Source organism: Augochlora pura, chromosome 7 (genome assembly GCF_028453695.1).
Source record: "Augochlora pura isolate Apur16 chromosome 7, APUR_v2.2.1, whole genome shotgun sequence".
Classification (NCBI taxonomy): domain Eukaryota; kingdom Metazoa; phylum Arthropoda; class Insecta; order Hymenoptera; family Halictidae; genus Augochlora; species Augochlora pura.
The window spans coordinates 30,255,843-30,400,021 of record NC_135778.1 but is presented as its reverse complement, the minus strand read 5'-3'; the positions used below and the strand labels follow the sequence as shown (position 1 = coordinate 30,400,021).

At 34.9% G+C, this 144,179-nt stretch overlaps 1 protein-coding gene and 1 long non-coding RNA gene across 2 annotated transcripts; one reads left to right on the top strand and one right to left on the bottom strand.

Annotated features, from left to right (window-relative positions):
- Positions 1-25,158: 25,158 nt before the first annotated feature.
- LOC144472747 (uncharacterized) lies at positions 25,159-135,324 on the bottom strand. Its single transcript, XM_078186077.1, has 4 exons — positions 134,577-135,324; positions 37,449-37,650; positions 34,880-35,023; positions 25,159-29,265 (listed from the first exon to the last, which is right to left on the bottom strand). The coding sequence occupies exons 2-4, from the start codon at positions 37,640-37,642 to the stop codon at positions 27,333-27,335; spliced, it is 2,271 nt and encodes a 756-aa protein (XP_078042203.1). The 5' UTR covers positions 37,643-37,650; positions 134,577-135,324; the 3' UTR covers positions 25,159-27,332.
- LOC144472721 (uncharacterized) lies at positions 58,189-58,723 on the top strand. Its single transcript, XR_013494455.1, has 2 exons — positions 58,189-58,402; positions 58,524-58,723. It is a non-coding gene; the product is annotated as an uncharacterized LOC144472721 (long non-coding RNA).
- Positions 135,325-144,179: the final 8,855 nt, after the last annotated feature.

The following is a 144,179-nucleotide window of genomic DNA, read 5'->3' as shown; positions in this document are numbered from 1 at the left end:
AGGTAGATCGAGCGGAACACGTAGTTTAAGCAACACCTCGAAGATCTACGGGAGATCTATAAAAATATACCCGATACACAGCCAGTACAAAAATGTGACTACCGCTGATGAACTATGATGAATGAGGTACGCGGAGCGATACCTATAGTCTTCACGCGACAAGAAGGCGCTTTGCGTTTACATTCCCCCTCTTATTATTTGCTAACAGTTAGTAGGGAGGCACCTGCTTGTCGCGTGAGGATTATAGCTACGCTCGTCGATCGTTTGCGATCTTAATAATTAATTAATTAGTAGCAGGATGCATCAGGATCTTTACGACACTCACGAGATAGATTTTTCTCTGCGCAAAAGAAGTTTTTTGCAAAGTGTCCTTCCAGTGAACAAAACGTGGCTAGCACGCTATCAGTGACTTAAACGACACTCTTAGATATTGGTCAATGCATTCGGAATGGCGTGGTCGATATATTAAGAACAAATTTATTATGATGGTTGTTGTTGTTGTTGTTATTGGTTGTGGGGAGCTTCATGGAAATACTGATTTTTATGGAATGTTTTGTGACAATCGAAATAGGAATTTCACTATTATTACTGGTAATAAGTAGACTATAGATTTTTGTGAGACACACACTTGTGTTTGACATCGAGCAAGAACATTGTCGAATCATTTTCGTTAGTGAACACGTTTTCTCGTAGTTTAGAGATTTGCGGATAAAATAAATGTACACTGTTTCACAGTCTTGCAGACAAGCAATTACTTAAAATAAATCGGTGTATTTATGCGATTATTGATTGTTGTGGACAAATTTATAGAAATCTGTGTAGAATAAAATATTTTTATTTTCTTTTTAAAATATATATTGACCTGAATGAGTAAAAATGAAAGTGAAATTGATTTTTTCGAACATTGTATTTTACTGAGTTTCAAACAAATCAAAGATACATGAATTCAATACAGTTTCAGTATTTTAATTGATAGAAATACGTAAAAATAACAAATACATTTATTTATTCACAATTTATCAATAACATCGAACTATGATTTTATAAATACATAAAAAATTGAAGTCTATAAAAATAACTGTCTATGATTCAGAAAATATTTTCAATTTTGTAATTATATCGAAAAATTGTATAGGGTCTTACGGAAAACGCATTCGTGTTTAATTAACGTTTCCATAAGTTAGTCCACAAGAATCTCAATTAAACGTGCCACTTATGAAAATTACTACTCACAATCACGTTTGATATAATTAATTTAGTTTGTACTCAAGAGAATCCCATGAACAACACGTATTCGCGTTCATATAAAATGTTTGCAATGCGATGCAAGGAAATTTGGATTATTTGCGGAATCTCTGCGTCACGGCCATCCCGAATGTATTAACTAATATAGTCAAGCTTGTAAACTGTACATTTTCTCGCGGTCCATCCTCTCGTTATAAGAAAAACAAAAGGAGAACAGAGTGACAAGTATGCTGCAAACGAGCGGTTCGAAGGAATTCATTGTTTGAATGTAAACGATGTTTATACAATAATCGAACGAAGGATGAACCGAAGTACGATGTATGCGTTGTGCATTAAAAATTACACTCTATACGTATGAATAAGTGCTGCATAACACTACTTTAACGAATCGTGCGTAATTATTCAACCTGTCACATATTGTACATTCGCGCCAGCATTGTCTATACGACTATACATACCTACGTATGTGATTATTATTATTATGATTATTATTATTATTATTATTACTATTACTATTATTATTAATATCATTATTAATATTATTATGAGATATTAGTTAAAGTTGAATATACTATGTCTACTATTCTTTCGTGTTGTTCATTCCTCGTTCCTCTCAATGTTAATTATGGTGACTCATATATTTGTTCACATGCTTTTCTTAGTTTCTATGCACAATTTGAAATGTCACGTGTAGTTTTAAATGTATAAGTGCAATAATTGTTTGTAAATATAACATGTGAGTCACTTATTTTTTAACGTGGTTCTTTTTCAATTATTTATAATGACCACGGTAAGTATAACATATTGTAAACGTCTTGAAATACCAGAGAAGTATACTTTTCTACTTTTAAAAAACATAGTTGGCCTTCATTTATTCATTGTAGTAGATTGAACTCAGATAAAATGATGATATTAAATTTAATGATATTTAGATTAAATGATATTTAATGCCGTTTCATTGTTTTCTTAGAACTATTTGCTTTGCACGAATTTAAACAAAAAGTACAAATTGAGTACCCAATGAAATTCTGAAAGATATTTTTCATATCATTTCTTACTAGTTTACTACAACTAGAAACTTTTAATGGATTGACGTATGTTTTTTGCAAGAGTATACATAACTAGATTTTTAGATTCTTTTTAATGAGAAATTCAATATTCATTTGAATTCTCAGAATAATAAATATTTTGAAGACATTTTGGTTTACCTGACATCTAACCGTTACAGCTGAAATCCATGCTCTGCAATATCCTGTGAGACAGTTACCTTCTGAAGGTAAGGCGGGGTTCGCTAAATATAAACCAATTGTATAAACTCTATGCTTTTCAAATTTGATTAATTTACTTTATAAATTTAAATAAAATACGACTGTATCGGAACAGTTAAACGTAACATATATTATGCATATTTGCATACAATAAGATTGATAATGTTGCTGTTAAATTTCACGAAACTGGAAAATTATTTCATGGAAATAAATTTCGATCATTTTTATTACGAACTTGTGGAAGGAATTTTTGTTTACATATTAAAAAAGAACAGTTTAAAAACAGTTTTACAGAACACACGACATAGACATATAAGCAATACAGATTTTAACAATGTTATTCTTTCAGGAATAGTTTTTATTTACAACAAAATCATTTTGCCGTAATCGTACGAAATTGTACGATAATTTTGAGGAGTAGGAAACAATTAAACCCAACATTATATTGATAAGTCAGATCAGACATATATACACTCACACACGAAAGTATTCGAATACTTACATTCCTAACATTCAACTAAGGAAATATATATATGTTAAGCTGAAGCATTTGAAATCATATTAAACAGATGACAAGGGATGAATCTCAAGATTACATAAGTGAAAGCAGAAAATAATTCAACAATATGTACCGTTCTAAATACGTCATAAATACGTACCAAAAGTGGTTCACAAAAGTATTTGAACGGAACATGTAATAGTTATTTAAATTGAACGATTAAAGGTTCTAATAGGAAGTTGATCTACCGTTTGCTTTTATAAAAACCCTAAATCTGTATTTTTCGACTTCATTCGAAAAACGATTCATTGAAACGCGACGTAAGATGACTTTTTGATAATCTAATTATTGTTAATAACTTCACGCTTGCTCCAAGTATACACATTCTTATAATCTGAACAAGTTAAATGTTGTTACTTTCATGAGACAACCCTAGGCATTTTTAGAGTTCTGCACCTCCAATATCCCATCTATTTATTTCAATAACAAATGCGTGCGGTGCCATCGGTGTTAATGTAAAGAAATGGGTATGACTTTAAAAGGCTAAACCCTTTACTTCAGTTGTATCCAGTTCCAAGACGCTGTTCATCGGCCACGATTCCATCTTTCCTTCCTTCTTTCCCTACTTGGCCCTCCAATTCTTCGCATCCCCTCCAGAGATCGGGAGTTCTTGCCCTCGTCGATTCCGATTCAGATTTTTCGTTTTCGCTGCAGCTGTCGACGCTGGACAAGAAGTTGGCCCAGCTGGCGGAGTCAACAGCCACCATACTCACTGAATACCCTCGCGTCTCTGTGATATTTATTATCAAACTACATGCATTTATCCTATCTTCTCCCAAAATGTTACTTTCGTGGAAATGAATTCTTTCCTTCTTTTCGGCTAAATTAATACGTATGTGTAATATAAAATAAAATTTTTACATTTATTTTATATTTTCAAAATATATACTTTGCCAAGTTCATCCATTAAAATAATAATTTATCCCGAATATCATTTAGTATGAGTGATAAAATAAAATAAGAGAAATAGATCATTGTACAAATTAATCTTATTCTTGCGTAGAGGTATTCAATTAACTGTTATCTAGTCATATTAATATGACGAATGATGAAATTAATATTCAATAGGTGTGTTGATTTATTCGATAGAATTTATTTGATGAGAATTTATTGAAATTTGACAATCGATATAAATCTATCAAAAATATTATACAGTAGATCAAATAGGTCTCTATAGATCAATGCATTTGTTACAAACAATGGAATATAAAATTTTGGATCAACAAATTCCTTTTGAATTTAATTTTTGTTACATCTGTTGGCGAAATGAAGTGAAAGAAATAGATTTGGGTCTGAGTCAATTCCACTTTTTCAGAAGAGTGAATTTGGAGTACAAATAAAGGAATATACTTCGGAAAAGGTAAGTACAATTTGGAAAATGAATTGTGAATTAATTAATTCATTTACTTATATATTTAATGTCATATTGGCATATAGAAGTCATTAGCGACCACGTTTGTCGTACATTTATACATAATACATAAGTGTATAATCTGTGATAAGATACATGATTTGTTTACAATTAAATTATCCTGTTACAATTTGATCTTTACAAACAGCTAGATACATTTCTTTGTAATAGTCGTAGATGGGCATCTTGTACTGGAATTGGTGATTCTTGCAAGTTGATGCTTGTTTCTGCAGAGGGCCTTCTCATCAAGTCATTTCCTGAATTTGATATATTTATTTGTACGTTGTTATATTTGAGAAAATCGTGTTGAAGGTTGATTAGAAGGGCGTCGTTATTATATGAATTTGAAATTTCCTTAATGATTCTAGAGTCTGTCGTAGTTATGAGATCAGAATGATTAGAGTTTATTTCTACATTCTCCAAACATGATATAGTGATAAGATAAGTGACTCGATTGCTGAGAAATTTTCAGTCAAGATAGGCGAATACAATTTGCAAAAGGCTGAACGCGATCTACAAAAGCATTAATTTGTTTCACAAATAGAGCGGACGCCGCTTGCAATTTTCTTAATGCAATCTGCGAGAAGGTGAATATAATTTGTAAAAATATGAATATATTTTGTGAAGGGATGCATTTGCAGTGCAAAAGGACGAACATGTTCGATTCGTTTTGGCGGAGGTGTGAATTTCGCTTTAAAAACTATCGATACAATTTGGATCAATTGCGACGTGCGAACGGGTGAATCGAATTAACAAGAAGTACGAAACCAGAACAATTTCGGGCGCCGCGACTCGGCGAGGACGATGTACGCGCCGCTACGGGGACAGGGTCACGAATGTGTCAATCGCCGGCAAGAGAGCCGTGGCGGGGCGGGGGGGCACGAGGTGCGCTGGTCGGATGAGAAAAATATGAGCGCGGAATCCTGCGTCAGACAGGTCGCTCTTGTTGTCAGTCAGCTCGCGGCGTATTCCGGTTTTCCTTCGATTAAACGTACCCGGGGAGAATGATGATTTCCGGTGGCGTCTGTTTCTTGTCCGGCGACCGGCGGTGGCTGAAATAGCGGCCAGATAGAGGGAATCCGATAGCGTATTCAGCCGGCATTGTGCCGATACCAGTTCCTACGTGCTGTCTCCTCTCTTCTGGCTCGGCGAACGAACACCCTGTGAAAAAAACGGGGAAGCGGGCCTTTTTGTCGAAGCACTGGCCGCGGTCCGCGTTCATTCATGAACCAGTTCCTCGGCGAAACCGCGATGAACGAACGCCCCGAGATGCCGGCGAACCACCGGGAATGCGGTTTTAAGGGGTTAATTGCGCGAATTACGTGAATTGCGCGAGCACGCGACGAGTTGGTGCATCTTAATCGAGGGAGACGTCCTCGGGTACCCAGGCTGACGCCATTCAGGGTTGCTTCGGACACTTTGCTAGACAATTCTACGTGAGCGAATACGCGAAGCTTGTTCGCTGGACGTGTTACACCACAGGACAAAAAGACGGCGAACTGTGCGATTTTTCTTCACTTTCGCAAATCTGGTTGCATAATAACGATTCCTTTATTATCTACCTAGTGTAGATATCCAAATTACTGCTACCTTCAATTTGATTAATTATTGCCGAAGTTGTTTAACCTACGAATTAAAATTGTTGAATGTCAGCATGTTGTGAGACATGATTATAAAAGCATATAATAGTCATCTTCGCAACAGTCACACTTCTCCTAAATCTTTTTTTTACATATTTCCATCTTGTCTTCAATCGCCTAAAATCTTCCTATTGTCTTATCCGGGTCCTTTGATCCTCGAGTCATTTGGACTCTTTGAACTCCGAATCATCCTCGCCCTATCTCATCCCCACGGTCCAGAACAGGCAGGTCCACAGGTAAAACCGCGACAACCTCGCAATATGTCGAAAAAACAACATAATAAAGTCTCTTTTAAACTCTCTTAGTATCAACCAAAAGAATCGTTTGTACCTGAGCGAAATGTACGAACCTCGCTTGATACGGTTTGATAAAATTTCGAATAGCAATTGCAAGAATTTTCCAAAATCTGATAATTTTCAAATTCAAAAATGGAGAAGAAATAAGAAATGAAATTGTTAATTCGTGAAAATATTAAGAAAGGAGTATTTTATCAAAAGTATAGCCAACAACGATATATCGCTCTTCGGCACTAAGAAAGTCATTGTAAGTAGTTAAGAGGGTTAAATAAATAGTGTTGCACTCATTTCTTCAATTAGGAATGCAATATTACCTATACGGGGTACATGTGGCAATTACCGTTACTTTTTTGGTTAATTGTTTCAAGAGTCGTTTACTCTAAAAATCGTTCCACTTTACAGTATATGATAAATAGCAATGTGCAGCGTGTAAGGATACAGGGTGGGGCAATAACTATTGCCACCTCAAATATCTTCGAAACTATAAGTTTCACAGACATATTTGCTGAAACAAAATTGCACAGTACGAAGGGGGCCATATGATCATTGAAAAAAATAAAAAAATTATTGTAGCTTGTACGCCAATAAGTTCTGACGCTGTAAGACTTACAAGTCAATCAATCGTAAAAAGAATCCAATGTTGCATTGATAGTTATGGTCATCATTTCGAACATCTACTATAAACTTATATCTTATTTACTACCAAAACCGTAAGTATTATCGCCTTTCTCTACATTCTATGACCTTCAATGACCTTGTGTAATAGGTCGTTGAACTCGTTTCAAGATCCTCTATCATGATACGGAAGCAAAAACAGACCGATCCACTTACAAAAATTAAGGTGACCTTCAAATGTCCGAAGTACCTCCACCTGCAAAAAAACTATTATCGCCACCGTATGGCCCCCTTCGTACTGTGCAATTTTGTTTCGGCAAATATTTCTGTCAAACTTATAGTTTCGAAGATATTTGAGGTGGCAATAGTTTCGGCCCCACCCTGTATAATATCTTGTTAATTGTTTCTCGTCAACATCAATAGTTTCAATTAATTGAAACAAATTAGAATGAAGCAAGAAACTCATTTACGCCATGCATTGCTGTAATAAATGTTACAAACCTTCCCAATATTACAAACAAGAATTAAATAGGTCGTTTAATTTTGTTATTATCTTGTTCTAAACAAAAGTGTCTTATTCGTGGCAATTACTCCCCTACTTAGGTTGAAAATTAATTGAGAGGTTGTAAGTAGACTATGTACCTTTATACAAATTCATATTTTCATATAACGTTTCGCAAAAACTAAAATTTAGCAATAGTCTTCTTCGTCGACTAAACAATGAAGAATTCTAAGCATGAAATGAAAATAGCTTTAGATCTGATTAATATTTTAAAAATGTATACATGCCATAATTGTATACAGATCCATAGACTAGTTATGAGTTTTGTCCAGGATACCCATATAATTCCTATCTCCCTTCCAACGTTTACAGAAATTTCAATAAATGTAAAGAACCTGGTAGGAAATTCATGCAATGTTTGAAATTTAGTTAAAAATTGATTGAAATTTATTTGTGACCTGATATGTACTTTTGTTACCGACGGACGATGCGCGTCTTTATCAGTTTTATGTTTCTGATGCGCGCCATCCTAGTCCCACTGTCTTTTGTTTCTCTTCCACGCAGCGTCCACTTCACATTCGACGTGCACATGAGACAGTTTAGAACGTTCATTTATAATACGTTTGTTAACCATTAAATTATATACATATATACATTACGTGTGTTCGTATCTTCGAACACATTCGATATTTAATTTTTCATAACAGAAATTAAATGATATTTACAGTTGACTAATTATGAAACCGATGTAAGTCCATTTGCAATACATATTATTTAAATATTATTCATATAAATATATATTAAATAGATTTATATTATGTTACTTAAAACAAATTCATATCATCAAATTACACATAAATTAGTGGAAACATTGCCAAACTTGACATAATTAACCTATATTTTTCAATTGATACATATGCTAACCCTTAAGTTTTTCAAAACGAAGGAAATGGACTTGCATCATTTTCGAAATAGGCGGTCCAAATATTCATATTTGAACGAAACAAGCAGGTGTCTTAATGCTTTCGGACGAGGGTGTACGCGAGACGCTGTGTGCGATGTCCTGAAAAATGTTTCAGCTAGCATCGCAGCGAGCAGTATCGGTGTGTAAATCGACCCGAATTTATCGCAGTAGGCGTTAGTTTCCGGGTGGCGAATAATTCCCACCGAAATTCCAGTCGGAAGCGGGCCGGTTTGTCTGCGGAGCGAGTGCTCCTTTGTCCGCTCTTGTTCGGCACGGCGAGTCCCATATACGGCAGAAAGATAAGGAGTTCGCGCGTCCAGTAAATCGGCGATTTAAGGTGCGTCCGCCGCTGGCGAGACGCGAGGAAGATAGCGAGCGCGAATCGCGCGAACCTTGCACCGTGTGCAACGTGCAGCAGCACCGAGCAGGATCGGATAGGCTGCTGCCTCGAAGGAAGACAGGTTTGGGCTCTACGGACAGGTTCGCCCGCGAAAAACTTCAATTTGTCTCGCGCGTTCCCTGTCCTGGCAGGATATCTTGCCTGGATGTAATGTCCGGGGAGGCAACAGCCTCGCGAATTCTTTATTACCGCGTGCGCCGCCAGCGGAATACCGCGGTTGAAATTTATTTTTAAAACCGCGTAAAGTAGCGTGCCGGCTTAAGGGTCATCACGCGGCCGGCACAGCACCGTGTCACGGAATTTATGATACTGATCGCGCGGATTTAGGTGCTGGTACAGTGGTCTGGGAAACATTAACTCATAACTCGTAAACTCAAGTTTTAGACCTTCGTTTTCTTACAAAATTTTCTTGTAGCTTGATTGAGGACCTTTTAAAGTCTTGAAATGCAAAATTATTACGACAGTATGAGCAAAATTCAATGTTTAGATTTTTTTACTTCTACAAAATTTTCTTGTCTCTCGCATAGTTACCCTGGTAAAACCTCAAAAAGAAAAATGTTATATCTTGCCGGTTTATGTCAATGGATATGCTTATGTACTGCACAATGGTTTGAAGAACATTAACTCATCATTCATAAACTCAATTTGTAGGTCTCAGTTTTCACAGAAAATTTTCTTGTCGCTTGAATGAGGAAGCTTTAAAGCCTCAAAATGCAAACTTATTATGTGATCAAAGTTCAACGATTAGATTTTTTTATTTCTTCTAAATCTGTCTGTCAAATAGTTACTTTTTAAATAAATTTTTATTTTAAATAAAACTTTTGTGAAACCACGAAATGCGAAAGGTTAGATCTCGCCGGTTTACGTCAGCAACGTCATACGCTGCACAGTGGTCTGAGAAGCGTTAATTTATGACCAAAATTCAATGTTTGGAATTTAGGAGAGAGTTTACTAAGCCATAATCATACCTCTGAGGTTAAATTTCAAAACCATATAAAACTGGTAACCTTATTTAGAAAAGCAATTGTTTAGAGTAATATAATGACATGTTACTTAAACATTTTTAATCTTCATAAATATGTAAAAAGGCTTATTATTAACTCGAATTTTAATTTTTAAAGATTGAAAACTGGTCAAAGATAAGGATAAGAATTCTGACATCCTCGATATAACCTCAAAATGCAAAATATTGTAAATAGTTTGATTATACTTTAGACAATGCCGAAATGTAAATTCGTTTTATATATCGACTTTTGAAAATAAAATGTTTGCTTTACAAAGATTGAAGTTATTTCTATATTCTTAATAATATTATATTAATATAATATCATATTTTTAATATTAATATTAATATTTATTTCACTTCAGAATTCATTGATGCTATAACATTAAACCTTGAAATAACGCAAAAGTAATTTAAGGGCGAATAATTAAAAATAAATATTAATTATATTGATATCGTATCGATACTTCACGATGTATCGATAATAGCGTGAAAATATTATTAGATCAAGTGGAGAGATAAGTAGTATATAGTTTCATTAAAATGTATTATACATATGTCGTAAATTGTAAATTCTGTATCATAAACGTGAACGTGTATACATGTTAATCACTTCACACTGTTTTATAAATGACCCATACATTAACCCATACATTATAATATCGTTTAAGCACAAGAAGAGATTGTGTATAATTTCATCAAGATGTATACTTGCAAATGACAATAAAAATTGACAAAATATAGTAGCTAAGTAACCTCTGTAACCTATACATTAAGGAGTAAAAACAGTTAATGAAACAATAAATTCATTACGCTTTATTTTATATCGATGTTACTGATATTTATCGATATTTATCAATATTTATCGATAATCATCGATATTTATTGATATTTACCGATATTTATCGGTATTCACTGATATTTATCGATACGTGTCTTCTTTGTCTTATATCCCCGAGCTATATTCTCTCTTAAACGTTCTTTGAATCGCTAATTCATACTTAAATCAAGTTTAGAATAAAACAATCTCGCACTGAAGATTCTGCTCAGGCCGTGATACCACGATTTTATATTTCACGTGAGAAACGTCAAATTATATAATTAAAATAATTGCAATTATTTTTTAAAATATAATTAAAATATTTTTGAACATAATTATTTCAAATTGTAACTTCTCTCCGACGAGATTTTTATCACATTTTATAAAAGGCAACGATTTAATATTTAATACGATAAGTACAATAAGTACAGTGAATAAAAAAGGTATTAGCACAACTATCGAAACGGAATAACTTTGTTATTATTGAGCCAAGGCATCTAAATTTTTTGGGTACGTTTGAGGGTACGTTTGGGTACGTTCACTAGACAATGGCTAAAAAATTATTTTCAAAAATTACAACTTGTTGGCCTGATAAAAGAATTCAAAAATAATGTGTTATCAACTTTCTTTATCTGAGCCTGTAACGAAAATTTGAAACATGCAGTTTGTAGACCTTGGTAAGTTATATGCATTTGAATATTGTTCAAAATGTCATTAATTGTACTTACTGCTAGTTAAATGCATGTGCTATATTTATTATAAACTAGACTGCAGATTTCATGCTTTTATAACAAAATGTATAGATGGAAAATAGGATATTCTAAATATTAGAAGAATTTATAAATACCTACTGTCATGTTATCGCGAACACATCAAAATGATTAAAAAAGGAAAATAATTACCATACGACTTCCCTTTCTTTGAACTTTAGTCTTTTGTAAATACAATTTATATTTATATTATATTTATTTATATATAGACTAATATACTCATGTAGATGAAGAAATGTAACGAATATTATAGTAGAATATAAAGAAAAAATTTTAAATAAAAATCTAAACGAAAAGCCAAATAAATATGTATATGTAAAATATGAAACAAATTTCTAAATATGAAACACGAAACAAATATCTAAATGTGAAATGCATTATTTAAAATAACAATGCGCATGAAATTAATGTCGCATGCTCTATGTTAAATTCAAATTCGAAGTCGCTATACATGTACTTTGATACTGGCAACGACCGACCACATTACCTTCACAAAAATAATTAATTAATTCTCCGATTGGAAAGCTTGCTTTATAATTCTCTCCAAGACAAATTCCATGTCCGTTTAACCAATAATTCTCCTGTGTTATTATCACGTGTTTCCATAAACACAGTATCCTTGAGCAGTGATACCCATCTGCGAACGTTCTTGGACTTATTAATGCTGCTGTGGAAGTCGGCTGTGATACCCACTTCAGCTGTTCGATCGATGCAATTTAAAACGAGAGAATTAGTTACTGCGAGTTAAATAAAATCAGGGTCTCGTAAAATACAAATTAACATAAGTCTGACCTTTGCGTATATCTCTTCTTATCTTCACAACAAATATATATATATATATTTTAATCAATTATATTAATAATAATATTACTGTTATTATAATAGTAATTATGGATTCACAGTAGCGACAACAATAATTCTTCGTATAATCCTTAAAAACTACAAATAAAATCGTTTTTATTATTATTATTATCAGACAACGGACATGTATGCAAAATAAAAATTGTGTGTGTCATTTGTAAGAAATATAAATAAAATAGCAAGTTCTTTCCTTTTCAATAAATTCTATCGCTCTAATTATTACATCTGCACGGCGAAGGTGTTTAGAACGATGTCCTTGACGACATATTTCAAGGTTCTTGAAATGAGAAGGTGTCGTATTATACATATACTGTAATATACTGTATTATTCATAACACCCAATTTAAATTGCATTAAAAATGATCGATTCTACAGTTTCCGTTTTAACATTTTACATAAAGATGTCCTCTCTCAGTGAACGTTTTCATAAAATCACTATGAAGCTAACTAATAAAACGATCTAATTATTTCCAACGTTTTATCCTTAACGAAATATCGTTTAGGAGTTATGAATTAAAAATAAGGACCAATGAGAGGCGAGCTTGGCCGGCGCGTGACGACCGAACCAATGTACGGAACTAGGTTACGTTCTCCTTGCACCAGCCGATCTCGCCTCTTATTGGACCCCGACTTTCGTTAATAACTCATAAACGAAACCGCGGATTAAATTTGTGCTAAGGAAAAAATTACTTTAAATGACCTCAAGAAATTCTCACTTCTCAATTTTTAGTAACTTTTGGAACAGCCTGTATGCAGAGTAAATTATTTAACTCTGGCATCTTAATTTTTCTTGTGAACTACATGTTGTATGAATAAATATTTAAAACGAGAATGTGTTGGTATAAAGGGGAGCGTACTGGGTTTAATTGTTTGTTGTTTTTCCTTTTTTATTAAAATATGAGGGACACCGTAAGTTTTTTAACTACAAAAATACTTTATATTTTGATAAAAAAGTAAAACAACAAAAAATTAATTGTTGCCATGTATGGTTCATTTTATACCAAATAATTTTTGCTTAAAACATCGTTTTATATAATAAGCTTTGTACAAGAGTATTTAAGGTGAACAAGTTAAATGACTCATTCTATATATCGTTTAGTTTTTTCAGTTTATTAGAGTTTAAAATTCTCCGATAGCAAAGGCTTAAAATTGTTAAAATTATGAAGATGCTTCCGCAAGGAAATAATCAGAATATGTGTCAAGATTAAAGCATACATTATAATAAACATGGCGGACAGTGTAAATAAATAATTAAATTACCAATTTTAGTAAATACACTGCGAGTTTGAATGCAAAATAAAAATTGTTTTACAAGCACTGTTCGCTATAAAATTAACTGCTGCTACTAAAGCATTTATATTCTAATGATCAGAACAACATCTATTAACAAAAGCTATAAAATCTCTAAAAAGTCCAAATATATCTTGGCTTACACTTATTTCTGTGATAAAATCCGATATACTTTATTCCTTCAACTGAACCTTGTTCTTTAATTACAACATTGGTGGATATTTTCGTTTGAATTTTTAGGTAAGGTCAGTAATTGACGCCTTGATATCTGGTAGAGACTTTCCTCAGTTACTTCGTTAACAAATAAATCTACTTTTCCATTACCTGCATGCGCTGTCATTCAAATAAAAATAATCAAATTTTGACATTTATTATTCGATATAAACTTAGAATATTTAGTTTTAATTTAAATGATTAACTACAATCGAATGTTAGTTTCTGTATTGTCTTAATTGCACTTTTAATGCAACCTATTAATTCCCTTTCCCTCGACTCCTTTATTTGTACTGTTAATTTAAATTACAATTACTTATTTTTGCTATACATGAATAAAATCGGCAGTCCAATAACAAAAGATGGCGCGCGCCTCGGTCGCGTTTGATGCTTGGTAGATCTAGTGTTAATGTTTCCGTTGCAATAAATATTTGTCCGAGCTGTTCTTCTCGGATGAAGGGTGCAGGAGCATCGCGGATGATTTTCCCAAGCGAGCACGTGTCGTCGGCGTCGGCGTCGTCGACGTTCAGCGCGCCGCGCACAATGACTGCAGGTTTCCTAATACGGTCTCGCCGTGGAGCTCGATGAAAAAAAGAGGAATTTTGGCCACCACCAAGGGCCTGGGAAGGATCGCCCTGCGTTAGACGTTGCCGGCACAAAAATTTCATAATCAAGTACCATCATTCAATATACTGGGTGCTTCGAAACGAATGCAATCAGCAGCCTTTGATGGTCGAACGTTGTTGCTACTTCGCTGCCAGTTCTACTTCCATGCTCTGTTATCATCTTTATCGGTAAGACCACTGGTTGTACGCGATGTTACGCCATTGCATCTAGTAATATAACTAACTAGTTATAGCGCAAAATTTATTTCAGATTTTACTAATATATTATATAGTTCACTAATATATCATTGTCCAATCATTGAAATTGTATCTATTATATCATTTAATGTATTAGCGCTTTGGTCATAATTATTACGAGGCTGCGAATTTTAATAAAATTATTAAACGAAGAAATCAAATTACACTTGGTTATTACATTTTACAATTGATGTATGCAATTTTTATTTTACATAACGATTCGCTATCTTATTATCACTTTGTTGATCTGTAATTATTTCTATGAGGAAGAATCGAAATTGGCTCTTCACAACATCACGTGATTAGATCTAGTGGATATTAATGCAAATTGTGGTTCGTTTTTTTTTGCAAGATTTGTGTAATGACATATTTTTGATGGGACATGCACTTAATGACAAAAATTAAGAAACTTTGCATATCGTTAGCATTTAAGTAAAATTTGATATTTCAATAAATATACATCTTGTTATACTAAAATTATAACATGTATTGTAGTAAAGCACATAACACATTGTGCATCCGACAATTACCTAATTAGTAAAAATAAAAGAAATTTAAAAAAGATTGGAAGTAAAGCAATAAAATGAAAATAAAAAATTATGCAATGATCAACAAGTAAAATTAATATTTAATGCAACATAATATTATTAGCGATAGTAATGATAATATTGTTATTAATATTATTATTTAATCAGTAACAATACATGTTTGTTTTACGTTTTTATTTCTATTTGTTATGTAATATTTAATGTTATGAACTATGATTTTAGTATTATCACAGAATTTAGCTTCTGAAATCATAAATTTTAAAGAAATGTAATAAAGCATGATTTTACTAAAAGAAAAAAAACAAAGCATTGAAGTATTCCATAATGACTAAAAATGTTGCAAAATATGATTTTCTTTTAAAAAATGCTAGAGAGTATTTCAATGATACAATATACAGAATTTTCGAAAATTGTTGTCGTAAAAGGCTAGTTATATGTTTATATATTTAGATAGTTTTAATGTTACAAAGGTTTACTAAAATTTACTAAAAAGGTTTAATAAAATTTTGTTCGATGGTGATGACTATAGATATTTTTGAAAAAATAGTGATCAATAGACCGCGGATTTTTGGAATTTATAACAATAATGAGTTGATCAAATGCAAAACATGTTACATGAAAATATAATACATATGTACATATTGCTTTTTTTTAGATCTTGGCATATAGACATCTACAATACAAAATTTAACAACAACAAATGTTAGTAATATGATGAGCGTGTTTTTCTTTATCTGATCAAATGAAAATTGATTTTTTTGCAATGCTAATTTTACATGATGTCTCTCAGTTTTATTGATTTTTATAAATATTAACTTTTATTATTTTAGAAATTCTATATATTGTATTGTATTGTATTGTATTCTATTACATTGCGTTACATACATTACATTACATTACATTATATTACGTCACAGGCAGTATCGTTGACATGAATCACAAAATTCATAATTCAGTTTTGAACAAGATTTTTTACTTAACAAAAAAGATTAACATGAAAAACGCATAGTTCATAATATTGTAATTTATATTCTGATTAATTATAACGTTAACTGCCATGTCGTACGTATGTACATGGATCCCACAATTACTTTTATCATACTTGAAAATAATAATGAAATAACATGAAAAATTGGCACGTCTTTCTTGTGTAAGTCATTTGCAAGCTTTATTTTAAAATAGTAAACGAAATCAAAGAAAATATTAAATTAAATATGATTTAATAATATCAAATGAACCTAACCAAAAAGTGACTTGCACCATTTTTACTTTATATGCTCATATACCTGAGCAAAGAAATTTATCTAAAAATTTCATTTGGAAACATTTTTCCAATCAGAAACCAGTCGTTGTATGTAATTGGTTTGGTAGCTTTAGTGTCCGTTTTTCTATACATTGCTTTCAATGACACCTACTTTATCTATTAATGTCTATCAATTAATAAATATTGTCCATAAAAATACTAAATTCTGTCCATATAAAATAATAAATTTTGTTGGGAACTGTAACCAATAGACTTCACAAAGATAATAAGTTCTCACCATAAAATTGATAAATTTGACTGCAAAAATATACTTAAAAAATAATATATCAGAAAGAAAGATATTTATTCTAATACTTAAAAACCACGATACATAAATATAGTATTTTTGTAGATTATTGCTGATTATTATTTACTTACTACTTCCTCAAATAAGAATATTAAGCCACCAGAATATTTAATTTTGATTATTTACATTTGATTATTAATTTAAAAATTAATCTTACAATACTCTACCTAATCCTAGTTGTTTTATAAATGTCGTCGAAATATAAATAGTTAATTAGTAAAAATTTATATCTGATATATTTCACCATAATAAAATAATTACCTCTAATGAATTATATATTACAATATTACAAAAACAATCTTATTATTGTTATTATTACTATTATAAAATATATATGATACTATTATTATTAAACAATATACATAATTCCATGCTTACAATTCGTGAATACAATGACAAACAAATCGTTCCGCTTCGGCATGATTTTGACGATTATGTATGACATTGAAACTGTTACTAAATAAAAGAACGAAGCAGGCCGGGGCGAGATCGTAACGAGATCGCAGCCCATTGTCCACAATTAGCGAGGCAATGCGCAGAACCGTCGTTCTTAGAATATCCTATATACGGCGGACCGGCCGGCGCATAGAATATTTAATGTATACAGACATTATTAGAGCGATGAAAAAGGAGTTCCCATGGAAGGCTAATTAAACGTTCGCCGGATGTCTCATTGATGCACCTGGAGGGCCAAGAATCCGCGCGCACCGCAGCTACTATGTAGCCTCTACCTGTGACAGGTAAGCATACTCGGATACGTGGACGCGGGCACACACGTGCGCGGGAACTCAAAGAAAAGGGTTCGGCGCCCGTGTATGTGCGCGTGTGCACGCACGCACTCCTCTCGGCCAATCGGTCTCTGTTCAATGCGTGCAGCCAGCCATTCATGCATACGCCCATTCATACGTCTCTCCGGCTCACCTTGAACACTTTTTATCGCGAGTCGATGGCGACGTGGCTATCAAACGCTGCACCGAGCTACACTCGCCGACGAAGGAGCGCATCCTCGCCGTATTTTCAAACCGCCAGTTCGTTTGTTTCATAAAGCATCGTGCTCTCATTCACTATTGACTTTTCTTCTGCACAGTGATCGGAGCACGTGCCTTTTGCGGTGGACGAATTTCAATTTTTGAAGCTTCATTCAGTGACAAACTGTTTGTTTTATCTTTTGCACGCAAACTGGCAAATTTTCAAAAACTTTCACCAATTTTTTCTACGCTAACGTATCGTTTTATTTACGATCTCAATGATTAGAAATTTTTTGATCGCAATAATTTCCTAGAAAAAAGGAACTTTATATTTATTGTGTAGATACTGCTGACAGGAAAATGGGATTTGATTCTGACTTAACCCTTATGCGACTAAGGTCAACATTTTTCCACACTTTAGAATTGGTGACTGTTGCATCTAATTATAACCTTATCTGCATTTTTGTATACAGAATGACAAGATATAACGTATGCAATTTCGTAAATGGGAATGTTTAGAAAAAAAAGACCTGTGAAATCAAACTAAAATGAGCAGTTACATAGTAATATTTACTTCTAGTAACCTTATGGTCCTGTAAGGATTAATCCTCTGCACTCGAATGGTGACTCTGAGGCACCACTAGAATTATTCTATTAAACTCAATCGAACATGTTTCGGCCGAATTTGGAAATAGCATAAAAAAAGATAATATTACAAATAATACTACAAATGTGAAATCTTTGATAATTCTCTTTAAAAAAGCGTTATTGAAGCTAAGTAAGGACCTGAAAGATATGGCTATAATATCGTTATGTACACTTTCATGAAACTTTATTCTATATTTTTTTTTGTATTTCCTTATTAATAATTTTGATAAAGATCTTACTTTCTGTAACACATGTTTAAATTTAATTAATGCACATTGCGATGCCAAGAAAGTTGTTAAAATCATCATTGTGGTGAAAGTATTTTTAATTTATGGAGAATACGTAGACTTTTGTAACTAATTCCTAGTTTTCAGAATTTCAGTATATGAAGGCCAGAATAATATGAGAATCCGCCACATACAAGGTGTCCCAAAAATGTCTAACAATCTGAAGGTAAGGGACACCTGAGATCATTTCAAGCAACCTTTTCTTTCAGGAAAATTTTCTCCGTCGCATCATTAACGAGTTATTAACGAAAAACGTTGACCATCGAGAGGCGGGATCGACTAGCGCTAAGCGACAGAGCCAACGAGCGATCGTAGCTCTGTGCCGCTCTTTGGCTCGGCTGCCCTGCGCTAGCGGAGCTCGCCTCTCATTGGTCAGTATTTTTCGCGGATAACTCGTCAACGATGACTCGCAAAAAATTTTTGTAAAAGACAAAATTACTTCAAATGAACTCATGATTCTCTTATTTCCCGATTGCGAGTCACTTTTAGAACATCCTGTATTTTGTCTCATCATATTTATGAGATTAGCGAAGTATATCTTGTTAGAGAAGAATTGATTGCATTCCATTAGTTTCGACGATAGAGATTCTACTGCCCGTATATTGCCATTTAAAAACCCGTTTATTCTACAACCTAATCAATTCGAGCGGTTCCATTTATTAGATAAATAAATGTGTTTCAATTACAAGATAAATGTAGTATAGTCCAAAGATTTACTGCTTCCTGTTATTTCCGATTAATAGAGGGTACACCTACTCCGTGTTACATCAGTTCATAAAGAAACGTTTGATTGCATTCGATAGCCGAAGAAGTTATTGCGGATTCTAAGGAGATATTTCAAGACACCGTAACTTTTCGAAACATCGTTCCATTTAACATGTTCCGAGTCGAATTGCTTTTCCTCGACTTTTCATTCTGGCCGATAGATCCTTGAAAAATTCATATATCATATGTGCCCATAATTATGAAAGTGGTCTAAGTCTAAAATGAAATTACGCTATTTTCAAAATAAACAATCCATACTTCCCTTACCTGCAATCTCGTTCTCGCAAAATCGAAATAAAGAAGAAACGACACAATTTATCAGTAACAATTACCTTTTATTATTACAGACTATTAGAATCGAGTAATGTACAATTCGACGATACGTACAAAATTGTTTCGCGTGTCGCTGCACGGGATGTTAACGACACAAACGTAGGACGGTTACTGTCACACTCGCACCGACCATCCATTCAATATAACGCAACATACGCAATAACATTGTCACCAACATCGGTACATTATGTACAATCCGCGGCATATCGACAACGTACCGAAACCCAATCGAAAATGTTTTAAACGCGAGAAATCGACAAACACAGTTTTCCTTTCTTATCGACGCACGGTTCTCGCGATCGCGCCGCGATGCTATCGAGAGATTGACGCTCCCCGCTAACCAACGCCTCAGCGACGTCGCAGGAGCACTAAACATCGAGCAATCAAGCGGAAGCAGACACGCGACGCTAAGGAAGGAAAGCTGCAAACGTTCTGTAGAAGAACGTGCAGTGAATCTCAGGTACTCAGATCGTTTCACTCATGCTACCAACACTCGCCTAAATGTTCCAAAGTCGTCAAAACGTCGCGTCGGCTTCGTCGCATCGCCGACGCGATTTTTCTTCCCGATTCGTCCTCGCGTACAGTCGGTCACAAAAGTCTCGGACATCAATTAGAGACCGAAACAGATTTCGAAAAATTACTCGCGTTCTTTTATCGTCTTGCAAGACACAAGTGAATCGAAAACACGATCATACGGCGGTGTGCCAACAGTTGCTGTAGATGCAACAAAATTTGATGCAATGATAGCGATAATAATCGTAACTAGATGGCCGATACAAATTTGTAATGTTAAAAATTCTTTTAATCTTTCCGCTGCGTTAAATTTGTGCTACAAACTTTCGTTATAAATGCATGAAATCTGCGGTCTAGTTACAACAAAGGTTGTTTACGTTTCGTTCGTACGGATTGTGTAGTACAAGCATTGAAAGACTTCAGTATAAACAGACATTACAATTCAAACGTAACACTTTTTTCTAAAACCACTTGAACAATGTTGGAAACAGGCTCTGTCATGGAAACAGATGCTTCGGGTAGTGGCGAGCCAAGAAGAATCGTCGTAAGTGCTTTCAATCCAAATGACATAGTTCCCTCTTCAAAGAAAGTTCAAGTGCCCCAGGAAGATGTAAACAAGATCAAAGTGGTAACTTTCATTGCTGAAGCACACAGTAGGATACTTGATGCCATTATGAGAACGCGTTCTGACCCATTCGATTTAACTCTGGATGATCAAATACACAATATCCTCTTTACTAATTATACAGTGCTGCGACAAACCACAACAACACTGGGGGTTCCCTAGGAGCAAGATTAGCCAACACTGACTTCAAAGTAATGTACCAAAAGACGGAATATACTGCAACAAAGGATGCAATATATAAGATTGTGATGGAAGAAGCCTCTTCTGCAGGGATTGCATTTGGTATGGGATTGCAAATCCTTTGATGAACTTTTTTTCAGGCTTCGCATTGAGGAGGCAAGAACTTAGGCTTGGCCATCATTACATGTCTATTGAAGAGCGTAATAAAATTGAAAAAGATGTTAGTCTTTCTAGATATGGCATATATGAGGTCCACCACGTATTGTGCGAGGATATATCATTTCCGCCAGAAAAGCGTGCTTCAATTCCGCGAACAATAGGTCCTTTGGCAGCTCTTTTATGCTACCTTAATTAAAGCAGATTGGAGGTACTCTTAGAAATGGGCAGATGCTGTTAAATGGGCAATCGCTTATTTTCCCGAAATCGACAGCTTGATGGAAATTGTCGTCGAGGAAAGGGATCCTGCAGAAATCCGTACACTAATAACTTTAGTTGCTGACATAGCCCTAATTGCGTCAACCAGGCAAACAACCAGATTTTTCCCACCACCAGCTGCTTTCAGCTTAATATTCAACACCGAGACTGACAAAACAGGGGGAAGTGTATACAAAAACGAGAACCTCTTAAAGTACTTTAATTTCTCCGACCACGGTTCCTTTACGTTTTACAAAGTATTTCAATCTTATACTTGGAAAATTAGCCTAAACGAAGCAACTGATAACTTCGCCCGACAAATTGTGTACCATTCCATGTTTAGCAAATATAAGGAAGATCTTGGAATCTTGTCACAGATAACGAATCAGGGAAACTGGAACACCAGAGAAGAGATGGGAGGAGTTTTCAAGAAAACTAACACTGAGGGGACAATAATAGAATTCACTCATATCGCACAAAAATATTATCCCAAGCTATCTCAGGCAAATCATACCCAGCTAACACCAGTCCCCTGTTTTAGTGGGAAGACCAAGCGTAAATTTGATGACGCATTTTTTGATTATCTAGACTCCGATACAAGTGCTGCAGGCAGCAGGTTCATTCAGGCCTGCTAAACACGTATACTACAGTAAGGTCGGAACTAAGAGACCATTGGGAGTCGAAAGGGAGGACTTTGGACACTGGCACAACCGATTGGTATGACATGTCTGACCTCACTCCAACGCAAAATGGATATCCAAAGGAGGGGGCATTCTTCCAAACCTCCGGGCAATATTTCTTGGGAAAGAGATGATTTTTTAGTAATTATAATTGTATTGCACTCCTAAGCACTTTCTATATATTCCGTAACACATCAAATGATGAGTTTTTGGGAAATAAGTCTTAGTATTGTGGGGTATGAGATAAGAGCGTTTGAGATAGTCGGATCGAGTGAGGTGTGAATAAAGAGTGTTTGGACTGTGTGACTGTTCTTCGAAATGAAAATGCACGTGCGTACGAATCGGTGATTGAATGTGGTCGTGTATGAGTGAGTTTTAAGAAAGCAAGGGTGTCGTGGGGGTGGAAGGAAAGTGTTTCCCAGTTGCGTGAGCGCGTTGAGAGAACGAAGAAGATCTGCGTGAGAAATTTGCGTGTAAAGACTGTATTTCATTTTATTATTTTTGTTTTTCCCCTTTTTCTACTATTAAATATTCTGTTAACGCGTTGACGCCAGCGTCGATATTCACAATTTTCTCTGTGAGTCGTCGCCCGAAATTTACAAAAATTTAAGTTTATAATATTCAATTTCTATGTTTCTACTATTGAATCTCTGTTTATAATGTTCAGATAGAGTAACATAAATCTATTTTGTAGTAGCTATTTTGTGAAGTGCAAACAAAATAAACAAATGTATGCCGCGTCACGGGTCTGACACGTATGACCCACCGGTGGGACAGGCGTCAACGTGTTGAAGTTACTGTGGTTGATCCTCGTTGTCGAAAATCCCTACAGTATCATTTCGTGTTTTCGGTTTATTTATGTTTTCAAATGTTCAAATGTGACGACAAAGCTCAAGAATGGGAAAAAGAAGTTCAGGTCCAAAATTGTTGAAGCACATTGTCCAACAAACTTCCGAAACACTTTTGTAGCAGACTGCAGCTCGAGCGTCTCTACCGGCGCCTATAAATAGATGGCTATAGAGAATACGCTGACGATGATAATAATTATAATAATAATAATAATAATAGTAATAATAATAATAACCATAATCATAATAGTAATAATAATAGTAATAATAATAATAGTAGTAGTAGTAATAATAATAATAATAATAATAATAGTAATAAAAAGAAGAACACGGTTTTTGATTTAACAAAGAGTATAAATAAGACTAGATTCCGTTAGGCGTTATTAAATAAATTGCGCGTCGTTTATCCGAATAAAAAAATAACGATACTACTACGCTCTCGTTTCTCGCTCGCCATATTTGTTTCTCTCCTTCTCTCTTCTTTCTCCACCTTTCTTTCTCTGTCTCTCTCTTTCTGGTTCATTCGAACTCCCCCTCGTTTAGAGTCTTAATCTCTCTCGCGCATTCTCGTGTCCCGAGTCTCGCGAAATGCATTGCAAAATCGGCCGAAGAAACTTTTCCGCCGATAGAAACTTGAAGCTTTATCGCCTCGTGCCGCTTAAACGCGGACTATCGTCGCTTGTCCGCTTCTAATCGGTGAGCACGGAACCACTCTTTGGTTAACACGTTCTTTCAGCACTATGTACATTCCACTCTACCATCTTTGGCACTGAGCTAAGATCGAATTTACACTATTATTAAAACAAGCCGGGGCGATTGCCCGCGAACGCCACCTGTTTTATTCCATTCCCTTTCTCATTCCCACTTTTCTCATCTTGCCTCTCTTTCCCTCTCTCTCTCTCTCTCTCTCTCTCACTCACAACATGCGCACACTCTCTCCCTCTCTTTCCGGAGCGCATCCACTAACTCTTTCTGTGAAGATGTCTCTCGCGTTCAACCCTAGAAGGACCCCTACGGGGTTGCTGACGAACCCACATTTTTCAATCGTCTGCAAACGTGTAAACAAATACTAAAACATTGTCCTCCTAACTCATGCCGTACTATTCATATTTTTGACTTTGAAAATAATAAATAATACCTCTATTATCAAGATTTTGTTTTGTAACGCTCGCAACTCCACGACGTCCTTCGTGACGAAAAATAGAAGAGGGATATTCGACGGTTAAAATTAATGCAGATCGACGGTTTTCAGATCCTGCGGTCTCGAAATAAAAGGCGCTATAATTTGCAGGACAAAGTGAATATTAGATGGAAAATTGTCGGTGTTTGTTGCGAGAATTGTTTTCATTGTACAAGCGTGACGTAGTATGGGAATGCGCGCGGAATACATAGAGAGCGAAATTATGTGAGTATTACATAATGAGAGAGAACGTGCGAGACTGTTATCGGAGAGTTTTTCTTTAGTCACTTCTATTTTTTTCATATATTATAGTCAAATGTATTTTCGTTTATGTTAAATAAGAATTTAGTTACACAATTGCCACATTTGAAACTTCGTAGTGTAAAAAGTATACTGTATCTCTGATTGTTGAAAAGTTGTCTATACTCAAATTGTTATAATTCGACTCCTTGACTCATTTTAAAGCTTGCAGCTTCTATTTGTGGTTCACTTTCCTGTAACATGTGTGTGCATCATGTAACAGGGTGGAAAACTGGAGACATTTCGGAAAAATGTTACGAATTGGCATGCTTGTAAATATACTGGACAATTTGTTTTCCGGGCCGATCTTAACACGTTCAGCGCCAACTTTAATTAATTAATTAAAGTGTTACCAGAAAGTCAACATTTATCTTAAGGGCATTAGAACTCTTTCGCATTCGAAACATTTCAGTCAAATACAGTTTGTTCAAATATATTGCAATAAAAATGAATTCTCAAAATTGGCCAGAAATTAGTGTCACTCATATTCGACTGGCACGGCGCTCAACATGCTAACGTAAATTTTAAGATCCAAACATTAACACAGATTCGTCCGATAATTCTTTGCGCCGCCATTCACAAAATGCCGAGATTTTTGACACTATCCGTAAAAATTATATGATGTATGTAAATATAACGTAACGTGTTAAAAATCAGATACTTTTCAGTGATGGTTATAATTACACTATCTTTGGCTAAAATTATCTCAGTTCGGTAAAAGTTAGAATTTATTTTATTTAGAACTCAAAGAAGAAGAATCAATTATTTTCTATAATATACAAATGACGAATTTTCGTCATGCGGACGAATATGTGTTAAACTTGGATGAACAATGTTTTTAATCACTCTATTGAGCTTCGAATAGGAGGCGTATTGCCTATTTTACAGTAACATGAAGTTTACGTGAACCGAACGTGTTCTTCATGAGACGAGTAGAAAGAATCGTAATCAAAATTTCAAGGGGTTATTGTAAAGGAGATGCTTCAATTCTCAAATCCGCGGCCGATTTATGGGAGATCAAAATTTTTGAATGATTGAAAAAATTCAAACGTTTCAATTTGTAATATCTTTGAAGGAATATATATCTTCTGTCATGTGTTTGCTATGAATTTTAAAAATATGGTAGAAAGAACATGTCGATGAAGTGCTAATGAGATGCTTCAAGCTATCAAATAAGTTCGGATTTATATTGTATAATATTGTATAATATATATACAATATTTATAGTATGATCCGTTTCCTCGAAATTATAACAGTTCAAATAGCAACAATTTGACCGAAAATTCCAACAGTTTTGATGATAAAGATATTAATTTTCGTGACATTGCAATTCTCCCTTAGTTGCACTTTTTCTTTGAATAATTTAGAGTTGCAGTTCAAAAATTGCTGCGTTCAATGAGAACTGACACGAAATATAAACAGCTTTTAGGTGTTTTCTTAGGGTTCCTACTGCTTTAGTTTTTAAATATTTTACAAAGGTTCAAAAACGATATGTACTTTTTTTTATATCGACTCAACTTCAAATTTAGGGGAAGAAATCGCCTCGCAAAGTTGATAAAAAGAAATACGAAAAATCGGTTAAAGTTAGTTGAAGGATCATTATCAAACTTGTTAGACACTTAATTTATCACATATTTGGGTGGTTGAATACTGCTCTGGTTATTAGTCAACCTTGACACGGGTTAAGTACCCCTAATCGTTCCAGTGCACATTTCAAAGACTTGAAACCTACAAGGAGTTTATATAATCTTTAAAAAAATCTTAGATTTCATTCTAACAAATTATTGTGCTATAACAATTTAGTAGATTTATGATATCCCACCCTTTACTAAGGGGTAAATAATAGGAGCCGACCAAATTCAAGTGAAGATTATATCCTGAAAAAATGTGTTGTGACTAAGTTTGTTAAGAAGGATAACATTATTTAAAAGATAGGTATTAAATTATTTTGAAAAGTGCAAATTGATATTGAACGTGTAAGAAACAAAAAAGGGTGAAGTTATCAAGTGTCGATGAAGCTGAACACTTGTTATCTTTATATATTGCAATAATTTATTTCGAAATCATTATTTAAAAAATATTTATTGAGTTTCTCTTACACCGAAATAGGATCGCTAAGATTTTCTTCGTTCATGAAATTTTCGTATTGCAAAAATAACTGTTATTAATTCGAGACGTATATTCAGATATTCGAACATTGAAAGAAAATTTTGAAATAGTGTCATAGAGAATTCCAAAACTACTCAAAACTGCAATGTCACGAGTTAATTAACACAAAAGTCTGCTTACAAATTGTTGACAGTTCCTTTTCCATATTTTCGTATTTAAATTTTGCAATGAAAACAGTCTAGAAATTTTAAATAAAATCTCCAAATATTACTTAAAAAAACTTCACAACCGTTTGTTCCCGTTTCACTTGAAAATCACAATACAAGTCTCCGTCAATCTTCAAAAACCTTGCCGCACTTACCAAATCATTCTAGCAACTCCTCCACGAAATCTATTAAACGCACGAAACCCCCACCAAAATCTATAAGGACCATCTTCCGAGACAGTGCTACCACTTGAATCCTCCAACGCGATAGTCCCTCCTTACATTAAACGTGCCAACGTCCAACTCTTCCACTCCACAGCTCGTCAACACCTCCTCTCAACTCGCAACCAGCACTCATAAACAAACACAAACTCTCCCAAAGACGACGACGCGCCAGTCTCACGTCAACGGCAGTGCGCGATGGTCCTCGACAAACCCAGACGCCACGTCAACCATATTCGGATGGGCGAGAGGCGACGCGAGCACGCTAGGATCCCCCTCCGTCTCTGCGTCAGCCATCTCGTTATCCGTCACTCCCGTCAACTCCCTCACATTGCCGGGCAGATAGTCCTTCCAGCTCCTGAACAGATACCTAGTGAACTTCCTGAGCTGCCGGAACTTGCAGTAAGTGGCGCCCTCTGCAGACTCCAACTGCTGGGTCTGTATCAAGAAACCCTTCTCCTTGAACGTCTGCTCGAGCTTCTCCCTCTGTAGAGACTTTCTGGTTTTCCTCTTCCTGCGACCCTCCTCCTGGGCGGTCCTCTGGCAAGGAGCTGGCTGTATCCTCTCCCCCGCAGCGTTCAGGAACGCCCCGGTTGAAGAGCCGGACTGGCCAGCAGATTGCTGCAACGCCTCCCGCGGGAAGAATTCGTAACCCCTCATACTTTTGTCGCCCGTCCCACTGTAGTACCTGAAGTTGCCTCCGGAGTCAACCGAAAGGCTCTTCTTTTCTTGGAGACTGGGTTTAGCTCCGCCTGTGAATTTGAACTTGCAGATGCTGACCTCTGTCGCAGGGTTGTTATTGTTCTCTGTAGGCATGGGCGGGATGAAGATCGCTGAACGCTTCCGCTTCGTCGGCTGGCCCTGGTTCTGACCTACCACGTTCCTCTTTGGCCTTGGAGACACCGGAGGCGGGGCTTGGACGGCCTGTGGCATGGTCTGGGCAGGAGGCGTGGCTAGAGGCGTGGTCACGGGCGTGGACAGAGGCGGGCTCTTAGTCTCCATCATCGAATACAGCGACTTCGGGATGATCTTCTGCTCCTTTCCGGACTGCTCCGCCATTCTGGGGTAGCATTTGTCGTTCTGGGCCATCTTCTGGTAGTACAATAGTTGCGACTGCAGTGCCATGGGATGAATGAACACGCCAGCATTAGGCCAATAAACGAATCCAGGATTGGTGCCGAGCATGGGATCGATTATGTTGTTGTTGTGGTTCACGGTGGCCCCTCCACGGCAGATTGCGTCCAGTGGGCGGTAGCCCGGCTCTAGGAAGGAGGAGCCTATGCATTCGACCTCCTCCCCGTCGCTGGAAGTCTCGCTCTTTACCTGACCGGATTCGTACACGTTGCCGTGCTTTCTAAGCAGCCTGATTTTCAGCTGGTTCAGGTCTCTGATGCACAGATTCAGCGGCTCGTCTTGCTCCTTGTCTATCAGACCGAAACTACGGCGGGATTCTTGCGTGAGTCTTTTCTCTAGCAGACTGCTGATCCTGTTTTGTACGTCTGTTCGCTGGAAAGGGATCTGTGGCGACACTCTCTCGCGGCAGTCGAGCTTCTCTCTGGGCGACAGCCTCTTCTCTTCGTGGCCAGGCGTGCCGGGCAAGATCGTGCCATAGTTCTTGTAAATCAGATGACAAATGTCCGCTTTCTTCGGCTTGCGACCTCTTCGCGGCTTGCTGTTGTCCAGAGTGATCTCGCCCATGTAGGGGAGATCCGAATACTTCATTGGCGGTCGACTGGACGCCTGGGAGTGTGGGCTGTGGGCGTGGTGCGCTGCATTCAGTGAGTGGGAGGTGGTCGACGTGATCACCGACCGCCTCGAGCCTCCTGGTTGGCTGGAACCCAAAGTGGGGCAGCGCGGGGGCGGAAGCTGGGGGCAGAGCTCCTGCTGCATCGCTGCGATGCGCTGCAGCCATCCGTGGACGTCTGCGATCGGACTCGGCGTCGAGGTTGAGCTTGTCGGTGCTGGGCTGGGGACTGTTGGCTCTGCTATGTGCGTTGGCGACGCGTTTAAAGCTTCTTGAGCAAGAGAAGCCTCGTAGTGGTCGAGGTACTCGGGAGGCAGTGCTTGGTGGTGGAACTTCAGCTTCCAGCGGGACTTCCTGCGACCACGACTGGAACAGAGGCATAAGACGCGTTCGTTATTAAATGTGACTGAGTAAGAGGGAAGAAATTGATGGATTTCTGAGATTGATGTACAGAACTTTCGTTGAAGAATGAAGAACGAAGAATGGAGTCTCATTGGAAGGGTCAGTTCGTGCTTATTTATAAAGTGTAAACTGTTGAGTCTTATACTTTGTGTTTAAAAAAAAACAGGCAGATATTTTGGTATAGTAACTCCGGAACTACTTAGTAATTCCTTACAATATAATAATTACTATATTATATATTAATATCACCACATAATCGTATATGTATTAATAATATTAATATATTAATAACCCTAATTACTTCGTATCAAATCTTTGAAATAAAAATCAAACTTTCTGGGTATACATATATAATTTTTTTATATGCAGTTGCTACCACAAAAAGGTAAAAATTTTTGAAAACTGCCTATTGCATAAAATTATGTGAATTATATTATATACGTTATTAACGTTATAAACAGTATCAATCAAGAGCCAGGCAATTTAAAAATAATATTTCATATATTACATACATTTTAAAAATATCTTTTCATAGACTTTATTAAAACATTTAAACAAAAATTGTGTTTACTTTTACAAATGTCTGTTTTACGGACAAAATGAAAAGTATAACCACATTAGCATCGCAGTCAATAAATAATTATAAGTTTTATTGATAAATAGTTCAACCGTAAATAATCCCTCTTGTTAAATTATGCTCTTAATGGTCCTAATGCTCCTAATATGTGCTTTATTTTTATACTGGTTCTTTAATTAACAAAAATTAACAAAAAATTTTTTCGTTAATGTTTCGGTTTTTCCACTAATGTTCTTCAATATACCATTTTTAAAAATTATTAACTAAGAAGGTAATTAATGTATTCTAAATATAAGTGTTTTAAAACACTTTGTTCGTACAGTATTGCAAAATGCATTTAAAAATATACAATATAATAGTATATTTCAATATGAGAATATAAATTTTACCTTTACACACATATATCCGATCTATACCACCCCATGAAATAATATTCAGGTCACTTTATGTAACCTATGTAAGTTACATGATATAAATGTTCATGTTTCAATTATAGAATTTTTATTAATTGTTAATGAAGTAATTAAATGTTATATCTGGAGTTAAGTTCGAAGAATATGGTCATTAGCGACTAGGCTGCGGAAAAACAACAAAAGAATGTAATAATATAATAATCTGTTCTCCCTATCTTGGGTTTTTACTAATATATACATGGTGTCCCAAAGTTATGTTACTTTCGAAAAGTGAGAGGTTTTTGAGGTGATTTGCAACAACTTTTTCCTTAGCTAAATTGCAATCCGCGACTTTGTTTACGAATTATTAAAAAATCATATGCAATCGCTAGATATTAACACTTTCACAACCGCATGTTTGCGCAGTGAAACGTCGCCAGGGGCCGGCAATATTTTTAAAGAAACACTTTGCCGTCCGCATTATTTGTAAACATTTCCTCGCTTGAAAAAAAAAACTTTACGTAAATTCATGAAATAATTCAACATTGTTATACAATAATATTTATTCCTTTGTGTGATAATTATTAAAACGTACAAATATAAAAAAAATTCATAAGAACATTATAAACGCGAGTGTCACCGGCAAATAATGACTGGCATACCAATGACACTACATGAGTGTCACCGGCAAACAACGTCTGGTCCGCCGATGACACCACGTTTGTGTCACCGGTTGTGAAAGTGTTAACATATCCTACCGAATTTAGTACGATAATCCATAAATCAAAAATTTGAAAAAACTCAACAAAATCTCGAAAATTGTGTAAGAAGTTTAAAAACGACTGCTTTTGCAATCAACTAGGAAAGTTAATTATTATTAAAACGTCGTAATTCTAATAACGGAATCGACAGGCTACCGATGACTTATAGGTCGACGCAAACTGAAAAATAAACTAATAAAAAGGAACAAGTCGTATATCGTAGATGTTCATTAACACACATATTTCCCCATAATTTACAAGTTTGCGCAGGCCATAAACGTATAAAGATCCCGCTCATAATTCTGTCCGAGGGTAGAACCGGCAGATGCGCCGCAGCCATAAAGACGTTCGAAGTGTGAAAGTAGATCTCAGCTGCATCGCTATTAGCAATAATAATTGCAGGTCGCCGATAGGCGGGACCCGAGCGCAGCTTTCCGTGCAACTGCATTCCGAACCACACCTCGGCCGCTTATATAGTTTTACACGCCGGCACTTCGGCCCGTTTGCATAGAACACAGGTCCCGCGATTCTCTTCCAGCCACGGCGACGCTTCTAATGAAATTCAATAACGGTAATCGACTCGAGGCATTTCAATGACGTGCCTAAGAAATCATTTTTCCAGAGCCCGAGGAGCGCACACGCGGCGAACCAGTTCGCGGTTTATTCCTCTCCGCTCTTCGGGCCAGCGTCTCCTTAGTGCTCTCCGAAGCGAGTTCCTCGATGAATGGGTCGTTAGCGGAGCAAATGTGTCGGTCGAAAGCTTCTAAACGCTGACGGAAAAGGTGAAACCGATCCCGCTGATTCGTGGCTGTCTAACCGCGTATTGGTAGTAGCAAATAGTCTAGGTAGTAGCATATAGTTCAGGTAGTAGCACGTATGAGCCGTTTATTTGGAAATTAGCCTAAATCCATTTGTCAATTATTGGTGTCCCATAAGTTCCTTCCTTCTTTTTTTAACACGTTGACGACGGCTTGACCCACCGGGATATGGGATATGGGATACGGTGGGTCATATGTGTCAGACCCGCGGGCTGCGTATATTTGTTTATTTTGCTTGCATTTCGCAAAATAGATACTACAAAATAGGTTTATGTTATTTTATCTGAACATTGTAAACAGATATTCAATAGTAAAAACATAGAAATTCAATATTATAAACTTAACACAATTATTTAATTTTTGTAAATTTCGGGCGCCGACTCGCAGAGAAAATCGTGAATATCGGCGCCGGCGTCAACGTGTTAATGCGAAATCAGTAGACGTATTTGTCGTTTAAGCTTGATTTATTGTGCTACATATGAACCGTTCTGCTCTATTACCTTCTTCCATCTCTCAGGAAGCCTCGTCATGCCCTCTTTCCAAAATAGTTCAGACTTGCAAAATATTCATCGATGTGCGTTTTTATTTCGCCTTCGGATTTCTGACATTTATCACGGAGAAAATTTTTTAACGAGAGAAACAAGTAATAATCGGATGGGGCAAGATCTGGGGAGTATGCAGGATGAGATAGAATTTTCCAATAAAACTGTTAGAGTTTCTGTGTTACGGCTAACGCAACATGCGGTCTTGCGTTGTCGTTGTTGATGAAAAATGACACCTCGTCGGTTCGCCAATTCTGCCCGTTTTTTTGGCTACGACGGCTTTCAATTTATGTGGATTGGATTAGTGTATTGCAATATTTTGCAGAATTGATCGTTTCACCTTGTGGAAGGAGCTCGTAGTACACTACAACTTTCCAATCTCACAAAATGCACAAAAGAACTTTCGTCGAATGAAGTCCTGTCTTCGCAATAGTTGAAGGCAGGACAAGAATTTGAAATTTGAGGTATTTCTTAAATTTTAAAGATGGTAAGGTTTCCGTATGTAAAAAATTCTTTTCGGACACCTGTAAAATAAGTGAAACTACTACGATATATACCACCGGAACATCATGATCTGTTCAAATCTTTTCCACACACACAAAATGTGGATTAGTAGTAAATTGTTTTGTAATTTATGTAGTTAAAACATGTTTTGAATCGCATAAATTATGTTTTGGAAGTGTTGTAAAGATATATCGATTAAATTGAGTATTATTTCTTTCACTTTGAAGCATTTTAAATTATATTGAATGGGTTTGGGCTCCTTCAAATTTTATAACGAATATGATTGCTAATTTTGAAAGTGGCCTAACTTCATTCTTCGTAAGAAAACGCATATTATTCACTTAATAATTGCCATTACTTTAATAGGAACTACAAATTTAACTCCTTCAGATAAACTTAAGCAGCATAACTTATTAGTAATCTTGTACGTATATTTTTAATTGCATTGAAATACAAATCCTTAAATATCTCAATTTAAGTATAAATGGACTTATGCAACTTTCAAAATAAACGACTCATATACATATCGGTAGTTTCACAACTTTGCTATCGTTGGCTTCTCAAACATATTCTGCTGAATTTGTACAGTCGACCAAGAGGACTTTCAGCAGAGATGACAGTGCGTTTTAAGAAGAATAGCAATTCTGCGAACTTGTTTATCGCGTACGATGTTTTTTAAAGCAAATGATTGACGAAATAAGAAACAATATTACAACCGCCATTAACGCGTTCGTCGCCGCGTCATCCATATCTGGGTGACATTAATTTCTGACCAATTTTGAAAATTTATTTTTATTCCAATATATTCGAGCAAAATGAATTCGACTACGATTTTTCGAATCCGAAAGAGTTCTAATGTCATCCCCTATGACAAATGTGAACTTTCCAGTTTTATTTTAATTAATTAAATTGCTTTAATTATGTGGGGATTTTAGTGTCTACTTGTCGGCGACGAACATGTTAATGAAATAGAAACGAAATTATGTAGCAATGAAAAAAACAGGCTGGGATGATCCTTTATACAACGTTGTGTTCCATGATTAGTGTTGTGCAATTGACTTTATATTTAGAATAAAGAAACTTGAAATATCTCAAATAATTTGTGGTTTATTTTTATTTAAAAATACGATACTCCATTTGGATAATCTTCAATTATGTAAAAATATACATAAACAAAACTTACCCAATGACCAAACTTACAAAATATTAACAAAAAACCTCACAAAATCAATAATAAGGTTGACAACAACCTTATATGCGATAATATATTTTTGCAAATGCATAAGTATGTAGGCCAGAGATAAATTTATGGAAGTTAGAAAATTATTAGATTATAGTGGAAGGTTCCAAATATATAATTTCTTTTTTGCATATTCTGCATCTCGCATATTTTTTACATACATCTACATATATAGTTGTTAATTATCGACATCTACAAAATCATATCTCCTCTTCTAAAGTTGTCCATTTTTGTTTTTAAGCTGGGAAAAAATTTGGGAAAATTTACTGCAAAATTATTTTTACCAGCAAGATTGAAGGGCATCTTCTAATAATTTTTGATAAGAACTATTATCTATATTTATTTAAACTTCTTTCGGTTACAACTGAATTATTTAATTAACCTTAATTACATAGTAAATATCTAAATAAAATAAAAAATTAAGGAATAAATAAATAAAATATAAAATTAAGAAATAAATAAATGACACAAAAAATTAAAAAACAAATAGATAAAGAAAAAAATTAAAACATTATGGAAAGGAAGAATTAATATTTTTGTTGATATAGTACAAATTGTTGTCCAATGTTAAGAAGATTTAACACATCCTAGAATATGCATCCGAGTGGCATGTTTATTAGCTTTCGTCGGCAAGTGTATGCAAAATGAAGTGGGAATAAATGTCGAGTAACGAACAACGGTGATCACCTTGGGATGGAAATGTGCTAATCGTAAGCATATAATTAGACACGAGAAACAACTTACCTTGGTTTTCCTTTGTTATTGAGATCCGAAACCGTGTGCCCCGGGTTCTCCTCCATCTCCTGCATCTGATGGTGCCCCGCGTTGTGCCCATGGCCGTGTTTGCCGTCGATAGAGGTCGGAGAGGAGTCTGCATCCTCTTGCGGACTATCGAACACAAAATCAGAGATTAGAAGAAGCTTGTAAGAATATCTTTTCTTCGATAAAAACTAACGTTAATTACTCTACGTATGCATAATTTGAACTGTTGCATATCCTCTAACTCGAAGATATGCTAATTACTCCGATGCTTTTAATAATTTGCATTACAGTAATGACTTGGAGATACTATTAAAACTTGTTATGTCAGGTTCCAAAATAATTTGTACATTATCAAATATGTTTATTTACGGATTTTGATAGCAGGAGCTTGGTTGTAGTGGAATATACGAACACACGTAATATGTAAATATAATTTAATAGCTAAGAAAGGTATTGTAAATGCACATTGTAAACTGTCCCGTGTGCACGCCGAATGCGAAGTGGACGTTGCGTGTAAAGGAGACAAAAGACAGCTGGTCTAGGATCGCGCATATCAGAAACATAGGACTGATAAAGACGCACATCGTCCGTTGGTAACAGATTTTATTTAAAAGACCCGTTGTAACACTTATCTGAGTTAGGAAATTAATTATAACTCAACATTCTAATTAAGAATTTATTGCGATTTGAATTCATAATAAAAATTCATTATCACAAGTCAAAAGTGACTCATATAAAATAGGAACAATCTTCTATAACTATAGAAAGAAATAGTTTCTCTTTCCTCTATACAGTAACCTTTATATTTCAAGTAACCTTTTCCTTTGCCGAAATGCAATCCGCGGCTTTGTTAACGAGTTATTAATGATAAAAGATTGTTGCGCGCGCATGATGATACAACCTACTGCTACGCGCGCGAGCCAGCTGACTGCAGCCGGGTCGCGACTGCTTTGAACCACGACAAAGTAACCAACAAGGATTTTATGAATTTCCCGATGTTTCCATAATTATGGATTACCCTGCATATAGATTCACTTTCATTTTATTTTTATGTCAACGAAACTAAAGCCTTAGATTTTAAATAATCCTGAACTAGATTTATTTTCATTGCTAGAATTTAATAAACAGAATAATGAATTTTCGATTTCAATATATGTATAAATATTATGCGTGGCAGTTCTGTTATTGTAAAAGCTTTTTTATCTCATTTTTTAAATATTATCTTTGATATTTAATATATTGCTGTTATACTTTGTGCACCATATTCTTTTATTGTAAAACTGAATTAGATTAACGTATTTACTGATCGCATTAAAATAAACCATAGAACATTCATACATTCAGTATCTAATTGATTGATATCGTTAATACGAAATAAAAATTGTTTGTATCAACCTGGTTTTAACAAGCAGAAGCCAAATAGATTTTCTTATTTTAATGATTTCGATATGTTGTAACTGATGCAGTGACACCCTCAAAAATCTTTTAAATAACGTTCACTCATTTCTATCATAAATGCATTAAATCTATAGTCTAATTATTATATCGATTCATTATTATACTGATCACATTCTGATATGATAAACATATTGAATATTTTAATTTGAATTGGTAAATTTCTCTCTGGTTTAATAAACTACTTCAACTACCCAATATACAATAGACGATAAAGAAAATTAAGACAAAAAGATAAATTAGAGAAAAATTTGTTATACGGCATGATATATATTATTATTCATATTCAAATAGAGCATTCGAAGACCAATCCACCGTGTATAATGATCATATACTTCTGATCATTTAACTTCAAGATACTTGCATTTGAAATACTAAGTAGTTAATTTTCAGATACAAGTTTTTTAAAATTGAATAATCGAAAGCATACAATCATTATACTTGTTGGACTCGTCTTTTCACCCTCTATCAAAATACGAATGATTCTATTTAAAGTTACGTGACAATAATTTATCAAAAAACTATTCAGCAGCTGGTTCGTATTTCACGCGCAAATATCTCAGGATTAAATGATCGCAATGGTGCAGTCTTTATACTCATTATATACAAGAACATCAAAAGTAATTACGAAATTCTTTTATTTCTGAACACCATACTCGGACCATAATCCAACACCAATGTTTCAGAACTTTTGATCAAATTTCGTAATTCCGTATTTGAAGTTGAGAAATGGAAACAAGAGTCTGTAGATTTCAAAGCAAAATAAACTATGCAAGTAGATAACAGTTACACAACAAGCGTAGAACTGAAATTAGATCTCATCGTATTTTTTCTAATCACTATTGTACTTATGGTTTCTTCCATATAGTATTTTAATCACGTAATCACGAGATAAGTATCATACAATGTTACCAATTACGTTCAGAGTATTATTTAAAAAAAGATTCGTAAAACATTTTTAAGAACGTGAAGCGTCTTGAGCAACAAAAAGAGTTACAGTGACGTTAAAGACTAACTGAAGTGGACACGCGGCTTTAGAATCTGAGATGGACCGAACAGATGGGAAGAAGGTTAATTAGCATAATCGTAGGCTCACCTCAACGCATTCGTGTCACGACTTCGTTCCTCCTCCTCCTGGGGCTCCTGCTTGACCGCCATATGGAGCAGAGGTGGCAACGGACACTTTATACGTGTCGAGTGATGCAGATGATGCTGCAACGTGCTGCTGTCTGTCGGGCTACCGTCTATACCAGATGATTGTGTACGAGACACGACTTCCTCGGTCTGCATAGTGCCCCCTGGAAAAATCATACACGTCCGGTTAACGATTCCGACGACTGTCAACGATAATTCTACTGGCTACGGAAAATCTGAGGAACGGTTCGCTATCGTTTTTCTAAGACGAGAGATGATATACAGCCGACGCGTGGGATTTCGTGTTGTCGAAAATTTGGTAGGAAGAAATCATTGATAGAAAATTGATCACGTAAAGGATAGTCATTACTAAATATTAAAGAAAATTTAAAAAAATGTAATAATTAGAGAAATGAGCTTTTGCATGTTGCGGTTAATAATTAATGGTTATACAAATTGCCGTCATTTACTGGGATACAGTAGTAGGCAGAAGATTGGGACGAAAAAAGAGAGAGAATTTTTGTATACGACACCCTGTACATTGTTATCAGTTTTGGTATAGAGCAATCAAAAACGAATCCAACGAATCTAATGACCATACAATTTCGATTATTTAACATCGAGATACTAGCGTCTGAATGATTAGGTAGTCAACTTTCAGACGCAAATATCTCGAGGTTAATCAATCGAAGGTGTACAGTCATCCTACTTGTTGGATTCGTCTTTTCATCCTCTATCAATATATTTCAATCATTTTTGATTGCCGATAAAAATCATAGGTTACATCGTTAATTCTTATTTAAAATAAAAAAAAAAACCAACTGGTAAAGTATGAATGCAAAATACTGCGAAATAATATTTCAACTGTTGCAAGATACGAGTATGTATCGGAACGTTGCAAACTTTAAATTGGACGGGATAATGTCCGTGGAAGTTATGAAACCTCAATTGCAAATATATACGTAATGTAACAGACCCGCAAAGGTACTCGAACGATCGCTATTAAAGACTTTAATTTACCTTAAGCCACACATACAGAACGTGACACGGCTCGGATAATCTCTATAGAAGTTGTGAAACATATATCCCAAAGATGCCGAATACTTTTGTGACCCCGTTTCAATGTACTACGATGAATATTTGCGGTGAATGCGCCATAATTTCCATGAACATGGTTCGATTCGCATGAAATTTTATCTACATCGTTCCCATACTCGGATCTAATTTTCAGCTATTTCCATTAGAAATTGTTGAATATATTTCTTTATTCAGGCACATGCTGTTATAAACATTGTGGAAAATTTGAATAAATTCTATCTTGTAATTCTTCCTCGGCAGATTTGTTGAACTAATTTTGTTAGTCGCTTTTAGATTTCGATAGGGCTGGTGTTTAAATATGTACGAACACTAATCTTCCATTGAACGCGACGATATCAAAAACTATTAACCCTTTACACGCGACTGGTGCGCGGAAGAAGATTCGTAAGAAGACGGATTGCAACAGTAATGCTATCGGCTTCACCTTTACGCACCTGACGCGTATAATTTGTTAATATTGTTCCTTTCGGCGCGTCAAAACGTCGATGCCGACGTATAAATAGTTCTGGGGCACTCCCGCGTTCTTCGCGCGTAATAATAAACGCGGTAATAAGAGAACCGGGAGCTCTGCCGCGGAAACGCTCGTAAATGTGCAATACGGAATAGATATCGATAGTTCGACTTTGTTAAACAGTCCGGCATGATTTATTTTCGTAAGTATCGATCGGCTTGGTACTCGATTTCTAGCGTTTCTATTCAACACATTATTTACCGGACACCTATCGATAGGATTTTCAATTATTCTGCTAATAGTTGAACTTTTATATGGCACACTATTGAAAATTCTGTTTCCAACGAACATTCGTTTAAAAGTTTTTTTATTGTAAAAAGCCTAGAGTATCAGAAATTGTAAAATCATCGCTCGTAGGTAATGTGCGAATAAACGAAACTGTATAAACACATGCAGTAGGTGGACAAAATATACGTAGACCTTTAAAACAGTTTCTTAAATCGCGCACTATTTAAAATTCGCTTAAAATTGAATTCCGGCAACATTTCTTAATAGCTCACTCAATCATGAAAGTTTTTAACATATTATGATGCGCAAGAACGTGTTCCTGTTCTGTCCCCGTCAATTTCTATAAAATAGACTAATTGTAAAATGTTAGCAACTTTAAATATGCATTATCTACTTTAGTAACAGTATTATATGATATTAATACTATTACGAAACCGCAGAGGGAAAATACAGGGAATATTGCGTTGTGTTTGTGTGCCGTGTCGTGTGCCTGTGTTCATTACATTACATATTGAACTTAATTATACTATTGCTAAAATAGATGATGCCTATATAACGTTGCTAAAATTCCACGTTAGTCTTATCTATTTTATAGAAATTGGCGTGGACAGTTAAAACACGTTTTCGCGCATCATAAAATGTTAAAAACTATTATGATTGACAGCGCTTTTAAGAGACGTCGCTAATTGCAGTCACAAATCAATTTTAAACGATATTTAAATGGAGTACGATTTAAGAAACTGGTATAAAAAATATTGGCAGCCCCCCCCCCCCCACTCCCCCCGCCCCAATTTATAACAGTCGTGCATTGAGAGTTCCGCAAATAGTAACAAGAGAGGAACTGCATATTTAAAGCCGTCAGCACCACGCGGTCGCCTAACATTCTGTAGATATACGTCAAAGGATGATGAAAACGAATGATATAATAATTATAAATTGCTCAGGAAACTGTTTCTAGCGATTCACGGTTATTTCTCCGCAATGTTGAATATCAGATAAATGTGTAGATGTATTCCATCTGCGGTAATGTAACAAAATTTTTTAAGTAATCGCTAGACTGCCGATTTTCCGCAGTCATGGCAAAAGTAAATTTATAAGTTTATAAGTAAATTTATATTAATATAAAAGTATTAACCCTTTCCACTCGAGCGGCGACTCTGAGGCGACGAAATCTTGTATAATCATGCATGTTTAATTGTATACGTATCACAGAAAAAATAATCATACCAAATGGAAATATTCTATGTTGCAACAAATATCGTCATTTTAGAATTGAAATAGTCTCAAGTACAAAGGTTTAATGTTATTGAAAGAATTTACATAGATTTAATACTTTCATACATACTTAAATTATTTTCAATTTATTGTAATTGTTAACAGAAGTAAGGCTTTCTTTGTTTATTTTACGTTCCTTGGAATTAATATTTTTATTTTGTAGTTTAATTTAAACTAAAAATTTATATTGCAGAATATTGTTGTTAAAATTTCAACAATGTAATAGTTTCGCAATAAATGAACAAAGCTTATAGACTTTCACGTATTGAATGTTTCAAAACTACTATATTTGACCTATGCTAGTTTTCGGGATAATTAATTTTGAGGAAGAAGTTATCAGTTTGGAAAGAGTTCCCAATTTTGAATAAATGTTTGCATTTCATATGTAATAGCTATACAAGTAATAGCTATACTAATCCTGTAGAATATACATACACTGTTATTCGTTACAACATGCAGACATCTTTTAAAATGGAACATCTTCTAAAAAAATCAATGGAAATTACTGTTAATAATTTTATTCATAATATTTCAATTAATGAAATATAAAGATAGAATTTCTAACTTCTACACTAAGTGATTCGTCCATTGACATTTAAGAAACATTACATTTAAATGTTAATATATAAAAGATTTATAAATATTTAAAAATGATAAATTATTATAAAATCTAATTTAAATCTGAAAATGTAGGTTATTTGCTTCAATTCCTTAAAAGGTATATTTCATTTTAATAATGTCTGAATATTTCAATAGTAAACTGTACATAGTAGTTGCAATAGTAGTTAGACTACGGATTATATATATATTTATTTTCAGCCTCTCGGCCAAGAAATAGGACTTGGTTTACAAAAACCTAACTCTACAATTCTATCTTAACCTTTCATTCATTATATACATTCTCATTCACACACTTATCTCATATACCTACTGACTAGAAACCGTTTCTGCCATCTACCCATCCCTCTCTATTACACTTGCTCTGCCTTTGCTTTATCTTTCGTTTCTTACCCTAAACTCCTAATAAAGCCCTCTCCTTTGCCCTTTCTTTTCTCTTTCTCTCTACCCTGCCCAGCCATTCCTCCACCTTCTCGTTCTTTCTACCGCTTACTACCTCCTCGATCACCACTCCTCTTTTACAGATTTTTTATATTTATAACAAAAATAAGCAAATCGAATAAAGAATTTAAAAATATTATTGTATTATTTTCAACTTAATCAAATAACTCAAGAATGAAATTTAAAAAATGCAGCTTCTGCACCTTGCACGTAATGCAGGCAATTTCTATTTTGCATAAAATTCCGCAGTCCAGTAATAGTACAACCATAGAAATATATTTAAAAGTATTCGAAAAATCTTGGAAAATACTAATGCAATATTTCATCTTATTCAAACGCAAATTACAAAATATTATATGCACTGTTAAATAAGGTTGTAACCTTTTGCGGTCGAGTCTCTAAAACGTCGTGAAAAATCATCATACCACGTTTCCAAATAATTTTTATCAAATTTACTGATTTTAAAAAAATCGTTAAGAGCAGTTAACTATTGCACGAGTCACAATATTCAATTCCATAATGTATAAAAGAAATGTATAAATAATGTGTAAATAAAATGGAAACACTACAAGTCTGAAAAGCTATTTTAGATTTCCCATTAAAATGGCTCCGACTGCAAAGGGTTTTAACTTTTCGAAAATTGTCTATGATTCGACGGTGTGGCGAAGAATGCAAGTCGCTCGAAAACATTTGTAACTTGCCGCCCTTTGTGCCGGAGACAGTAACTCGCGAACGAACGGAAACGAGAAATAGAAAAAAAAGATAAGGGGAGAGGCGCGATGGAGATGAAGCGTATTGTACATACCGACTTTACAGCACTGTCGGATAAAAATATTCCCGCTCGAAAATAGAAACGCGGAGCACACCCAACACCCGCAATTCCTGGTCCATACTTGGCCTTAGTCGATCGAATTTCACGCACGTCACCGGACTTTGTATATCTTTATGCTAATTTTCATTATTACACATCATATCGTTTATGCATGGCATTTTTCTGGTACCATAATGTTGCATAATTTCATTATTGTTTAACTTAATTGCTGTTTAACATAATTGTTATTTAACTCGATTGTTGATTAACTTAATTATTATTTAACTTAATCGATACTTAACTTCATTATCACTTAACTTGATTGCTACTCTTAACTTTTGCGAGTATTTTAATTTTTGTAAATTACCAACGTAATGGTTAGTAATTATTTAATAACCATGCGAGTAATCTTAATCGTAATTTTAAAAAGATATTGAAATTTGGAAAAAACAGTTGAGCGTGATATTGTTCAATTTTGTATAGCACGTTGATATTGTTAATTCAACATAGTTTGAAATAGTTTGATATAGCTTGACATAGTTTGCAATGATTTAATATATTCTGACATATTTTGACATCATTTGAAATTATTTGACGTAGTTTGATTTGACATTCTTCAGATATAGTCACTATAACCAAGGTTCTACCGTGCTGACATATCTATCTAATAATAATAAATAAGAATATGATGATACAACGCATTTGAACAACATTTTATGAGCTATCAAACACATCTATAATTTATAAAATAAGAATAATGTCAAATTTGAATGAAAAAACAGTGAACAAAAATGTAATATGGTGTTAAATTATATATAATTATGTAAAATAATATAAAATTATGTAAAATAGTACAAGATTGTATAAAATTATGTGAAATAGTATAAGATTGTATAAAATAATATACAACTAAATAAAATTGTATAAGATTTCATAAGTAGTTATACAAGTAAGTGCAGTTACGTACACATTATATTAAAGTACATTAAATTGAGAAATATTATTTTAACTGTAATTCTAAAGTAACTTTTCGGAAATATAGCATTTCCGTTTTATATGACAAAGTGTATTTTATGCATATGAAATTGAATCTTGTAACCCATGCAACAGCAATTGCTTGGATCATAACAGAAATATTAATTTGGAACGTGATGCAACAATTCTAGCAGTAGCTCAGAGTCACCACTCGAGTGCAAAGGGTTAAATACCAAGTTGATTCAAGAAACTATATTTTATCGTGTTCTAAAACGAATTAAACATCACTTTTATAATACTAACGTAGAATAAAATATTTGAATACTTGAAATATTATTGTTTCCCGTATAACTATTTCGAACAAATAATGTCGAAGCCTGTCGTGTACAGTCATGTAATACTAATGCCATATATTTCTCCTGGCAGTAAGGAGAGTAGAATTAGGTAGCAGCAACAAGAAAAGAGAAAATTAATGCTCCGTAATAATTTCGCATAAATCGTTTGGAACTAATGTCATATGACATTGAAAACAAAGTATTATACACAAAGTGTCATTTATCTCAAATATTTGAGCTATTATAAAAATAATACATTAAATTGAAAAATTAATGAATTAGTCGGAAACAATTTCAGTAATGAAACTAACTTATACTAATGTACATTTTGATTAATAAATTGTTTTCTTTTATGATGAATTATATTACACTATATTATATGATACTATATATATTATACTATACTATAAATATATTTAACCATATTAAAGTATTATATATAATATGCTATAATATACTTACACTGTACTATAAAAATAGTATAGTATACGATAGTGTATCATAATATAGCATAGTGTAGTATAGTATAGTATATGTGTAATTAGGTGAAGTTTAAGTCACCACCTTGTCGTTTATTTCCAAAATATCAACGTCTAAATTTTGCAAATGTTCGTTTCTAGTCGCTAAATACATCTTAACCTTTACATTTTTTTGTTTAAGAAAGCATGGAATTACTTTTTATTTTAATCAAAAAATGTTGACGTGTTGTGCACGTTTTGCTTAATACTGAAAATTTGTTTTTATTATCAGTCGAATTTTGAAGAATTAATTTTAAAATTAATATCGAAAATTGGAAAGAAATTGTTATCTCGTAAATTTGGTCTTGATAATCGACATTCAATTTTCTTTTATAGATGTCGTTATGTTCTTTGAAATCGTGTCTACAAAGTTAACTACATTTTGGAGGGGCTCGAGACCATTTCGGTCCAGAGTATAATTATTGTTATTTATCTACTTTCTGATAATTAATTTTAATTTTCATAAGAAAATGAAGTTTCATTAAGATCTATAGAAAACTAACGTATCTACAATGAGTATCATAAAAACATATGTTGCATAAAAATGAATAAATAAAGTTGTAAATTATTCTAAACATACTCAGCTGTATCGTTTGTCAAATGTAGGTAATGTGAGTAAATCAAAAGTCATGTGTATCTAACACAGGTGGCACTCGTAGACGCTAAGCTTGAGTATAGTCTAAAGACAATGTCAACAAGTATCGCACCAGGTTCAATGGTCTCATGAACACCCACACCCACGCTTTCACTAACCACTCTTGGTCAATGACAATTTCTTCATAACCATTTGTAATAATTGATCGCATTCAAACATTTAATGTTTAATTTAAACAACCGATTGTTTTTTGAAACAACTTCCTTTCTGATTCACCATTCATTTAACTTCAACTTGAACAATAAACACATGTTAGTACTGATTTTGGTCCCTGGTTTTCGTTATTCAGTTTCGTATTTTTTGTTCTCATAATAAACCTGTCCTTGTTACTAATTTTGTTCAAACCAGATCTTTCGATTAGTTGCAATTTTTATAACCTAGTTTTGTTACCGATTTTGTTGAAACAAATTTCTGAAATAACTGTTATTTTCTAAACTGATTACTTTTCATCGTGAAAAATTGTCAAATAATCGTTATTTTCTGCTCCCTGTAACAGACATATTTCTCATACAGATGTTGTCCACCAAAATCTTTCTTGTTCTTCGAATTCTAACTAAATTAAATTCTAATTTTTACCGAACAAAGATCATTTTAACTAAAGATGGTATAATTGTAACAATCACTGAGAGATATATGATTTTCACAAGCTACGTTGTCTTTATATAGATTATATCATTTCTACAGATAGTGCCAAAAAATGTCGGCATTTTGTGAATTACCATTTGTACAGATAGCGTCAAAAACTGCCGGTATTTTGTGGATCGCGGTGCAAAATATTACCGGACGAATATGTGTCAATATTATTAACGTTTCCAAACTATGTCTGAACTAGCGGACTTTTTTATTTATGTTTCCAAACTAGTGGATCTTTAGATAATTTCATGTAACAATATCTGTTACTATTCGTCCCTGTTAAAAACGACACCGAAGCCGTTCTCGTGCACGTCACCACGCTAGTGTTCGACGCCGTCTAGTGTAGCACGGCATCGTCGCGGGGTAGGGTGTGAAAACCGTCGGCTAGCCTTTCGCTGAAGCCGGACGCCAAAAACGGGAGCAATATAGCCCTGCCGGGGAGTGTCCGTGTGACGGTATTAATAACGGCGTGTGCGGGAGGTGGCCCGATTCATTGAAGACCAGTTATAGAATGATGCAGGCGGCCGCGTAACTACAATTTATTTTTTGGCTATTTTTAGCAGTTGGCGTGGCGCCACTATTTTCGGTTCTCTCAAATTTCTCACTCCATATTTGGGATTATGGATGACGGGCCCGCGGCGCGGTGTATCTTTACGACCCCGCCAGTTAGAGACACTCTCGTTATATGCTCGCGTGCCCCCACCACTGCCAGCTGTTCGACCCATCGAACGCGAGCCTTCTCCGAACAATAAACGCTTTGTTCACTTGCTTTTTCTTTTTCTTCGTTCGCCAGTAAAAACTGCTTAAATCTATCCTTCCTATTGTTATTTTATCGTTTCGAACCCCAAGTAGTTTCCATCTTCGTTTATTTATTAACTCTTTCCAGACTCGATTTTACAAGCAGACCAATTTTTACACACATTCCTTCTATTCATAAATAATGATACGATCAGTACGTAACAATAACTTTGGTATTTCTCAACTGCTTTAAATCGGTTGTAAAATTATTATATAACAATGTTTAATATTATGTAATTCAATATTGTTGTATGCTATGTAATTTAATGTTGTGTTACGCTATGCAATATTGTTTAATATTATGTACTATTATTAGTAAAGGGTTATGAATTGCAAAACCTTATGAACTGTTCTTTCAACTCTAAGTTGTAAATGTAACTTCGATGCAATTAAATAAATAGAATATAGTCTTTGAAGAAAGAGTAGACAAAAGAATAAATTATGTATTTCGTGGTAAACATTTGATGCAAATAATAGCCTGGATGGTTGATCTCATTTTAAACATGTCTATGTTTAAGCAGTATACTCGAATATACTCGACATAACGCATAATGTCTTCGTGACGAGTATAGTCGTCATAACACAAAATGTCTTAATGACGAATATACACGTCAAAACAGCTAACTGCATAAGCAGTATATTTCGATATTTTGTATTCAATTAAAAATCTTATAAAGCTGTTGCATTTATTCGAAATATGGATTGGATCAAACATATATATATATATATAAACCTAACAGCAACACGTATAAACACCTAGCTTATTATAAATAGACATCTATTTAATTTATGTCTTTTTGTTGCCAAATTACATGGTTTAAGATTTCACTGACACTATTGCCATTAAATGTACCAAGCGCTAACAATGACTAATGTGTACCATTATACTTTGAAAGAATCTCGACACTGAATTATTTAGGCTCTTCGATATTTTAACGCTAACGTGTGTCTGGGTTGAGATTGTAACAATTGTGCATTAGAAAATGTGAAACTATCTAACATTTCCCCTAACAACGTTTAGTATTAATACATAACCTGGCAACTAAAATGGCAAATCGAAACTTTTATGTTTGAATTTTCTTTTAAATTGAAACTTTCATATCCAAATTTTCTTTTAAATAATAATATCTTGTACAATATAAATCCTAGTACTAAAAATGTGCAGCATTTACGAAATATTAAACACTTTTATCGTAAAGTTCTAGAATTCATTTTTCCAAGAAAAATTGAAGAATTTCTGCAAAAATTAATATCGTCGATAAATTCTATGTGCACAGCTAATATTATGCTGAAACCAAAAATAATTCATTTGTTTCTTTAGTTCGGTCTGCGTTAAGTCAGTGCACTATTATGATGATAATAGCTAACAGTTATTTTGAAAAAGAAAAGAAGAAGAGAACTTCTTTGAAAAGTTATTTTGGAAAAGAAAAATATCTTTTACCGGATATAACTTTTTGAAATATTATCAACACCGTAAATAGATTATATGGACAATGTGTAAAACAAATTTAAGAAGAATATATGTAATACTATGCATTTATTATAAGCATATACCTCGCGGACGTAAGACGACAAACACTGAACATTGAAAATTGTTTCAGCTAAATCTTAAACACTGTGGAAATGTTTCTTGCGCAGAATGATTCACTAAACAAGCTCAAATGTAACAAAATATTTGTTGCTATCGCTAGCAACATTTGAACATGTCCAATACATTGAACTTACTTTTGGGAAATAAACTCGAATTTTCAACTTCGCGAATATCTGCTGTTTTAACTGCTAAAGCTATGGCAATGTTTCTTGGTTAGAACTATGGTATAGTTTGTTTCAAAACACAATAGTATATATAGTGGGAAGGAAAATAGAGCCAACACTTAAAATGGTGTAATTTTTTAAAGATTGGTTTAAATGTCTTGAATTTTTCTGTAATTGTTAGAAGAACTAGTTTACTGTGCAATGACTGAAATACTTTTTCAAATCACTTTTTTAATAAAAAAAAACGTATTTCAATCACTATACAATCTTTCTAACATTTACAGAAAAATTCAAATAATTTAGACCAGTATAAAAAAATTATACCTTTTCAAGTGTTGACTTAATCTTGTTCCCCACTATATTTTTGTAATATAATAAATATTTAGACATATTTGAACATTGACAAATCATCATCGAACATGGCAATTGTATAGGATAGTTCCAAGGAATTTTTGTGCTTCAATTGTAATAACTGTGCATACGTTTTTCACTGTAGAAAATTCTTTAACTACCTCAAAGGTAGTGACATACGTTTTTATATCTTTGCAAATATTTAAATAGGCTTAAACAGTGTTTCTTGAAAGTGCTATTTGAAATTAAAGGACTGCGATGAAAAATCATACACCACGCGACCGTCTATAAAAAATTACCGTAAAAGCAACTGCAAAGTTTTTGTTTCTGACAGAATTTATCGATAATAAATATTCAAACACTTTCGTGAATCTGTTTATACGTATATATTACGGCTTGCAAACTCTATTTTGAATAGGAGTTCTTTGTTTATATCAGTATTTTCAAATGAATGTAGTTATAGAATAATTGTCTATAAAAACATATCTAGAATTTCAAAATTGTGTCAATCAATTATTTTTACCGATATTTCTAGTATTAATGAATTCTACAATAGCAACGACAACTTCATTTATAAACCAACAAGTTGATTTAGATTTATTAGTTGAGAAACAATTATTAATTTTTTTTCGGCAAGGTTTAATCGAAACACTGTAAGACAACTTAATTTGAGGTTATTGTTCGAAAGAATACATTCAAGTTTCTTTTTAATATAATAATCATTAAAAATCCTATTAACAGTTTCCTTTTAAACAATTGTCTAAAAGAAACCAGATTAATTATAAAACTTGAAAATAATTTATGGGTTTATAGACCAAAAATGCTGTCATTATTGAACAACATCTTACGAAATCTTCGATAAGTAATTTCTAGCAAAATTATATTCAGCGCAACGAAAATAATAATCTATACTACTGTACATTATCTAAATTTATTATTTCATTGTTTAATATAATTTGCTTGCTTCATGTATCGTATCAATAGACGTTGGCATGTTAACGGTTCTTCTCTGTTCAAAAAGTTATTAAAACAGGTAGTTCAAGCATTCAAATCACTAACATCTGAATGACAATTAGCACAAACGATAGAAAAATGAAAAAGACCTATCTATAAATTGGCGTTGTAGAAAATTTGTTTAGAGAAACAGCTAAAAGAAGCATGTGAATGCTTTTCGGATCTTGGGATCATCAAAGTAGTCCGCGAACAGAGTGTTAACTGAACGATTTAAGGATCCTAGACACCTGATCCCCAAACCCAGGAATGTTTACTTTTATATAACAAAGCGGTATGCTGCTCGAGAATGAAGCTTTAGGTGTCGGCGGGCCAGTGTACACAATTACAGGCAACAAGTGGACGATTCGGTACGCGGGGTGCGGCCGGGAGTGTGTACGGTCTCAATTGGCAGGGGCGCAAGTAGGTTAAAAACGGTAAGTCGGCTGCAATGCTCAGGAATATGTCAAGGCGATGCAGGGCAGAGGTTCCCTAGGAGATCTTCTCAGTGGAAATACACTTTCTTTGCTTTCGAAGCACGAGCTAGCTTCATTTCTCTACCATTAACGCCATACAACCTCTATGTAGGGTGCTAACTTAATCCTGACTCAAAAAATTCAACGCTGGGAGTTCGAAGACCAACTGCTACGAATGTGTCAATATAATGGCGCGGATTGATTACTTTGTATAATATCTCAAGAATTGGGGAAATCCATTTTTGTAGCACTACTGGAGCTCCGTTTATGCTAATTTAGCACCCTGGGGTATAGTAGCGGTGAGTCAACTTCACTTTTGAAGCCGAGAGCCCGGAGCCTCGGCATTAGGATTTCATCGAAGCCTCGCTGTGAGCTACTGGAAATTAGCAAAGTCCATGTCTCTATTATTGAAGAAGAAAGGTAGCTTAATTTATCAATTATATTAAAACAAGTCATTTGCCCGTTCAGTACTGAGTCAAAAATTGGAACTCCAAATCAAGGTCTGATGGTTGAGTTCTTGGGGATTTGTCAAATAGGTCTAGGATGCTAACGCTGACAGCATCCATTCTAAATCGAAATTTCGAAGATGACAGTCTGGAGACAAAGTTAATACCCTAGCTCCGGTTATGAATTAAAATTTCGAAGATGAGAGCATAAGTACTTAGCATTAGAAAAATAATCTGTGCCTATCTAGGGTGCAAAGTTAACATCCTGCCTGTGAGAGTTGAAATACTAAGAGCTTATAAAAAATACTAAGTCTATGAAAATAGCACCCTCGTTACGGCATGAATGTGGATGGAGATATCAAAGATGTGCACGCAAAGATTGAAAACTTAAGAACGTTCTCCTGTTAGGCATTAAGGCTTCAAACTGAAGCTACTTTCAACAAGTAGCTATCTTATCTCAGAAGTAGCTATATTCAGAATTTTAAACAAAATTTATAAGACAAAGTTAAATACTCGAGGAAATACGAAAGCGACTTCCTCTGAAAGAATTGACTATTTTAATTGTTGCAAAACAAATCAGCTCTATCTACAGTGCAAACTGGACTTATCACTTAGAAATCTAACTCCTGCACCAACTCTTCTAGCAGATAAAGATCTGTCTTACCAGCTTAGAGTTAGGATCAGTGACTCCAGATTGAAAATTAAAAACTGGAAGCTATTACCGTTCCAAGTCTCAGTCTATAAGAGGCTACCCACTAAGCTGGTTATCTAAGTAGCTAAGCCGACTAATTTACTAGCTACAAGTGACACCAGTGACTCGACGACTTCAGAGTCCCACTTCTCTATCCCCTAAGCTGACTAGTTAATTAGCAATCTGTAACACCAGTGATTGTAGGCTATCAAATTCTCGCCTCTATACATCACTATCCCCTAAGCTTTCTAACTGTCTAGCTATCCGCATCAGCAACGTTTCAAAGACTCCAAAGGGATCCGCAAGCTCGGTATCGAAGCAAGTTCTCCAAACACTAGCCGCCGCTGAGCATCGCGGTCAGCGGGTCTCGGATTACCTGTGACGGGAAACTTGCTTTCCGGCAACATGAACGCTCGGTGCTGTCGGTTTACTGCGGGTAAATCCTAGCGGAGTGCGGCCTATCATCCGCAGCCGGTGGTGTCTAGGGTCCTCGGGCTCGTCCTCAGAGAACTGTTCACTCGCGAGTCGGAAAGAGGACGATGAACCCCTCGCGACGTAGCCCGTCGGACACTTGTTGACACTGTCTTTAGGGTTCACGGGGAACTTCGGTACGGTTTGCGACAGTTTGCGAGGTGGAACGGTGTCGGGCACGTCGGATGAACTGAGGAGGTGGTCGGGTCGCAGTCAGGAAGCCGAGGAGGGCACGTGTCTAGGACGGGTTAGGCGTTGAAGAAGCAAAGAAGAAGAGGAGAGCAAGATGAGGAACTCGCGGGAGCAAGGTGAGGAGAAAGAAGGAGAGAGACAGAGAGAACGAGGGGGAGAGAGAGAGAGAGAGAGAGAAAGAGAGAGAGATGGGAGAGCGGACCGTTTTGAGGCAGTTTTGGCACTGTTACCAGCGCGGACCGGCGAGCACCAACCCCGAGCAGCTCCTCCTCATCCGAAGACGACGACAGCGACAACCACGGCGGCGGAGACGACGAGCGGAGAAGCCGAGCCGAGCTGAGCGGTGCCGAGCGGAGCTGAGCGGAGCCGAGCGGAGAGGACGAGCGGAGGTATACGCGCCGATGAGGAAGAAGAGGAAGAAGAGCGAGCGGAGGCGAGGGCGTATATTCTTGATTTGGGCGGATGGAAATCTGAGATTGCTCCATATCGGGCTGTGCGCCGTGACCACAGAGGTGCTCTGTAATAGCAGACATCTGAAACTTCTCTCTCTGCCTATCTCTCTCTCTTACACTCCCTCTCTCCCTCCCTCCCTCACTCACGTACTCCGTCTCTCTTGCTCTCTTTCTCCGTCTCGCTCCTTCTTGCTTTAGTTTTCGGTGCGATACGACTCGCGTGTCTTTATTTCACAGCGCGCCTGTGCGCTTCCTCTTTTTCTTCCATCTGTTTCGGCTTACTACTCTCCGGCTGGATTAGGTTTCTCCCGTTATCGACGACTTTTCTTTGATGTTTTCTTAACGCGTCCGGTGCCGCGTCATCCTCTCGATCGTGGGTGACACAATTTTCTTTGTGCCCGTGGGATCTGGGAACTGCAATTGGGTTGCGGGTGCAGATTTTTCGAATGCAATCAAACCTTGCGTGCGTAACTGGATACCAATTGTTTCTGTTCGTTCTTTAGTCATTTAAAATATAATTTCAATTTCTTTTTGAAATCTAATTTCATTTAAAACGATGTTAATGTTTAAGATGATGTAGGATAATTTAATCCTTTGCACTACGATTTTTGTTCACAGTTGCATTGTTTATATTGCATACTTGTTTGTGACTAAGAAATTACTATACGAGACAGATGATTTATATTTGATAACCTCCATCTCAATGTTTAAACGTTGGTGATAGAAGGGCAGAGTTTTATTTCGATTTATCACACTTGAATGATATCCATATTTAGTAGACCATGATTTAAATTTTTATAACGAGTCTGACACAGGATTTTATAGGGCAAGGGGTTACATAAGGGAAATTCAAACATTGTGGACGCACTTTATGTGTTTCCTTCTAACAACGTGTGTATAGAACACTTAAATTTCATTTGCCATAAATAAAAAGAACAATTAAATAGACTGTTCCCTACTATAGAAGCTCTGAAGAGATTAAATACAATGTGTGATGTAGAATCTGACAATATACTCTATCGAATTCTTTTAATCTTTAAATATTACCATATCGACATAAATGTATGCAATATACAAAAAATCTGATGTGTACTTAAATACAATTAAGCACTTATTACGTGAATAAATCACTTTGAATAAAATCCTTGGACATATGTACATATATAAACATTCAAGTATATAACTTAAGTATATAACTCACCAAAAAATGTAAAATATTGTGTTAAAAAAAGAAAAAAAATATGTATCTGTATGGAAGACAGAACGGATGGGTTACATCCACTGCCAATAAAGTTTCAATTCAATTCAATTCATGTATAAATTACATTAAACACGGTTACAGCAAGTTAGTAAATGCAAATTAGTAATTAGTTACCAAGGAATCATTTTAAATATATTAATAATTAATCACCAAGGAACCTTTTAAAATTTATCATACCCTATCCCTGTTTTTTTATCAAACAAAAAAGGAAACAACTTTCAGTATAAGTACAAAAATTATAAGTTCAAAGCATAAAAATATAGGTTTAAAAATTAGACAGTATACGTGATGCTTTCGCTTAAATGTCATCAAATAAGCACGAAGTTCCTGGTAATTAAACAACCTTCGGTCTTCTTGCTATCTCCAGGATATCTCGCAGTAATAGCGCGACCATGCTGCTTCAGGTAACATCAGATTGATTTTACTAATACCGCGAACATGCCGTTTCAATACCGGTTTAATGCCACAGCATGATATTCAGTTATTGATGCACCTTGGTGTGTACCAACGTTATTAAATTGACCCCACCGCTGAACAAAACCGCAAGTAATTATCATTTGGATAATCGAGATTCTATGATTCAAAATAATGAATCAAAAATTAACACATACACATTTTGAACACATTTTGAACACATTTTGAAAAATAGCATATTATATTTGATTGACGTAATGATAACATTGTTGCGCGATACAGTATCATGAGACTACAACGTGCGTCGAATACTTGCTGGATTAATGTTCGTCAACAAATGATCTGCATATGTTGTAGGAACACAACATAAATAGGTTCTTATTCAATTATTTTAGTTTTCTGATATGGTAATACAGAGAAGTTATATCATATTATATTAATCAATTATAATATAGATATGATATAATAGAACTTATATTATATTAATATAATTATATAATACGGTAATATAATATAATTATAATCGTAGTGTTCGATAAAATGTGTAATTTATATAAAAATTTTAGATTACACTTTTTCGTGATAACAACATTCAGTTTTTAATAAGACTAAAGAATTTAATACAGTCAAGTTATATATTCAGGTTGAATAAAATTAAAAAATTAATTTGAATAAAATTAAAAAGTTTATTCGATTGTTGCTCCTTTTTAAAAGTATGATTCGAAACAACATTCTCATTTTTGTGACGATGCATCAAATGGACCTTTGCTTTTACTTAAATAATGATGATTGAAAACAGTACATATTTCTATTTTACACGTTATTTTGTCTGTCGTCATTTTTCAAAACATTTCTCCAGTTCAAACAAGTAAGAAGATAGGCACAAGGAGATATGACATTTAAATGGACAACGCAATCAGCAATAAATAAACGTGTAATAGAGAAAATTTCATTTCCATTAAATGTATCTTTAGTTATGTAATTGCAGCATTAATGGATAGCTGAGATTCTTCTGATTCAAATGAGTCCAAACACGATATAAATCGGATTAATTTTAGCTATTTTATTGTAATTAATAAGAAATCTACAGGGTGCTTTACATGCTTTAAAAATAAGCATTTTATTAAAAAATTGTTAATTCGTTGCTTTGAAGGTAAGCAGAGTTCTTGTGTCTAAGTAGAGAGGTTTCCAAGTTGTTACGATCAACTAATCTAAAGTTATTGCAATTGTACAAATTACGTGTCTCATCTTGTATAATATAATAAGTATTTTCATAAACATAGCACGATTTATATCGTGTTGGACTCATTTTAATCGGAACAAACTCAGCTGTTCATTGATGCTACAATTGTTAAAGTAGGATGAAAATTACTGACAATAAAATTGTCTTTCCTCCATGTTTACTCTGTCCAGTCGTGATGTCCTATTGTTACGCGTCTGTCTTCTAATACTATTTCTTATCTATTGGTACATTCATGAACTATAGTCTTTAAACAATTAAATCTTCTTAAATAATTAAATACTTCAACAATTTTAAAATGAATCGGATTATGCCAAGGTTGCGTGCATTTAGTATGCCAGTGTAGCATATTCTTTAAATAAATAAATAAATAATTAATTGTCTCACATAATTAAACACGTAAACGATTTTAAGATGATTTAACATCAATTTCAATCGAAGTTCTCGTTTATATAAGATGATCCAAAGGGTCAGGATAGAGTTCAGCGAATATAAATCATCAAATTGGAGTTCGCATAAACGAAGTTGCATTTGTTCGTTGACAGCTTTCCATAGGACGTATCCAGAAAACATTCCCACGCTAATCTCGGCCATTGGGTAACTTTTAATGGGTTAATTAATAATTTATTCGGGCCGGCGAACAATCCGAAGGTGTAACAGCGGATTCCGAATCTGACATTTAATTCGCAGCCCGTTACCCCGTCGCGACCGCCGTCGCTGTCAATAGGAGGAAACGTCATAGGCGCTCGCGCGATAGTACGCCGCGAGTTTATGCGAGTGTGTACGATACCACGGAGGCGTACATTATATCCCGCATAGGTTAAGCCTGCCCGCCTACTCGGCCGACGTGTCCCAATACCTGGCAGCGATATGTCAACAGCTACTTTCCACCGCTCTGGCATCAGGTTTTATCTGCGACGCTCGCGGAGCAACGCGCAGCGTTCCGCTGGCTATGGGGACATGACAGCCTGGAACCGGACGAGGCACGGCCGACAAGCTGCCGTTTTAACAGCCGATTAACCTGCCCGCAGAAAAATCGAGGATCATTGTTGGCTTCGCGCCTGCGAGATCGACGGTGAAACGTTAAGTCGATTAGCGCCGAGCCGATGGATCGAGGAAATCGTCGATCGGAAGTATTCTCGCTTCCTTGCTGTAGCAATTGTAACGATCGGATTGTATACGGTAATGCTTTAAATCTAACGAGACTGTAAACTTTACGAAATATCTGTTATCTTTTCCTGTTTTAAGCGAATCGTTGAAATTCGCGGCTTTTCTTCGAAATCTATGCGGTTACCTTTCCTCACCGACAGCGTCTTCTTTGGAATCTATCATTTCCCTTTTCTGAGGTTAGAATTCTAAGATACGTGGCTGCAAGAACAATATTGTAATTAGTTTGCGGATTTTACGCATTTGTGATAAAAATGATTAGGCACGATTTAAAACAGTATTAAAAAGAGAAGAGAAATTTGCGTTTGCCTGCCATGTCTTCTAAGTGATGATGACAATTTTTATTTTGCATAAACATCCGCAGTCTAATTATATTTAGTTTGCTTTATTGATCATTTTGTGTATGTTGCAATAAAGACCGAACTGATTGTACAAGGAAATTGCATGAATAAATTGTTTTTTCTGTTTACTACAACCGCAACACAATTTTTCTTAAAAAATTTTAAGTTGAAGCCCTGATACATAAGGGTGGTTCGCCGAATAAGAAGACAGAATTTATGTGATTTTTGTTTCGAGATCTTTTCTATAGCAAAAATTAACACAATTGATAACAATTTGCACAATTTTTACCAGAATAAAATATTTGCTAACCCTCGGAATCTTTCACGTTAAACTTGTTTAAACTCAGGTTTTATTACATGTTTCAGGTTTTATGAAACATGTGTAATTCGCATAAAGAGATCTTTCAATTCCAGAGTTTATAGGGACGCTCTAAAAATGTCACTGCACAGAAATCTGAGGAAACTAGTCTCCTACTGAATCGTGTCCTGTGTTAGCTGCATCCAGTCGGAGCATAGTCACTCTTTTGTAAGCAAAGGGGTCGGTATAAGTCGTTACCCGGTCTCCGATAAGAGATTAAGAAAATTTTAATTAAAACGAACGAAGAGATCATTCTCTGTATGTAACACGCATTTGAATAAATTTCCTACTTGGATTTAGGTCTGCTTCAAACAGATGAGGCACTTGGTGATTCTACGAAATGTCGGGAGTAGACAAAGGGTTAAACACAAATAGAGATCTCATCGCTTCTTTAACTATTTCTGTAAAACTTACGAGCTCACGGGTACTCGATTTTTCTCCGAAATCATTAAACATTTATACTTCAATAGGTAGTGGAATGTTAAAATGCTGTGTGAGCATTTTATACGCTTGCTAATGTAGTGATACATTGTAATATACAATGAAATATACATTACTGATGATATATATCACTATTTCATATATAATATATGATATATATTAATCTTTTCCTTAATAACTCGTTAATGATGCCTCGGAGAAAATTTTTGAAAAAGAAAAAGTTACTTCAAATGACCTTAGGAACCCACCATTTCTCGATTGCGAGAGACTTTTCGGGCACCCTATATGTATATACATAGCATTGTAGAGTAATACAAGTAATGTTTAATAAACATACGTAATGTAGATACTAATAAATATAATAATGATAATCCTTTATTTTAAGTGTGAGGATTTACAGGGAACCATACTGATACACTGTGTATTTCTACACATAATTATTATATGTGTACAGGTATACTTCCCTTAGAAGTTTTAAGGTCACCAATTTCAGCACTATCACCGAGACTCGAAGCAGATTTTTTAGTAGGGCTTTCTTAGAAAGATATTGTTACAGTATATCGTAACTGTGCATAAAAAGTGATGCAGCATCAGTTTCGTTACTTTATAGGCACACCTCGCATTGCAGAGCGCGTAATAAGTCGCAGGCATTCGCGGACGGGGACGTGTTGCCGAAGAACGGAGATTGCGCGTCCCGCCATCCGGTGCACGGTTGTGGGAAATACCACTTCTCTGGTGCAGTCTGCAGGCAATCGGCCATTCAAGGCTCATTAACTCGCAAGACCGCGCGTTCCGCCGGATTATGTCGTTTCTCCGCGAACGTATTTGTCAATCTACACAGGATGTATCGGAAACGTTCGTATAAACCCCAATAAGATAATTCTCCGCGAATAAATAAGGAGACAATGGTATGAGATTGGAAACTATGAAACGGGTGTCTTTGTTTAGTCTGCGTTCAGCTGCGACTCAGAGAGGTTCGTTGCAACGTGCGCTCGATATTTTTATTTATAAATTTTAAAGGTTTTCTTCTTACACATATCGTAACATTTTTTTCATATTTGTATACCATATTTATTTGATTTTTCTCCGAAACAGGATGGAAATAAAACGCGACTTACATCTACTTTTGTTGTACGAGTTCAAATTGAATGATAGTGCTGTTTAAGCTATGAGGAATCCTTTCGTTACAGCAGTTTGCTCCGTTGGAGTGATGCCTCGGAACGGGTCATTTATAGTTTTATATTACATTATATTATACTGTATTATATAATATAATATTGTATTGTATGATATTTTATTCTATCGTATTGTATTTTCTCGTATTATATTGTGTTATGTATATTATATTTAAATAATATCATATGCCGATTATAGTCGGCACCCATATACACAGCATGTCACGCGGACACCGACTACAGTCGGCATCCCCAACAAAAGGGTTAATCATGCATTCGGAGATGGATCCACCAATGGAAAGAATGCTCGATAATAGTTGCAAAAATTTCGAATATCGAACAAAAATTATGAATTATTTTTAAGAGAAAAAATATATAGTAACCAAAACGTTATTGTAAAAGACTTTGAATTGTTCATTAACTCTAAAAATGAAGATTTTTCTCAAAAGGGCATATATGACTTGCCTAATCGTTGGCAGAAAGTCGTAGATGTCAATGGAAGTTATCTCGATTGAATATAATAAACAATGTGAAAAATGTTGTTTATTATTTTCATTCAACGTCTGTTTCGTAGTTTCCGACCTAATAATACTATTTCTTCCATCTCTGTTCTCATTGCGCGTTTCCAATGTAAAGGGAATTCTTTTGCGATTCCATAATGAATAGGTGGAATAAAGACGAATTTTAAAGTGACGACTCGACAGGCTATATGTATAATATATGCATACTACGTATGTATTGTATATGTTTACCGCGGATTTTATGCATTTGTAGCAGAAGTGAATAAATCGAGTATACAAAATTGAGAAGGCATTGCGAGAATTTATTAATATTGATATACAATTTATATTTAATTTCTGGTTTGTACGATTGTTTTGGAAAATCCTTTATGTTTATATCTATTATTAATTTAAGAATTGTATTATGACTACGTAAATGATTATTAATTTCACTTGTAGTTATCACTGTAAACACAATCAAAATTGCCTTCTTTAACTTTCAAAAATTTAAATCTCAAAAGTTTTAACTAAAAGTTTAAGTTATTATAAATTGTTAGCGTAAATGACAAACACTTATAAATTAATATGTACCTTCGACAGCACAATGTAATGAAACTTAATACTATACATGAAATATTACATAAACTGAATAAAAATTGCAATTTATACTAAAACAGCAGGTGTTCCAATATTTTTTGAAAGGTGTGTATATTCTAATAATAAAAATCTACAAATATAATATTTTCTGAAGTTCTTCTTTTAAATATACACAGTGTCTCAGCTTAAGCAAGTCACCTACAGTGTTGCCAATAGCTATAAGTCCACAGTAATTTTTACATCTTTACCGACACACGAACAAAAATAAAAAAAGTACTACATGTATACTTCAATACGTTTATTTTCCATTATTTCTAACACAAAAATTTTTGTTTAAATATCATTAAAAATTTTAAAGTTTCTTAGACTCTTCAGTTACGCACAATAACGTATGACGCACGACATTACGTAAGAAATTCGTTTTGTTATTCGAATAATTTTACAAGCTCTATTTGAATAATTTATTCGAACAACAAATGAAGAATTATTCGGAAACATAGAATCATTTGTTAGGAACAACAGCGTATTTGCTGCTTGGCTAAAATATTCGACTAAAGCTTATTCACTCGAATAATTATTTTGCATAAATATTTGAAGCAATTTGAATAATGCTGAACTCTGTTCGACACGTATATTTTTCGCTTTCGATGGACAGCGTTTGCTGAAGCCTGGAGCAAAACAACCGTCGGCCGACTTCGCTTCGATCGAGCGCTTTTATCCAGCATCAATAACAATCGATCAGTACGGTGAGCGATAAAAAAAAAAAGAAACAGGAAAGAAATACGCTGGGCGTGCCACGCATAACAAGCTCGCAATTTTTCCCGCGAATTCCTTGATGACTAACAACTACAGTTAAGAATCCAGTGCGGCGACGACGATGACGACGACAACGTTCACCTCGCAGCGCATACATGGATCATTACTTAACAGTTACTTACAAACTCGCTCGCTAAGTTATCGTTTCCTCTGAAATCCCATGAGCGTGGTTATGCCGGCAACAAGAAGAGAGAATACGCGTGTACGTGCCGCCATCAATTTCACTATTTAGAGCATCTCCTCCACCCACTTTCGGAACGAAGTGGAAAATTATACGACGACGCCAGGTAGAATGGTAATTATGGCAAAATTGAGTAGTTGTAATTTAACAGAAAAAAGAAGAAAGAACGATTCAGAGTATTTCAAAATATCGATGCATTATTTTTAATGGACACGACTGGTTAATGAAAGAGTATTTTTTGCGATCGATCCGAGCTAATGTTTATTTTCTATAAAATACCGCGGTCTAATCGTAAATACTGTATTTGTTATGACAAAAGAATTTCTTTTTGAAATTTTTATATGGATATTTGTAGAACGGGGAAGACTGAACAACTTTTGTTGGAAATGCTTCCTCGCCAGATCATCAGAAATGTTTGGAAAGTCGTGTAAAGTTTCAGTCCCACTGTAGTATATTGCGTCAGGAACAAAATTTGGGAAAAAAGAGCTGTGTTGCGATACTTTTTTTTGGACTAATGTAATGTATAATGTATTTATGTACTTTTGTCTCTAGACTTTGATAAAAAAAGAAATAAACTTTATTTCGATGTAGAAGAAATTAATAATGTTCATATTTCATAAATTTTGCATGAAATCTGTATCCAGCGATTAAGGAAAGAAATTTCTACGTATAGTGCCGCCCAAAAGTATACAAGCTCCACCTCAACTCTCACTACTATTAAAAGAATTGTTAAATCTTCAATAAACTTGAATAAATTTCATCTATGCTAATTAGCACAATATTGAAGATCGTATCTAACCAATAATTGAAGTGCAAACAAACGAATTTCGACAGGCATTCGCTTCGTTGGGACTAAATACGATTTCTGATAAAGCAGCCATCACCGAAGACAATGATGAGGACCATCCTGAAGAACGACCGTTTGCATCGTTGACGAGATAAGGACCGGCAGCTAAACAAAATCAAATCATATTGAGCCGAGCCAACGAAACATTACGCAGTATCAAGGTTCTACGGGGAAAGGGCGATATGGGGGTGGAAGGTTTTATTAAACAGGTAAAGTTTGCCCCTGTCGCCTGTAACGAATCGCTCATCCTGCTGAAGCTTGTCGTAGCAGAGAAAATCACTGAAAACGCCGAGAGATGCATTCGATATCATAATATTGAAACTTATGAACAACTTTATTAAATATTGAGAACGCGCAGGTGTCTACACCGGCCACCACCAACGTTGTTGCCGCAACAAATTGCTCTCGACCCAACAGGGATTCGAAGAATCGGTAACGCAATAAAGTGTAAGATTTCGACAGGCGCTGAGCGAACTTCTTTATGCAGTTCAGGTGAAACGTTCTAACGCCACTGCACAACGCATCGCCATCACAGAGGGAGAAGAAGAAGCAATACGCACATATACCACGAAACCTACCTCATTTTGCGAGACCTATCCAAAGACCGAACCTCGTCCCTATTAGGCGGCCTGAAAGACTAGTCCAGCCACGTACACTTACTTGCAACTTTTGCTAACGATCCGGACACGCGAAGGACAATTGTTTTTAGTATAAAAATTTTCTACAGCGATAGCACGAAAAACTCCTATCGCGTGTGAATCACCTAAACAAAACGATAGAGACAAAATATCGCAAGGATATATTACACAGCAGGAAGACTACAACACATACGGTGCAAACAAGACCCCACAAGAAGAGTATGACGATTTTTACTTGACACATGAGCAGGAGTGAATCTTATCAAAGAACGCGACGCACCGACCAAGATAAGATTTACAGAAACAAAACATATTCAACTGGGACGAGATAAGCTTCCTATCCATTACATGACGCACATTCCTTTCCTACAGATTAAACACCCTTTCCCAATAATACCTAACGAGTTACCACTAATCGATAATGGAATATTCGGATTACCATTTCTTGAAAAATATCAGTTTCAAATTACTAACAAATCGATAACACTAAATGGTACAACAATAAAATTACCGGAAACACCCGAGGAAATAGAGGTACAACCAGGCAACCATATGCACCACATCAAAATTATTGATAATCATCCTTGCTACGTAATGTTCATCAAAACTGGTAAGCAACCTTTGACAACATCTAACATTGAAACAAAATCTTTAGACTCCAATCGAATACCCCAACTCATTGACAAATTACGGCTTAATCATATTGACAACAATTATCGGGACAAAATCAGAAAAATTATAGCAACATATAACAAAGTTTTCACTTTGAATTCGGATCCCTTACTCTGCGCTTCTCTAACTCAACACGAAGTTACTATTAAAAATCGTCAAACCATTAACATAAAATATTATAAACCACCGGAATGCTATAAAGCAGAAATTAATTGAGAAATTCGGGAAATGCTAGATAAAAATATTACGGAACCATCAGATTCCTCTTTTCAAAACCCCCATCCAAATAAAAGCTTTTCTAGGACCAACAGGATATTATAGAAAATTCGTTAAAAACTTTGCAAAAATCTCTAAACATCCCACGATCCTTACGAAAAAGAACGAACCACTTAGATGGACAGTTGACCAAGAAATCGCTTTCAAAGACCTCAAACAAAAACTGCTCCAGACCAATCCTCGAATACCCTGTCTTTTCTAATTCATTCACCTTCTTATTCCAAGATAACCTACCTTGTAATTTCGTATCACGAACACTTAATCCCGCTGAACGAAATTATTCCATTATGGAAAAAGAACTTCTGGCAATCGTAAGGGCAACAAAACGATTACGACAATAATCGTTCGAAATACCTAAATTGTTCGATTTGACGTTATCAAGGTACAATACATATACACACAGTCGCAATAGAATTTCACAATAATCGTTTAACAATAAAAATACACATTACATTTCGTAGTTTCTGATAAATTGGCAACGCTTTAGAACGACACTGTATTTTCCATATATCGACACTAGTTAATGCAGACAATTTGCATACCGCATAAAAACGCTCGGTTGGCTGATCAGCCTCTGACAATCACTATCAGCAGTAATCTGCTAGAACCAACTATCGAGACATTCTCCAGTAAACGACGCGCTGCCATTTACGACCTGCTATTTCACTACGACGAACCAGACCTTGTTGCAAAGTCGTCTACCGCGGCCGCTCGTCGCTTCCAATGACAGGATCGTCGCCGTCGCTTTGACAGTGCGCAACGAGGTCCATCGTAACGTTCGTGACAGTTGCGGCAATGCTCGCTGTTGGATATGGCCGTAACTTCGCCCCGGGTTAATAGAGAACGCCCACACGAGCGGCAGAGGTGTGCGCGAGTTGCGTCATTGCCAAATTAAAAGCAGCACGCCTCGAATAGTTCCACGGAGAAAAAGGCGCGAGAGCCGTTTAACGGTATTGGTAGTCGGTGCCCGGTATTCCTTTCAGATTTCAACGGAGCGGCGCGGCGCGTGGGCGAGTCGATTGGCCTAACTGTAAGGTGGTCCAGCGTTTCTGCTCCCTTTAGTTTTGGTTCACGGGAAAATCGAGCTGGTTCCCGTGATCTTTATCGCCGATTTATCGGACACAGAACGTTATCATGCGTACGAAATGATAGAGAGGGCGAGGTACACCGTCGTTCATGGGTATGCGAATACAAACGACCATAAATGCCATAATAAAGCTGTAATGTTATATGAATGTTTGGTAAATATATAACTCAAGGGATCTAGAAAATATTTTGGTCATTATTTAAGAGAATTTGTTACAAGGAAACATTCGATTTTTCTGAACAAATCGTGTAAAAATATATATTATATTATATTATAATATAAAGTTTATAAATCTATAGGTGACGTAAATTTATTTGTAAGCGTTTAATGAATCTTAGATTTATATACGCAAGTTTTGAAATTTGTAGGTGCATTTATAGAAATAAGATCAAATTAAATTTTCTATTAACATTTAAGGTTACACGTATAGAAATTTATAATAAATTTTAAGATTACATTAATTTATTATATATGACAGTTTCTTTGCTTCGGACTTAGATCAGACCTTATGTAAATATATTTCTTGGTCTAAGATTTAACATAGACCGAGTCCAAATATAATCCAGACCCAAAGAAATAAAACAGCAATAATATAATAGTTTGTTTATGACCCAAGTCTGAATTAATCCAAATATAACCTATATCCATTTGAATAAAATAGATATAATAAAATAGTTTCTTTTTTAAAAACCTAACCCACGTCTAATAAAATTAAGTAGCAATAATATAATAGTTTGTTTAGAACCTAACCCTGATCCATTCGAAATATAACCTAGATCCAGTTGAACAAAATTAAACAATATTAAACGTAGAAAGAATAGTTCCTTTTTTAAAGACCTAATCGAGACCCAATTCAAACATAACCCAGATCCAATTGAATAAAATGGCAATAATATAATTCCTTTTTTGAGCATATAACTCAGACTTAACCCAAATACTCAAGAGTCCAAGGATTGATCAATTCATGATTAAATGGGAATACATATACATAGATTTACATATATGAATTTTTATACTGCTTCAGGCCACGGTTTTATTGTTTTATGTTTTGTAATTTGCAAAGTATGTAAATTAGTACGATACATAATTTTTTAACGTTTGGTTAAATAATCACTTTGGTTGCTGGATAAAGAATTCCCTTGCGCATTTGTTCATTTAAATAAACCGATACGTGTATTTACAACAAAAATTTAATCAACGGAAAACGCAACTAAAAATATAAAAAGAATTTACTTTTCTTCATTTAAGTGTGTGCTTTGCAGAAAAATAAAAAATAGTTATAATACACATTTAGTCTTATTAGTTGCATTTAGTCTTATTAGTTGCAAATTGTATTGTTTTCATGATGTCTCAAATTGGTTGACACATAAAATAAACGTTATCGATACAACAACAATATTTGAAACACTATGCCTTTAAGTAAAATAGAATTGTATTCATTCGTGTTTCAAATAACATTTTCCATTTTTATACGATTTTAGTTGAAACGAGCAAAGTCGTCTATCGTAACTAATTATGATTATTGTATTATCGAGATGTATACAATAAATTGTCAATGAAAGTAGAAAAGTTCGCCGATTTCATTCCAGAACACCACGCACGCCTCCATGAGTCACGAATATTAAGAAACAGAACAGTTTTACCACGCGTGTGACTCATAAAGTACCATGAGTCAAAATTGTGCTAATCCGCATCTCGTTTTACGATTCGCAAGTCATATCAGCTTGACAGAAGGTCGGCAACAAGACGTATGACCATCGATCTGGTACTGTAGGAAGTTCGGGCACATTTCCCGCTTGTTTCCTTTGTAAAAGACAAAATTTGTTGCACCGATACATCTTACTCGATATTTACAGTAGATAAAAAATGTATTCTCACATATTTCAAAATGGAATATCTTATTTGTAATTGAGCCAAGCGATCTAAATTTTTGGGAGGATGTTAAAAGGATTCGTTTACTAGACAATGGCTAAAAAATTATTTTCGAAAATTTCAATTTGTTGACATGATAAAAGAATTATAAAATGCTGTTTTCTCAACTTTCTCATTTGAACCCGTAACGAAAATATATAAAATGTATTGTTTAAATTCATTTTAAATTAGATTAAATTTTATAAAAATGATAGGAAAGGAAAGTTTCTCAATTTTGTTTTGCGACTTCAAATAATAACAGAATTATAATAAACTAGTTTAGTCCATTGTCTAGTACATTAGTCCCTCTAAAAAGGATTCAAAGGGTTTAATGCAGATTTGAACAAATTGCTGCGTTTTAAAAGATGTGCGAATATTAATGCGAATCAGTAATGGATATACAGGTGGTCTATCTTCTTTTTGTTTTAAGTTAGAAGTTACCCTCTCACTCTCTTTCCACATACATAATACGGTCTCTCAACTGACTCTGGAATCCGACTGAGCTCATTCGCCGTTAATTTGAAACATTCATTCTTACACCACTTTCACTCCATTCATACCAGCTACTTAACACCTAATTTCTTGATCCTAATCATACTTCATCTTCGCTCCCCACGCGCTCGAACGTAACATAACCTCATGCACCCTCGTCGTCAAATACAATCTCACAATACAAGCATACATATATTACAACAAATACTGTGAAAAACCTAGAAAAATATCCAATTTTAATACAAATTTCTTTCTCTAAAGTGTTGGGATACTGTACCTTGTCTACACTAAGAAAATATCGTAATGAAGTGTGATGACTAACATCAGTCACATTGCAGTCTGAGTAGCTTTAATATGAATCTAGTGCGATGAACAATTAACTGCTCTGTTGCCCAAGCATTCCACTGTTTTCCTTATTCATCCATGCGGAAGCAGATCAACAGATGTGAGAAACAATGATATTTACAATTACGTGCGTATATTTTCCAATGGAACTTGATGACCATTATTATGATTATCGTACGTTCAACTTTATCTTGTTTACTGTTAAAATATACTACATAATTTTACTGTGAAAATTGGCAGATGATGATCAGTGACTGAGTAAATTCCTTAATTCGAACATAGTTTATAACTGGAATGGCACTGAGTCTAGGTAAAATTAGCAGATCATTTTTATAAAACTGTACACGCTGGTTATTTTTAGTGCTCGGTAAATTTACTGTTAACAGCGCCATATTTTACTTCATGTCTCATTTGCGATCAAAGTCCTACCAAAAGCCCTAAAGCTACCAAGCCCTCAATGTGGCTGACACGTGATGCTTTATAGAAATAACAAGGCTAAACTTTTACTTTACTATTTTTACTATCATATACTCTTGATTTAAGATATTTATTTAATTATTTTCTACGAAAGTGCCTCAACAATTTTAAAATAGAAAAATGTGAAACTCGTGATTTTGTCTGATATGGTAGATTATGACAACCACGGTGTATTTCACGTAAAGAACATCAAACTAGTCATGTGGATATAATTATTTAGAACTGTAACACGTAGCGTGATATTTAATGAATTTAAAGTTTTTGTTTGATGGCATTCTTATTATATTCTGTAAGTATTTTATACATCGCATATATGTATATATATAATATATGTTTACATATTTTTTAAGTATTTTACACGATAAACAGAATATAACTGTGCACTATAGTAACGCTGATAGCAAACGTGTTAAAAAAGACTTTTAGAAGCGTTAACGTCTATTAAAAACAATTGCATTCTGCCTCAGCGTGTTTCGAACGTCAGGTGCATCTGGTCTTGTTAACGCCTACGGACAATCTGTAATCTTTTCTAAAGGGATTCTTGTTTTCCGTAAACGAGTAACAACCACGATAAATAATAATTACATGAGATTCCACCGTATTTCGAATCGGAACAAGGATCGCGCGATACTCGGATTAAAATCTCCCGAATCGCCGTAGTGGGGGAAGGGGGTCGCGCGTGCACGTGTCCCGAGCACCTGTACGCAACGTGTCCGGCGTGCAAAGAAATGCCTGAACATGCAATCTTTTGGCATAACAGAGCAGCGATAGTAACGATCAACGTGGCAAAAAGCGTCGCGGCAAATGAGGGACACCGGCGTTACGCTACCTGTCACTTGCACAAGCTCTCCCTCTGGAACTTTGATTGGACGAATCGAGAGACGCCAGTAGTAAAACTTTTCCCGGCGGGTATGTCCGAATGTAAATGCATGATAGCCGACGTCGGTGCTCGGTCACTGCGGGGGTGGGGGTTCAGGGAGAAAGGGGGAGAGAGAGAGAGAGAGGCAGCTATTATTCCAGCCGAGCTATCTGTTTCTGGATGCATGAGCAATTGTGGTCGCAGGTAAGGCCCGCCGATCGCGATTGGCAGCTCTCTCGACGTGGAAATTCTCCCACCCCCTGGCCAATACCCACCTTCGTATCCCACTCGATCGGTTCCAACCTTTCCAAAGAGGCTCTCTCGCGATCGGGGATCGTGGATAGGGAACCGACATACCCTCCTCCCATCGCCATATACGCTAATTCAAATGAATATGGCTGCTTCGCCAAGAGGATCCCTGAAAATTAAGGGTGCGGCGTTCGAATTTGATCGTCGCGGAATTAATCGCCACTCTGTATACGAGCAACAGCTAGGACAGATCTTTGGATTAGTCGAATGTTTTATTCGAGTAGAATTCGTCATAAATTATTCTGTAATATTCACTTGAACAATTCGTTAGTCGAATCGTTCTATTCGATTCATTCATTGATTCAATAATTATTTCATTATTCGAATAATATTTTATTCGATTAATATGTATTCGAGTAATTCTTTAATCGGTTGATCCCGTATTCAAATAATTCTTTATTGGAAAATTAAGACTCGAATAATTAAGTCTTTATTCGAGTAATTAATTCTTATTTGAATAATTTAGTTTTTATTCGGATAATTAATTCTTTATTCCAATAATTCAATCCTTATTCGAATTATTAATTCTTTATTCGTGCAAGAATTATTGATAATTTTCAATCCAAAATTTGAGTTATCCTTTTATTTTTACACAATTGAGGCAAAGCAAGCTGCACTTGGAGTGTTTTCGCAGCGGAAATTCAAATTATAATAGCTACATCGCTTTGAAATAAAATATCATTCAAAACTGTATGCAACGTTTAATACGATTGTTGCAAATATCTCGTTAAGTAATAATTTTTTAAAACGCGACGTTTAATATTATTTGTTCCGAACGATGTGTGTAATCAGAATTACGCCGTTTGAAAAATCAAAGTTAACCTTGTAGCACCAACGAAATCATTTAACTTCTTTGGGTAACCTTTTTTACGCAGCGTATAATTAACGAGTTATTTTCATTTATAGATTAATATCCGTCTCCCTATATATACAGTTTCTTTTTAATATCTTCTTAATCGCTGTAAAAATGCCTAGAAATAGCGTAGCGAAACTTGTCAAAAACTGTTCAAACTGAATGAAAACCTAATAAAAGCTGAATCTGCGAAAATCTGTCGTCACGGTCGAAGAGAAACTCGTATCCGAAACGAGCAGTAACGAGCTCGATCGTGGAAACTAAATTTCCTCGGGCAGAAAAAGAAAAACTTCATTTCGCGGTGTCGGTGTCATGTAACATTCGTATCAACGATTTAACCGAATGGGAGAAACGTGGCGCGTCTTGGTCGATTTACGTAACGCGCGCGCAGCGGCCGCTGAAAAACCGTAAGAATTTCGGAATAAACAAACGCATAACTGGTAGAGACGCGCGAGAGTCTTGTGCGTGGGTGCCAGTATTTTCGTTCTAACCTAATTCAGTAGTTCTAGGGTTACATGGTGGCTTCCTAAATATAAAATCTAGCGCGCGGTTCGCCGTAAAATCCACGAGGGCGTGTGTCCGCGCATTTTTTACGCGGAAAAATGAACATCGGTGGTGGGGGAGGGCTTCCTTTCTTAACCACTTTGATATGCTCGCAGGTAGATATCCGTGGAACATAATTTTTATAGAGAGTCGTTCGCCATTTCCTTCTCACGCTGCTAATTTTTGCGCAATTTTACTATCGAGACGCTTTCGAAAGCGTTTCGATCGGTCCAGCGGAGATCGACGACACTTTTTGCATGATTGTGCAAAACAATGTTGCAGATTGTGTCAATTATGCCTCGGCATCATGACGATCTGATTAAGGAATTATTGGACCGTGTACAGGATTGTTAAATGTATTTATAAATCCCTCGATAAGGCTTATTTGATCGATATGCATAGCAAATCGTTAGTTGACCGTTTAATACAATGTAGCAGAAGATGTGAGGAAATAATGGTACCTAAGGGTTGTGTTAGGAAATTTAAACAATTTTTGATCATAATATGCCGTGATTACACAGTGTTTTTATATTGTAGAATTAGGATTTCAACAGGTTCGCGTAAAGATTGCTTAAAACGATGTAGCAGAAGCTGTGAGAAAAGAAGGGCGTTTGAGGATCGTGTTATGAAATTTAGAAAAATATTTATCATCGTATACAATGATTACAGCGTAAATTTGCAGTCTTTTAATTACTTGTTCAATACGATGTAGCACATGATGTATGGATAGAGGAAAGCCTGCGCTTTCTAAAAATAGCAAATTATTCATCGTCGTATACAGCGATTGCAGTATATTTATTTACTACAAACTGTTATAACGTTCCGCAGTGTTTTCACAGTGTGTTAACAACAATGTAGCACAATCTGTACTAAAATAACGGAAAATTAGAATCGCGTTAGTAAAATTAGATCGTCGTACATCACGATTGGTCATATATTGTAGCACTCGAAGGTTCTAAAGTAAATTTGCAGTATTTTAACAGCTTCTTCACAACTATGTTGCACCCGGTGTGCAACAAGAGAGGAGGCTGAGGATCGTGTCAGTAAAAATAGAAAATTAGTCATCATCGTATACTACGGTTATAGTGGTATATTTATGCAGTGAAAATGTGCAACCTTTTCACTGCTTGTACCAACAATGTAGCACACGATGAATGAAAGTAAGAATCGCGATTGTAAAATCGGAAAGTTATTTATCGTCGAATATCATGAATACAATATATTGTGGGGTGTAGAATAAGAGCGTTTGGGTTATGTGATAGTGGGATCGAGTGAGGCAGAGCGAAAGAGTATGAATGTGTGTGTGTGTGTGTGTGAGAGAGAGAGAGAGAATAGGATAATTTGTACAAAAGTGAGTAAGAGTGAAGGAACGAGCGACAAAAGAGTGTAGGAATGAGCGACAAGAGAGTGGACGAACGAGCGGTGAGAATCGGAGTATTCGAAGAAGAATCGTGACGTATAGAAGTTTTTGTCGTGGTTGTGAATTGTGAAAAATCGTGAATAAACTGTTATTTTGTTGTTGTTAAAAGAAGGTGCTCAGTCTTTTTGAATGATTATTTCCACGGAGACACGTAGAATATAACTCTTTCAAAATAATCCTACAAATTGGGGGCTCGTCCGTGTCACAAGAAAGTGAAGGTTATCCTCGAAAAATAAAAGTTATATTTGGGATTAAAACGACAAAAAGATTCAAGATAAGATATTACAATGAGTCTACCGACGAAAGCTGCCAGTGAATTTTCCGTAGCGGAATTGAAGGAAAAATTACGAATTTTAGGGTTGAGTTCGTCAGGCGTGAAAAGCGAATTGATAAATCGGTTGATGGAAGCTGACCCGTCGGGTAGCTGGGCAGAAGACCATACCAGGGAACCGATAGATGTAGAAAAAGATATAGTTGGACGATCGAGGGCGACAACAAGTATCGAGCTTGAACGGACTAATATGCAGCGGGAGATTGAACTTTGCCGAGCAGAAAAGAAATTGAAAGAAGATGAATTAGATTTGGCACGTAGGGAAATTGAATTTTTAAAACGGATGCAAATTTTGACAATGAATGACAATAATCAGGCGATTAATGCACCTCAACCGATGCAATGTGAGACCACATCGCGTTTGACTGCACCGATGGTGGCGGATATGCTAAATTATTTTGACGGCAACAGTGAAAAGTATGAAACGTGGGAAAAGCAAGTACAGTTACTGAGAGCAAGTTACCAAATTACAGATGATGTATTAAAACTTGCCATTTCATCACGATTAAAAGGGAAAGCGTTCGAGTGGTTCCATTCAAAACCCGAGTGCATCGTAATGAACATCGAAGAACTTTTGGGAGGTTTAAGAGAAATGTTCTATTATGAGCCGAGTAAGATTCATTTGCGGCAAGAATTCGAGCGGCGTATTTGGAGACGAGAAGAAACGTTTATGCAATATATACATGAAAAAGTCATTATGGCGAATCGTATTGGCTTGAGTGACGGAGAGGCAGTGGACTATATGATTGAGGGAATTCCGGATTTCACATTAAGAAATATTGCTCGTGCTCAGAGGCTGAACACGAAGAAATCATTGTTGGAGGCGTTCGGGAAGGTGTCACTGTACGAGAAATCCTTGCCGACGACGTATCCTTACACGAAGAAACAAGAAAATACGTTTAGTCCATGGAGAACAGAGGAAAGGGCATTGCGACCATCAAGGGAGAACGAGAGGTTTCCAGCATCGGGAGTCGAGGGATACGAGAGTAGGGAAGTACCAAAAAATTCTATCAGATGTTTTAATTGCGGTATGGAAGGCCACTATAGGACGAACTGTCCATCGCGAAATCGCGGCGTGAAATGTTTTAAATGTCAAGCATTTGGTCATGTAGCGGCGAATTGTTTAAAAAAAGATATTGTAAAAAACGTTTGCGATATCTCGCAGAATACGCATGAAAAATGTTATAAGAAAGTTAGTATAAATGGGGAGAGTTTAACAGCGCTAATTGATACTGGTAGTGACTTGTCTGTAATGTGTGCAGAGCAATATGTAAAAATAGGTTCGCCACCGTTATTACGACGAGAAATTACGTTTCGCGGAATAGGATTTCAAAATAATAAAACAATAGGCGTGTTCGAGGCACAAGTAGAAATCGATGGTAATCAATATACAATTAATATCTGGGTAGTATCTGATAAGTTGATGCAGCATGATATGATAATTGGCACTGACTTTTTAAACGCGGTTGAGATTAATATCAAGAGAGGCGAGATTTCTATTCGTAGCGTCGAGAAAGAAAATCAATTAGAAATTAATATACCCGAAATTTACCAAATAGACTGCATAGATGAAACAAATGAGATTGATTTGTCAAACATTTCAAATACCAAACATAGAGGCATCATTCGCGATTTGATAACGAATTATGAACCAGTAAAGACACGAGAAACAGGTGTTAAAATGTCCATAACAGTTAAAGATGACGAACCAGTTTATCAAAGAGCTAGGCGATTATCCCCTCTAGAAAAAGAAGAAGTTGAAAAGCATATAAAACAGTGGCTTGCTGACGGTATTATACAGCCTTCTCTTTCTGATTATGCCAGTCCGGTAGTACTTGTTAAAAAGAAAGATGATACAACTAGGCTATGTGTAGATTATAGAAAACTAAATACAAAAATAATTAAAGATCGATACCCGTTACCGCTGATTGAAGATCAATTAGATGCTCTTCAAGGTCAACATATTTTTAGTACTTTAGATTTAAAGAATGGATTTTTTCACGTAGTTATAGACGATGATAGTAGGAAATATACTGCCTTTATTGTTCCAAATGGCCAATATGAATTTTTATATGTTCCATTCGGTTTGTGTAACTCACCAGCAGTGTTTCAGAAATTTATAAATACGATTTTTAAGGATTTAATTAATGAAAAGAAGGTCATAATTTATATGGACGATTTGATTATCCCTTCATTGGATTACGAAGATGGCATAGAAAACTTAAAGATGGTGTTGCACGTCGCAGGAGAATTCGGTTTAAATATTAATTGGAAAAAGTGTAGCTTCCTGCAGACAAGAATAGAGTTTTTAGGACACATTATTGAAAACGGAAGCGTTCGCCCGTCAGAAAAGAAAACAGAGGCAGTTATGAGATTTCCTCAACCACAAAATTTCAAACAAAATCAAAGTTTTTTAGGTTTAGCTGGTTACTTTAGAAAATTTATCCCAAATTATTCCGTGATCGCGCGACCGTTAACGAATTTATTGAAATCAAACGTTGACTTTCATTTTGGTGAAGAAGAAAAGTTAGCATTTATAAAATTAAAAACTATGTTAAGTAATGGTCCAGTTTTGAAGTTATATAGATTAGAAGCGGAAACGGAATTACATACTGATGCTTCAATGTATGGCTATGGTGCGATTCTTTTACAGCGAGATAGTAATGATAATAAATTCTATCCAGTGTATTTTGCAAGCGGGAAAACGACACCAGCGGAATCAAAATATATTAGTTATGAGTTAGAAGTTTTAGCAATAGTTAAAGCCCTACGAAAATTTAGAATATATTTGTTAGGTATACCGTTTAAGATTGTTACAGATTGTCAGGCGTTTACTTTAACGATGCGAAAGAAAGATTTGTGCGTTCGAGTTGCAAGATGGGCTCTTTTATTAGAGGAATTTAATTATAAAATAGAGCATCGTTCGGGAAGTAATTTAAGGCATGTCGATGCGTTAAGCCGAAATCCGCTTCCAGAGTGTATGTTGGTGCACGAATGTGAGGATGGTATGATTGCAAGATTGCGTAAAGCGCAGTGTGAGGATGAAAGTTTGAAACCGATTTTCGAATCAGCGAATGAAAAACGGTTAAGTGGATTCATAGTGCGGAATGGTCTTTTATTTAAAGAGATTGAGAGTGACGTAAAATTGATAGTGCCGCGTAGTATGCAATCGCAAATAATTCGACGGGTACACGAGAACGGTCATTTTGGGAGTGCGAAAACGGAGACACTGGTTAGAAAAGACTATTGGTTTACAGACTTAAAATCAAAAGTGGAAAAAATTGTGCGTAATTGTGTTTCATGTATTCTCGCTGAAAGGAAACATGGCAGACAGGAAGGATTTTTACATTCTATTGAAAAGGGAAATGTTCCATTGGATACATATCATATTGATCATCTAGGGCCACTCCCATCTACGCGAAAAAGTTATAAGCATATTTTTGTAGTTGTCGATGCATTTTCGAAGTTCGTGTGGTTGTATACTACGAAGACTACAGCTACTTCTGAAATAATAGAACGTTTGAAGAAACAATCGTCAATTTTTGGAAATCCTCGGAGAATTATCTCTGATCGGGGTACAGCTTTTACTTCTCATGATTTTCGGGAATATTGTAAATCGGAAGCAATAGAGCATATTTTAATAACTACGGGAATACCAAGAGCTAATGGTCAAGTAGAGCGCGTGAATAGAACACTTATACCAATAGTGACAAAGTTATCGGCACCAAAACCGGAGGAGTGGTATCGTTATTTGGATATTGCGCAGCAATTTTTAAATTCAACACCTCATAGAAGTATAGGTACAACGCCGTTTAAATTACTGTTTGGGACATGCCCGAGAATGAAGGATAATCCGGATATTCGTGAATTAATAGAGAAAGAATGGATTGACATGTTTCAAAGTAATAGAGAAGAATTGCGGAATCAGGCTAAAGAAACTATTTTGAAGATTCAGCGTGAAAATCGTCACGGATATAATAGATATAGGAAGAGAGCTCGACGATACAAAGAGGGAGAGTTGGTTGCGATAAAGAGGACACAGTACGGACCGGGCTTGAAATTTTCATCTAAATATTTAGGTCCGTATCGGGTGGAAAGATTTTTAAGGAACGATCGTTTCATTGTAAATAAAGTAGGTGAGCATGAGGGTCCGCAACAAACATCGACTTCGGCGGAACATATGAAACCGTGGGTTGAAACTAATGATCTCTCATCAGATGAAGAAAAAACAGATATCTGAGGGCAGATATCATTCCAGGATAGCCGAGTGTGGGGTGTAGAATAAGAGCGTTTGGGTTATGTGATAGTGGGATCGAGTGAGGCAGAGCGAAAGAGTATGAATGTGTGTGTGTGTGTGTGTGAGAGAGAGAGAGAGAATAGGATAATTTGTACAAAAGTGAGTAAGAGTGAAGGAACGAGCGACAAAAGAGTGTAGGAATGAGCGACAAGAGAGTGGACGAACGAGCGGTGAGAATCGGAGTATTCGAAGAAGAATCGTGACGTATAGAAGTTTTTGTCGTGGTTGTGAATTGTGAAAAATCGTGAATAAACTGTTATTTTGTTGTTGTTAAAAGAAGGTGCTCAGTCTTTTTGAATGATTATTTCCACGGAGACACGTAGAATATAACTCTTTCAAAATAATCCTACAATATTTATGTGCTACAAAGTTTGCAGTCCTTTAACTCTTCGTTTAAAACAATGTAGCACAAGGTGTGTAGCAAAAAGAGAAGCCTAGAACGGTGTTAGTAGAATTAGAAAATTACTTAGCAACGTATGCAATATTTACGAGGCATTTATGCATTACAAGCGTGTATTATAGACCGTTTGCGAAAATATTCGAATGCTTGCAACCTTATAATGCTATATTTAAAACAATATAGCATACGGAAACAAAGAGAAGCCTGGAGATGGCATCAGTAAAATTAGAAAATTACCTACGACGCACACAGTATTCGTAATTTATTAGATACAAATTGGTAACCCAATTTTTCTAAGATGATTGGACAATTTACAAATACATATTTGGGTACTATATTTCTACTAAAAATCCACTAAATGTGTTTATTCACATTTCTTATAAATTAATACAAAATATTTTTAAGGCTCTACGAAAAATTGTCATGTCACGCTTCGCAATAATGTTCAAATTATTTGTAAATGCTAAATACAGGAACGGAAATTGTACACCCCGTTACAAAGCCTATAAAAGCAATTGAAATGATCGTGTCGCTACTACGCCTTTCCTACATCAGTAAACATATTTTGCATTCCGAGTTCAAGCAGCTTCGCGCGCGAAGGATTAATTAACAAAGAATTTTCGAAAAAGCGGTCGGTTCGATCGTTAAAACCATGAAACGACTCGGCCAATGAAAATATGGTTTACGAAAGAAGTCAATTAACACAGAAAGTGAAATGTCCGATTGATTTAAGCGACATTCTTCCCCTCCCTGCTTCGGCAACAGGTGGCGCAGGAGAGGGTAAAGGGGTAGCGTGAGAGGGGAGAAAAATCGTTGCGCATTACCATAAGAGGTTAACGTAAAAAAGCCGGCTGAAATCAGGATGTAGTTGTCGAATATAAAACTAGTTCTGCCCACGTAATTGCGGATCGATCGCGGTACCGATAAGCAAATGAGTCCGGCGGGACGAGTTCTCTTAATTAAAAATGATGGAACGACGTTTTCGAGACAGGCCCGAGAGAGAGAAATATGCGTGCGTGCCAATGGCATCGATCAGCCGGCGTTCGTAAATGGATCTCGTTGCGCGTACCTCATTATTCCGGGGAGCCTGAAACAACATTTCACCTATGCAAACTGGCCCTCCACCGTCGAAAGAAAGCCCGCAATTAGAGGTGGTATCGCGAACAAACGGGAACTACCGTGTCATTAATCAAAACGAGACAGAAACAATTTGAGAAGCTACCCAGCCATCGCGTACTTCTTCTTCTTCTTCTTCTTCTGCTTCTTCGAGGTCTTCGTCCTGAATGCGCTTTGCTTCCACGGGAACGATTTCGTTTCAAGCTGCAAACACGGTTAAACAACCGGTTCCAGATTGTTTTCTTTATGACTGTCGAAATTAGAAAACTGTTTCCGTGGGAAACAATTTCAGTCTCGTCAACAATATTTCCACCGAAGGCGTCGCAAAACATTTTTTAAATTATTCATATTTGACACTGTTTTTACTAAAAGAATTAAAGGACTTTTTTGAAGAATGTTTGATGAAAATTATTTCTTGTTTTCTATGTTTTCTATGCAATCGCATCTCGACTTTTGCTCTAGTCGTCACAAGATTAGTATGGTAAATTGCATAATACAAGAGATCCGTATCAATAGTGTTAATCATTTTCACTCGAGAGGTGACTCAGAGGCACTGCTAAAAATTGTTTCGTCATGTTTGAAAGTAACCTTCACATCACCAAAATTGTTTATATTTAAAAAGAAACTGTTTAAAGTGTCGCTTGCGCCACAAGACTCAATTTCATGCGTATAAAATGCACTAATTGTAAATCATATAATATGGAAATACTGTGGTAAAACTATTTCGGATTTAGACTTAAAATGTTTTTCGAAGTGCAAATTAATGTTAATGTTAATGTTAATGTTAATGGTGAGGTAATTCAGTATAGTGTCCCTATATAATTATAATGTAAGATATCCGTATGAATAGTGTTAATGTTGAGGTAATTCAGTATAGTGTTACTACGCGCGCAGGGAAACCTATTGTTTCAAGCAAATGGCAAGAACGAACAATTGTCTTCCTTAAAAGTTCAATCTATGTCTACACGGTTACTAAAATGTCAAATTTTATTTTGCAGCGGAATAATTTGTAATATTCGGTAGTATAACACCTGTCGGAAAGTTTTCGAAGTAGTAACGTCACGTTACAAGATGGCTGTCGCTAACAGATTTTCTAGTAGATGGAAAAATTTAGCATTTCTATAGAAAGAATAAAACTGCACAGGCTAACCAAGGCATGTACAAAGGTAATAGTATGTATTTTCAGTTGATTACTTCTTTATTTGAGACGAAACATGAAAAATACCAAAATACCGATAAGAAATTGTTGATTTCGAAATTGTTGACTAATAGCGCCATTGTTTCTTTCCGAACATGAATTCCATATGGCAAGGGAAGATGATTGATAATGCAGGTCGGTAATACAGGTGTCACTAATGAATGTATTATTTATGTTAGGCTTCGATTAAATTATGTGTTAATTAAAGAAATCTTTGTAGTTTTAGGATGGTTGGACATCGTTCGAACATTATTTATACAAACATTATATTTCTTAACAGGATCATTATAGAAAATTATACTCAAACCAACAATTGGTATATTATTTCATTATAATGATAAAATTGAGTTTATTTAAACTTCTTACTAAAAATTTCTTCTAAAAACATTTTTCTGACATCGTGAAGAATTAATCTAAATTAGAACGAAGGATTATTATAATTCATTATATTAACGATTGTAGTAGTAATAACTTATTATAATAATAACTTACTACTGACTGTTATAGTTGTTATAATAATAACTTGTTAACGATTATAATAGTTACTATGGTAATAGTTTGATAGCAATTATCATAGTTATTATAACAAGAACTTATTAAAGCTTGCAATAGTTGTTAAATAATAACTAAAAAATATATAATAAATAATAACAAATTGAAATGATTGGTTTCTTACATTATAAAAATGATTCTATGATAAATTTTTAATACGAAGTTTAAATAAATTCAATTTTGTTATTTTTATAGAATAACATTCATATACTTGTTCCTTTTTAATAACTCCTTAAAAAGAACGAAAAACATGTATTTACTTTACGATCAACATTTAGGCTTTACGTTTAAATATTAATTACAAAATATATTACTAGAAAATACCATACCTTAGACAATTCAAATAAATATATTATAAACCATATAGCTAATATAAATACATATATAATGACCAGTAGAGTTATATTGCATAGGCAATATACATATATGTATTAATTACTAGACAATATAAACATATTAATTCCTGCATAGTCAATATAAATATATTAATTTCTAGATAGTCAATATAAGTACAATAATTAGTATATAACCAATGCTACAATAATGTACCAATTGTTGTCATAAATCCGCGAAACCCGCAATCGGCTAACGACAGAGAGAAAATGTCAAATAACAATGATCGTTTGTAATAAAAGTTTCGAAATCAGACATCGGTCCATCATTCGTCAGCAGCGAGAAGTTTCGCTGTCTAGCGTAGTCCAAGTGTTGCCGGGCACATCGAAAATACATCTGAAACAGGTGTGCTGCTCTTGGAAATAGAATAGGCGAGTTCGCGAATTGGCGTGAAACAACTGGCGGGGCTGCGTCACGGTGGGCCGAGATTTCTACGGAAAAATAGCTTGCGCAATTGGGACCGCCTTTTCGAAATTTCTCGGTGCGGCAATGCCATACGGTCGCGCGAGTCGAACGCGCTTCAACGACGACGACCAAGAAGACGACGACGGATCGGCCACGGGTGGGCGAACTCGTTACGACGTCTCATTAGTCAATGTTCGGTCGTTTCGAGAAATAAAACGAAATTATGTCGCGGACGCAAGGTCGCGGCGGAATAATGGCGGAACGAAATTTATTTTTAATTAGCTCCGCGAGACGACGCGAGTTTTCCTCTTGTTAATAATACGATCGCGTGCCCGTGAATCCGGGCAAAAATATTGGGACGAAGAAATACAAATGTTTGCAGATACTGTACTATATGCTACTATACATATATATTACCATATTCTCCACTATGCAACTACTTTTCTCTCAATCGCGTTATATCTCCTTCATTTGAAATAGTACTTTCTATTTGTGCTAAATGAAATACTGGATGAAATACTTTGGCGATTTTATAAGTATATAATAAGTATTTGAAATATATATTTTGTATGTTAAAATATAATAATGTAATAAATAGTATAATAGTAAAAGTATAAAATGTAATATAGTAAAAAGTATAAAATATAATATAATAAAAAGTATATATGAACCTGAATACCCATTATAAAATAAAATATATATTAAAATATAAATTACCTTGAAATACTCGGAATAAATATATTCTTTATTGTGCGTGAAATGAAATAATACCTATATATTATTTCCATGATATTTCGCCAAAGTAACTATAGCAAATGTAGGCATTGACTTTGTATTTGCAATACGTGCGAATGCAAACAGATGCTAAATATTACAATTTATTATTTAGTAGAAATATAAGAAGAAGCTTATTTTTCAAAACAATGTATACCTGTTTGCGCTTTTTATATAGCATTTTTATATACATTTTCCACTCTTCCAGTAAATCTCGAGAAAGTAATCATTTTAATTAACAATTTTCTTTACCGCAACATAAATCACTGTGCTCAATACATATGTTTGATAACGTCAGATAAATTTTGCAATATTGTTTCATACAAACAAGATTTACATTGACTATTGCCGAAGTGTTTTCAATTATTTTTACCGAGATATACAGAGATTGACAGTGGACCTGGCCAAATATTATGTTAAATAAAATTGTAAAATAACTGTTCATATAATTGAAATCGAATAGTTACTTTCAATGTTATTATTTTCAATACGTTGCAATAGATTTTAAATTTAATAGCATTTAATACTTTTCAATAGTTTTCAATACTTTTAATTAGTTTGACATAGTTTTTCATCATCTTTAAATCATTTTTTATTGTTTTGTATTTTCTATAATAATAAATAATAATTATATCTGTTTCCTAATGTCTACAATTATTTCGACGATGTTAAAATGCCGTGAATAAATTTTTTTTAAACATTTAAACAATAAAGATTATTTTGAATCTATTAAATAATAAAAATAACATTACGTCGGTAATAATTATTTTTAATATTATCTTACCAACACCTTATTTATAATTATTATGTATTTATAATGATCTTTCCTGAGTTAAAAAACAAAAAATAAGACAGTAGACACGTTAAATGAAAAAAAAAAAATTTTTAACAGCGAAATCAAGCAATTAACACTGAAAACTGTTTAAACGAATGCAATAATAAAAACAATAAATCTAGATGAATACAATGAAAAACCATTTCTAAAAATATCGATTAACACTTATTTAGTTGAACCGAATTATTTTCACGCGAACAAACCGTCAAGATTTTGCTATATCGAACTCCAGTTCTACAAATTGCTCCACAAAAACGATTAATTTCGCGAACGTTCGACCGACAATTGAAACCGCGTATTTATCACTGTTGTCGCTGTTTTAACATCCGCCATTAATTTCGATTCGAAAGAGGCCCCGGGACTCGAATCACGGTAATTCCGTCGGAATCGCAGCCGTTGATATTTACGCGGCAATTAATAACCATTTATTGACTCGACCGTTACTCCCACGCCGATGCTCAAGGTATTCCCAGATGACGCTCGCGTGATTTACGGGCCGGCTGGCTTTGTTTAATAACGCGCCACGTATGAAAGGTACCCGGAAGATCTCCACCGATGGGAGATATCGAGGGGTTCTGCCATTTGGAATAGCGCTGCTCCGCGGATAGGCATATAGCGGCCCCCGACCGGTACCGTTGTTGCGTTGTTCTCCCAAAACCAGAAGTCCCTAAGTAACACCAGGTGCACGCACTCTGCAACCAGAAACTCAGCGTCGCCACTGCCTCTGCCGGCGAACGGATCGAGCCGAAGATTCTTGAATCATGAGCAGACTTTCGTCCTCTAACACTGTTACGTTCAAGCAGGAAGCTCTTCAAGCAGGTACAGTAGCAGGCAAAAGATTTACACGAATAGAAAGAAAGAAATTGGTAAAATGCGTTGCGGTTGCAAATCTTTTTCGAAACGTTACCTTCAGAACTTGATATGGGTGCCTTATAAACCAATCAGCGTGTGTACAATAATGTTAAAATTTAGATAAATGAGGATTTTGCAAATTGGCAATAAAGTATAACGATGCTATTTATATAGCAAAACATAGTTGTTATTATAAGATGTCGCGCGAATGAATTTTATCAGAAGAGAAACGAAAGAGGAGCGTCTGAGAGTGAAAAAATTGAAAATATTTCCTAATAGATGATTATGATAAATTATGATTGAAATCAATTATAATAATAATCATAGCGCAATTGTAGAATCATACAACTAATATTAACTGATGCGATTTCGACATTTGCAAATTGGACACGGTCTCATATAAACATTCTACGCGGTTTGTTTTATCAGTCATGTTATCAACATTGCGCATAAACCGATGCAATAAATATACATTTACATTGTTACGTGCATGTGCAGCGCCCGCAGTAACTGCAGGGAAATCTTGCAAACGGCTCGCTACCTCTGGATACAGTCTCTCCAACACAGAAACAGAACAAAGTTTATTCCTGGATGTTCGCATGGAAAGGACCTTGATTCGGAGAACAAGGCAATATTCATGAAGCGATTATTGTAACGTGCTATTAACCAATATAATTATATTGTATGAATCATAGCGCGTCGTTCCATAAGGAGGGCCTTGGCGCGCGTATAGGAACAGAATAAACAGAAACAGAGTAGAAATCATAATCTCTATTTACGGTGGTGGATCGTGTAAAAGACCGAGGAACGATTTGATAAATTAACGCTTTGCAATTAATGTATTATATTGGCAGGCGTTTATACGTTGGGAAGTTATTATTCCAGCTTCTTGTTCTTGAAATAGCTTTTTATGGAAGCAGATAGGCCTCTGGCTTCGATCGTTAACTGCTCTTAGTGATGATAAAGTTGTTACAAACGGAGCAGTTTACAATTGCAAATGATGTAAATTGTATAGTTTGCCACGGCAAAGAAAAAGAAGCTATGAAAATGATGTAATTTGAGAAAGCAGAGTGTAGAAACAGTTACAATGATACCATCTCATAGAACAATGGAATATAAACAATTCAAATATTCGATAAAACAACGAATAAAAACGATTGAAATGGCACAGTTTGATAAGGCAAAGGGCACAAACGATTAGAATAATACAATTTGATAAAACAACACGATACAGTTCGATAAGGTAACATGTAAATTTGATTAAAATTTGATTTATAAGACGATCAAAATAATACAATTTAATAAAGCGATGGATAAATCGATAAAGATATTATATATATATATATATATATATATATATATATATATATATATATATATATATATATATACATTTAATATTTTTTTAATATGATATATAGTTTGATAAAATAATAACTGTCAGCGATAGAAATTATGCAATTTGTTAGAGTAAATGCGATTGAAATGGATTAAAGTAAAATATGATTATAACAATAATTAGTGTACGGGTAAATGAGTAAGCTAAGACAATGAGTAAAACAATGAAAATTTAAAGGTGACAAGAAATTGATATATTAATGAGTAATAGTCATTAAAATAGTACAGTTTAATAAAGCAACGAGTAAATACGATTAAAATGATGCAGTTAGCTAAACTAATTACCACAAACGATGAAAAGTAAAATCATAAGTAAAATTTGGTATCATAAGTAAAAATCGATATAAATATTGCACTTTACAAAATTCCTTTTGCAAAGTTTAAAAGTATCGGCATTTTCAAACTTATTTATCGTAAACGTTAAGAGTAATTGCGAATTTGAATATGATTAAAGCGTTGCCATATAACTATACTGTGAATCTTTATGCGAAATATAAATATTCTAAGACGACTGTACGAAACAGCAATCAAATAAATACTAATAATTTCGATAAAAATAATAATAATTACAATAATAATAATAATATTGATAATTAATAACTTCGGTAAGTTGAAGATACAGCGTAATAAAATTATTAAATTCTTCTTACGTCTCCTTATAATTTTATATTTCAACCGCTTATCTTTGCCATGAATGCATAAAAGCCACGATCTAAGTATAAGAAATTTCGAAATCTATAAACATCTCGCAGCTCGAAACACATACAAAATTCGCGAAATATATATATGTTGCCGCAAAGATAAGAAACGAGTTTATTAGTTCGAGCCACATCGTTCGAAAGTTACGTCACTTTATTGTACATAACGTCCGGGTATATTCGCCGCGAACGCATCACCACTGTGCTTGGCGCGCATGCACACACGTACACGTGTAACTATGTACATACCATCGTCAGCCATATTCGTGATTTACATCCTCTTACTTTCTTCTCCGCTTACCGATCGTTTGACACCGTTCTTTGTATCAATAAACCGAATCCTTATTCTCTAAATGTATTTACACGACAGCAGTTCCCCACCGTCGAGAATCGCAAACATTGCGAAATCGCATCTGCATTTCAGAAGTTTGCATTTCAAGGAATGTAGTCGATCGCGTCGATTATTTTCAGGAACAGATTTTCCCCTTCAGCCATTACATTTTTGGGTTGGCGAACGAATTTAGTAGAGTTTCTATTTATGCTTTATAACGATCTGTTTGATGCTATTCAAAAGATCTCTGTTAGTTCTACAAAACTGCTACATTCGTGTTCCGTCTCGGAACAACAATTCTGATGGAAAATATTCAACACAAAGGCTCTGCGGGGGCGAAAAATGTTAAAACCATAAAACGGTCGAAGCTGCTCCTCTTCGGAAAATCCATCGGACGACCGACCGACCGACCACCACACGGGCCTACAAGCGCCCTTCAAACAATTGATCGTGTTTGGTTCTTTACCGGATAACTAAAGGCGTATAAATATAAGGCATTTTTCAGAAATCAGGCAGTACAGTTTTAGAAACAGTCAGTCGAACAGTCAGGAGTGAGAGTAACGCAGGAAGGAAACAAGGGTGATCGGCAGTGACGCAGTAACAATCAAGCAGCAACCAAGGGAAACAACCACCGAGGACAACGAAGAACAAGGCATCGCTACCACCCATCGATCCAGCATCCGCTCCGTCACATCCGAAACATTTCCCATTTCGAATATCATTGAACCTTCAATAAATTGTTAACTTATCAAAACCTCGTTGATTCCTCAATCATCTCAACAAACGCGCCTTCGAGTGATCTGCGGCAATTGCGTATGCGGACTAGACGCAACAATTCGCTTTATCGAATATCCAGGGGCAAAAATCGACAAACGCCTTTTGTTCACTAATTCTGGTAATGAGGTCAAAACAAATAAATTTTGTTTTCATGTGCCTGTAAAAATCACTGTACAGCAACCAGTGATTTGTAAAAATTGTGGTATTCGCTAAGGAATAATTTTATTGCAATGCTGTTTTTATGATTATTGTTAAGTTAATAATATTGATACTGTGCTTGGTTATCCTTCTAATAAAAATAAAGAACATAATATTATTTTACTACTGTTCCCATTGAGGTAAAATATATTTGATTATATTTATGTATATTCATATCCTGTAGATTGATGAATTATGCTAGAACTTATATGAAATAATCTCTAATAAATACGCATCAATGTATGAATAGATACGTTGCTCGAGTGATCTGTATTTGACTGACGATTTAAAATCCCAACAATTTTGGCAATTATTTGCATTTAAACGTAAAGGTGTTAAAAGACACTTTTTGATCGAAATAGGAACAATGACTCCCATTAATATTCAAGCACCTTTTAATTCGTAATAATTTCTTTAAAACTGGACCATAGGATTTACATTTGTTTAGATAATAGAGGGTCTAGTGTATTGGACCATGACTAAACTATTTTGTTACAATTTTACTATTACTTGGAACAAAGAAACAAATTTAAAGACTCTCGTTCTTTTTTGAGCACATAACGAAAATTTAAAAAATGCATTTGGTAGATCTCGATAAATTATATGCAAAGTCAAGTTAGAAGCATTTTTTCAATTATTGTTACATGTTTAGATAAGAAAGTAAAAAAATAACAGTATTTATTCTCTTTTCTTATTCTAAGCACTAGCAACATTTAAAAAAGCACTCTCGTAGACTAGTCCCTTTATCATTCAACAAAAATTCAAGTCCAGTTCTAAGAAAGTTACTGCGTCGTAAAACTTGTCCGAATATTAACAAGTGTCACTGTATACACAAAATCGCGGTCGAAATATTGTTAAACGTTATTTCGTGCCGCGCATTATAATTGACTCCGTGTTCCGTTCGAGCGTCGTTCTATAGAATAGATCGTATCGATACGATACCGTCAGAACTTCGATAATCGATAATCGCATCGCAGCCGCTCGGCTATTATAAGACACCGGACGGAAAAACGACGGTAAAAAGTCTGGCTGTTGAATACGAGGCGATCGGTTCGGTGTCCAAATACGGAGAAAACGAGTCGACGAATTATCGGTGGCTAACGACACGGGGAACAACCTTTAAAAAAACGAGCGACCGGCTCGTCCCATTGAGAGGAAGTCGGGACTGGTTCACCGGTTCTTCTTCGCCTTCATTCATCAAACATCGTATTCCAGCGGCACGTCGTCAACCCGGACATTATTCAGCCGCGTTTTTCGAGGATAATAGCTGGCTCTACAAATAAGATCTCGGACGAGAAACCCGGCGACGCGGCGCGACGCAACGCGACGCGACGCGACGGTGCCTCGTACACGCGCATTCCTAGAAGAGAACACCGACGCCGGAGAACCTCGTAAACATTCCTGCGCTTCTTCTGCGCGATCTCGACGCGCGCACCTTTCAAAGAAGTTTGTTATATACTGGACAACGCGTTTCGAATGCTTCCAGACCGGGACAGAAAAATATACGGTGACTTAACGAGCCGCGAAAACACTCGGAATCCCCGAGTCTGCGGAAGATCTGGTTCGCTCTTTGCTACGCGATCTCTTAACCGGCGCACAGTGACCCGAAAAAGGACCGAAACGTGGCCGGGATCCAAAAGATCAATTTCACATTCGAGAGATACGTTGTCCGAACAAAGGTAACCGGAATTTCTAATTGTTAAACTGTGGAAATAAAAAGTTGGAAACAGATGTTAGGCAAAAATTCATTTCTGCAATATGAAAAGAGTAACGTGATGGTATATTTGAATTGTTTTACTGCTTTGTAGGTTTGTATTTCACTTAATCATTTTTGCTATAAATGCATAAATGCGTAAATATATGACTAATACTTGTGAAATATCGCGATATATGTACCGAGACAACATATAGTGCCAGAATTAATTATTAAAACTATGCCGATAAAACGCTATAGAAAGAGAATACGGAAAAATCTCGTGTTGTTTTATAGCAAGTCTTGTTACAGTGATTCGAAAGGCGATTCAATTGCTTGTTTCAATGTAATAACATTTAACATGTTGAGCGCGCGTCACCCAAATATGGGTGGCACTAATTTCTGACCAATCTTGAAAATTCATTTTTGTTGTGATATATTTGTACAAATTGAATTTGAGTAGAATGTTTCCGATGCGAAAAAGTTCTAATGTTAACCCCCTATGATAAATATTAACTTTTTAGTTTCGCTTTAATTAATTAAATTGTGTTAACTATGTGAGGATTTTAGTGGTCGATTGTCGGCGATGAATGTGTTAAAATTACTTAATCTACAATTGAATATTATTATCTTATTAAAGGAAATATTTAATATACAATATTATTTTTTGACAATAGCACATTTGACCGAAAAGTCTGAGAAAAATTGAGCACACTACTTGCGATACTACCTTATCAGAGAATTAATTTAAAAATAACGAATACTTTATTGAACGAGAAATCTTCAATTTTCTGATCTTCTTGTTGGTTTTTCATTTTTAACAATCACAGCTTGCATTTTCGAAAAACTTAGAAAAATTGTATAAAATGCGCCCCAATTCCCAAAGTAAGCCACATTTTTTCAAAATTTTACCAAAACGGCGGAAAGGCACGCAAAATAATTTTCCCTGTAACTACCCCCATGGACATGAGTAGCGTGGACATGGCTTGAAATTCAGGTGAGCGCATAAAACCTCTAAGGGCCATTTTGACCATTTTATTCGGCTAGGCTCTTTGCGACAGAAATGAGGCAGAGATCAAGTTAAAACTATGTAAAGACATTTAAACAATACAAAACTGTTATCGTAGTGCTCTAAAATAATTAAAATTATTGAGAAGATAAATAAATGTCTACGTAGTGCCTGCGTGTTGCAAACAATTAGGACAGTTTTTATTTGATATACAAGAATCTAGAGTCTAATCATCCCCTAAAAAGTCCATAGTTATTATTGATTAGGTTCCTAAGTGTTTAATCAACGCGTGGTATAAGCCACGGCCACATTGTTTAATTTGTGATACGTAAAAAGTGTTAGAAATCAGTCATTGCGACTGGTTTAGTAGTTGCAGTGTCAATTTAGCACACCGAATCTTAAGTTCCGCTCGCATCTTTCGAAGCACCCTGTATATCTTTCATCAAGTCACGTGATTCTATCCTTCTCAGTCTTCGTAAGTCATATTTGCCGGGGCATCGAGCTGGCTGTTTGCTAGACGTACGGCGCGCTTTTGTAATCCTCTATTATATGAGTTGGCGTATTCTGTGATGCGCTCTTCGACATATTTCACCTGTAGATCCACGGGAAGCGTCTCGCAACTGACAAACGAACCTGCGGCTGCCACTGCTCCGAGTTGCTTTATTTTGAGATACGTTGCATCACATCGTCATCGTTTGATTTTATTGTCATATCGCCATGACTGTGTACCATGGCTCCATATGCTTGGTAAGCGTAATGATAACATGGTATAAGAGCAGTTTAATACCGACCGTAAGTGAAAGCTGTGATATGCAGCTACAAGTAACCAGCTGATGTTAATCTTGTGTTTACGTGTTTTCTGAAGTATTTAGCCTTGTCTGTGCCCCGGGAATATTTTTGTTGTTCGGAATGATTTGTGTGTTTGGCACTCGTCGGCTTATGAAAATTACTTGCGCCGGCTACGAAGCGTTCGTCTATATTTACCACGTTGGGAGATCTATTGATTTCATGCGTTTCCTGCAGATGTTTCAGAAAAGTATACTTCCGATAATCCGCGAACGATGGACCAGCGGAGAAACAATGCCACAGTTGCTGTTAATAATATTGTGTCTCATTTCAGGGAGAATGTAATGCAAAATTGCTAAATCATAATAATATAATAATTATAATAATAACACAATAATTATAATAATAGTAATAATATACATACATAGTATATATATAGTTATAGTAATATACATATATTAATAATATTAACGCGTACAAAATTAACGCGTATAGCGCGCGCAAAGTATGTAAGTAAATTATGAAAAGATAACACAAAAAGAAAATGATCCGATTGGCAGTAAATAAATAAATAAATAAATAAAACAAACATATATTACAATATTACATATTGTAATTTTTCGGCGTTTTCAAGATAATGTTTAGGTCATCTCATCGTTCTTTATTATAAACCTATATTCTCCATTGCGGAATTTTGTTCTATAGAAAAAAAATGCACGAATTTTCTTTGAAACATTTTTCGATGATGTTCTTAAATGAAATAAAATATAAAATATTCTAGGTGACTTTAAGCCAGCATTATTCTATTATTTGTCGGAAGTAACATCATATATTGAATAAATAAATCATTAATGTATCGTCAAAATCTGAATAGTAGTACATTAACAAATCAGTGACTCGTCATTTTGACGGATTTCTTAAATCTAGCGTTAATAAAAAAGAAACCAAAAGTAACCTTTACACAAACGTAAAAAATCACCTAAATATCTTAAAAGATATTGAACTTACAAACAAAAGTTCCGAATAAAAGCTGTGCATTTTTTAATGCACAATATTATTTTGAAATCAAAAATATAGATTTACCACAGCAAAAACAAGATTACTTTGATATGACTATGAAAATAATCTCGCATTAAGAACCTAGTAGTGCTATTTTACACTTTGCTTGAAATACTAATGGGCACGTGTCAGTTTATTTTCTTTAAATAATACCTCTACGAGATTATTTACAATCTCAACTCAATTGTATGTATAGTATAGTATAGTAATGCTGTTACACGTATAGTAACAACATTCTGTATAGTAACGCACAGTTACACAGATGCGTAAACATACGTAGATGTATTTAATAATATTGTAGATTTAGCGATTGATATTAAATTCTATAACAAATGTCAGAACTTAAATTCCATATTAAAAATAAAGAAATTAGAGGAATCTGTGTAAATCCAAATAATTTGTCTTGAAATATCAAATTCGGCATGCAACACTTAATTTCCCCAAAAAAATCCCCTAAATCCGCTATTTTCTCATAAGGTTTTTAACACTGCAACGCTAAACTAATTTTAATCTGCTAACTCGGTAACATTCAATCATAAATAAATTAAGCGAAGCGTCGCGCTTGCAAACATTATTTCCAAAGATCATTGAACAGTTAAGCACTCGTGTCTTATTAGAACCTGTTAACCTATTAGCAACGCTCGTAAATAACAAAAACTATTCAAAGACCACCGATATATCTTAATCAAATTTTTACGCGCTTGGCAATGCACGTTTACCTTCTATTTTCCATAATTTATAGAAATCCTCGCGGTGCATATCTTCGTTCGAAAGTCTCCGATTAAAATCCAGATTATTCCGCAGGGCGGTTCGACGCAGCGACAGTTTAATCGGAATGGTACGGGCGCGATTTGCAACGATTTGCTCTAACAACCAGCCGCAATTTGAAGAAGAGAAAGTTACGGATCGCGTGGATTCAAACGGGTCAAATTGTCGCGAATCATCATTCCCGTTTAACGATTCAATAAAATCCCATCCGCCATCCGCTTCATTACCCGGCCACAGCGTGTCCTAAGATTGCGAGTCTTCAGGTGCATTCCGCTAGATATAAAGTCCTACTTACGGCTACGGACGGCAGAACGTTATAATGTCTCACGGATCCCACCGTTTCGCGCGTTTTACACTCCGCGGGTTTTACAACAATTACCTTGTGTGTCTCAATCAGTGTTTGTCCCGGATAAGCAGGGCGAGACCGAACGCTTTTATGCATCCGAATGTTCGAGTCGCATACAGCGCGCATAAATTCGACGAAATTGCTGAAATCTTTACAACTGCCGCGGTTACAAATTCCGAAATGAAGGACATAGGTTTGTAATAAAGAACGATAAGTGGTCACGCGTATTAAAGAGGGAAACAATTTCCACCTCGGAAGCTGTAAACGTTTATCTGTCGAATAGCTAAACGAAGCTGGAATTTAAAGCTGAGAAGGTTCGAAACGTTTACTCGTAACGTCATTAAAATCGCTTGAATTGCTGAACTCGATGAGAAGATGTCTAGTATCAGAACTTTAGAGTGGATGTTTGTCCAAAATAGAAGCGGTCTTAATTGAATTTGAAACTTTGTAAAGCAATCGTAACGTTCTCTTGCAGTTTTCTGCTTTTCTTAATTGAACAAAACATGGTATCTGCTGTTCATCATAATAGCAATCTTAAAATACTTGCGTCTGTAAAGCAAGCTACTTAATAGTTTTTTTTTACAAATTGTTTACATTTAATTTGAAATAGAATCATACGTATTTCAATAGAAGGCGAAAAAACGAATCTAACGAATATAATGACTGCATACTTTCGATTATTTAATCTCGAGATATTTGCGTCTGAAAGTTGACTACTTAATGTTTCAGACGCAAGTATCTCGAGGTTACATGATTCAAAGTACACGTTCATTATATTCGTTGGATTCGTTTCTGCATGCTCTTCAAGAATATTGATAACAATATACAGGGTGTCGTATAAAAAGACAACCTTCCAGATACAAATACCGGACAGACTATGAAAAACAAGCAATTTATTTCTTTCTTTATATTTATATTAATCTTTCAATCGCTGTTATAGATGTAGAAAATAGATTAACAATTGCCAGTGTGAATGTAAAGAGTATATGAAATGAATATTCAAGATTGTTATAAATTATAATTGAGTATGTTAGTAAATCGAAACAAGTCCTCCTTCTTAAGCTGAAAAATTACTTATATTATTTTTATATTACAAAATTATAATCTTCCTTTTGTTCCATAATGTTAAATAACTATTTAAAATATTAGTTATATAAGTATTTAAACTAAAGCTTTTGTAAAAAGTAAAAGCTTGTACTAAAAGCTCGCAATAAAGTCATAATCATCGATTATAAAATGGAAACTCAGAAATCAGACTTCTGCAGCCAGTTTTCGTACTATTATAAAGTAGAAACCCTCCCCCTTGTCGCAAATAAAAAATTATTATCGGAACGTATCCTGGAGTATAAAAAAATGTCTTTTAACAATAAAGATATCGAATTTAAAACGAATGAAAACGTTGCTTTCTTCAAATCACTTTTACCGCATTAAAATGAATCCAAAAGTAACTTACTCTTTCACCAATCATCCATAACCGATCATTTTCAAAGTTATAAAATTCCAAACGATGTTAACGCGAAAGACATCGAAAAAAGGCATAAATACTGTGACAGAAGGTCAACTATAAAATGACCATATCTCTGCTTGATTAATTAAAGAAAAAGCGAAAGAAGATTTACAGTTTATTATCCGCCAACTACTTGTCTTCGTCAGAATTAGCAACAACTCGTTTCTACGTACGAGTTCGAGAAAATCGACTTTTGGCCGGCTAAATCCGGTAAGCAGCCCGCTGTGCAGCGCCGAGACGAATCTATCGGTGGATCATGGATCGTAGATCGCGGCGAGTTTCCAATAACGCGGCGACCAGTCCGGCGGATCCGGTCGTCTGTAATTCCACCCACGCGCTCCGCGTCTCTTACGGTCCATTCATCAAACCGAGCAAGTACTTAAGTTCCGCTCGCGACCGGCAAAAGATGGACGCGACTGCGCGCGTCCCCCGAAGTGGAAACGATCTTATATGAATACGTACGCGGCCGCCACATAAGCAGCCCTTATTCCTTATAAGACGAGTCTCGCAGACGGAGAGGAAGAAAGCTTCGAGATAGCAGCTCGATAGAAAACGATCCGACCGCGACTTTGTTTATTTTCTCCGGCGCGTGTACCGGGTGTTTCTTGCGCCCGCTGTTGGATACCGGCCGCATCAATGCCAGATAGCCTTTGGAAACCGCGAAAACAATACGTATTATTTTTGAGAAACTATTGAATTGTAATGAACCTAGACAGAAATATTTCAACTCAAAAATACAAATATTTGAAAATACTATTTAGATTAGACAATAAGTCGTGAATAATTATGTGGAAAATGCATTTGTTGATCTAATATTTCTCTGAACTGTCTTATGTAGGCTTCATTTGCAATAACAATTTATTTCTGTATTAAATGAAATACTAGTTGAAACACTTCATTAATTTCATAAAGGTATGATCGATATTTAAAATATATATTTTGCAACGTCAATCTGGAATATTGTGTTTAATTGGGACGAATGTTATCTCCATTGTGCGAGAAACGAAACATCTGAATATTAATTTTAAAATTCGTGTTTTACTTCAGATGCGTACATTGTTAAAAGAAAGCAGATGTTAAATATTATTTCTCAAAACAATATGTGTTTGTACTTTTTTTACAGGCTTATTATTTTTCGTAAATATTAATCGCAAGGAATACTATTTCCAATAAGTAATGGAAAATATGAAGTACTATTTCAAACAATTAATAGAAAACATGAAACACTATTTCAAATTATTAATAGAAAACATGAAATATTATCTCGAATAAATATTTCTAATATATTTTAAGAAAGTACTACTTCAATTAATAATTTTCTTAACCACAACAGAAATAACTACAATGGTTTTTATCGATGACATTGAACTATATTGCTATAGTTTTCCATCTGCTATAATTATACACACTCACATTAAAAGAAAATGAACTATACGTGGCAAATGTATCAGCTTCAAGTTTAAAAAGAAATCCAGGTTTATTGTTGAACGCCTGATTCTTACGAAACTAGAGCAATTTAAATAGTGACGATTTTTCGAAAACCAGAAGCGAAGAGTTTTTACAGCTACTGTACCTCAATTAGTCATCGCCGGGATACTCGGTAGTTATTAGTCACTCCAGAATCATTGTACTTTTATCTAGTCTATGCGTCATGCTTCTCCAGCTCATCTCCTACTCGTCATTTTCGAAAAATCCATACACAATAAGTAAAATCTCGATTATCGAAACTAATCTGGGAACAGGAATGTTCGGATAATAGAGCTTCGTTATGAGATCAGGTTAATTTCTCCTGATTTTTATTGCAGAATGAATAGCGTTAGTTTAAGCTATTTACACGTCAAACATGTTTAAATGGTAACAAATTCAAATACAGTAAAACCTCGATTATACGGATTAACGATGTCTGACTTATTAATTAATTCGATTGATTCCGTATATGAACAATTCAATCTAAAACGATGGATAGCAACTAAATTAATTGTAGAACAGAGTAGAAATGTCAGGTAATCTTCGAACTAAGTAACTGTTTCATTATCTGAACATTTGTCGCACGAAGATTGGTCCGGATAATCGAGGTTCTGCCATATAAGCGGTTCGGATAATCAAGGTACCTCTACAGGGTATATACAGGGTGGTCAAATTAAATATCTTCCTCGACAGCGATGTTACCAAAGAATGTTTCCCATGGTATTTGATTGGTATCAAGATATTTTTTCGAAACTCTCAAGGCCATCGATTTTGATTAGAAATGCATTTGACTGACGTTGAAATGCATTCAGCATGTCCAATGACTTAATATTGAAATCATCTGTAACTCCAAAAATGAGAACGAAACGTGAAACCGCTAATAATGGATAACATTGCGAATTACGGTGTTTGAGAATAGAAGAATTTCGTTATTAATAAATTTGGAATTGCTTTTGATGTTCTCATGAGTAATCGCACTAATACAATCATTTAATCCTGAGATACTTGCGTCTGATAGACAAGATATTTAATAACTTTTCGACAAATTGTTTACATTTAATTATAAATAAAATCGTACATATTTTGATAGAGGGTGAAAAAGCGAATCTAACGAGTACAATGACGGTACACTTTCGATTAATTTGTCTCGAGATACTTGCGTCTGAAAGTTGACTATTTAATATTTCAAACGCAAGTATCTCGAAGTTATGTGATATAAAATGTATGTTCATTGTACTCGTTGGATTCGCCTTTCGACGCTCTACGAAAATATTGATAACAGTATACAGGGTGTCGTGTAAAATTGTGTTGGAAATACATGTAGATAGCCTCAAAGATGCAAATATATCGTCAAAAAATGTCAGATGTCGTTTTGGAAGAATTTTGCAACCACAGTTCTTTTTAACAATTTCCTTCTTTACTTATTTTTGTTCACTGCTATACAAAATAATTATATCGTTATTATTAAGAATAAACAAATTTAGTAATGTAAGTATTATTTGAAATTATAGTATAGTAAATTCGATTGATGCCTCAAAAACATCATTTGATTTCCAAAGGTTAACCAGATTTTGTACGACTACTGAAAACGCTTTCGAAACTCGTTAAATTTGCCTTTTCACTCTCTATCGAAATACGTACGATACTATTTAAAATTAAATATAAACAATTTGTCAAGAAACTATTAACATTCGACATTGAAAAAGTGAAATGTTTGAGTATTCCAGAAATCTTCTAACGATTATTTTCGAAGAAGATTTATCGTTTCGCGAGTCGTTTATTTGAAGAGTCACCGCGTAGATGCATAGTTTATCTTCACCGTCGCAAGCACAATGATTTTATCTGACCACGGTATCGTGATTTACGAGGCTCTGGCTCCCGATTGTCAATGCTGAGGAACTCCGTTTGTCACGCCGCGATTTTCACGAGGAAGCTACACCGCTGGCAGCCGACAGTGATCCGTGACAAAGGTCACGGCACAATTGATCCTCGAGGTCCCTGACTGAATTTTAATTAACACGTCCGAGACGGTTCTTCTATTCTCGGAGAATCGGACGATGTTCTACGTCAAAATAGCAGGTTTCCACAATGGCGGCCTACGGTTATTATGGTAAAATATTACGGACGCCTGCCATTTTGTTAGAAACTGTTAGGTAACGGAGCGCTCCACGGTCGAATAAACTTGTCGACTATTATTACCAGATTGCGGAATTTTAAGGACGTTCGTCCATTAAGATGTCTCTGTTGAAGTCAATGAAACTGAGATTGAAGGTAAATTGTTCGCAATTTTTTTTTATCGTTTTCTATTTAGAGAAATTTTAATTACGACGTATAAACCCAAATAAAATACGAGTTCTGCGAGTATGAAACGCTCCAATGATTTTCTTGCTGTCTTTGTGTGCCAACCGAATTTATGCAACATAGCGAAACTTAGATTTCCAACCATTTGTTCTTAAAAATAACATTAAAGATATTTTTGCAAATACCAAGATTTACAGTTTACTTATACAAATATAATGTAATAATATGACACAATATATATCTGGAAAAAATAAAAGCAAATAATTCTAATTTTTGTAATGCACCGTGCTTTTGTTGTAATTTATCTTGCAAAAAGACCATAGTCTAGTAACGATATAAGTAATGTTGCGTTTGTCAGAAATTTGTCAAAATTTCAATTTAATATCTGAAATTTGATATCTTATTAAGGATACCAATTTTTATCGGACGTTGAATTGTATTAATAGTACGTTGTTATTAATCTAAAAAATCTTTTTTGCAATGAATTCAATTGAATCTTAGCCATAACTCGATGAATTTTCCAAAGGTTAATTAAAATCAACGACCCGTAGTATACTGTCCGTTCTGTTACATTCTATTTGTGTTTCTTTTACAATGTACGCGTATAATTAAACTAACAGGTAAACCGAATGTACTTATAATCAATCCTGTTTCACTGGCGGTAAACGCAGCAGGAGGAATTCTTTTCAACAATTTATTTCCTGCTCCTGTGAGTCAGACTCGTAAGAATGTGAAAACTGTTATTTACGACTAGACTGAGAAAATGTATGCAAATTTACGTAGGCAAGAGAGAAAATCTTCTGTCCCCCGTCGCGACTAGCTTCTTTTAACAAATATAATAACACTGTACTTAATTCGACTCAATCTTGTATAATAAACTATTTTCAATACCTTCAGACACTATCTATATCTAGATAAAATATTATACATTAATACAAATTGACATATAAATATATTATACAGATTAGGTAATAATATTATGAAATTCTCTTGATTTATTAATTTTAAATTTTGTAGAATTCTTTTATCAAAATCCTTCCATTAATATAACATATTATATTAATGTTACATTAAGGCATTTAACTAATGGACTGTTTATATTTGTACATAGATATTGGTTTTATTCTTTTATTATTTAGATAAGTTAAAAATAATGCAAAACTATTTTCAAATGCTTCAGATCAACTTGTTTTTGTCAAAAATAGGATACACAGTCTACCAATAAACAATAAAGTTATGCATTGCATTTTTCACATCTCATTTCACACGTCAGAGTAAATTAATAATTCTGGAATATTGTAAATTCATTCGTAATTTATCTGAAGATTGGCGTTCGCTGTTGTTGTCTGTATTATTTTAATTATTAACTATTACTACTACTACTTTTTAATTATTAACTTTTAGAATTATGGCACTGCTACTTCTAAATTCATTAAATCGATTTAGATATTTTAAACGAATTAAAATATTTGTTCAGTTTACTTGTGTAAGAAATGTATGGAAAAGTCCGCAGTCTAATCACAACGGCCGAAGAGTCCGTGATCTAGATTCTGGTTACTCGAAGAATAGCAAAATGGTTTTATTTCTCACGGCGTACGTTTCATTTGTGACGCCCTCGATCCACGTTTAATTGCACGTGAAATATCTGCATAATCTGCATGCATTTCGACTCGCAGTGCGTGCACGTTCCTTCAAGGATCGTGATCCGCGTTAGATGTTGCACGGCTAGAGTAGAAAGTGATAATTTATGGTGATTGACTCTTCGAACGTGCAGTTCCACTTCACCCTAGAGAAAAGAAAGTTATTGGTCGGCAGCCAACCACACGCTTTCGATGCCTGCTCGCCAGCGAAATCATCGCGGTTGAACGGTCCCTAATCTGACTATATCAGATATTTCATTTCCAGTTTCATGAATTCACGCTGCAGCTATCTTTCGAAATAACCAATTCATTTGAACTGTGAAATCATTTCCGTCGCCGTTCTAACGGTTCTAGGTCATCCGTGACCCGAGTTATGGTTATTCAGTATCTTGGAATTTCATTATGCATTTCTTACTTTTGTGCAAGCATCATTGAGAGTTGTTTTATCACGAAAAAAAAAAAAACGAAACAGATTAGTGATCTAGCTCCCGCGGGACACTTCAGACCCGTGACACGATTGTTCATTCTATTGCGAATTTGCATTCCTTGCTTTCGCTCAAACATGTTATTTTGTAATAAAAAGAGGCATTAAATAGTGAACAGACTCGCATGGTTCGAAAGTGACCCATATTATGGCTGTTCAAACTATTGCAATTTTTCCATTTTTTGGTTCTCTGCATTCATTATTAGAAGGAAGTTTAGTAATGAAGAAATGAATTGGATAGTATAGCATAGGTCGAAAGTGACCCATGACATGATTATTCGGTTTATTGCAATTATCATGCTTTGTTCTTTTGTAAGCATTATTAGAAAGATATTTAGTAATGAAAAGATATATTAGATAGCGAATAGATTTGTATGGGTCACACATGACCCGCGCCAATGGCATTCTGTCTATTACAATATTTGCAATTTCTGGTCATGTGGAATATTAGGTCTTAATTTTTAATGAAAAGATGAATTGGATAATTAATTCGCTTGCATGGGTCATTAGTGACTCGTTTTATAACGATAAAAATCATTGCAATTTTTTCATGTTATAATTGTAATGTAATTGTAATGTAATTGTAATGTAATTGTAATGTAATTGTAATGTAATGCAACCACGAAAATATGAAAATCAATAATTAATAAGAGCTGGAAAGCTAATGCGACAGTAAACAACTAACTTAAGAAACAAGTTATTTGTACGACATATTGTATACTCGCCAGGTAGTTAAACAACCAACGCGGCCATGGTTTCCCACAGCGGGCTGTTGCATAGATCAGCAAGAATGCCTGGACGATACACGCAAAAGGGAACATTAGAAATCTTTCGTCTCCTAGATAGACAGCAAGGCTCGATTGTCACGCCTACTGAAACATAGTCTTACCAATCATCTAGAAACACGTCCACCTCCAACGTGTGGAACCTACCATTAAGGAGATCCCGGCGATGAGAATACATTTTACACTTGACGGGAACGTGTAAAATGATTGAACACCGCGTACGTTCGAAATATACTGTTATTACGCCGCTTGAATATTAATTAGCAGACCTTTGGATCTTCGTGCATTTATGGCGTGGACGGACATGTTTCTGAAATACCGAGAAACGCGCATAATTCGCTCCAGCCAGTAGTTTTGGTTTATTCCTGCTGTAAGTCATCCGTTTTACTGATTATTCTTCAAGTTGGAAGACAATCGAGAGTTCCAAATGTGACTCATCGTGACTGTTCCTCCAAATTTAGTTGTGAGTTCGTCACTTAAATAATTAGAACTTTAAAATAATATTCAGTGCATACTACGAAAACTCTGATACGTTTTTTACGTTCTGCGATATATTTATTCATTATGATATCTGGTATAGTAGGGTCGTTAAGGTTTTATTCAATGATAATTGGATTATAGATCGTAATGCAATATACTATTTTATAAACATTGGAACGTGATAGTTTACTTTGTTATTTGATTGGAAATTTTTCGATTTAAAATATCATTGTTTAAGGAGAGCTATCAAATAATTGTACCAAATTTTTTGTCAACCCCTTTTTTCACCAGTTTTTAAGGTTTCTTATGTATATGTCATGATGTTTACAAAATTTATCTTAGCGTTCCCCGTAAAAGATATTTATATATATTTTATTAGTTGAATGTTAGAAGCGCAAGCGTACGAATACTTTCGTGTACGAGTGTACGTAGTAGACGATAAAACACAAAATCGATGGGTCTAATAAATAAAGATGATGACTTGAATAATGATTCCGTGCGAATGCTATCTTCCACGAGCAAAACAATTCGCCTGCCTGTCTACAATGTACAGAGATAATAAAAGAAGAGATCGATGGATGTGACCAATAAAGGTCATGTTTCAATGGAGATTCCTAGCAAATGCTATTTTCCTCGTGCAAGACAATTTACCTAGTGTCTGCAAAGTACACGAGAGATAATAAAAGGCGAGATCGATAGAGTTCGCCAATAAAGATCGTGCTGCAATGGAGAGTCCGTGTGCATGATTCCTTCCTGGAGCAGGATAACTTATCTCTACTGTCGTGAAACTGGTGAGGTAATAAAAGAGGAGGAGGATTCTATTGTAAGGGCGAACTGGTATGAATAGGATACTTTTATTTAGGACAAGATAATGAAAAAAAAAAAAACTAAACGACCTATCTAATTCTAGTTTGGAACAGATCGAGAGATCGGGTTTTTTACTATAACACTGCATGGTGTTAACCGAGTTTCTTCTACGTTTAGTTTGCGCTAATTTTAATTTATTTGTAAACCACACTTTGTCTAATTCAGCAATTATTGTTGGTACGAATACCAACATTAATATTATAGCAATACTGGTATTGATAATATCAATATTACTATAAAATTAATATTGTTATAATATTAATTATTATATACATTAATATTACCACTGGTATTAAATTTGGAAGTGCCATTCCTTTATTCTTTGCAAGTAGATATAACTTCATACGCTGATCAAAAAATTGCATAACCAAAAAATTACATTTAATAGAATCTTCGGTTAATTTCAGTATTTTATTAAAAAAATCAAAAACTGAATAAAATTAATAAAACGATCTTAAAAATTGATAGCATCGCAAGCGAAACAAGTTTAAGATATCATTTATTTTGGTAACAGCACATTATACAGCGTTACGAGAAAAAGGAGAAACATTACTTTTAAGGATAAAAAATAAATGAATTGTCTGATACTAACTGGTAGCGACTTCGAATGAAGGGTGATCAAATATGTATACTATTCTTACAAAACTGTCGAGGCTGACGATACTTTCTGTCGTTCGGTAACTTGTTTCGTTTTCTCAATGAAATCTCGGTTTGTAAGAGTACGAAAAATCCATTCGATTCAGTCTTTCACCGATAAATAATAAGACTGGTACCAGCGCAAGATTTCAAATCTACCAAACAAATGGCAAAATTATTTTGGCTATTGGACAAAATGCGTTCTTTTGCAAATGCATATTAGTTTTTACAGTTTAGCAATTAACAATTGTTTTTAGCTTTTCTTTTATACAGGCTTCATTTGTAAGGAGAATTCTTAATGAAACATTTAATCTACTATCACGATCAATGTTTAATTCATACTGTAAATATTATACAAATATAATAATTTAAATAAAACAAGCACAAGTGATATAACGACAGAAATAACGTTCGTATAATACGAATATTGTATTATTTATTGTTTGTAAATAACTATATTTAGAGGAAGATAGAAAGGTGCGGTGGAAGAAATATAATTATACCGATAGGCACACGGTACAGAAGAACTGGTAAGCCAGGCGACAGTGCGCATTTTTGTGCCTAGCATACTTACAAGTACACCTGAATCCTAATAAAAGTTCCGTACATTGGATGTGGAGGTTTTCACAAAATACAGACATTCGTCGTTCTGCTTAACATTTATGTTTCTTATTTTCTGACCAATGTTCTTTCGTCCTTAATTTTGTAAATAGGTTTACTTTGCCCATTTTATCTTCTATTTTCTACATAGTATTACTTTGTCCTTCGTTTTAACTTTAATTTGCGAAAAAATTTACTTAATTCTTTATTTTTTTCCTTATTTAGTGTTTTCTTTTTGTTTATCCTTCATTTTATCCTTTTTATTATCTTTTATTTTAAAAATAAATAATATTACTTTGTCCTTCATTTTCTGAATAATTTTACTTTGTCTTTTATTTTGTAAATAATGTTACTTTGTCCTCTGTTTCGTGAAAAATTTTACTCGGTTCATTATTATGTTTCTTATTTAATGATTCGTTTTACTTCCGCTTTCCTTTTTGAAACATTAAATTTTGCCTTTTACTTCCTACAGAATTTTGTAAAATGTCACGTTGTTATCAATTCTGACGATTCCGCAAGACAACATGACGCAGCTAAAGGGTTAAGAGCACGCATCCTCCACTACGTCCGTAGCAAACAATCAAAGTCTGCCGGTGACGAGGAGGCCAGATTCATGAAACGAAGCGTATCGCGGCGGCGACTGAATGCGACAGCTTCGATAAATCCAGGTGTATCTGATGCAACCGTCGCGACGCGTCTGAAACGAGCGCATTGTTCCTTCGGCACACACGAGGGCGCGCGGGCGCACACGAAGTTGAACGAGTACGTAGTGTCGTCGTCGGTCGGCTCCTTGATAGAAACGAAACCAGAAGGCGGAGGCAGAGGCGCGAGCACTGTGTGCGCACGAGGAAAAGCGACCACATGAATGGAGGTCCCATTCATGCGTGGCTCTAACCCCTTCCTTCCTGCATTCAACCCCCTCGCGCAGTCTACGTGGGACCTCGGCGACTATGCGACATACACGTACAGATACACGGATCCATGTACAGGACATACACAAAGCTATATACAGATCCATATAGAGATCCGTGCACAGCTTCGTACGCAACCTTCAGTCGTGAACAAATATATGTATATCACTGTGAACAAAAAAGTAAGGTGAATTTGTTTATGAATTTGATTATGATTTGTTTATGAGAAAGTCTAATATTAAATTAAAAATTAAAAATATTATTCCTGCTGTAAAGAAAGGTTGTGAATGGGGATGCGTGTCTGCCGCGGGAGCTGGTAGACTTACTTTTTATTAAAGAAATTATGGACAAGTGAATATATTTGGACATTTCAAAAAGAAGTTTGAAACAGTGTAAGCTGTAAAAGCTGTAACAGTATGAAAGCTGTAGATTTATAAATAAAAATAGATAGACGACTTTTAGTACTTCCGTTTCGTAGATATCACTACAGATATCAATTTTTATTCGTGTTTATTAAAAACCTGTATCTTACTATATACATAAAATCATCAAATGTAGAACATAGATTAATTCCACACAATTTATACCGTTTACTTGTTTATAAAAACGATCCTATACGGAAAAGTAGCAAAAATATGGTGCTGAACGATCTTCAGTGTGAGGGACCGTACACAGTCACGTACGCGGTCGCATAACAATCACATAAAGAGATCCATGGACAGTCGCATAAATAGACAGAGTCATAAACAGAGTCGCATACACGGTGGCGTACACGTTGGTATAGAGAGGCGCATAAGCGGAGAGTGGCACGTAACTGACAAAGTTGGCGGCCACGTGTACACAGGCAGCAAAACGAAGCGCCGCGAGCCGCGACACACGTGACCGCCATTGTTGATGTCGAGGAAGAACCGGGAGCGCCGCAGCGCGTTAGTCCTCGGGTTTTTGCCGGCGTGCAGGACACTGATAGCATACTCGTTCGTTCCCGGTGCTCTAAGTGGTACCCTCGGGGCCACTGATGCCCCCAGGAATCTCATTCATTCCCTCGGTCACGTAACCGAGATTAGGCGCGTTTGGCGCCGATGTTTTTGACGAGCGCGTTGTCGTCGTCGTTGGCGTTGGCGTCGTCGGCATCCGCGGCGACCTCTTGTCGTCGCGCCGGACCGAGGCGACGACACACCGCTTAGGGTTGCGGGAAATCCTGAATTCATGCATCATGGAGTACCCCGTCTATGCGGAGTCTGCGAGCAACACGAGTGATGTCGACTTGTGGCGCTTGAGTTTCATTAGAAACGTCCGTCTCTCCATATGTCTGAGTTGGTTTTTGAATCGTTTCTTTGACTCTCTTTGGATAACTTGTTCAGCTACTTTCTAATTAAATTTTGGAATGTGTGCTTCGTTAGGTGTATAACTCTGGGATTGTCAATTGCCTACTGTGAAGGAATCTATGCGCTGTTTTTCTGTAGGTGCACCTTTTGAAACTAATTAGTAGACTGCGGATAAAAACGTATCAAAACGTCTCTTCTTCTAAGAATTTTAATGAACCGAAGAGAAAATAGCAATGTTGTTGCTATTGTTTCTAGTCATTTCAAGTGGCTTAGTTAAATGGTCGTCAACTTTGTCATTCACTTTACCGTACGTTTGGAATACATATTTTATTACGTATACACCATAGATCTGTAAACTTTCTAATTTGTTTTTTCATACATACGCTATAAGTATTTTATTTTAGGTAAACACCATATGAATATCAACTATGCAATTTACTTAACCCCATGCGCTATAACAACGAGTCAGAGTCCCGACTAACATTTCATGTATAATCTAATAGATTGAAACAAAATTTGAATCTTCTGCCGCTAAAATCTGAGAATGAAAGAAATGAAGACAATCGGGAAACAAAAATCTCCTCCTTCTATCGAGTAAATCATTAATGATGTAGAAGTGCTAATGAACGCAGCTCTGAAAGAAGTAGTAGCGCATGGGGTTAACTCACACATCTGGAACAAGTATTTTATTAGGTTTACACTGTACGTTTGACGACTTTGACAAGAAAGCATCTTTGTATCTACACCCCCCTACCCTTATACTAGCTGCCCCACTGCCACAGTTAGTGGTCACTCACATCTCTGTTATCATTTCGGTCAATGTAGTAACCGATAGCTCAGGCTACCAAGAGGGGGTATTTAAACACAAATGTGCCTTCTTATCACGCGAGGATTATACTATAGTAGGTAAACACTCCAGGTTTGTCAATGTTTGTATACATGTTATCTAGTTTAAGATAAACTAGGTGTGTTTATAGAAGACAAAGTAGGTTTTCCATCAATTTCTTTGTTCTTTTAGTAACGTGTTTGTCTACTTTGTTGACCTCACGCTTTTAGATTTTCATTTATGGAGTCATATCGAAGAACAAGTTTATAGCATGAACGACATTTCAAACGTTACACATTTGAAACATAAGATTACTCAGGCATTCGAAAAATTAAAAAGCGATGACAACTTACAATCTGTCCAGGTGTCATTAATTCATCGAGCAAACTTATTTATGCAGCAGCAAGGAGGACATTTTCAACAATTATTGAAGCATTGTATTATACATATACATGTATAATAGCCTGTATTATACATATACATGTATAATAGCCTGTATTATACATATACATGTATAATAGCCTTTATTATACATATACATGTATAATAGCCTGTATTATACATATACATGTTGTCTAGTATAAAATAGGCTAGTTCTACACTGGTCTTTCACCTGTGCTATCTTCTGAACACAATTGGACACAATGACTTTGATAACATTCATATATGAAAAAATGTTCAAAATGTATGTAACTTGCCGAAGTTTACAAAACACATTTAAAAAATTTTTGTTTATAGACTCAAATGAAAAAGTTAAAAAAACTCTTGCCATTCTAAGCAATAACAAAATTTAAAAGAAGACTCATTACCTAAAAACATTATCTAAAAAAAAATTCAACTTGTTTAGTCCAATTCTAAAAAAATTGTTCCGTTCTAAAAGGTGTCTCAATACTTTGGTTACCGATCGTAGCTCTGTCTCCTCTGTCTGTCACAAATGAATCAGAGAACTTTTATCTTGTATAAAGCTCATCAGTCTGTACTTCTTTCAACGAGACTGTCACAAAATGTAAACAGAACGTTCACGTGATCGGTGTTGTGCGGCCGCAGGTGAGTAACTAACTGTTAGAACCATATACAATGAAAATGATGTCTTGAATCGAAATTAAACAAGCTATGTAAATTCACAGGCGTTTTTACACTTCGATAAAGTTGACATAATATTGTACAATACTGAAAAAAAAAATAAAGCAGATAAGAGAATCACGATAGGACAAAATAATCACCTAATAAACTCCGATAACTTTTTGTATTCAAAAACAATTCTCGAAACAAACTATGAAGATTTCCATAGATCTGGCACAAAAAGAAACTGGAGTTAGCAAACCAAAACAATATCATAACAAAATTCGAGAAGATAAACCTCATAATGGATAGCAAGGTTAAAACCTACATGACCCAAAAAGTATATAAAAATAGTAAGTAGTCTTAAGTATTAGTAAACAAGGAAGAAACTGTGATAACTATATCCATACAATGGTGAGTTTTTACTGACTATTTTTTATACCACTTATACAAGTGTTTAATTGCGCAACAACTAACTAGTTCCTATTGAAGCTATGTACAAACATGGTCGCCAAGTATTAAATTATAAGAATTCTCTTATATTCTTTTTTATACGCATTAACTATCTTAAAGTGCCTCTAAGTTAAGGGTATAAGTTAAACATTTATATAAAGAAAAATATCTATTATTGGATTGTCTTTTATGTTATTTCTCGCCGCAATAAAACCAAAGATCTGTAACAAGTTTCAAGAATTAAACATTATTTTTTTAAAAGTGGCTGGTAGTTGACGATGTTTAGAGTCGAATTTTAAAGAACTCTTTGTCGAGGGTCCTTTTTGCAACTACAATTCCAATGCATCGACGTTGAATCATTCCAATCTCTTTGAAGCAAATTATTAGCGATCTCGATCTCCGTTGGTTCGAATCTTATCAAACGAGGCTATTTAAATGAACATGACGACTTTGAATTGTAAGTAGAAACGGTTTCTTTATCCGTCGATCATGGTACGTATAACGTCGACCTACATTCCAACAATATTAAAAACACAATTGTTAGAAACACAATTAAAATTCATGGCACACCCAATTGATCAAATGTATTATTTGCGTCAACTGTTCGAGAGATAAAAGTATATCACTTTCGCCTGGAAATACTTAGGGTCGCTATTAAACGATGCAAATAAAACATGTTTATATTTATATTGATTCATTCGCTGTATGTATTTACGCTGTAACAATGTTTACGTTAGATCTGTTATGACGAAAGTAATTGACAAAATTAAATGAGCGTGTAATTTAACATTTTTGGTAGCGTTCGACGTAAAAGTGTCTGAAAGAAGCAATATATACATATTCCATTAGTGAATGTCAGAAATGTAAGCGTTCGAATACTTTCGAGTATGAATGTATTTGCAAAATTCAATCAATATTCTTTCACACTTTGACAAAATCTTCTTTTATTTCGAATAAGGATCCTTTATAAAAGACATTATTTAATTGTGTTTATTTTTATAATACTTGATGAATATTATAATCAATATTATTTTACGTAACAGAAATATATACCAGCACACATAATCTTATAATTAATATTTTTATTGATATTTTTTCTCTCGGAAATGGCCACTTCGCGAACACATACAAACAGACGAATTCCTCAACATTCCTGTTGCGTTACGTTAACGTCTCTACATAAAAATTTAAAGAAATTTTATGCAACTGTTTTTAACACGTGTGTCGTAACGCCGGATTAATAAATTTTCCAATTATCTTTTTTTCTCGTTAAAAAAACGGTAGGGAGAGCTGCGACATTTATCATTTTCATTTTTGGGTGGATTAACGCGAATTGATCCTGCATCATAAACGTTTACAGCGTATGAATACTGCTCGGACTCGGTCTAATAAAATGCGTAATCAAATTTAATGAGACCTCTACCCTCTTCACACCGTGCCTCTTTAAAAACCCATAACTGTGATTGAGTCATTACAGGTACTGCATACGCGTGCATCTCCAGTGAATGCAGATCCACGCCACACTTTTACTTCTTCATTATGACCTTATAACAACTTGGCTGAAGTTATTCAACTTGGCTAAATTGCTGTTTCACTAAGTGAATAGAAAATCCATGGATTCTACAAGAAGTATTTTTAGACATGATTTTAAAAAATTAGTAGGTAAAGGTGAAAATGGTTATAAACATTAATAATCGTATAATTGTAAAGATGAACAAATATCCGAATGCGTTCAGTATAATAAATAACGAATCATTCTGAGTACTTCATACATAATCTATTAAACCTGAATTTTATTTACTTCTTCCAAATCAAAACAAAAGTTTCATTCCACTGAAGTGCAAACATTAAAGTGCCTTCGTGTTTTGTGAGGACTATACTTACTGTCCTTCAAATAAATGCAACAAGAAAATCAATATATGTAGACAAATACATTTAAATATCATAAAAGTGGTTTCAAAAACATTGGTATTATATCATACAATACTGTAACCGAATACAAAATCGTGCAATAAGGAGTTCATCATATCTTTCAATATGCAATAACAATAAATACTTAAAAACGTTATAATAGTTACTTAGCTTCCATAGCTCAGTTCCGAAGCGTTCATTATTTTCTAGAAAGCCATCAAAGTTCGTCATAATTAAACTTCACGCATATGTAGTAAAATTGATCAGGTGAAATTTCAAATAGTAGAAAAATTCAAACGATCTAAGAATATTAATACATTATCTTCGATCTATCGGAATTGCAATGGGTAGATACAACTTTCTACTCGAGGCTCGCTGTAGATTAGCTTCGCTTCATTTTCCTATACTTCTACTTAAATCTAAGATCGCGAACATGAAGTGTAACAGTGACGGCTAAGTAATCATAAACACAGCAGGTACTTCAACGTGAAAGTATAACTTTCTATATGGTTTCTGTTTCTAGCAATTAACGCAAACAATCTTCGTGCATTTATATTACCTGTAAATATATGAAACACAGGCACTCACGTATATAAACAGCAACTAGTAGTATCTTCTTCTCGATCTTCTCGAAAGAAACCTAGTTAAACGATACCAATTTTTTTTCATCGAACAAGCTGTGAATATTGAAATTTTCGTAAAGGTTCGCAGTCTAAGCATAACCATCAGCATAAAAACAGAGCATTCCGTTACTCCAAGTGCGCAAAAACGTAGTGGTCGACGAGAAAAACCTAATTGGCATACGGTTTCCGCCTCAATCTAGTGTTCGTTACTGTAATATAGTTTGTGTAGTTTGAATATCTCGGGATTGATGATACAAAGATCAGAAGAGATGCAGAAGAGTAACAAGATCAACGTATAACCGACAAATTGAGGACTTGGAATGAAGTTTGATAAAAACAGTAGAATTATTCGTTGGATCATTTATCAATAGCGACTTCAATATTTTACATTTCCAGCGACGGATACTGGTGCAGGAAGTTGCAAGACATCTTGAAAATTGTTCGGACAATTGATGTCTGCGATCGCAATCTGACGGGATCATTTATTTCTACCCATTGGATTGAGTTCAAACGAACGATGCAAAGACATTCTCAGCTGAACGGAATTCTAAGATGCTACACATAAAGGTGGACATGAACGACGTTTCATTCCAGCAATGTGTGAACTCTTCTTTACACTTTATCACTTCGATCATTCTACGAAGCAGATTGTTACATAAAGTTCGGTGTATCTACCAACTTCTTTCTTTCTTTTCGTCTGAATCTTTCGTCCGCAAATGTAATATTTTTTCGAAGTCTCAGACTTGATGATAGAAAGAGAGTGACAAAATCTACGCGATACAGGCAAGTAAAGGTCATCGAATGAAGTTCGACGAGAACTTTAGTCGAATTATTCTTTGGTACACTGCCGATCAATATTTTGACTGTGAGCGATACTGATGCAGGAAATTGTAAGACGTCTTGAAAGCTGTTGGAACAATTGATGTATGCGATTGTAATATGACGGAATCGTTGCAGATATATTTTCAGTTAGATGAAATTCTAAGACACTATAGCCAAAGATGACTATAAACGACGTTTGATTCTAGCATTGCGTGAACATTTCTTTACACCGTATTACTTTGATTACTCCATAAGGCAAATTGTCGTATGAGTGATTCAGAAGATAACCAATGTAAGTCCACTTTCATTTAGTAATGAGTTAGACAGTGCAACCACACTATTATCATCTTTCGTTATCATCGGTCGTTAGATCAATATTATTCACTCTAAGACGCTCCTCTTTCGTTTCTCTTGTGATAAAATTCATTCGTACGTCATCATACAATAACCATTGTGTTTTGTGTTATTAATAGTACTGTTATACTTCACAGCCAATTTGCAAAATCCTCATTTATCTCAATTTTAAATTTAATGGACTCGCGCTGATTGGTGTCAGCCAAATGGAGTTCTGGTGGCCCCGTTTATTGAAAGATTTGTAAGCACACTTTAATTTCGTTTGAATCTTTTGTCCGCTGTTGTAGCTGTGAAAGAAAGCACGATCTCCTCAGAAACTAATCGTTCGTTCGTTCGTTGGTTGCTTCGTTATTCCATCTGGTTCGTTATGAATCGCTCTGGACTCGCGCGAACGCGCCGGAAACGCATGACAAACAACCATGATCGAGCCCGATGGGCCGAGGTTCGCATAAACCTTGTAATGCAGTTGGATCGGAACCGGCTGACAACGGGCCGCGGGACTTAACGAGTCCCAACATCGTAACCAGTTCTCGGGGATCGTTCTCGGAAAAGGAGGACTCCTGTCTCATTGATCGGCTACGAGGAAGAGGAGAGTCCTGTCCCATTCATCGTAGTCCCGTCACGCTCGACGGCGGTCTAGGATTTTAAGTATAGCAAGAACGCGGCCGCCGAAGACTGGCACCGCGTCCCGATGGGAAATAAAGAACACGTTTCTTCCTCCCCGGCCTGCGAAAGAGTATAACAAGAATGTCATAAGCAGCCGTGCGCCGCCGCGTTTTCCGTCCGCGTAACGAGCGCCGTCCGCAATCACTGTACTAATGGAAACGCGTCCTCTATATGGCGAAATAAAATTATCGTTAATAACATCGGATTAAAATATCATCGGATCATTTCGACGACGGCGCGACGCTGCTATCATCTCCGCGCGCTATTCGCTCTCTGTGGACCATGGAAACGCCGTCGCCACGCGATTTTCTTGTCGAGGACGTATGTAAGCGCATTCCTGCTTGCTTCTGATTGTTTACGCGTCTATGGCCTTTCGCGTCACCGGGTTACATCGAGCAATGTGTACCAGCCCCATGAACAAACTTCGGTGACAGTATTTAAAAGAGTATTGGTAAATTTCGGAAAATGTTTGTACGAAATAATGTAGCATTTTCTTAAGATGTACTGGAAATAATGATTTAAAATGATACTTGCGTTTTTATTTCACTATTAATTATTTGAAATTATATTTCTGACGGTTAATATTTATGGGAATAAATAATTCGCATTTTTGTTCGTTTAATTTCACGATCATTGTTGGAGTAATTTATATGAATAATTTTACAATGACTATTCGAATGAGTTATTTAAATTATTTCAAAATCACTATTCGAATGATTTGTTTGAATAAAGAATTATTCGAGTAACTACATCAAATAATGTATGACAAATAGAGAATTACTCGATTAAGTGGTTAAATATATATAGACAAAATAATTGACAACAAATTATCTGTATAAATAATTAATCGAATTAATAATTATTCTAGTTACTAATTTGTCATTAACATTATTAATTTGTTAGAATAATTTCTACCAAATATCATACTAATCGTTGTTCGTATCAAATATTACTGGAAAGAATTCATTCGAGCAATCATCTCGGATAAATATTAATTCGAGCCAATAATCGAATAATGGCAGACCCTTTCTGGTACAAGGGTGAAGGGTTGGAAGTGGCGAACTTCTGGCTGATTCGGCTCCAGCCACGAGGACCGTAAAGCGAGCATGGTTCAATCAGAAAGAGTCAGTGACTCGGTCATTAATTTGTTTGCAACGGCGCGGCGGCGGCGGCAGGATTTTCGTAATCATCGGGGCTTATTGTGCAGAACCACGCGTGTTCCAACGGCGTGTTCGCTCGTGTACCTCCGTTACGGTTCTTGTATCCATTCCGGAGAAATAATCACTGTTGGACGTGTGATTAATAACTCGACTAGTTTCTTGTCGGTCAGCCATTTCCATCGTTGTTCGAGCGCGGACCGTTTAGCACGGGGTATAAGGGAACGCGTGGGTTTATCTGGACCGTCGTCTTCCATTCAGAGGCGGGCACAATGGCATTGAACGATCCCCGCAATCAATTAAACATCGCCGGAATAAATATGAGTTAACGAAGTACCACGATCACGAGAGCGCGTCGATCGTGATCGCGGCCGTGATCCGACCGATCCGGATATTAATACAATCGGCATCGCTGTCGCGACCCTAACGCCGAATTGATCGCTCTGAAAATCGTGCGCCGGCCCGAACGCCATCGAAGGAACACCTCGGTATAATTGGCCCTGATAAATTACGTTTGCCCAACGGCGTTATTATTACACGCCACCTTATTTATACTCTTTCATCGGCCGAGATTCGATCGCGAAAGGTGTCTCTGAACCCAGGCGATTGTACCAATCGTTCTCGTCTGAATATTCGATTTTATTTATTTATGTTATAATAATAATAATAATAATAATAATAATAATAATAATAATAATTGGGTGAAACTAATGTCAGATCCACTATTTTCATAATTTTTCTTTTATTAAAATCACATTTATTAATCCTCTTAGCATACCAAAATTGTTTTATTGAAGTTTCCGGAAGGAAATAGAGAATTTTTCTGTAAAATCTGATAATTAACGAATTGAAAAAGGAAGGAGAAATAATAAGAAATGAAATTGTTATTTGTTAAAAATATTGAAGAAGCAATAAAAGTAGAAGAAAAATTAAAAGAAAGTCACGCCTACAGTCAAGACACATATAGGAACGTTTATTATTCGCAAAAGAACACATACATTGGAAGAGGTCCCGGAAAATATTATCTTTAGTGATGAGAAAAAATTGAATTTGGATAGTTCTGATGGACACTTATATTATTACCATGACATACGGAAAGAAGAAATAAAAGCAATCAGACGACAAGCAGGAGGTGGAAGCGTTATGATATGGACAGGGATTGGCTACAATGGGGAAACCGATATTCAATTCATTCAGGGCCGAATGAACAGTATAAAATATGTCGAACTAATTAAAAATCAAATTAATACGTATGCAGAACACATTGCTAAGAAGCCATTTATATTTCAGCAGGATAGTGCTGTTGTACATACAGCAAAGATTGTTCAAGAGTATTTTATAAAAGAAAATACTCGTGTTTTAAGGTGGCCAGCATGCTCCCCTGACTTAAGTATAATTGAAAACTGCTGGGGAATGTTATCGCGAGCTGTCTATGCTGAAGGGAGGCTGTTAGAATAGCTGTTTTAGCTTACAACTGTAAACACGATATGTGTCGATATGGTAGGACACGATAGGTGTTTAATTACGTTAACGACGTCGACACCTATGTAGAGATACAATTACTATATTAAGAATTCCGGAATGTTCTCTTCTGGGAACCACCGACTCTGTTTAGCTATGTAAGATCATTCTTGTATAGAGAACGTGTACGTAACGGTCACATTGTTAATATATATATATACCAAAATCCACTGCCTGGTTATTTAACTAATTATAACAGAGGCAATTCGAAAACATTCACGATTTAAAAAGGTGTATCCAAAGACAATGGAATAATTTACCACAGATTTAAATCCATGTTATACAAATCTTTACCAAAGAGGATGATTGAAGTCATCGAAAATAAGGGCGGTGCCACTCATTATTAGGTTGTTATAATTCAAGTATTTTGTTCATAATTAAAATAAAGTAAAGCATCACAAATCCTTAGTTTGCTATCATTTTGTGTGTACCCAACCATATGTTTATATTTTTTTACGCAGACTTCGCTGAAGTCACGTGAAGGCATGTTATGGTTCCATATTCATATGACGTAGGGTTTCCATATCATTCAGAATTTTCGAGCCATCTTAACTACACAATGCGGAATTAAGGATAGCACACGCGTGCAATTTCTTTGTTTGGGAGTGTATTATGGAACACCGTTCTCATACCATGTCCCCGCGTTCCATATTCGATATCTTACTTCATTTATTTTACCATTCGATAATTACTTTAGATTTACAATTGAAATGGGTCCGAGAGCAAAGTGTTAATCACACGCGCATAAAATAAATCTTGCAAAATGGAAATACTATTGGCCGGTCGTACTATTTTCAGTTTAGACATAAACTAACTTCTAGGGCAAAGAGTTTAACACTAGGTTTACGAAGCGCATCGATTTGACACGTTTTCAATTTCATGTAGAAAAATTTGGAAATCGGTTAGATTTATCTCTTGCTACACATACTTATCCATATTAATTAATAAGTAATTAATTTTTTGAAAGTTAAGTTTCTAGGAGTATCGTTAGTTTGTGCATTGAAAAAATAAATATCACGTTATTGTAAGCAACTGCGAAAACGTTAATGTCAATTCATGTTGTACATTCTTTGACGAATAACCCTTTTTCATAGAATATGGACAAACGAGGAAAATATATGTTGAAAAATAAAATCTGTCTAAGAGATGATAGTTCTGGTGAAAGCAGTGACAACAGGGGAAACTATCATCATCGAAACGCAAGATAAAATTGAAAATATGCAATATAGTGAAAACGTGCAGATTAAATATAGTGAAAACGTGCAGAGAAAATAGAGGAATCAGCAGATAGTGAAGAGGAAAATTTCCGAAATTTACATTTCAAAAGAAAAATGGTGCATGTCCTTTCAAATTCAGAAAATGATATAAAATTCAGCTGATCCCAAAGTGCTACTATTTTTCATGATTCAGATAATGTCTTACTCTTCACCAAAGGACTTATAAAAATACCGTATCATTTCGATATAGATATTTTGATATCATACACCTGTATGACAATATTCCTTTAAAAATCAATTACATATTCTACAAAATGTTTATTTATTTTAACACGCGTCAAAATTGACGCGTGCCGTAAGGATAGGTATACAAAAAATCTCCGTAAACCTAGTGCCAAAAACACCGAGTTCTTCAGAAGATCGTTTATGTTTCAATTTAACGAACAATAGAGCAATCGCGGAGATTGATATTCCGCGGGTCTCGTGGCAAACGTTCGAAAGGTATTTGTGCAGCTGCGGATCGCAACGCTGCAATCGCAACCGAGATTTTGTTTGCTCGATTGCGATCGATCGATGCCTAGATCAGAAGCGAATTACTAAACCCCGGCCGAGGAAACAGCGTTGACCTGTTGATGGAACACGAACCGACTCGAACTCGTTATGCAGCGAAATCCGCGCAGAAACACAACGACCGTAGGTCGGAAATATGGAACTCATTCCGCGTGTCTCACACTTCGAGATAATAATAATGTTTTGATGGATGGTTGTCCGATTTAATCTCGGCAACGTGTCTCGGACGAATTAAAAAATTTCACGGAGAGTCTGCGCGGAGAGGGAGCCCCGGGGGGGGGGGGGGGGACGGCAAAAGAGGGAGGCAGAGGCGGGAAATAATTACACGTTCACTTTTGACATTTGAGTTGTTCGAGCGCTGATTATATGCTTGTCAATCTTTATTCGTTGCATGGGAGCTATCGATTCGAGACCGTTGCTCACGCAAGCGCGCGCGTAATTGCATTAAAATGCTTTCTTACGAATTAATCGTGTGTGTTCTCCGGACAATGCTCTTCGTGCGCCTCGCCGCGGTAGACTTCACTTTGTGTGCCGGTGAACGTTCCTCGTTCGATTACACCGCGTCAGGAGTCGTAATAATTGCTGTAACGGTTGGTACTTTGTTACTTTTATTTTGACTCCCAGTCGTCCGCAGTTCTTTCTCAATAATTCTTTCAATTCAGGTGGATATTTGATTATTATTTCGGGAAAATAACTAGCTTACATAATTGTTTCGAACGAAAAATTAGACGTTTTAATTACAATCGATTATTTATCACAGTTTAAATAGTATTTACAATTATAATAGACTATTAAATAGAAAATATTGTAATAGATCTTTCGTTGAAATTTATATTGTTTTGAACAAAAAATTATTTTGATCACATAACTGTTCTAGGTAAATCATTAGAAATTTACATTATAACGGATTTTAAATAAATGTTCAATAGAAATGAAAATTTTAGTAGGTTCTCAATAGAATTTTAAATTGTAATAAATTTGTAATGGAAATGTAATAAAGTTGTAATGGAAACTTAAATTGTAATGAATTTGTAATAGAAATTTAAATTTTAGAAGATTCTTAATGGAAATTTACGTTGTAATAAATTTTTGACAGAAATTTAAATTGTAATCACTGTTTAATAGAAATTATAATTATCACAGATTTCAAGTAGAAATTTAAATTGTAGATTTTTAATAGAAATTTACATTGTAATAGATGTTCAATAGAAATTTACATTTTTTGATCAATTTACTTCAACTATCGATTTCTTCGCAAATTGGCATTAAAACTATCTCCAACAGTTCTGTATATTGTGTCGAATTCATGTTATGATTAATTGAACAGGTTGGAGTCTATTTATTGGCTCTAAATGTAGCAGAAATCAACCATTCGAAATTACGATTCATTTCAACGTTGGTTTCTTTTTATAAATCGGTATGTAATAATAGCATAACTTATATGTATAAATTACAAGTTAAATATCTATTTATAAATAACGATTTATATATATTTATTTATTAATAACAATGTACAAATCTCTATTTATAAATAACAACGTATAAATCTCTATTTATAAATAACAATAATCCATGGCATTCCTTTTCATTGCTATGGAATAATTATAATATTCCAGCAATTTTATGGAAATATCAGGCACCGTGCAACGTGGAACTGTCCACCCACGACCATAAAAGCACAAAAGATCTTATAAAGCCTGGAAACTCGCGTTCACGACGGAAAGCGAAAGTTTCGCCGAAGCCCCGCCACAAGATGCTTGAAAAATAATCTAGCGCCTCGCGGTGATGTTACTGAAATGAAGCAGAGACACGCCCACGGCAATTCGGAAATCCAAATATGTATTGAAACATCGCTGGAGCCCATCAGTGCCCATCAGTCGATGCTAATCGATGCGTATTCTCGTTCCGTTGTCTTCTTGACACACATAATAAGGCGCGCGCACTCGCATAATTCCTCCATAAATTGCCGGCCGGATATATTCTAATTCGGACGCGTGGGTAAACGGTTATTATTGCAACTCCGCGACTTATGTTAGCGACTTATGTTAACGCCGGAGCATCGCTGCGCTGCGTGGGCGAAAAAAACGCCGATTTAGGAGCGCAAAATTCCGAACGCTGTTAATAATCGATTATTCTGTGTCGTATATCCGATAGACATTAAATCGAGAAAGAGAAATTCTTGATGATAAATTCTTTTTATTCAATGCGATTGACATAACCTGACATTTACAATCAAAACGATCGTTGTATCGTGCTTTTACGTTTCCTTTACGTTATTTAACCAAATTTTTACGTCGCGGCCTCTCAGCGACTTGACAGGTTTATAAAGAAAAACACCGGAAAGATAAATAAGTAAATAAATACTTTTAAACGCCTAAACAATAAATAACATGCAGAAATAATCCGTATTTAAAAGAAATTTAAACTGTGACAAATTTTTAATTGAACTCGAAATTGTTTTGCCTAAAAAGTTATTTCAGTCACACAATCGTTTTGAGCAAACAATTAGAAATTTCAGTTATTATGAATTTTTAATAATTTCTTGATTCTAATGGGTTTTTAATAAATTTTTAATATCAATGGATATTTAACCGTTTGCACTGGAGTGGCGACTCTAAGGCAAAGTGAAAATTGTTACATCACTTCTTGAAACAATTCCTATATCAACGAAGTTTATATTTAAAAAATTGTTAAATAGTGAAACTATTGGTACGACTTACAAGAATGAGTGAGTCAGCAAAATTATTTCAGATTTACAGTTAAAATGTTTTCGAGTGCGAAGGGTTAATAATTCTTAATAGTATTTATAATAATAATGGATTTTTAACAAATTGTTAATAAGATATGTAATCATAATGGGGTGTTAATATAAATATCAATTTTGGTAAATTTTTAATAGAATCTAAAGTTACAATGAATTTTTATAGAGGTAAACATATTTATATAGAATTAAAAGATTCGTACATGTCACAAAAATCATGAAAATTATTTCAAAAATCATTATTTCAATGAAATTTAGCAACACTGCTATTCCAGAGGTAAAATGATCGATTTTCGTGCGCCGACGTAATAAACACTATCGAAGGCGTACTCTACGTATGGCGATCGGTCTTCTGCACTCCTAGATCAGCGATTTGCCTTACCGCGCATCGCCGCGTTATGCTATCTCGACTTTACGCTAGCGCCTGGAAACTTATGACGCCATATGGGACGTGTCCAAGAGCTCGGAATAATTTATGATAGCTTTCTTAAAACGATCCCGGATTCCAGCTGGTGAAGCGTGCGTATAAACGAGGATTGATTACATCCTCGGCGTGGAGAGCGCACGCACCTGAGGTACGGAGATTGTTTAAGGCCCGGGCACGATGATTACCGGGCCCGATTGGTTCTCGGAGCGTGCGAAACGATTACTTAAATGTCACACGCACGGACCCCGGGGCACCCAGCCGCCGCGCCGGACCTCGGCGAACCAGCACTCCGTAATTGTCACTTGGCCAATTGTCGCGAGAATCGAACCACTTGAGCGCGAAATAATCGACCGTGAACGAGGGGAACCTTCGCTCGCTTTTGTCCGATCCTGCCGGCCGATGAAAAAATTAAGACACACTCGTCGTAACGTTCCCTTCATTTCGAACGGAATTGGCCGCAAAGTAATTTAATCGATCACTGACTATTATAATTAGTTAATATAACAAATTTTTAACATTATATATTAGATATAATTAGTTGGTTAGAACAACTAATTGTATTAGTTATAATTAATTATAATCAGTTATAACTAATTATAGTACATTAGTTATGACATAATAATACTAATCATATTTATTGTGATATAATATACTAATTACATTAGTTGTAGTAATATAATCGTACTAATTATATTACTTTCAATTAGTTATAAAGCTGATTGAATTAGTTATAATTTCGCTCCGGATCCTTATGCATATTCTCACTTTCATATTACATTTTAGAAAAATTCGGTTCGTCATTTAACAAATTAGTGACCGTAAATAGGAAATAACTATGCTAATTTATACTTTTTATAGTATTCGAAAAATCTGCGCAAAAACACAATATTTGCCATAATAAATCATTTAATTAGTCACAATTAGATATTGTATACGTGGTTTGTTGTTGATCCGGCTTGTAAAACCGGATTGTATGTACGCGTTTGGTACAATGCCGTTGTGATACAGACGCTTGTTTGCTTCTATTTACACTTTATTTACAACACTGTATAAGTATAATATTCGCGATTTCTGAATATGTTTGAATGTTACGTTTGATCTTAGTATGAATGCGTTATGTTTGAATGGTTACTTTGATCTGTCTTTCGTTCGTCGTGTTCTGTCTGTTGTCACCTCGGTTTTGCATTGGTTGGTGGAGGGTAGTTTTTGGTGGAGGACATGAAGCGTTTTTGATTGGAGGTGGGTGTGTCGCAAGAAACTTGGAATGAGGAGTGGGAAATTTGGTAGAAAGTTCTGGTTTGTGTCGTATTCTTTGTTACAGTAAAATTGATGAATGGTTGTCCGTGCAACGGTACTGTAGGTCTGTTGCACGTGTTGTCCGTTCGTCGAGTCGAGTTTCGTTAAGTACTGTAGTCGTAAAGTGATTTCGCTTGTATGATTTTTTACCTATTGCCGGCCTATTCGCATGTTTATGACTTAATGACTAAAGGGGTGGCTAGGCGCTTTCGACCTTCGGTGTTGCCGTCGCAACAGATATTATGTGTATTATATTATATAATAATATATATTACATATAATTTATTGTGTAGTAAGAACTAATTGAGCTAGTTATAATTATTTGTATGGACTAAATGAATTAGTTGTATGTAGATATAAGAAATAATTGTATTATTTATAAATAGATGTAAAGACTAATTCAACTAGTTATAACTAGTTGTTAGAACAGATTAAGTTAGTTATAATTAGCTGCAAGACGTAACAATTATACTTATATTTATTTACGAGTTTAATTATAATTGGTGCGGTAGTTATGATTAGTTAATTATACTTCGTTAATTCGAATTAGTTATAATTAGTTAAATATAATTAGCGTAATAATCATGGTGTAATCAATGACAATCCTGGTTGTAAAAAATGAAAAATCCTGAAGAATACCGTGCTGTTGCAGACATATACAGTGTCCGATGAAAAAATTCCACACCTTACAAACGCAATTTTTATTTATTTAATATTACAACCGTGTTTTCGTATCTATATATATATATATAAATCTGGAAAACTAGAAACATGCCTAAAGACTAGACAATGTTATTTTTATGAATATATACTGATATAAGATGATAGCACATTTAGCTAAGAGTTATGTATCTCAATAAATCAGCAAACGATAATTAATGCTTAATAGTTACAATTAATAGCTACAATTAAAATAATTAGAACAAGGCACGATTTAAAATCTCTATAAATCCTTGACAAAGATGATAACTATGAATGTTATCATTTTGTCTATTCATACTATCATTTTCTGCCACTGTATCTCCATAAAAATTCTCTTTCTCTCTTTTCGAGAAATAAGAACAATTTAATATAATATTAATTTAATTTCAATTGAAATCAATTGAATCTAATATTGTATGTTTATAGTGGTTTTTTGCTTTGCATAGGTATAAAACTTTGGTTGGAACGTTAACCCCTTGCACTATGACTCCTTTCATGCTGTGTTGATTATTTTTCATAATATTTTCCTTAATAGGACTGAATAATTTTTGTTTATTGCATTGTCTTTATTTACTTCCGTTTCTAGACTTTGATAACAAAAGAATTCAATGTGATTTCACTGCGGAAGAAGTGAATAATATTCACATTTAGCAGATGTTGTATGAAATATTAATCACGAGTCTGACTTGTTATTATAGTGCAAGGGGTTAAATAAAGAAAAGTCACGTTAATTACGTATAGTGTACTATCTTTTTGTCCGGCAGTGTATATTTCATCGGTTATCCGAATAAAATTCTTGGGCCGTCTCTGCCGCAGACAATGCCGATGGAACATGAAAAATGGCTGCATGTCGGAAGCTGTTGATGTCTCACGAAAACGAGGAATTTCCATCGACCCCTCGTCGAACCGACGCGACGCCGGTTTAACCACGCGTTATTATTATTTCCTCAAGTTTTACCAGAATCAAGAGCGTAATGACCGGTTGTAAAATTTAACAAGCACCTTATAAAGCACACTCGTCCCAGCATTCGTCGCGCTACGTAAAATTGCGGTCCCGTACTCTTTCCCTCTTCGCCCTCTTTCCTCCTCAATTATCCATCGGCGTGTACGCGCCGCGAAAAAACATTATTGTTGTAAGAAACACATTTTTCTGGACGGGACCCGTTCGAGGGTCTTTATACAACCTACTCGAGCCCGATGAAAGGGAATCGATTTTCTGGAAATATATTTTCAATGCGGGATTTTAACGCGTATTCGATTGAATTTCAGTTTTACGGTCGCTTGAAATTAACGAACATGACCGAAACGGACGAACAAAGACCAGTCCATTACGAGAATATAGCTTATAATAACATTTTAGCTTGCAACGAACGTTTATTAAATTATATGAAAATTTAGAACAGTTGTCATTGAAAGCATCGATTTTCATTCAGATGCGAAAGTGACGAAAATTCACGTTAAAATACAAAAAGCAAGATTTAATTTTATGGCCAAGATTAAATTTTTATTTTCATTTCGTAAATCTAAAAGCTCGATAATAACAATTTCATTTTCATTTTGGTAATGATTCCTTCTTATCAATGTTTAATTACTGGTTAATTTCCGTTGCTTTTTACTCGATTATGCTGTCTATTGCAACAGTTTTGAGAGTCGCTGCATAATTATACATATCGAGTAATTTCTTCGCGTAATTTCTTTCAATATTTCTAATAACATGAAGAGAGAGGTCTATTCTTTAGGATTCTTGCTAAATAGATGATTCTCCGGCCACAGCAAATCGACCAGTTCTCGTCTTGGTATCACAAGATCTCTTCCTAACCGTACAATTTTCCTAATTACTTCACCCTTTATGGTATTATCCAATTATTACATCGATTATATTTTATATTCCAATTATTGCTGCTACATCAATATTTTTGCCAACAATTTCTGACAATTAATTGAAACGTTTATTATGGACTTCATTAAGATCCATCGGGAGTCTAACATCCCTACATCAAACATCTCAAAAAATCTGTCGACAGAAATTAATAAATGAAATCATAAATAATTTCGAGCATGATCACACTCAATTATATTTTTGTCAACAATTTTTAACGATTGATTCAAATAACAATATTCAGTTATAATTGAATTCAGGGATTAAAATTACAAAGTAATTAAATTGCATAGTAATTCGATAACATTGTAATTCATAGATCTTATCTCAATTGAATAAAATGGCGAAGTAATTCGATTAGATTGTAATTTATATTTTATATCACGATTGAATTAAATGACAAAATAATTTTGTGATTTGTAATTCAGGTCGTCGTTAAATTAAATTACAAACTGATTCGTATTAGAATGTCGTTTATTTATTTGTTTACATTTGTTGATATTTGTTTGAGTTGCTTAAATTTGTTTAAATTCGTTTATTTCTTACGTAGATGGGACAAAAATTATTTATGTGAAAGAAACACAAAAATGTATCTAATTTTTTCAGAGATCTGGGCTGGAATTTGAAAACTTGTATTTCAATTATTTTCTAATTTAATTGCATTGTAATTTATTACATTATATTTGACATTTAATGTATTTGAATTATGCTATAATCTATTTACATTCATGATTAAATTATATTGTAATTTAATAACTTAATTGAATTACGGTGTAATCCAAATACAATGAAATTGTATTACAATATAATTAAATTATGTAATTATATAACAATGTGATTCTATTATATAATTGTATTACAATGTAAATGAATTCCCATCACTCTGAATCGATCGAATCGTTCGTCTATGTTTCATTAAGATCCACAGAAAATCTAACATCCCTTAGATGGAGCAGTTCAAAAGATCCGTTGACAAAAATTAATGAATAAAACCATAAATAATATCAAGCATACTCATTCTAACTTATATTTTTGTCAACAGATTCCAACAATTCCTGAAACTATCTTTAAAGACACTGTGGTTGAAAGGTAACAAATGAAATCATAAATGATTCCTCAGCATACTCGGTTATAATTTCGTCGAAGGTTCCGCCGTTCGAGTGCGAGACATTATCGACTTTGAAGCCTGAAACAGCGTATAAAACCAGTGACGTCCTTTCGACGTCATTGTCTGCGACCGGGTTAAACGAAAGGATAAACTGTACGTCGACCGTCCGGCTTTCCGAAGAAGTCACAAAGAGATTCCAGACTCGTCGAAAGGTCAAGATCGGGCGTATTTGCTCGGTGGCTGCGATTAATCGGCGAGCTATCACGATACCCCCGGAAGGCATCCCATAAACCGGCGGGAATCAGCCGGACGAAGGAATTTAACACGATACAGAATCGCGTTATTAGTCACCGCGGTGGAGAGCCGGCTCCTCGCGAGTTCATCGAGCGAGATCGAGAGAGCTATGTACCTACACTCATACACGAAAGTATTGCGCTTCTAACATTCAACCAAAAATAAAATTGTACTTTTAAAATTCTTCGAAAAATTGATTTATAAAAATAATTCGTTCTGGAGCAAAGTATCACTTTTTGGTGAGAGTAAATTTAACATTTTTAGTAGTGATGAACGTAAAAGTGTCCGGAAGAAATAAACCACAGAATTAGAACCGCGAAACCTACGATCGACTAGAAAACATAATGGTGGATCTATATTGATTTGCGTCTGCATGGCATCTAGTGAAATGGGAAACTTTCTGCTTATCGACCATATAGTGGACAAAAAGAAGTACTTGAAAATTTTGCAGGAAAATTTCAAAAACATTGTATCAAAATTGAATTTACCAAACAATTATTGATTTCAGTCGGACAATGATCCGAAGCATACCGCTAAAATAGTCCAAGAATGGACGTTGTATAATGTTCTACACGCGTTGCCGCATCAACCGCAATGTCCCGAATTAAACCCCTTTGAACACTTATGGGATGAAGTCGAAGAACGGTTATTAAGAAATACGGTTATTACTTCGAAAGAAGCGTTGAAACGAAATATTATTGAAATATGGTATAGCTATGGATAGCTAATTTTGGACGCGTTAAACGAGTTTCTAGCCCACTGTGTGCTAGTATCAGCATCGGCTCGTCGCTCGTCCCTGCATCAGTGCATCAGTGCACTGCTGCATCGGTGCTCCTCTGCACCGCTGCACCGCCGACTGCACCGGTGCAGCTATTATTTCAACCTTCCCGCGCATTCCTCGCCGTGATTGCTACCTGCTTTTTGTTTCCTTCCTCCAACGAAATCCTTGGAATCGTCCGCGGATGAAGTCATTTTGGACGAAAGAAACCGAAGCACCTCCGAGCAACCAGCCTTGTGCAAGCACTCCGCGCGCTCGACCTTACCATTTTTTTCCCGACGCGTCCATCGCGATTCATTTGTTGCACGCCGGCGACAAACATTTCTCTCTTTCTCCTTCCTCGTTTCGTATCCTTCGCGCGATTTTTGTTATGCATTTCCTCTGCTTTATCGAGGTGACTCTCGTGATCTCCCCGCAGTCGAAATTAATAAGACGAATACACGATCCGGAACAAAAGGATAGCGCACGCTTTAAGCTTAACGAAATTTTTATTGATCTCGCATTACGACCTTCGTTTTTATATTACCGCAAGGCACGATTAAACGTATTACGAAAAAGCTGTTAATTATATAGAGTGTCCATCTTGAAGGTCGCGCCGATTTTTAAGGCATTTAAATCAGTCTAACAAAAAAAGATGTTCCAAGAGCTAATTATAATAGCAATCATTAGTTACAAGAGCTAATTATGAACGAATCATTAGTTACAAAAGCTAATTATAATAGTTGTTAATTAGGTACAAGCGCTAATTATACTAGTAATAATTAGGTACAAGAAGTTATGTGAGAATTGGTAATGCCAGTTGTAAAAAATAAAAAATCTCCAAAAATGCAGAGATGTTGCAGAAGATATCACGTACAGTATCCAGCGAAAAATATATCACACTTTGAAATTGATATAATTTTTATTCATTTAACAGTATCGTCAAAGTTGCGTTTCTATGTATACAAATCTGCAAACCTATCAAGTTGCAGAAATAAAGTAGAATTGTATTTCACAGGCTAGACAATAGTACTTTTACGAAAATATTTCTACAATTAGAGCAATTAGAGCAAGGCACTATTAAAAATCTCTATAAATCCTTGGCAAAGGTGATAACTATTAATGTTATCAGTTTGGCTATTCATATTATCATTTTGTACCACTGAATCTCCATAAAAAATCTTCTTTGTGGCAAATAAACTTATTTAGACAATTTCATCCAAAATCGTTTTCATTTCAATAAAATATTGCAAAATGTATTTTGCAAATTTGTATAGAGACAAAACTTTTTGTCTTTAAGCTTAGCGTAATTTAAAACAATATTAAAAAATTATACGGATGTTTATTTAAATCGTTGCTCCAATTTTTAGGCATTTATGAATGAACAATGTGCAATATTAAAAATTTCGAAATATTTTGTTTTTCGGCAAAGAGCTCAAGAAATCGTGTATTTTAAAGTAGTTTTTAAGCTAAAATTCATTTGTAAGTAATTGTGCAGCAGATCGTTGAATTTGTTTTCAGGTTAGCTATAACGCCATAAAGTCAAAAATACGCAATGCTTATTTCAAAAAAGTCAAGGTGACCCGTTATTTTTATCGAAAGAAAATTTTTTACGACAACTGTATTATCACACTTCGTTCTTTCCGAAGTACTTATTAACTTTTATTGCAAACAGTTTTTTCGAGATTAGTGCAAATGCCTTAATAATCGGCGCGTAATTGATAGGATGTACATTTTCTATAGGGTGTATCAAAATTTGTGGTAAAACAGGTAGAGAAGAGATTTTACATACAAAAATAAGTCGACAAAGAGGAGTAACATTTTTCCATTTAAGAATTATTCCTATATTTATTTGCTAACATCCCTACATTTATTTAGGTAATTAATATGTAAGATCGTAGTATGACGAAAAGTAGAGTTAGTACGTCATTGTCAGACACGTCACTTGATATTCCTACTCAATAGTACTATTTTTTTCAACCTAATTTTCCTCAAAAATGAAATGAAACTAAATGAAAAAATGTTATTTCTTTGTTTCTACTCATCTTTGCATGTAGAACATCGTTGTTTATGTAAAAGGTTAACTTGTGGTTCTTTTCGGACTTTTATTCCTCCCCATGAGCGCTGTAAGTTGTAATTAAAACGAACAATTTAACTTTTAATTTTCGAAAATTTCTTTCGAGTAAAGATATTATTATAGATTATCACTACGTAATTTATATTTCCAGTCAAAATAAATTTCACCAATATTCTGTCATGTATTAATAGAAATTTAATTTGTAATGATTTTTTAATAAATTTTTGATAAAAATTTAAATTGCAATAGATTTTTTAAGAGAAATTTAAATTGTAGCAGATTTTTAATAGAAATTGTAGTTGTAATGGATTTTTTATCGACATTTTAATGATTCAACTTTTCTTTAAATGAAAATATCTCTCCTATATCTTTGTAATGTTAAATAATCATACAACAGAAGACATTCAATTCTGAAGATTAAACTCACAAAAGTAACTAATTTTTAATAGAATAATAAATTCACGATAAAAATGTTCTGCTTATATATCATGACGTTAAAAAAGAGGCAATTTAATTTAGAACTTAATTTTAATATTTAATAAATTCAAGTGAAAATTTCGGCTATGTATAAGATCTCCACCATTTCAATTTTGATATCTTTAAATATCATATAGTATAAAATTTCTTTCAATTGAAAAATACATTGAAAAATCCAGTAGGTGTTATTGCTGCATATTTTTGTTAAATAAAATACCAACCGACATATTTCCTATAATCTTGTGTTATCATACAACAGTAATTATTAATAACATATTAAGAACGTATTAATAATACATTAATAAAATATTAATAATATTAATAACAACATATAATAAAGGTTCAACGTAAGAAAGTAAAAGTAAATGAAGAAATAAATAAAAAAATAAATCTTTAATCAAAAAACGGAATTAATTTATAACTCGACCTAATGTATCACAGAATTCTTGCGGAAGAAGTCAATAAACCTTTACCATTCCTCTAAACACAATTTAATATCTCATAGCCACGCATCTTTATGCCGAAATCACAACAGCTGCAGCTCACATCGAAGATTTGCTATAAAAAGTAAGCTATATTTTATTATAATCGCGAGCGTGATGAATAATGTATCTCGAAGTAATAATATCCAACGCCAGAACGCGGGATAAGTTTATAGGACTGCCTCTCTATTGCACCAGACATATTAAACACGCGATGCAATCTGTTGTGAAACCGCCATACTTGTTACTCGGTGCTGATTCCTGTTTACACCAAGCGAGAGACCACATTTTTTTCAATAGGGATAGGACGCCTAACAAAAACAGTATTAAACAGTGCAACTGCGTTCTTATTGCCGCGAAACCATCAATTGTTAAACATTATATGGCATAAACTTGGAAAATAAAAAACTGAAACCACTTTCATCATAGCACTCTGTTATGCTCCGGATCTTGGCATAACCGCAATGATCTCGCAGGGTTAGAATACAGGTTGACCATTTACATTTTTAAAGTTCTCCTTCAATTTCGTACTTAATTAATGTAATCAATTTAATTATGCATATAGTCAGGTTTTATTTCATATTTTATATTGTAACATTAATATCGATATTAATGACGTTAATATTAATTGTAAGAATTTAATTCATTGTATTATTTTTAACAGTATTCATGTTGGACCGATTTTAATAAGCTACAAAAGAACAGTTTCATTAAACAAAAATCAGACATTCATATTTTTAAAAAAATTCTGCTTTCTTTATATTACGCATTTCTTTTTGTTTATTGTAACCGTTCTTTCGTAACTAATTAAGAACGGTGCAATATTAATATTGATGTTATTAACACACAATTAATTAATTTAACAGAATTAATATTAATGTTATAACATGAAACATGAAATATTATAATAAATAATCATTATAATATTAATATTTCGTACTGTATTATAATATCAACATTAATTTTGTTCATATTATTAATATTATATTTTGTATCATACAATTTCATATTCAATTATGAACAATTTTCACAACATCAATGGGATAGTCGAATTTTAAACAAAATGTAAAAATAAAAGGTTAGCAACCAGACACTTCAACTAGTTTGTTAACCCTGATCTAAAGTTTGTAAAGAATATTAAAAAATGCGTTTTGCATAACCATAAAATGATCTCTTTCTTTTCCACATTTACCGACCTTATCCACAATTTTTTAATTTAAACTTATCGAACAAGTATTCATTATAAGCCTGAAAGTGAACTGCGATTGAATTTGTAGATTCGTGTAGAACAATGACAATTAACCGTCTCCACTTTTCACAGAATCGAATTCAGCGTGGCACTGTTCCACGCGATCGGTTCTCACCGACTCGAATAAAAATTGACAGGTTGAATTGAAATTGGGCGTACAAGAGACGTCGGTCCACAATAAAGACGTTTCTTGTATTGGCAGCGATCGTTCGATCGATGCCCGAAGTGCCATTATGTCATCAAGCGCCAATGCTCACAATGGGCGGCTAAGTATCAGGAGTACCGCGTCCGATATTTTAATAATCACGAACGGAATGATAATAATGGCTGTTGCAATTTACGATCCTTGGAAAAGGCCATTAACAGGCCCGTGGAAGTGCGGCAATTCCCGCGTTACCGCCGAAAAATCGCGAATCATTTCGCTTAACGATCACGTTTCACTCGCTAACTTATTAGTTCTTGGAACGGAGGGTTTGCACTCGCGGCTATGACACGTTTATTGTCATGCAGATGGAGAACAACGCGTTTCCACACGACGGGAATGGGTCCCGCGTGTTTTTATTTCTACGCGCTGAGCGCGAATCGTAAGATGACTCTTCTGTGCTGCTCACAGTTTTCGAGTTAACTTTGGAAAAGAAAATTCAACTTCCGCATACTAATCTATATTTCAAAAAAAAAGTTCAGCTTTTTGATTATATGAAAAGTAGCAGAAATACATGATTTATAACGGAATAATACAGCTGAACGATCGAAATGTAATACTTACGGTAAGGATGTGATTAAAATTTTATTATTAACTTCATCGTTATTAACAACTTTAAAGGTTACTTTTAGAAAGAAAATTCTATTTACACACGGTCATTTTTTTTATAGAAACATTCAGCTTTTCAAATATACGATAAGTGGAGTAAGTGTATAATTTTTAATAAAATAATATAGTACAATGGTAAAAATTTAGTATTTACTATTCTAAGATTGTGTGCACGCCAAAAATTAGTCTGTTCAATAAGATTATTATTATATTCATTAAAATATTTTTCAATGGCACTTTACTCTTACTGATTAATTATAATTAACTCTTATTGTCAGTGTTAGAGTTCCCTTTGGAAAAGAAAACTCAGATTTCAGATTTGAGGATTTTTTGTGTCTTTAATCACATTGCAGTGAAATATTTTGGTAAACTCTCCTAAGAATAATGACACGTACTTGTGCAAGATAGTTGAAGGAGTGAAAAAATTCATTCAACTTAAAACAAAATATTTTACACTTTATCCATAGAAACAGTCTATTTCGATAATATTAATTATTCGATTTTAATAATATTACGCCATTAAAGTACAAAAGCTAGACAAATTTTTATTCTGCAAAACGATGTTGCAAATTCTTCTGAAATAAACATTACATTCTGATAATATTATAAACAGTTGAACAAAATTATTTATTTAAGCAAGAATCTGTTAGCTACGACTTTTATAAAATTATCCAATTCTAGATTCTTTCGCGATTTAATGACAAAAGCTGTGCAAATCTGTCTGCGACAAAACTATCTCGCAAATTCTCCTTAATAGAACAATACATTCTGATCATGTTACAATAGTTAAACATATTCGAATAAAATTGCTTTAATCAAGTGAAAATCTATCAGTCATCAATTCTGCCAAGTGTTAAATTTAAACATTCTTTACGATTTAATTACAGAACCTACTCATTGTCAAGTATAGGGCAATTCCTAATTATAATGGCGTACATACTTTTATAGCGTTATAAAAAATAAAACTGAATATATGAGTCTAATGTCGAATACATTTTTCTGAGATCGTGACAATGTGAAATATAAATGACAAGCCTTTCCTGCCGTTCGATATCTCTCAAGAACATTCTTTATCACGTTGTAACAATGTTTCGCAGTCACCTACTTTGATACGAGCAGAACAGTAGAAACTGTTTTATTCACCGAGCATGATAAATTTTGTGTAGGTGTCGTTGCACATTTCATATTTCACAGATGAGCGCGTTTACAGTTATAATACCAAACAAACATGATTATTTATTGAACGATTAGACAGTTAGTTAGAAAATAAATTGAACAAAACTGGTCTTATTCTGCTTTAACAAAAATGACTTATTATTAGAAACACTTGACAAATAACAATATAGAAAATAAAAGGAAATAATAATAATAATAATAATATATCTTAACTGTAGATTAGTTTCGCTTTGTATATATATAATAATAATAATATTATAAATATTGTTGTAATAGTGATATCTATAAAAACAACGTCAAAAACTTTAATGAAACTGTACCAATTGAAATAAAACTATTATTATTTTTATTACTACTATAGCATGGAGTAATCAAAATAATGAATATATTGCTTAAATGTTTACTGCAATTTTTCTATGTAGTACAAATAAATTTAAGTCTTAGTGATTTATTAATTAAGTCTTATCTATTAATTTCTGACAGAAACCAACAGATCAAAGAAAATTTAAAAGTACGTCGCGATATAATCGACTTATTAAAGTTATTAAAAAGAAGAGACACTTTCGTCTAAACGGTGTAGTTTACAATTAATTTGGACAATTTTTTATTTGCGTACAGATCCACATCTTAATTATTACAAACCGTACATCTATTATATTTACAGTTATCGGTTTACAAAGATCACTATTCATTTCTATCAACATTGAGGAATTACTCGAATCGATAATATGAATAAATTGAACGTCGGCCACTTATGCCCTCCATAATACAATGTTAGGTCAGCAGGTTAGGTCTGGGTTAACGAAACATTATTTGTATATCAATTGCATTGAAGAATTATTCGAATCAATAATATGAATAAATTGGACGTCGGTCCACCAGTGACCTCCGCAATGCAAGCTGCCAATTATGCGCCGGTTATTGGTGATCTTTTCTATGCCACAAATGACAATTCAACTGTCGGCCATTGGCAACGTCTGCGACAATCTACGTATTGACCGATCAACGGACACTAATATCTAGACTGCATATTTTAGTCATTTATAGCAAAAATTGTGAAGTAATGGCGAACCGTCGGCCGTCTTTTCATTCACACAATTCTTCTGTTCACACTGCGACAAACGCCGCTCAAAGGCAACTAAACAAGGTCACGCATTGTATTTTTATGCAATTCAACGGTATAGTTTAATTTCAAATTCAATATTTCAGCACTTGACAATGAATAGTTACAATAACGTTAACCCCTTGCACTATAATAACGTGTCAGAATCATGATACAGATTTCATGCAGGATCTAATAAATATTAATGTTATTAATTTCCACTATATCGAAGTAAAAATAAATTCTTCTGTTATCAAAGTCTAGAAACGAAAGTGCATAAATATAATAGAAGAAACAAAAATTGTCTGGCACTATTAAGGAAAATATTAACCCCTTGCCGTACTTTAACGAGTCAGACTCGCGATGGAGATTTTTAGTAATAAATTGTTAGGTATGAATGTTCATCCGCTCCTTTAAGTAAGAATTAAATATTACTCGCTTGTTAGCAATATTTAAATATTAGAGCAGACGTAAGAAAATAATGAATATAAAATTCCTTTATCTTCGAAGAAATTAGTGTGATCAAAAAGATTCTAATCATAGTAATTGTAACGAAAATGGTACGGCAAGGGGTTAAGGATAAGTAAATGCTAATCAACGCAGCTTGAAAGGAATCGTAGTGCAAGGGGTTAATTACGAGATTATCGACCTTGTGTAAGAATGTTCAGTAAGTTAGCAATTACAAAATCACAGTTTATAATTACAGTGTATAATATAGTAGCAATAACAGTGTATAATAAAGTAGGAATTACAGTGTATAATAAAGTAGCAATTGCAGTGTATAATAAAGTAGCAATTACAGTGTATAATAAAGTAGCAATTGCAGTGTATAATAAAGTAGCAATTGCAGTGTATAATAAAGTATCAATTACATCACAGTATATAAAATCAGCCGCGTTTTAACCTGTTTGAATATGCGATCATAATCGAAGCCTCATTTACACAGAAAACGCTGCATCGGTTTTAAAATTTTCTCACATCATTTGAAACAAGTCCGACAAACTAGAATGTCCACGTTGCGTTAAAACTCTTTGGCACTTGCACTCTAGCAAGTTGGTCTAAATCACAGTAACTATTATTAAACTTTGATCGTCGACAGCAGTGTTTAATCAGATCGTGAATAATCAGAAACTGTGGCCTAGTCTGCGAAACATTCGAAATATGATGAAACAAACTCGAACGTGTCACCTGCGAAATTCTCTAGATAACTTATCACATTTCAACGGATTGTTGGGTCATTTAATCTAGAGCGTCAGGTTCCTAATCGTCCGCAACTCTATCTCCAAATACTGACGTCATTTTGGAGCGCATTTTCAAAGAATTTTACGGTATCTACAACTTTTACAGAATAAACGTCACACGTACCCTTGCCCTACCATTTCTTTCATCACAACAATAATTCGAATTTTTGTCGATTCTAATAACGCTACAGAAGACAAAGAAAATTCATACGTACACACCGTGTACATTTATTTCAACGCTCAACCCTTTTAGTGTGGAACAACGATATGTTGTTGTTGACCACGATCGTTTTATTCCTCAAGTTATATTCCTTTTTCAATTTTCTAATTATCAGGTGTCGCGAAACATTATCGAAATCAAAAGGTTGGCGCTAAGAGGGTTAACTATTGATGACATCAAGTATAATATTCATACTCGACGAATTATTATTATTCTAGACTGCGAATTTTACTTATTTATAATAAAAATGGCTAGATGTAACTTCAAACAATATTGATAATAAATAACTTTAAGGATATCTATGTATTTGGCTGTGATTATGTGTCCAGATTGCATTAATTTCAACTAACAGAAATTTCTCGAGAAAGAAGGAACACTTTGTTTCACTTATTCATATCGTACTTGACGAATATAAATTTCACTTTGCATAAAGATCCGTAGTCCAGTTATTGCCAGAAATCTCGCCAGACTCGCGTCAAACTCGTCAAAGTACGACAACAAGTACAAACAGCTCTCATCATAATAGCTGTCCGTCCCACAGCGGGCGGAGAACACGTGTACCATAGGACTATGACGCACCTCAAGTTTGTTGGATCTCGAAACGGTGAGAAACGAAATCGAACATGGCCAGGAGAAAATAAAACAAATTCAAGCATCGCGGAAATAGAATAGAGAAGTTGCGAAACTCACCATCGGATGGGAATCCATACCGGGTGTTATCGAATGGTCCGGCGCTTTGTCACCGAAACGTCGCCGGCGCGTGCTCGTTGCGGGCCAGATCGCGTAGAGACCACGCGGCGTGCGCGTGCACTTGCTTTTAGGAGCCGTAAATATCTGCAGACATCTACACGTCGCGCACCTTCTGTTTTGCAAGAACACCACTGCAGGAAGCGTAGGAACGGTCGAAACCGCGTCTCGAATTCTCACTGGCGAGTGTCGCGGGTACACGAGAGCCGGCGCGCGGCACAGGCGTCGCGATCTAAACGAGAACCTGTCACGGATTATACGAGGCAATCGTCGTCGGCGCGCGCGCGCACGTCGCCGGTCGCATTCAAGCGTCACAGGCGGTCGACAAGTTCATCGAGAGAGTAGACACACTGTAGAGGCTGCACAACTAGCGCGGATCGTCCGCAGGGCTGTCAACGCGGAAACGACACGGCCCGTTCTCGTACGACGGCCGGCGTCGCGGCGTCGCGAGTGGCAACAGCAGCAGCGCGCCTATTTTCGAAGCCGCGCCGTCGCGCTAAGCGATAAGGGAGAGGACGAATCTCGAGCGACTAGGGACACACACTAGGGAGACGAGCGAGACAGCCAGCCCGGGCGAGCGCGCGTTCGAACCGATGCGATGCATCGCGGCGGCGCGATTCGAGCGAACTATTCGCCCGTGTTCGACCGGCTTCGGCTAACCTCGGCCCCCGTCGACCGGCCCGGTCTAGTGCGCGGGCGGCTACAACCGACGAACCGACCGACAACCGCGACAATGCTCGGCCGAGATCGGCCGATGGCCGCCCATTCGGATGCCCGTTGGGACGCCCATTCGGAATCTCTGTCAATGGACCGCTTCAATTCCGGACACCGTAACTGTTGTAATTCGACTTGTGGACTTTCTGCACTCCTGACAATAATTAATTGGTCGGTTTTAGTCTGAGCTGTACAACAGACCATATACGGTTACTGTTACTTTCATTGTCATCCAGTTATTTACGTACACTATACATTTGTTTGTTACTAATTACCTCTACATTGCGGTTTTTTTTATGCAAAATTAAAATAGTCTGCATCAATTGCAAGAAAACGTATTTATTTATAATTATATGTATATTCATTTTTCCTTTGATAATACGCTTTTCATTTTTACACTGTTTTTAATTGTAACTGCACAACGGAGTGGGACGTTTACCGGGTGAACATTGTAATTTTGAGCTGCGATGGCGTCGTGACGCAGAGTCTCTGTCGGATCGTAGTTCAGAATTTGTCCGATAGACGTCCATGCCGCGCTGTACGGGACTTCCCCGTAGTGACTTTTGCTGTTAACCCTGCTGATAATCCTTGAGAAACTTTTTCCTTCGCGAAGACATTTCAATTTGAGTAGCTATTTATGCACGCGGAATAAGTGCAATTCGAAATTGACTTATAGAATTGAATAATGGGGAGCAAAACTGTTGAAATTATCGGATAAACGATGACTAGATATAGTTCTACCTCAAATCGGTCTTGGTGCGCATGGAGATCAGTTTTTAAACATTGGATTCCTCATTTTAGTCATAACTTCTCCAATATTCTCTGTTAAACGTAAACCAAACCATATAACCAGATAACAATTTATTTGGATAACAATTTTTCGAACAAGATTTTATGCAAATAAGAATTCATTCGGAACGTAATCGTTTTAATTAACTACAATACAGTGTTTATTTTATAGTTTATTGATTATTTTCTTCCGTGTTGATTAATACAATTAACTTGTTTTCAAATGTTGCATCGCAAAGTTTGTTATTTGTGGATGTTAATTGTTTCTTAATGTTGGAATGAATCAGTGACGCACAACTAAATAATACTACCACGTGCAGACAAAGTCATCTTCCATTCGCGGATTCATATTCGCAATTCTCGCTCGTGTTTGGTTCATGTAGTCTTTCATGTTGTGAATATAAAAAAAAACAAAAAGTTTACACCTATGTAATATAATCAGCAGAGAAGTAGATATTAAAGAGATTCTGAATGTGCATAATTGCTTAGCAAAATGTATTCGTTTAAATATATTTTTACAAATCACGTAAAAATACAAACAGTAACAAGTTATTTGCATTATTATCCGAATGACTCCATTCGAATAATTTTTCTGAAGAGAGAATAAAAAATATTCGAATAAATTGACAGAATAATTTGTTTAAATAAAATATTTATTATAAAGAATTCGTTCGAATAATTATTTATGATATATAATTATTCGAAGCGAATAATAATAATAACCAACTCTGTCTACAATTCAGTTGTTATCATTTTGTCGTGATTACTGGCTACCAAAATATACCATAAAGTTTCTGAAAATAAGTTCTTCAGTGGACAAATGTCAACATTTCGAAATCCTCGAGAAAATTAAATGATTTACTGCTTTGCCGCAAGACAAAAAACTACTTAATGATTTCTATAGTTGAAAATTTGATTTGTTTCGTTCAGTGAATGAAATGAACCTCACAAATTGTAATTGGGTTTTTACAGCGATGAATTTAAGCTATTGTTTACACGACGCCCTATAAATTGTTATCTATATTCTTGTAAAGCATCAAGAGACAAATCCAACGAGGATAATGAACATATACTCTGCATCAGTTAACCTCGAGATACTTACATCTGAATTATTAAGTAGTGAATTTTCAGACACAAATATCTAGAATTTGAATAATCAAAAGTATGCAATCATTATACTCATTGTATTCGCATTTTCACGCTCTACAAGAATTTCAAAATTAAACTACGAAATTGTTCTATTTCCCAATACTGTAATTCGAAAATCTTTAGAAAAACTGATTCATTGTACATTTTATATTAACCGGTATAATTTTTCGTCGATTGTACATCATTCCGATTATTCAAAATTTCAAAGCTATCGAAACTTTTTCCTTCATGCCATCATGAGAATCAGAAACAGATTCGAACACTTTATTGCACTCTAATTTGAAATAATTTATACATTGGAATAAAATCTTTGTATCTAATACATCGAAAGCCGTATGTATTTTAAGTAGAATAGAGAGTCTCTTATCCAAATGTTTATTTTCGTAATATCCTGATACCGAAACACTTTGTTATCTAAAAATTATATTCAAGTTCTATACCAGACGATAATGTATCTAAATAATACGATGATTAGATAATGGAACGTTTCGGTACCGGAACATTGTAAAAATAAATGTTCGGATAAGCAAAATCCCCACTCCGTACATTAAGTTAAATCTTAACTAACTAGGACGATACTGCAATTAAATTGAAAATTTCGACGATAGCTGCGACTCATAATCAAATATTTTAGATAAAATCGTGATTCATTAATTGCATTAAATATTGTCTAAATCTGCTCGATACCTCGTCTGTTATATTATAATTACAGTACCAGCTGTGAAATTCATAGAGTTGCGATTAAAATTCTAATTAAGGTTTCATTAATTGTTTTCTTTGTTTTCGTTCGAATAAATCATCAACACTAAGTGTAAATTATGCATCTACTTTTTGCCATTGTTTATTGCGCAATCTTGGAGAATATTTATAGCCGTGGATATCAGTATTCCGGAGGTACTTACGAAGATGTTGTCTAACTGTAGGTCTCACGTTTTTATAAATAATAAACACCCAAGATAAATATTCAGTCTCAGTAATAACTGTTGTTGTTTCGTGCCAATCTTGTGAAACACATGTTCTGTGTAATTAGACGTTCTATTTCTGGCATAATTCTATTATAATTTCTCAAACGAATTCAAAAGATGCATTTCGCATTTACATTACAAAAGAGGGATTTCAAACTGTGTGAAGGTAATAATATTTTAACAGCTTGCCAAATATTTTCATTTGCTTAATTATTTCAAATTGTACCTGCTTTACATTGGTCATTTTGTTGAGTTAACATATTTTGTGAGTTGATCATTTTTTAACATATTTAACTGATTTTTCATGTTCGTGTATTTTATATCATTTGAAAACTTCGTATTACAAAAATAATGTTTCATACAAAAGTTGTGCATTTTTTACGTAGAACACTATTCCGAAATGATAAATATAGCTTTACGATAAAAAAATAAGATGACCCTGAAATAATCTCGTAGTAAAAAACTACTCGCACGATTTTACTGCCCGTTATACTAACGAACACGTGTCAATTCCTATTTTCATTAAATCACGTGTCTACGAGATCTTTTAGAATCTCAGCTTAAAAGGGACAACCAGTGTAGTAACAGTCACGTGCATCATAGAATAAACGAAGATTAATAGAAATCTAACTTATATTATTCCCGCGGCCGAGGCGCATAACCGTAAATTAGCATAAATATTGCATTATGTATGTGTGCATTGAGTAAAACCACGGACACACAAACCTTATCGTTCATCAACTGATTTAGCCGACGTTGAAAGAACTGTGCAGCATACTCGCTTCCGCATATGCGGCCCGCGTTATCGCATATCGGAACCGCGGTATATAAACTGCATCGCGTTCTCGAAACTCGAAACTTTCTGTTTGCATAGCTGCCGGCGATTTTTCTAGCGGCGACGCTAGCATTGATACCGACGCGGATAAATGATATCCACATTTCTTGACCCCGGCGAGCGGCGCGGCTGCTCGTTTCCTGTTTGCACGCGAGCAACAGTTAAGCGCGTCAAGCACCGCGAAATTTTATAAATATAATTCGCTCCTTCGTCCAACTGGCACTAGCCGGTGCAACTCGAATGGAACCTGAATTAATAAGCGTACAGCCGCAATTTATCGCTGGATTTCTGGCTCTATATCTGGACAGGTTAACATGTTTACGTTATCAACGCGGGCGCAGAAATATTCTTACATATTTCGATGCGCCGGGAACACGGCGTTAACGATTATTGTAAATCACCGGGACATTTCAACGCCCTGTCCGAGTATCGCGGCGTGCTGCGCCGTATACGCTCGCGATGTAGCATTACGGCGACCGTGCGGTAGCCTGTTCTTAAACTTATTATCATTTGCAGACGGCTCGTTATTTGCGTCTATTTTTCACCACATTCCTCCATTTTTCATTATTCTTTCCTATCCATCTTAATCTTCTCTCCACTCATGACCATTTTTCTTTATTCTTTTTATCTCCGTCTATTCTTCTATAATTTACTCTACTTTATTCGTTGTCTCTTATTTTCTGTATTTCCGTATTTTTGTCAAATTTTCTTCAATCTCCGTCATTTTACGGCGTTTTCTACTATTCTACACTATTTTCGGCTATTTTCGGCTATTTTCTCTATTCTTTACTATTTTACTGTATTGTCCTCGATTTTTCACCGTTGTTCCTTATTTTTCCGACTCATTTCATTATTCTTCAATATTTTTCTGTTTTTCTTCATCTGCTTGCATTCTTATCTTCTTTTTACTACTTTCCACTATCTTTCACTATTATTCTCTATACTATTTTATTCTTTATTTTTCGCTATTTTTCTTCATTTTCCAGAATTTTCCTCCATTTTTGTAATTTTTGATTATCCATCCTCATTTTTCACTATTTCTCATTATTCTCCTCTATTTTTCTATATATTTCCGTAATTTTCTCTACTATTACCTAGACTTCTAAACCTATTTCTAGTTTTTCTTATTCGTCTCTATTGTCCTCTATTTCCTTATATTTTTTAATTTTCTGTATTTCTTCTCTGTAATTCTTTGTTTTTCTCCATTTTTCTCTATTTTTCCCGTTCTTCGCCAGCTTTTTTTTCTATTCTACTCCATTGTTACCAATTTTACTCTATCTCTCGCTATTCTTCTCTACTTTCCTCCATTTTTCAGTATTTTTCTCTTGTTTTACTCTATCTTTTCTTCTTCTACTCTATTCTTTCCTATAGTTTTTCAATCTTTCCCTGTTTTTCCATGCTTTATTATATTTCACTATGTTTCTCTATATTCTTCTACGTATAACTATTTATAGTTAAATCACTATTGATCAATTTAGTATAACACGGTAAATATGTGTTATACTACGAGTATGTGTAATATTATTATAACCATATAATAAAACATAATGTATAATGGCATTTGCATTAATATTTTCTACGTGATATTAAATTCAATCTACTCAATCCTAACTCAATTATAGTCGAAAACCTTTTAGTGTCCATTTAATCACCACGTAAATAGGCTCCCTCCTCCTTAGAAGTATTAGAACACCTGTTGATTTAGTATAAATTGTATTCATTCATATAGTTTCAGATAATGTTTTATATTTGGTATTAAGTCTTATATATACATATATTATACTTGTAGTCTACATATACAGATACTGAAATTGTTATTGTTACAGGCCACCATTTTATGTATAGCTAAAAGGGGATTATATTTTATAAGCAATTAAATATTTCAAGTAACCGGGAATAGTTTAATCACATTTAATTACTGTCGTATGATTTAGTTTTAGCCAACAACATATTTCTGATAATTTAGAAATACGTTACGCAATTATATATGCAAAATTTATTTCGTACGATACGTATACGAAATATCCATAGAAGCTAATATTTCGAAGATTATTGAAGTTTCAGATTGCTGAAGTTAGTCCAAAAAGTAATTAGCGCGATAAATATGTCGGCGAAAAGAACATTTAATTCTTTTTTATCACATTGACTTTATTTCTATTATAATATAAAAGATCCAAAGATATGTATGTAATAATTTTGTTTTAATTACATTAATTTAACATTAATTTAAATAGGTTTCTCAAACCTATTTAATTTTCTGTGAGTGTTGTGATACCTTTCAGAGGGGAATGTACATAATAATAATAATATAAATATTAACTATATTGCACTAATCTTCGTTTTATTTCACTTAATAGAAGTATGTATCTCTGAACTCGTTGCAAAACATTCTATCTCCAATGGAGACACGATTAAAACTAAAGAAAAAACAATGTCGACGGTTTTATTTTTATAAGCAAACTATCTATAATTTCCTTAAGGAATGTGTTCAAAGTATTTATCTTAAGAAAATAAATAAATAAATTCACTATACTTCCTGCTGTCTAACACCCAATTCGTATGTAAGAATATTGTATTTTCTATGTGAATAATCTAATTTAAACGATAATAATAAATAAAGAAATTCGACAAAATGACTATACTTCCTGCTGTCTGACGTAATTACATTGCAGTCTGCAACCATACGTAGTTCGCTGAGCCACACGCAATCATGTGTTACAACTCAGGCTACGTGAATGCATGTATAGTATACGTATTGTACATGTGTACATATAGATATAATACAAGCCCGTTGAAACTAGCCAATCATGGAAATAATACTTCACGCGATTGTCTGCGCAGCCGTTGCTCTGTATCACGCTTATTCCTGTCGCCAACCGACATCTGGCACTTTACTCTAGTTTTGCATATCCGTTACGATTTTGCATGCAGAATGACGAGATCTCCTAAGTGATTTACATTCTCTGGCATCCGATCAACTCCTCTTAATATGATATTGTACTTCAGGTGCCTCTTATATCAAGTTTCACTCGTCCGCCGTAATATTAAACGGTTCGAACAGATTCTCAACGCTTGCCCTTAATCCAATCCTGTTCAATTAAATCATTTGCTTATCGATCAAACGAGGACCATATGTACATATTCGCTTTAATCGTTTCAACGATTGATATTTTGTTGTTCGCAGAAAATATCGCGAAGATTTCGATGAAACTGCATCACTTGGCTTTGAAACATTGTTGAACGAATGTCGCTGTGAGTGCGACGGTAATGTTGTTTACTAATATTCTATGTCGTAAATTTGAGAAATGGAAATTACTCGTTGCCGGATGTAGTAGGAGGACTGCATTTGGCAAATTGCTATTTGATGTTTTTCAAATTGTTACAAAAGAAGATGTACATACTCTGTATGGTAAAGCTTATATACAGGGTGTCCCAAAAATGTCTCGCAATCGGGAAATGGGGGGTAACTGTGATCATTTTAAGTAACTTTTTCCTTAGTGAAAATGCAATCCGCGGCTTCGTTTATAAGTTATTGGTGAATAAGTTTGGCTGCGCGCGCACGCTTTAACCTGCTGTTACGCACGCGAGGAACGATGGTCAACAATCAATCATGGTGGCCAACAACATATTTCTAACAACTTCGAAATACGTAACACAATTTGATTAATTCTTAGGTTATATTACAGAGTATATTATATTAAAATTATTTCCACATAATATAATCTTGCAGCCAAAAAGAATTATATTTTATTTTATTTTTGACTGATTTAATTTAATTTTTGAGTAAATTTTAATATTACTGAATTTTAATGTTAATAATTCCGATTAATTTTAATTTTAATAATTTTACTTCAGTTTAACACTTCTAATTTAATTTCATTTATTTTTAGTTTTGAATTTAATTTAATTCAATTTCAATTTCGATAATCATTCTAACTTAGATTTGAACTTTCAATTGCTGCGATTTTATATAGCAAATATTGAATTTTGGTGCATCTTGAAAGTTGTCGTGAGATAAATAATTGTTATCTGGACGTTGAAAATGCAAACAGCACGGAAATGAGATCTGGAAGCGTGTCTACCTGTAAAAACGTTAATATTACTGCCACAATATGTACTCCTTTGATATCTTTTATTACTGTAGCACTGCTTTGATATGCAGAGAAAAAGCATATGGAAGTCGCTCTTCAGAAACAACGATTGACGGTAAAATACGATGTTCCAGAAATCCCATTACAGTTTCATGCAATATTGTACATATCGCAGCAATTACTTCCAGGAAATAAAATGTTCGATGCAGCCCGACTTTCTCGAATTTGTCTAATAAGAGAGCATTTGCATAAACATCCGGCGCCTAACGAGAAACCACTTGGAACCCTGTCCTCATATCCTACACCATCGCGAATGCAATTTAATTTCCTCGGAACGCACGGAACGGCAGCAATTATTGCTTTCCAAGATAGCCGGGCAACGGTCTAACACAAGTGTCGGCTAGCGAACGTGCAAACTGCGACGATCGTTTCAGATGGTAATAGTTTCTTCCTTGGCTCGCGACGTATTTTAATCCCTCCGATCGTTGCACTGCGCGCGCTTGTTCGAATTCGCATCGAGAAAGAAAAACGGCTTCGTTAAAACGAGATTATTTGGCAAGACGAGATTATTTAATATAATAATTCATTCGCAATTTATACATTTATTGCGGTAATGTTTTTGGAATTTTATAAACATTCCATGAGTTACTTTAATATGACAGATGCTACTCTTGTATAAATGTTTATTAAATTCTATATAATAGAGCTGCTACGATAAAAATATATTTGAATGAAATAACAACTATTGGGTGGTTGGAGAAATTGTTCCGTTCTCTCACGTGGAAATACAACACGATTTTTTAATGTTTCAAGGTGAAAAGAAACTTTTTGACATAACCTTGACATTTTTTTTGATAGCTTTGAAACGTTATGCTGGTAGAAATTCTGTTTTTTAATGGCGAAATACTGAATTAAAATGCCTTGCGAAACGAAATTTTTTTTAACAAATAGTGTTCCGAACAACTTGGTATTTTAAAAACTCGATAATAATATATTTTGAGAA

Excerpts from the sequence above, each read along its gene's own strand:
- LOC144472747 (XM_078186077.1), bottom strand. The coding sequence starts at position 37,642 with ATGCAGACCGAGGAAGTCGTGTCTCGTACACAATCATCTGGTATAGAC. Across the intron at positions 35,024-37,448 it reads CGTGACACGAATGCGTTGAG|TCCGCAAGAGGATGCAGACT; the intron begins GTGAGCCTACGA and ends TGTGTTCGATAG. Across the intron at positions 29,266-34,879 it reads AATAACAAAGGAAAACCAAG|TCGTGGTCGCAGGAAGTCCC; the intron begins GTAAGTTGTTTC and ends CCTCTGTTCCAG.